The sequence below is a fragment of the Aulonocara stuartgranti genome, assembly GCF_965226115.1.
Source record: "Aulonocara stuartgranti genome assembly, chromosome: 11".
Lineage (NCBI taxonomy): Eukaryota > Metazoa > Chordata > Actinopteri > Cichliformes > Cichlidae > Aulonocara > Aulonocara stuartgranti.
In genome coordinates, this window is record NC_138947.1 from 9623864 (window position 1) to 9745759 (window position 121896).

Here is a 121896-nt window from a genome sequence, read left to right on the forward strand (position 1 = left end):
CCATGTAGACAGCTTAACACATCTTCTTTTGGGGATTGCCCTGTTAGACAGATTTGAATTTTATTACAAAATTAACAGTTTCCTGAACAATATTTAATTATTTACTCTCTTTCAATGGTTTACCTTTGATAGAAGCTGCCACCACCATATCTGCAAACGGAAGCAGGAGCAGGCAACACAAGAGGCTGAAAAAATTATTCAAGATTTCAGTTAGAAAATATATACTTATATCAAAACTAATGCAATATCTCATTTGTGGCTAGTACATGAAAGTAGCTTTAATTACAGAAGTTTAAAATGCAAAATAAATCCATCCAGACTTACATCTTCATTGCTGACTTTGGGTCCTGGGTCTGTCCACTGTTGGTCAGTAAGGGTGCAGTTAGGTGGCTTTTATGTGCTGCTGCTTTGTCTCGCTTTGTGACCTTTAATAGGCCTTGCCTTAGTTAATTATAGATTCTCACAAGAAGTATCAAATTGAGTTTTAGTCAAAGACTGTTTCTTTGTGTTGAACAGTGCGTGAATGGCACGTAGAGGAGCAACAATTAGGTTAAAGGCTCTGATATGTTTACAAAGGCCTATTCATTTCAGTTCAGTATGACAACAATCATTCTTAACATTCACAGAAGCCACTGGTCTTCCCCTCATTTATGTGTTAATTACAGGTGGCTGTTTTTTTTTTTTTTTTTCAGAGAAATGCCCCTGAGGCTATTCTATGGCCACAGAACATGTATTGTTTCTCCATTGTCCATTTATTCATTGTGGTTCTACAAATGTCATGAAGAGTGCAAGATTTCAGGTGAATCTATTTAGATTGCAATTTCATATATATCCCTTCTTTCTCTAGTTCTACAGTACAACCACAATGATATTAAAAGCATGAAAATTATGTAAATCACATTTAACCCTTATTGTTCATAATCTATATGCTTTCACATTATGATTCAGATCAATTTTGAATTCATAGTAAAAGTTTACAACAAATTTTGAACAACAGATCAGATCAATTTAGAATATATACAAAACCTGTTCTGCATTAATAAATGAATGATTTATCCTTAAATATTGTTTCACAGATGATCAATATTTATTCAATGTTAATGAACACTTAGAGCAAAAGAATGCTTATTGCAAACTTGTCTGTGCGTTCAAAGCAGCAATAAAAGGTCAATCACACACATGCCATTATAATCTTGTTCTGCCGCATTCCCTCCTTTAATCTCTGTTTCAATAGTTCAGAATAGATGGATTACAGTTTGTTTATTGTTAGATATTCTCACATGTGTTATCTGCTGGTACACACATTTATATTTAGTATAGCTTTAATGATCACTCGTCTTACTATAATTCACACTTTAACTATACATTTATACAGAACTTTATTCCATACACTTTAAGTATTTTATCTTCTTCATATTGACTGCAAATTCAAAATCCCCAATTAACCTGACAGTCTTTGGACTGTGGGGGAAAAAACCCCACTCTAGATACACTGAAGTAGACCAAGCATGCAAATTCCACACAGAGATGCCACAGCAAGCATATGAACCAGGAACCTTTTTGCACTGAGGCAACAGTGTTAACCAGTCTACCACTATGCCCACCTTATTTCAGACCTCATACCTCTGTTACTTATGATCATTCCCCCTGATGTTTTACTATGATGCTGTTTGGCGATTCCACCGTGATCCTTCAAAGACCAATAGGTTCCTTTGTCTGCAGAAACCTGGGCAAATGTGGAGGAAACACTGACTATTCATGTGATAGATAAACATGGCATGTACATTTTCACAGTTTCAAAATTCCCTACTACACATTTTCCTTGATTTGACGCACATTAGTGGACCTAAAAAAAAATCTCAATGAATGAAGGTCATATTTGAGTTTTATTTTCGTGTATTTTGGGTCACTTTAAGAAAAGTAATCAAATTTCAACCTTAAATGATTACATTTATTATTTAGGTATTTTCCCGATGTCAGATGTGAAAATAACAGTACTGAATTAAGTAAACCGTTTGTGATGCTCAGATAAATATAGGCATAGGCCTTGCTTAAACCCACACAGGGGAAATTCACTTGTTACAAAAGCACAAGGTACAGGAAGAAAAAATGAATTAGAGATATATTAGAAAAAAATAAAAAAATAGAAACAAAATAGAAACAAAATAGAAACAAGAAAGCCAAAATACAATATTATGCACACAGTAATACATTTATTTATATTCATACATTTACTTGTTTTTAACAGATGGGATGTTTTAGTCTACTTGTGGAACCGAACACTGAGTTTTAAATAAACTAAAAAGCTTTAACTACAGAGACGTCCGGATCAAAGTTTCCTCCTCTAGCGAGACCTGTTGGTGGCAGACTGAGTTACAGTCTCCCTATGAAAAGGAAAAGAGAGAGCGCCCCCTGCAGGAGAGGCTGTTCGCACTAAGCTCTTGATCTCGAGCATCGCCATATTGACGTCCCAACAACGCTGAGAGGTAATCGGGTTATTTAATCGCAAATATTCGTTGGTTTAGAGCTATTTGTGGGTGCTATGCACACGAGGAAAGGCTATGGATAAGTAACACAGCCGCGACGCCATTCTGCTGTTCGATCACAGTGATTCAAGGGTGTTTTTTCAAGGCGTTGTCAGCCAGTTGCCTCGCCAGCCAAGCTGGCTATTCACTCCCCTAGCTTGTTAGCTTAGCACTTTTTAGCTTTAAGAAATATATTTTTTCGAAGCTTTTTGTGAAGTTCCACTTTAATAATGGGCAATTGGGAAGTCGTTTTACTACTTTAACGCAGAATTATTATTTTCTTTCCGTTACAGACCCATAGTGTGGTCGAGAGCTTGTTGTGACTTTGTACCCGGCTTTTTTTTTTACTCTGCAGTTGGCGAAGCTAATGCTAACTAGCATGTAAGCCAGCTGCCCGGCTATCTCTTAGCTCCACAGTAGGCCTTGTGGGGCCACAGAAGGCTTGTGCGCACATTTCACCTCTTCATCAAAGTATTAAGCGGGCAAACTGGCTCCAGCTAAACGCGTGTCTCGTAGCAGATAGATCATTTGTCGACTGGATGCTCTTCGTGTGCTCGTAAATTTGACATAACCTTAATAACGTTATATAGTGGTTGGCGTACGTTGGCTAGCACACTGCTCGTGTTTTCCTGATTGATACTGTTGATTTTAATTGACCTACATTTCTGCCCCGTTTCAACAGGAGATACTGGCTTGGTGTAGCCCCCAGTGATGACTGTATTGAACCCCGTACCTCCTGATTAGACTGGTTGGATGCCCCCATTTAACATTCAGGTTGCTCCATTTTATACGCCAGCACATTTCCACACACTAGACATCCCCGGGCTATCCTTAGTTTTGTTTAAACGTGTCTGTTTTACTTTAAAATTGCTCTGTTTTACTTAAGATATTATTACTGCTCTTCTGTAGCGTGTGGGGAATATTCACATTTTTCTTTTGAAAGTTTTAATCAGGCTACCATTGAGTCTAAATATGTCTTAAACTTTTTGCTACACATTGCTCATCATTTCTTCCTGTAATATTTAATAAATGCCAAGAACTGGTATGGTTTTTAACAATATATATATGTGTATATTTTTTTTTGTCTGTTTTCCTATGTAGCTTACTTACCGTAGAGGCATTTCAGCCAACTTTGTTTCAGTTCACCTTTCACCATTGTCCTGGAGGAAACCTCCCAGGTATGCTGTGCTGTCTTATATTTCAATATTTGGCCAACATTTTATATACAAGGCTGTTTATAACAGTTGGAATGCTAAACCAGTACTCAAAAATGCTTATGTAACCATCAGTATGTATTTGTCTTGCACATTTGTGCCCCTGTGATTTTAATAGAGCTTTATTGTATAATATCATTTGTCCTTTTTCTGTCTCATCTCAGGAGATTTAGAGAAGACCCTTTGTAGAATATGTCTGGCCCTGTTCCAAGCCGCTCTCGAGTTTACCCTGATGTAAACACACAGAGACCTCGGGAATACTGGGACTATGAGTCCCATGTTGTTGAATGGGGGTAAGGAAAAGGGGTTATTGTTGGTGACCTTGGTTTAGTTTTGTTTTTTTTCCTTAGGTTTTTAACTCTGACTTTTAAAAAAAATTTTCCCCAGCAACCAAGACGACTATCAGCTAGTCAGAAAACTAGGGAGAGGCAAATATAGTGAAGTGTTTGAAGCCATAAACATCACAAACAATGAAAAAGTGGTCGTCAAAATACTGAAGGTATGGATGTTTATCGATTGATTGTTGGTGGATTTCACCTTGTCACTTCAGTTGAGATTTTATAAGCCTCATGAGACCTCGTCCCTGTCCATAGCCTGTCAAGAAAAAGAAAATCAAGAGAGAAATAAAGATCCTGGAGAATTTGAGGGGTGGTCCAAATATCATCTCACTGTTAGATATCGTCAAGGACCCTGTGGTAATGTTCTGTTTTTCTACTTAAAATAATTCGAGGCTTTTAAACGCGAAAGACTTTTTGCAAAAACACACATTTCCCTTTTTCTTTTAGTCACGGACCCCAGCTCTGGTGTTTGAACATGTCAACAACACAGACTTCAAGGTAATGATGTTGTGTTTTTGTGGACTGCTAATTTTGAAATGTTAATCTTACTATTTTTTCCCCAAACTGCCTATAATTTGTTTTGTTTTTTATTCTTTTACAGCAATTGTATCAAACTCTGTCCGACTTTGACATACGGTTCTACATGTACGAAATCTTAAAGGTAAGCAGTTTTTCGTACATGTGGATTGCACCAGCTGTTCTGTTATATTGGAAACGTTAGATCAATATATATCTTTTTATTTATTTATTTTAAAAAAATTTTTTAATGGCAGGCTCTGGATTACTGCCACAGTATGGGAATTATGCACAGAGACGTCAAGCCACACAATGTAATGATTGATCATGAACATAGAAAGGTATTGTATTATTATGTTGGCTATTGTCATTATCATTTGCTTAGGCTTGTAGCCCGATACAGTTATTGCAGCATATTCTGACTTGTTCTTCTTGTTCAGCTCCGTCTAATCGATTGGGGTTTGGCTGAATTCTACCATCCAAACCAAGAATACAACGTGAGAGTGGCATCCAGGTACTTCAAAGGACCTGAACTGCTGGTAGACTACCAGGTGAAACTCTTTATATTACTATCTGCATGTAGAGGCAAATAAATGTCTGTGTTCAATATATAATCAAGTCAGGAAGCCACTTCAATCCAGTGCCCGTCTTTATATTATTTGTAGATGTATGACTACAGCTTGGACATGTGGAGTTTGGGTTGCATGCTCGCCAGCATGATCTTCAGGAAGGAACCTTTCTTTCATGGTCATGACAACTATGATCAGGTATGATCTTTTTTTGTTTTTGTTCTTTAAATATAGTCTTGTCAGTGTGGTCAGGGACCTTATGGCCAAAATAGAGCTGCAGAGCTTTTTTTTTTCCCCCACAATACAGAGTATTTTTATTTTCTACACAGTCACACTAGTATTCTCAGAGCAGGCGCTGGTGTCATCATAACCTTGTGTGGAAAACCAGCAGCGATTGCTTCAGGGTTTGTTTATTCTTAACTTTGTGCCAGCTTGATGTATTAAATGAACCAGGAAAAAAACAAACGGTGCAAGCCGTGACGACATATCTAAGGACGTACGTCATGACACAGTTTAATCCCGTCTGTAATGTCAGTTGTGTTAGAAGCTTTGCTTATCTACACTAGGACTAAGGTCAAGATGCTAAAGTAGTCCATTAAATTGAAGCCTAGCATCAAGTCCTCTTTATTGTAACTAAATAGTTAGGATCCTTTATTGAACCTCTCTTATAAAACGTTAGTATTCCATATTTGATTATTTGTACATTTTAGCTTTCGATCACCTGCTAATGCAGTTTTCAGTTGTATTTATCAGCATTAATTCATCTAGCATAATTCCATTTCTTGAATTATAATATCAAAATGCAGCGAGCGACAGATGATTCATATCGGTATTTCTTACTTACTGAAACAGTCGTAGCATTTCAAACCAGTTTAAGGGTCACAAGGTTGATTCATATACTTTCAAAGGAAAAGCTATCATAACGATGACTGTGCTACGATCAGTTAATCATTTCTCTAGATGCTCCACCCAGTTGAAGTAAACCACCATCGATAAATAGGAAACCTTTGGTCGTTGCTAATAAAAAAAATACTGAATCACAGTAAAAGGTTAAATTACACGTTTATTCGCGTGGGCTTTTATTTTCTGGAAATATGTGTGACTGATAAGAAAATCAACCACTGGAACTGTATGGTTTTTTTTTTTTTGGTTTTTTTTTTTGTTTTTTTAATGTTTTTTTTTTTTTTTTTGTTGGTATGATGTAGCAAATTTTCATTTTTTATTTTTTTTTGTTTTTTTTCTCTCATCATTTTATATTTCAAGTGTTCACTTTGTACTACTTCCACTCTGTGCTCACATGTTTTTGTTTGTTTGGGGGTTTTTTTTTAAATAAAAATAATGTCTGATTCTTAAATAATTACTATCATCAGGTTTTTAAATTATTTTCCTTTAAGCGTGCTTTGATAAGTTTTATGATTAAAAGCAGAATGAACAGAATGAGTGTCAAACATGCCCAGTCTTAATATAACAAAATGTGTTGTCCTGTATTTGTACTCTCCCACCATTAATTATTGGTCTGTACACACCATGGTCAAACAAATGCTTCATGTAATCCAACTGCTTTTTTTATTATTATTATTTGTATTTTTTTTTGTTTTGCAGCTTGTGCGAATTGCAAAAGTACTTGGCACAGAGGACCTGTATGACTACATTGACAAGTACAACATTGAGCTGGATCCACGGTTCAATGACATTCTGGGAAGGTAAAAGATCATAGCTGCTTGTTCATAATAAAGCATCCATTGAGTGTTTTGACTTATGACTAAATCTCAATGGCCAATTGTTTGCCTCTAGGCATTCCCGCAAAAGGTGGGAAAGGTTTGTGCACAGCGAGAACCAGCACCTAGTCAGTACAGAGGCTCTAGACTTCCTTGACAAACTGCTGCGTTACGACCATCAAGCCCGCCTCACGGCCAGAGAGGCCATGGATCATCCTTACTTCTGTAAGTCTTGTATTTCCTGTCTCTGCATGTATTGCTTTTAAACATTTTGTGGTTGCTTACATACATGTTTGTTCTCAGATCCCATCGTAAAAGATCAGGGAAGGGGGGCCACTCCTGGAGGGATGGCTGCCAGCTCCACTCCAGTCAGCTCCTCAAGTATGATGGCCGGTGAGTAATCTTGTTCAAAGTGGCATGCACTTACAGACAACAGTCTTGCTAGCTGCACGATGCTTTTGCAAAGAATTATCTAGAAGATAGATGACCTCTGTTAGATATCTATAATTAGCCCTTTACTGTAAAGTAGAGGTGTGACTTTTTTTTTTTTTGAAGGAGCACCTGCTGACAGTGGCTGCAGTTAAAGTTATGCACTGGTGTTAAAAAACATTAATAAAGTACATCACCGTTTAGAGCTGTGATTTTCTGATTAGTAATGTGGCAACATTTCTTATAGATTGCATCAGGTAACTTTGGTACATAATAATATCAGCTGCAGGTGTGTTTAAGGCATGCTCTGCAGGAGTTGCTCATATTTACTTTTCTCAGAATGGCACCTGGACAGCTTCACACTTTTTCCTTTTGAAAATAGAAAAGTTCAGTTGAAACAAATTGAAGCAACCTAACAGCATGCGTGTGTACGAAGATGTGTGCTGATTGTATATTATAACTATGGAACATTTTGAAAACACCTGTATTATTCTAGCTGGCTTGAACTTTGTGATTATGAATATTTTTACTTGTGGTGTAAGATCCAGCCCATCGTGATGCCCGTTCTTTGATCTCCCTCCTTTCTGTAATTGTGCATTTTCTGGGTGATTAATGATCCTTCTTCCTTTCCTAGGCATCACCTCAATGTCCTCCACACAGCCCATGGCTAACATTGCTGGATCACCCGTCATCCCCGCCCCCAACACCCTGGCCACACAAGTCCCTGCGGCCACCGGGGCCCAGCCCTGAAGCCACTTCCTCACCCGTGTTTGTGTCCCACGGCCATGACCCACGTAGCTCTCACTACGACCCGGGGCCATGGCTCCCCCTTTTATGTTGGAAAAATAACAAAGAAGATTTAAATTGCTTTTCACATTCAGTTCTATTTTGACACCTGGACTTGACAGAAATGTATTGTTGCACCTGTCAGAATTATTAGAAATTAATTTGGGTGTGTTACTTGACAATGCTATTGTCTAGAAATCCTAATGAGATGTAGACCTGAAGAGAATGGATAATAAAAATTTATTTTGTATGTTTCAAATATACAGTCTTGCTCTTGAAACTGTTTGATGGGGATCCTGCTGTATTACACTGTGAACCTTTGACACGACTTCACGAAACAAGAGTCAGGAATCTGGCGCGCCCCACCCAACAGCGCTCGCTGGTCGCACACGATGTAACGTGCAGGAGTTGTAGGTGTTTTGAAGTTGTTAGACGCTATCGTTCTTTAATTGGACTTTTTGTAGATATTCTACAGTTACTGTCAGGTTGCATGCACCCAATGCTGAGTTTCACAGGGTCAATAGTTTGCCAATTTTATGTTACTTCACTTCTGTATGTGTATGTATGTGTTCATGTTTGTTTTTTATGAAGTCTCTTACACATGATTTTGATTATAGACAATTTTGTAACTTTTTTGTTTTATGTTGGGAGGGGTCATCACCTACAGAAAACAACTTCAAAAATAAACAATTTAAACAGGGTTTTGCAGGCCCTACATGTTATTGAATATACACCAGTACATCAGGCTGGTCATGTAGGTATGTGTCAATGAATGGAAACACCATAGTCATTGTTTACTGCAAGAAAAGTTTACTTGAATGAATATTTACACCTAATATTAGGTTTCCTTTAGATGGACTAGTGGATATAGGTGTGTTTTTAGAATGTAAGGGTTCGAAATACCTGACGGCAACCTCTGTGTGGGAGAGAACAAATGAATACATATGTAATCGCTCACACACACCCCTTGAGATTATTTCCATATTATATTTTTCTTATCATTTGTCAGATAAAATTCTCAGAACCAGGTAGAGCTGTTTGAGCTTGTCGAGGACCACGCCCCAGTGCAAGTGTGGAATAAAACAATGAATTAGGCTGGGATTTCTGACTATCGCAGGCCATTCTGTTCATGAAAAAAAAGAAAAACCATCACCAGGCTGCTAATTTTGGAAGCTAACCCCATGTTTTTATAACTGGCAATATCTTATTTTTAATATATGATTATTGTGGCTAAAAGAAGTCACTTTAGTCATAGTTTGGGTAGCTGTTATTAAAAAGAAAAATAGAGAAATAGTCCTTTTTTTCAGTCCAGTTACACTGAAAATGTGAATGAGTGGCGATAGAAGGCTTTTAAATGGTTATCTTCACTACTGGTTCAAAAACAGCCTAATGCTGAAACCTTGCATTGGGAGGAAGGTTGTCCAGATTACAAAAGCAAACATTAGTCTCCAAACTGTGGTGTGAGTGCAGATTTTTCAAAGGCCAGGAAGAGAGAGAAGTTTAGCAAGCCATTAGTGCAGGGAGCATGGAGAAAGAGAGTCACACCTGATTTATGAATTCAGAGGGGTCTGTCAACTCGCTCCTTTTTGCTATGTCACTAGTTAAACTGACACTTCACAGCAGGCCCAAACTATCCTCAGGCTGCTCGGAGGCCACCACTTCCCCCGTGGACCTGAAAACCATAAAAACACTTCTCTACTTCCCTTTACCTACTACAAACCTGCTAAAAGCTATATATGAGATTTATTGAATAGCTGACCTTAAGAAACATTAGTAAAACTATCCAATGCCATAATTATACACAACTCATATTCACATTACTGTTATTTAAGACTTCTGTGTGTTTGCTTGCTTGTTTTTAATTCTGTCTAAAACGTGGGAAGGACCTGCATTCACAGCCCTGATCATGCTGTAACCAACAGCAGCAAACCTGAGAGTGAGTCAGCATGACTTGCATAGTTACCGGCCACTTCATTAGGTACATCTTGCTTGTTCTGGGTTGAGCCCTTTTTTGTCTTAAAATTCTATATGGCATAGGTTCATTAAGGTACTGGAAACATTCCTCAGAGATTTTTGCTTTGTGTTGATGTGAGAGCATCACGCAATTGCTGCAGATTTGTTGGCTGCACATCCGCGATGAGAATCTCCCATTCCATCACATTAAGTTGCTTATTCATTTGAGATCTGGTGACTGTGGAGGCCATGTGAGTACAATGGACTCATTGTCATGTTCAAGAAACTGTTCGGCATGGTTTGAACTTTGTGGCACGGCACGTTATCTGGCTGGAAGCAGCCATCAGACGATGGGCACGCTGTGGTCATAAAGGGATGGACATGGTCAGGTAGGCTGTGCCAGTTAAACAATAATTCGAAATGTGCCAAGCAAACATCCCCCACACCCTTACACCAGCAGCAGCCTGAACCGCCCATACAAGGCAGGATGGATCCATGCTTTCATGTTGATAATGCCATATTCTTTTCAGTTTCATGTGTTATACCAACAACTGATTAACTGCCAGAAATTGTGTTTTTTATGTGTAATCATTTAGCATATTTTAGTAAATAGACTGTAGTCAGCAGGATTTATGAAGAGTTTATATATAAAATAAAGAACGATCTGTTTAATCTTCATCACTCTGTGTGTTTGTAGCTGCATTACAATCAGTCCAATCTTCTTTTGGCTCATAAGATATCTTTGCAGAATGGTGGGGTTATACTTGTTGCAATTTCTACTGCAATCTTGGCCAGATCTTTCTTGAAAAAGACATTTTTAATGTCAATACACTTTTTAAACCTTCCCCCGTGCATTCAGCAATTTCGGTGACGGAAATTACTTCTTGGGACTGCACCTCTTCTTAGCTCACAGGCGTGGCAGCCAGTAGTGTAGATTTAGCCCATGTGCTTCAGTCTTCAACATGCTGTGTGTTGAGAAATGCTCTTCTGCATACTTTGGCTGAAACAGGCGTTTATTTGAGACATTCTCCTCTGACCATTTTCACCCAAAGAACTGCTCCTCACTGGATAGTTTCTCTTTTACAAACCATCCTCTGTAAACTCTAGCGATGGTTGTGTGGGAAAATCCCAGCAGTTAGTGAAATAATCAGGCCAGCACCAAAAACCATGCCGCTTTCAGCCACTTAGATCGCTTTTCTCCATCATTCTGATGCTCCGTTTCAACTTCAGCAGGTCATCTTTACCAGGTCTACATTTCTAAACGCACTGAGTTGCTGCCATGTGACTTGCTCATTAGCTGTTAACAAGGGGTTAAAAATGTGTATCTAATGAAGTGACCAGTGAGTACATATCCCCTTACAGAAAGTGAAATTTACTAAAAGATAATCCCATACAGGTGCACTGGATGTTCCCAGAGGGCTCACAAAGGTACATATTACACACAAAGGTGACTCCATTGCATGTGCAGAGTCAAGAGGCCAAATGTTAATCATGAGGCAACTCTGCTGGTAGAATGTGTTTAGAATATTAGGAACAAACCTGCAGGCTGTGTGCACTTCAAGGTCTACTAAGGGCAAAAAATGCAACATCTGTCAACTTTCAAAATACCCAACTTTCATGCGCACAAACAACATAGATCTGTCTTTTAGATGCTAACTCTTTGGATCTACAGCAAATTTACGTGTTTATCAAATTTAGAGATTCACAATGCGATATATATATATAAGCGATGCATTTCTTATTTCACATGGTAAGAAGCGGTATTTCGGATTGTCATGAATGCAGCATTTCGGGAACGCCCCGCTGTTGCAGTTTTTAAGTCCGTTTGAAAACCTTTCCTCCTCCAGATTTCAAAATGGGAAAGCTCGCATACATTTCACTTTTTGTAGCTGCCTTGTCGGTGCTGTTAGGAGAGAGATTTATCAACCTCAGGTACTACAGATAGCGTTCATGTCGAAGCACTTTTGTGCGCTCGGACTGTTTCAAAATAACTTTTTTTTTATGCAAACTCTGCAGGAAAAAGTGCCTTGCTACTAGAGAGATCGTCCCGAAACACCTCCCCAACTGTGTTGCACTCAAAAATCTGGGTAAGCCAACATGCAAGAAAATGCAGCCGATACTTTCATGCAGACTAGAAACCAGAAAAATTAACAATATGTGAATATTGTGCTTTTAGATTATGGATCGGAGGATATAACGATCCTGGAAAACGGGCTTGCCCTTATCAGCACTGTAAGTTGTTTTTGCTGTAAAGCAGCCAAATCTCCACCTCTTAGGTTAACAGTCTTAAAGCCCATAGCAATCGTGTGTAATAAGAATGTTAATAACATCAGGAATTTATAATGTAGCTAGTGTTATTACACTTTGTATAATTACAGTATTTTTCATGCTTTGTGTGTGCAGGGTCTGAAGTTTCCTGGACTGCCTTCCTCAGATGTGCCTGGAAAGATATTTCTGCTTGATCTACAGGATTCTCAGATGAAACCAGTAGAGCTCCGCATGCCAAGGAACTTTGATCTTGACTCTTTCAACCCTCATGGCATCAGTGTATACATCGATCCAAGTGGTAAACAACCCTACAGTTCATATGCGTTTGCACACATCGCATGCAAGTGTCCACAGAATGGCATCTGGAAGGCAAAAAGTCTGATGTCCTCGATTTGAGTAAACTTTGCAATTTATTGCTCAACTTAGGGCACTGAGGACAATGTTTACTTTTTTCTTTTGCTTGTGTGTGCTTGCCAAGCATGTGGTCAAACCTGCTGTGATACTTACAGGTGGTACCATGTAAGTACAGTAAGAATAGCCAGGCTTTTCATGAGTGTGTTTGCAAAGCCTAGTGATAATTTTCTTTTTATTTAATTTCAAGTTCTGCATGCTCCTCAACTTTGACACAGTCACACACACACATGCCTTATAGACATTATTGTTGTTCTCTGCCTTTCTTATTGTTTTTTCCAGATAGCACAGTCTACCTGTTTGTTGTCAATCATCCTCAACAAAAAAGCCAAGTGGAGCTATTCAAGTTTGTGGAGGAGGACCGTGCCCTAGAGCACCTGAAAACCATTAAACATGAACTTCTCTACAGGTAAAGTAATATGACAAATTTCTGTTATAAATGACATTTGAGATTTACTGAATAGTCAGCCTTAAACAATATTTGTGCGACATGTCATAATATAGTTCCATACAAATCATGCGCATGTTAATGTATAATAACACGACAAAACATTTTTTGTTTCCTTTCTATTCTAGCGTAAATGATATTGTTGCAGTGGGAGTGGATAGCTTCTATGCAACAAATGATCACTATTTTAACCAAGAAATCCTGAAAGTATTTGTGGAGCCTTTACTGCCTCTGACGTGGGCTAATGTTGTGTACTATAGTACTGAGGAGGTAAAAGTGGTCTCTGAGGGTTATTTCTTTGCAAATGGAATCAACATGTCACCAGACAAAAGGTAAGAATGATCACGAGGCCCTTGCACACGGTTACATATGTTTCAAATATCTGAATGTCTTTATTTTAACGTTCTCTCTTTTATAGGTATATTTATGTCGTAGAATTTTTTGATCAAAAAGTGCACGTGTTGGAGCGGAAAGAAGACAATTCATTGGCCAACGTCAAGGTAGCTAATAAAACTGACTTACCACAACAGTGTGGAATTGCTTTTTTGACAGTTTTTTTATTTTATTTAAATCCATCGAAAAATACTTTGATAATTTATCAACATTTTTTAAATAATATTGCTATATTTACAAAGTCCCTTTCAGTTCTCTTGCCACAAGGGATTCGTGTATATATATATATATATATATATATATATATATATATATATATATATATATATATATATATATATATATATATATATATATATATATATATATATATATATATATATATATATATATATATATATATATATATATATATATATATATACACATACACATATATATATATATACACATATATATATATATATATATGTGTGTGTGTGTGTAATTGCAGTCTTTCGTTTCACATTTAACCAGTCTGTTGCTGTGGGTACACTCTGTGACAACGTCGAGGTTGACCCTGAAAATGGTGACCTTTGGTTAGGCTGTCACCCTAATGCATGGAAGGCTCTCATGTTTGACCCCAAAGACCCACCAGGATCAGAGGTCTGGTGTTTCTTCTTATTTGTGTTTCTTTTCTCACTATATAACAGCACATGCACCCATTTGTAGAGATTGATCTGATTATGTTTAACATCTTATGATTTTGTATGTTTGCAGATCATCCGTATCCAGAATGTTCATTCTGATCAGCCTGTGGTTACACAGGTGTATGCAGACAATGGACATGTGATCATGGGCTCTTCGGTAGCCGCTTCGTATGGAGGGAAGTTGCTCATTGGCTCTGTGTTCCACAAAGCCTTGTGCTGTGATTTACAGTAGACGATGAAAGCAAACACTGCCACTCACTTTAACACATGAGAGGGGAAAAAAAAATCTCAATTCAGGTGTTTAAAAGGACAAAAAAAAGGGAAAACAAATATTTGTATCTGTTCTCAACTGGGACAGTTTATACTGCACTGCGTTCAGCCTACAAAAGTGGTATTAGACACAGAAATGACTGAACTATCAAGATATTTGCTTCACTGTTAAATAATTGGAACAATTATGAAAATAATGTTTTTAATTTGATAATTTGTGACTGTCTGTATTTGGCTTTAAATAAAAGGTGAAATGTGAACTTTAATAAATATATTTGTTGTGGTTCCACAATGAAGTTGTCCACTGTGTCCCCAGTAAGTAAATGCACATTTGTCAACATGGGGGGGGAATGTTATTTGATCCATCACCCTTTTCACAATCATCCTCACCCCATGAGGCAAGATCTGGCTTGGAGCTCCAGAGCGAGGGCGATTGATGGTCATTTTATATTTCTTCCATCTACAAATAACAACACCAACACTTGTCACCTTCTTGCTGATTGGATGGAATTAAAGAAATTGATTCTGTGGACAGGTGTGCTTTTTGTGATTGATTGCTTGATTGAGTGTTTGTAATCTATGTGCCATATGGGCGTGCAACCATTCGGTGGGAGCCAGAATTCTTCCTGGGTTTTAGGGGATCATATACGTTTTTCACTCAATGACATGCAGGTCAGTTTTAAAGTTGTATGTAGTGTGGGGTTTTTTTAGTTTTGGGGTTTTTTTTGGGGGGGGGGGGGGCATAGACTGTTTATGCCTTTGTAAGTGACAGAACTTAGGAATTCAGCAGGGAATCACATAACTGTTTCTCCCACTGTATACACACTGCCCCAAAAATAAAGAGATAAAGGAACACCTTTTAATCAGATTATAGCATCACATCGCTTCTGGGATATTGATTAGGTCTTGTTAATGAGATTAAGAACAGGTTCACTAGATGGACAACAGTAACTAAACTTCATGAGGGTGGCCTGAGGGCCCGACGTACTCTAGGGGAGGGGGCATCCCTCAGGACACCATCCATCATCTCATTAGCAGGATGTCCCAACATTGTCTATACTGATATAGATTTCACAAAGTTGTCCTTAGGCTTCTCGGTTATTCTCTCAGAAAGTTAATGAACATGATTGGTATTCTGAGTACTGCATTTCATAAATTGTGCTTGTGTGTTGATATTGTATTATACTTTAATTTGTCCACACATAATATATTGTAATAGTGTTTGGGGTGCTGTGTCTTCATAAAATTATATTAATTCAAAAGACATTTTTGCAGATAATGAATTTTTCAAATAGACTTTCCTCTTTTTGTAAAATACTAAATCTTGACAACATTTAATGTGAATACATATTGCATATCTCTTTTTATGTAGAAGTATGTATATTTAATTGGTGATTTACTAGTTGTTTTGCAACATTTCTTTTATGTCTTTTTCAGATGTACATACTTACTAAACAAGACACCATGGTGATTTTTATTTACCCTTATGCAGAAAGCAAAATACACATCAATATTGAGAACCTCTTTATTGGAACAAACTATCACCAGTTCTTCAGTTCACAACTGCATTTTATTCTTTCAAAAACAATTAAAAACTATGTTTATTTCTAATAGCACAAATATATATTTATTATATTTGTAAATGATTGTATGTAACTTGTCTGTTCCAGCTGCTTACCTGTTCATGTTATAGGGAAGGTGGTTGTTCTTATTCTTAAACTGTACATTATTGTTGTTGTTGATTCTATGTGTGTGCAAATAAAACGAAACAGAAAAAAAAAATACACCATGATTTTTTTCCAACTGAGATTTGATGGTAGCAGTGCACACGTACGTGCGGTGTGTTCGGATACAGTGTAGCTTTTAGGTTGTGCTGCATAAATAATCCATTATTCATATACCGTGTGTAGCTATGATTTATATTCACTAAACTTTGTTTCTTTCTTTGGGCAAATATTTTATGTTATAAATATCCTAAAATTAATGCTACCTTGACTTGTTACAAGCAACAACAACAACAACAACAACAACATGGTTTCTTTTCTTTCTTTCTTTTTTTTTTTTAAGTCTTAGCAGCTGTTTCTAATTTTAACAGATCAAACTAATTTTAGCACTCTGTCTCCATCTTTGGGGCAGTTGTGTTAATGCACATTGAAAATCATGGCACTTCCATAGGTAACCCCTGACACTTATAAACATGGCTGCCATGAAGAAAGTACTACTTGCTGTTGCTGTTGCTGCCTTTGCAGTTTTCAGTGGACACAGGTTCCTTAAACTGAAGTAAGTTCTGTTCCGACAAGAAAATCTGACGTCATATGTCGCATTAAATTTGGGGATTGGCAGCACAGATTGTAAATGTTCACAGCTGTTGTTTGCTAAAGCACGTTGAAGTGTGGCCAATGTTTTCATGGAAAGACTTAACAAATGTATCCTTGGGCTTCTCGAGCAGACTTTCAAACTGTAATACTGATTTGTACTGCTTCTTTGTAATGGCTCTGTAAACTTCTTCCGCAGGGAAATCATGCTTGCTTCCAGAGAGATTCCAGTGAAACACCTCAGCTGTCATTATTTGCAGAATATTGGTATGTAATCTTTGTATTCATGCTCGTATCTTCGTTCTGGGGTTTGCATCGTGAAAAATCACCTTTAAACTGCGTTTAATATGTGGCATTAGCTGAAGGGTCTGAAGTTCACACAACTGTCTGTAGAGCATGCGTCACCAAGGCATGACATAAGACTGTGCTCTCTGTAAGAACTGAGAAGGGGAAAAATATTTATTGATTTGTTTGTTTGTACAGAATATGGGGCAGAGGATATCACCATACTGAAAGATGGACTGGCCTTCATGAGTACGGTATGTTATTAATTTCATGGGCAATTGTTTGTGTGATGACCTCTTGAGCAAAGCCCCACATTTAGAAAAGTTTCTAACATGTAGTGTTTACGGCTCAGGGGTTGAAGTTTCCTGGATTACATTCGTTTTCTGATGAACCAGGGAAAATGTATGTTTTGGATCTGCTGCACCCGAAACCCACGCCAGTGGAGCTGCAAATCAGCGGAGAACTGGACCTCAGCTCGTTCAACCCACATGGCATTAGTGCATACACTGATGAAGCAGGTGAATAATGGCATCAAATTTGTTATTATTTTAAGTAACAGAAATGTATTCGGGTTGTTTTTTTTCATTGTACCCTTATGCACGCATGCATAGGTTTGTAAAGTTAGAAGGGCTGATGTTTTGTTTTTGTTTTTTTGCACACCCACGTGCTACACACAGTACTTGTATTTACATAAGGCAGATATACAATGTAACACAGCTTTTAACTGCAGCTAATTTTGTGTAATATTGTTGTTTCTCTGGAAAGTCTGTGAGCCATGTTGTTTGTCGTCTTTTTTTTTGGGGGGGGGGGGGGGGGGGGGGGTATTTTTTGGTATGCCAGTAATTCTGGACTAAATGACATGAATGGGTCTTTGAGTGGTGACTGTGCATTCTGTCATAGTACATTTAGGGCAGTATACCTTACACTGTTACTGTGACTTATAAATGAACTAAAGTCGTCTTGGTTAAGTCTCTACAAGCTTTGCACATGTAGGTTTTGGAAATGTATCTAATTTTCCAAATGGATCTTCCCAGACTTGTTCAGGAACACGTCTGAAGCTCCTCTAGTATTGTCTTGGCTGTAGTCTTTGGTTCTTCATGCTGAAGGTTCTCCATGGCCATAGGCTTAAGACTTTTGTACCTTCATCCAAGTTTTCTTCAAGGACTTGCCCCTTGCTTCTGAACAACACCCCCTATAGCATGATACTGCTAATATCTTTCACTGGTATTAGCTTGGTGATGTTCACCATAGTGTCTAGTATAAATTTTGGATTCATCTGGCTAGTGATTATGTGTTGCATATCCATCTGCTTTATGAAACATCCTATTGTGTGGACCAGTCTTTTCTGGAATATTGTCTAAAATGAGCAGAATACTTTGTATCAACAGTGTGAGATGCCAAAGGTTAAAGCCCAGTGACAGTGAAATGCATAAAGAAATTTGGGGCCTTATGTTTACAGCTATATTATTAATAATTTTAATTAATGTAATGATGCAAATATGATCAGTATTTTCGTTGCCTTTATTCATTTTACTTGATAACAGGTTTTGGATAAACGAATAAGAGGAGACGGTTACATTACAGTGTCTTTGACACATATCTGAGATTTTCCTATATGTGCCAAAAACATCTCTGTGTAGTAAAAGGGAGTTTTGTGAGGCTTTGATATTTTGTCTGCATTTAGTTTGTCCCCTTACTTAAGCATAAGATCCTGTTGGGTCAGGCTATAAAAAAAGTAAATTGCTCCTTACTGCTTTAGGGAAGGAAAGAAGGTGACAATTTACTATGAGTCTGCAGCCTAAATTGGTGTATGTGCGTGTCTGCCTTTTCTTTTTTTTCTTTTTTTTTTTTAAATAAGCTATTTTAGTTGTTGTTTATTTCCCTGAGCACAAACATGACTGAAACACTAAGGGAAACCTACGTTTCCTCCACACAGCAGGGTTGACAAGACTTTTCTTCTTCTCTGCAGATGACTCTGTGTACCTGTTTGTGGTCAATCACCCTCATCACAACAGCCAAGTAGAGATCTTTCGTTATGTTGAGGAAGACACACTCGTGCACATAAAAACCATCACCCACCCCTTACTCCACAGGTATGAACTGTATGAGAAACCTTTTAATGCCTTATTTATTGGGGTGGCTGTGGCTCATCCCATCATGTAAAGCCTGTGTGCCAAATGTCCTTGGGCATGATACTAACCCCAAGCTGCTCTCCGATGCATCCATCAGAGCATGAATGTATGCAAATGTTAGATAAAAAGCATAGGGAAAAAAGTGCTTGTGTGACTGAGGCACGTTTTATAAAACGCTTTGTGTGCTTGTTGTTCCCCATGTTTTTCAGTGTGAATGACATTGTTGCAGTCGGAGTGGAGAGCTTCTACGCCACAAATGACCGCTACTTTCACAGTGATGCACTTCTGCTTATTACTGTCTTTTTGGACTTAACCTGGTGTGACGTGGTGTTCTACAGTCCACACGAAGTGAGGGTGGTGGCCGATGGTCTGCGGTCCCCAAACGGCATAAACATATCTCCTGACAAAAGGTTAATCTCAGTTCGTTACACCAATCACTGATCATGTATGTGTTGATTGAGTTAAATGTCTGTTTTATTTCAGACAGAAATACAACAGAAACAGAAACAGAATACATTGTAAATTAAGTGAAGACATCGAATTGTCATCCACATCTCTATATAAAACACAATTTAGATTCTTGAAAAGGAGTGGGATGAGATTTACAGTTTGTTATTGTAACATGATTTTTATTTTATTTTATTTTTTAAACACAGGTACATATACGTTTCGGATATTATGGATCATGACATAGATGTTTTTGAAAGGCAAGAAGGGGAACAATTGAGGTACATCAAGGTAATAGTGTTGTGTATTCTAAAGTCACAAAAAACAAAAACAAAACAACAACCCAAAACTCTCATATCTGCGTGCTAAATGTGAAGCTAAGCCCAGCCTAGTGTTGCAGTTTTTACCCCTCAGCCGTGAGAGGTTGAGGGGGTATTGTCATCACCCCGTCCTGTGGGCAGAGTGGATGCCCAAGTGGAGAATGAGGTGACGTACGATACCTTAGGTGAATCTAGTAAAAACGAGTTTAAATCTCAATGACCTCGAGGTCAAAGATTAACTTTCCTGTAGCCTAGAATTTTAAAAATGTATACCATAGGTACATTTGCTAGTAGGCTGAGGGGTATCAGTGACAGCTGCCTGTACATTTTTCATAATACTGTAGCTTCATATTTAACATGTAGACATAAAAATAGCACTAATCGTTTTAATTCTGCTGAATAAGAAAGAAGTTCTGTTGCAAGAAGAAAAAAAAAAAAAAGGTTGGATTGTTGCTTTAACGTCATACACAAGGACAGAATAATCAGGTTTCATTTACAGCATGTAAACAACATGTGATGCTTTCAGTCTGTAGCTGTTGGATCACTTTGTGACAACATCGAGGTGGACCACAAGACAGGTGACGTATGGCTGGGTTGTCACCCAAATGCCATGAAGTTGTCAAGCTATGATCCTGAAGATCCACCTGGCTCTGAGGTTAGTTTGTTTAAAAATAAAATAAAAACATTGCAGCTAGATTTTTACCTATTCATTTTATGAATGTGTCCTTCAGGTGCTCCGGATCAAGAATATTCACTCAAAGCAGCCAGTGGTGAGCATGGAGTACGCGGATGATGGCCATGTCCTTATGGGCTCCAGTGTAGCAGCTCCTTATGAGGGAAAGTTGCTTATTGGCTCTGTTTTCCACAAAGCCTTATACTGTCTTCTAAAATAATGCCGTTGATCACTGTTGCTTAATGAATACAAATGTTGTAAAGGGATGAAAAAATAAAAATAAAAATTAAACATGTTTTTTGCCATTTATAAAAAAAATAGTGACCTTGTAAGACAGGAAACCATTCGACTGTCAGCTTTTGTTCCTGTAGATGCCATATGCAGTGTCATTTCCACATTTTGTTCTCTCGGTACATTAAAGCAGCATACGCCTTTGGACAATTCTTTTACCCTTTCTCATCGTTTTCCAACAGCAATTCTTCTTCAGCCACCTTGGAAATCCTAAACCTAGTCTCCCCCCCATCAGGATGCTCTACAGTTTCCTCTTCTATTTTGGCAGGTCCACTGAGGGCAATATCACAATCTTCTGAATCAGCAGCACAGCTGTCCTTTTGTTCCTCGTCAGTTTCCACACGCACTTCAGGGTCCCCCATGCTTTCTTGCAATAACGGGAGCATCTCGTCTTTTGTGTCATTGTCCCCCTCGGCCTTTGCATTGAGGAATACTTCGCTGATACTGATCATACGTCTGCGCCTTGGAGAGTGCTCCAAGTTGTGGATAGAGGTGCCGTGGAGGTCACTGCAGCTCTTTGAGCGATTCATTTTGTCTGCTGGCGCTGGTTTGTGTCTTCTCATTCCAATCTCTTTTATGACAGTATTGTAGTCTTCCTCCTTTTCAGATAAGAAGCCAAAGATGTCAACAACGTTGGGCTTTACATTTCCATGTGGCTTGTCCTCTAAAGACACTAGCTCCTCATGATAGAAGTTTCTGTGCCTGCGTTTTTGCCATTTTTTCTTTAGTACTTTGGAAGCGTCAACTACCATGTGGACATTCCAGCTGAAGAACAGGGACAGCCAAGCTAGGCCCATGCAAATCCATAATTCTTTACCTACTATGTAGAGGCGGGGGTAGTTTATGTCTGGATTTACACCTAAAATGAGTTATGGGCTAAAATTACTTGGATATCCTCAATTCAGAAATTCAAATTGTGCCAAATGTAAAAACCTACCTGCCACATAATCTCCAAAGCCAACTGTTGTGAGTGTGATGAAAGAGAAGTAGAAACCTTCTAAGTAGGTCCATTGTTCCATGGACATGAAAACAAACGGCGGAATCACCAGATGCACCAACAGCCCCCATAGAAGGAACAAGGCTATACAGGTATACTGGACTTTTTTCTGACAAAACAGAGGAAAAAAAAAATTATTTGACACTGAAACTTCATAATTTCAGATAAACACTAATTGTTAGTCAGACCTTACCACTGATATGCCTTTGTCTATCATCACCCCAGACAGACGCTTGGCCCGGTCTCCAAAGAATGAACCCAGCTCACTTATCCATACCAGACACAGAGGGATCCCACACAGACCATAAAGGATGCAGAAAATACGTCCACCTTTTGTCCTGGGGGCAATATTACCATAACCTGTAGATACAGTGAGAAAATATTCAATCACACCAGTCCATGATGTGATAAGTATTTTAGGAAGATTTTCCTCTTCTGTTTGTTCTATCAGGGTCACGGGGAGGGCTGAAGCCCATCCCAGCTACCACAGGGCGAGAGGCAGGGTACACCCAGGACACACTGCCAGTCTGTTGCAGGGCTAACACAGAAAAACAACCATAAACCCAACAATCATGCAACCCTCATGAGCAAGCACTTGGCAACAGCGGAAAGGAAACACTCCCTTTTAACAGGAAGAGCCTTCAGCAGAACCAGGTTCAGGGAGGAGCAGCCAACTGCTGTGACCGGTTGGGGGTGAAGAGAGGAAAATAGGACAAAAGAAACACTTTGGAAGAGAAGCACAGATCAATAAAAGCTAATGATTAAATCCAGGGTGGTGTATAAACACACAGTGAGTTAAAAGAAAAGTGAATGAAGAAAAAAATACCCTCAGTGTATCATGGGATGCCCCAAGCAGCCAAGCCCTGTTGCTGCATAGCTAAGGGAGTATTCATGGTCACCTGATCCAGCCTTATGATAAGCTTAAAAGAAAAAAAAAAAAACTTTCCTTTTTGATAAAGTGTAATCTAAGTGTAGGAAAAGTAGGGAGGGTGTCTGTCTCTCTGCTGCTTTATATATGGAAAACAAAGTCCTAGAAGACTCTTGAACTAAAAAACAATGAGGATTAGGATTTACCGTCTCAGTTATGCTCTGGTTTCTCTTTATAACGTTCTTTATTGGACATTTTGCAGGAAAACTCCAGTGCACAAACATTTCAGATCCAAATCACAAAGCATTTCCTGTTCTGAAACAGTCACAGCATCAGAGTACCCATAGCTTCATCCCTGTAGTAACTGTTGTGAAGCTTATAATGTGTCTTATAAACAAACAATCACAATTAGGCCCAGAGAAATGCAGCTTTTAGTGAAGAGGCATCGTGTTACATGAATATTATCCCAGCCTATCCAGCTTCGAATATGAGAGGCGGGGTACACCCTGGACACATCGCCTGCCTGTGGCAGGGCCAGACATGTTGTTAAAGCAAGTCGATTGGGCGTTCCTGAGTCAACCCTATTGCCAAAGAAATGGCAGCAACCAGAAGAAGAAGAAGAAGAAGTGGATGCTATTACAACATGAACATGAAGTGTGTCAACTTCTGAGTCTTTCATACCTATAGTGGTGACAATGGAGGCAGCGAAGATGGCAGAACTCCCCCAGTCCCACGGACTGCGATCCTTGTCCCCGGAGATCGCCACGCCTTGCCCGGCAGCCTCTGATACTACCTTTAGAAAGTTAACACAATCAATCAGTCCCAGAAAAAAAAAAACATAAATCTAATACTTCTGCTACTACTTTACTTATTTATTTGTAACCGAATAACTGGAAATATTTACAACTCCTCAAAGTCTTAACTAAAGGCTCAGGCTACCGACGGGCACGCGTTGTGCCAGCCTTTATGTTTTTGTTCTGTCCTTGATGTTGCATGGCTGCTCCACACCCAGCGCACACATCAGTGTTTTGTTTGAAGTTTCACAACTTTTCTGTGCTGTTAAATAAGAGGATTTTCACTTCCCCCGCTCCCTCTGAGAATGTTTAGCTTGATAGTTACTCTTTACACGTTTGCATTTCTGTTCAAAATCACGTAAAACCGGTTTGATACATCCGGACATGTGGAGGCAATGACATTTTCCTTTCCTTTCTAATGTCCACGCTGGAATGTAAGATAAGCAATACAGTATGTAACGAAATGAAGCCTCTGTAAACAAAAGCTCGACTTGTTACCTTTACATAGAGATGGGTTCATCATACCTTCAGTATCTCAGTCAGATTCTCTTTAGTCAAGTTAAATTTCTTCAGAATGTCTTCCTTTTCTTTAACATAGAGGTCTCTGGCTGATTTCCAGTTTCCTTCTTCAAAAATTTGGAATATCGCGCCTCCAATCGACAGATAAAAAATTATACACGAAGTTAAAAGCGGACCTTTATCAGCCATATTAAAGTCATAACTTCAGTCCGAGCACGCTGACTAAGTCACATTCCCGCAGAGGGCTGTCCTAATCCTACCTGGCCTCTTCCTGGTTAACATAATGGGTTCACAGCTGGGATGGAATTAAACTCAGAACAAATAAAAAACAAAACATATACATGTAAAAATATATGTATGTGTCTTCTAATTAGATCAAGTATAGAAAGTCTTAAAAAAACAAAACAAAACAACAACTTAAAAAACCCAAAACAATCGGTCCTGAGTTACTTCTGTTTATAACAAGAAGCACTACGACAGTACACACCTCCGCCGCTCACTCTATGGGCAGGAACAACTTTTAAGGGAATAGTACTGTTTTGTTTCTTGTTGTATGCATTCATTTTGTTTTCTCTGTTCTTTTTAAACGCACTTAAATGTACTTGACATAATTTTGAGTGTAATTAGTTTATGCGAATATAGTACATGTGCATAGTGCGTCTGATTGTGTAGTGATTTTTTTTTTAGATGTTTAGTAAATATAAAATGAAAAACGTTTTTGATCACAAATTTATTAGGGGTTGGTCATAATCAGTTAATAAGATAAGATAACCTTTATTAGTCCCACACTTGGGAAATTTGTTTTGTCACAGCAGGAAGTGGACAGTGCAAAAGTTATGAGGCAAAAATTAGAATACAATAAGAATAAATACAGTACACAACTGTACAGAATAGAATAAAATACTATATACAGTAGAATAAAATAAAATAAATATACAATAAGATAAAAATAGAATACAAATACTATATGCAACTGAGTAAAAATACAACGATGACAGAAAGGATTATTGCACTTAATGTGATATTATAGGTTACGTTCTGTATAATGATAACACACACACCACTTTTATAAGAATCATAGCTTCTAAGCTGTTAGGCTTTCTTAAAAAAATGTTTATTTTTGTTGCTTTCTCTTTATTTTTTGACCAATAGTGTCACGGCTGGGGGAGGGAGCCGTGTGGTGTGGAGGAAAAGGAGGACCCAAAATGCAGCAAACTGATGATACGAATGACGTTTTATTTACAGGGTGGTAGTGGCAAAAACAGGCAATGAAGCACGAGTAATTACAAACGGAAACCTAAACTGGGAGAAACTAAAGAGCAAACCTGAAATCTTACAAAACACAAGCTCCAGCGAACCGAGAGAATTGTCCAAAACAAAAACACACATGCTGGAGCACGAGAACAAAACACAGTTCAGGAGGCCGGCCCGGAGGCTGACAACTCAGAAGTCCAGGACAGTTCATCTTCTGAGGCCGGCCACGTCGGCGACGTAGATCCATAAGCCGACCGAGCGGAAGGCAGCGGTGGCGGAGTGGAGGCAGTTTAGGGGGCCGCCCGTGCACACGGCAGCGGCGGCAACAGGGAAACCGTTCAGGCGGCCGACCGTGCGGACAGCAACGGCGGTGATGACAGAAGTCTGGAGGCCGACTGTGCGGACGGCAACGGCGGCGATAACAGAAGTCTGGAGGCCGACCGTGCGGACGGCAACGGCGGCGATAACAGAAGTCTGGAGGCCGACCGCGCGGAAGGCAGCGGCGGCGTCTAGGAGGTCGTCCATGTTGACGATGACGCTCCACCAGCGGCCTGGCAGATGACCGCCGATGTCGAGGCGGCAGTTTGGGACCCGAAGGTGGCGTGGCCGTCGCAGCACCAGACGAGACCGAAGCAGAGGCTGGACCAGACGAGGCAGCTGATGAGGATGCTGAAGCAGAGGCCGGACCAGGCGAAGCTGAAGCAGAAGCCGGACCAGGCGATGCTGACGAGGATGCTGGAGCCGGGCCAGGCGATGCTGAAGACACGAAGGCTGGAGCCGGACCAGGCGATGCTGAAGACGAAGCTGGACCGGGCGAGGATGAAGGCTCGGAGGCTGCAGCTGGCGAGGATGATGAGGCTGCAGCAGGCGACGGCGTGGAAGCCGGAGACTGTAGCGCTGCAGGCGTGGAAGAAGCTGCTGCTGCCCGCGGCGTGGATGAAGCTGCAGCTGGCGAGGATGATGAGGCTGCAGTTGGCAGCTGGACGGGCTCCTCGGGCCCTCCTGCTGACGAGGCAGGAGGCTGGCTAGGTTCTCCTGAACCTCCAGCCGATGAGTCTTGAGGCTGGACGGGCTCCTCGGGCCATCCAGCTGGCGAGACAGGAAGCTGGGCGGGCTCCTCGGGCCCCCCAGCTGACGAGGCAGGAGGCTGGACGGGCTCCTCGGGCCCCCCAGCTGACGAGGCAGGAGGCTGGACGGGCTCCTCGGGCCCCCCAGCGAAAACAGTCTCTGGACCAGTGGGCACCGGGGCCCCTGGAACACACAGGTCAGAACCAGTAGGCGCACGGGCCTCTGGCAGGTGTAACAGAGTCATAAATAACATTGTTATAATTACACAAAATGTGTTCTAAACCCCCAAACTTCTCCTTTTATACCTGACTTTTAGGACCTCCAAGCCTGTAGTTGTGTTCATTATCAGTTAGAGCCCCTCCTCATTCTTTTCTTCTTCTTTGGTGCAATACTATAAATACAGTGTACCCCTTTTGCCTCTCCCCTTTTTCTACAATTCCCCTGTGGGAGAAGTGGGTGTCATTTCTTTCCAGCACCTTAAAGCACACATAATTCATATTTAACCACCCTGATGTTTATGATTGCGATTTTAATTCAGTTATTGTCATTATTGAGCCTGTTTTTGTAAGATGTTATAAGTGTGTAGTATGTGTGTGTCATAAATGTGTTTTAGGCGCCATAAATGATAGCATGAATATGTATTCCTTGCTAGCTTGGGAGCTGTGGTGGGTTGAGCTAATCCTCTTCCCCACTGTCTGTATTTGGTCGTAGGAGCTGGAGTGGGCAAATTATTTACTTGGAGGTCTTTCTTTCTTTTACCTTTTTTATCAGGTATGTCAGATTTCATGTTGTTTTTGTTTTATCTTATGTCAAATATGTTACGTGTAAATGCATATTTTATGTTTAATGTAAAAATAAATGCCAGCCCTTTTTCTACAATTCCCCTGTGGGAGAGGAGCTGGAGTGGGCAAATTATTTACTTGGAGGTCTTTCTTTCTTTTACCTTTTTTTATCAGACACAACGCAGAATCACACCGGTTACACTTGGTGCCGCTGACCCGTCACATCGCCAATCCGCGATCCACCCCTCCTCCTTCTGCTGCCGCTGTTTTCCCGCCTCCTCTCTGCAGCTGTGTGCCAGAATCCTGTGCCCTGCGCTTTGACTCACAGGTTTTTATATCGCGTGTGATCGATGCCCCGTAATTTGGCTTGCAGGCATCTCTGTCACGTGTGAACTTAAAGGGCAAATACGTAGGTGATCATTTCTGTCACTGTTTCATATTGTTGCCTCAAATTATACAGGCACGGATTGTAATTTTTTTTTCTCTATTGATATTGGCTTTTACAGCCTGTTTTAATTGAGAGGAGAAAACAACATTTTATTTTCTATGGTGTTTTGATTCTTTGATGTTTTTTTTTCTTCTCCCCACATTTCATTGTTTTGTGAAGTTTTGCATAATTGTGTGTGGGGGTTAGGCTCGTTTTTTTTTGCTGTTGAACAGTGATATCTCACTTGGGCCAACATGTTAAGTGAGGAAACTGTGGATAGCGCTTTGCCTGATCTGTTCTCTGCGGGGAGTAATATGACCTTTGGTTTGGGGAGGGGTCATCAGATTGCTCCAAAGTTTTTTGGGAGGGGTAGGCCAGTAGTCCCGGGTATTGGTGCCCACACTGTAGACCAGCCAGTGATGCACTCACCATTAATGCCAGCAGCTAGCTCCATACCAGCTGCTTGCGAACGCCAAACACACACCCAGGCTGTCACTAGTGACATGTTGAGCAGCTTGATCACTGACTTAGCAAAGCAAATTGGGGAAAATATCACATCCTCTCTTAACTCTATGCACCAGCCATCCCCCACCCAGCCACAGTCTCCCCAGAATGTGCCCTCGAGCTGCAATGACCAGTCCCAGCTGAAGGTTGTTGTTCAGTCAGACACCAAAGCTCCACCATACTTCAAGGGTGACAACACAGATCTATTTCCCATCGGTGAATGGGAGGACATGATGAGATGTTATCTGCACAGAATCAGCTGTGACACAGATGAAGAAATGTTTGCCATATTAATGTCTAGACTAACTGGCAAAGCCAGAGATGTGGTCAAGGTGTCACTTCGTTGCCGCCCTGAGTTGAATCGGAATGATCCTATTACTGCTGTGTTTGACATACTGAGGTCTAACTTCAGCGACTTGACATATTCCAGCCTGCCCATGAAAGATTTCTACAGTACTGTGCCACGTCCAGGTGAGAACGCCATGGATTACTGGATCCGGTTGAACAAGTCTATTGATGCTGCTGATGAGTGTCTCCGCAGGCGCGGCAAGATGGTAGAGGACCCCAGTAGTGAGGTTGTTTCGATGTTCATTAATCACTGTCCTGACCACAGTCTTACGTTGTCTTTTCAACTGAAGGCCCCTGAGGAGTGGACTGCAGCTGAGGTTCAGAGCCGTCTGGACAACTATGTGAGGAAAATGAGACAGTCTAGTGTTTTGTCTCATAATACAGCAAGTCTGTCCATCCCGCATCAGAGCCCTGTCGCTGTTAACAGCCAGCCCCACTCCAGCGGTGCTCAAGCAGTCCCAGTAACACATGAGCCAGCCTCGTATCCTATGCCCTCTGTTCCCTCTGCAGCCACATGTCAGCCTCTCTCTTCTGATGGCATGGTAAGTGTGCAGCAGCCCTCTGCTTGTCCTCCTTTGACTCTACATGTCATGCCCCCATCTTTGCCAGTTTCTGGCCCTCCTCCAGCTGAGCCAGGTGTTCAACAGATGGTAGCACTGTTTGACAAGGTTCTGTCCATGTGCACTGCATCACTAGCCACTGGTCCTAGGTGCCAACAACCCACAGGTCATTCCCATGGGCACCGCAATGCTCATCGTGCTTCGTGCAGAGTGTGTGGCTCACATGAACACACAACCCATGTGCATTGTAGGCTGTACAAGCTATGCCACAGCTGCTTTGACCCTGGACACATGAGGCGTGAATGCCCACAGTTGCACCAGAAACCAAGCGTTTCAGTCCCTCCTCCCACCGATGCTGCTTTAAACTAGCCAGCCCATGTAACGAGAGGGGTAGCATGGGCAGTGTTGATGAAACCCTCAGAAATGCAACAGACCCAGAAGCCATATATGTTAACTGCTGTAGTAGCCTCTCTGATGAGAAGACTGTTATTATGGGTTCACAAAGAGTTGGCAGGGCTAGTGAGTTGTTTTACACTCCAGTGTCGGTCAGTGGCCGGTGTTCCCTGACAAGCATGCTTGATTCAGGAAGTATGTCATGCACACTAAGTGAAGGGGCTGATAGCAAGCTAAGAGCCGCTGGTGTTGCTCTGATTCCGCAGCATATCCCTGAAAATGTGGTGCTGGTTGGTTGCGGTGGCCTTCTCACACAACCGAAATGCATCTATGATTTGGACATTGAAGTATATGGGACTAGGTTTCTTGTACCAACATTTGTGGTTCCTGGGCAAAAAGATGAGCTCATCGTGGGGAGCAATGTGATCCGGCCCATCATTCAGAAGATGAAGGCTGATACAAAGTACTGGGAGCTTATTAACTCCAATTACACTGGCACTGATTGTGAAGACTTCCTGCAGTTGCTGAGCTGTATCTCACGGTGGTCTGCTCCTGTGTTGCCAGATAAAGTAGGTACAGTCAGGTTGCGGAAGAGTGTCACTCTCCTGCCACAAAAAGAATATGTAGTTTGGGGAAAGCTGCCACCTTCTGCCCTCGTGTCTCCAGGAAGTACTGTCGTTGTGGAACCCACGTCAGCCCGTTCCACTCCAAAGAACATAATGGTGGGGCGCATTATAACACCCATGTGGGGAGATCGTTGGGTCCCTATGAAAGTCCTTAACCCAACAGAGAGCCCTGTGACACTTCGTCGCAATGCTAAGATTGCGGATGTCTTTCCTTGTATTGCTGTGGAGGACCTGCCCATCACTCAAGGTCTCTGCGAGACTCTGACTGACCAGCATACCAGTTTTCCCCCCTCATCAGACTCTGTGCCTGACTCTGCACAGCTACTCAAAGATGCTGGGTTGGCTGACATTGATATTGAGGGCTGTGAAGTGTCAGATGGGTGGAAGAGGAAATTGGTGGAGCTTGTGTTGACTTACCAAGATGTGTTCTCTAGAGACAAACTGGACTGTGGTGAGGTGAAAGACTTTGTCCATCGTATCCACCTCACTGACGACCGCCCTTTCAGGCTTCCCTATCGCAGAGTACCCCCGGCTCACTATCACAAGTTGCGAGAGGTGCTGTCAGACATGGAGATGAAAGGCATCATCAGTAAGTCCACCAGCGAATACGCCTCGCCACTGGTAATGGTTTGGAAGAAGTCAGGTGACTTGAGGATATGCACTGACTTCCGCTGGCTCAATGCCAAAACCATTAAGGATGCTCACCCACTGCCCCATCAGGCTGACTGTCTTGCTGCCCTTGGTGGGAATGCTTTCTTCAGCACCATGGACCTCACATCTGGGTTCTACAACGTTCCCCTCCATGAGTCTGACAGACGGTACACTGCTTTCACTACACCTCTTGGCCTGTATGAGTACAACAGACTTCCCCAGCATCTTTCATGCGGATGATGCTCAGCATCTTTCATGCGGATGATGCTCAGCATCTTTCATGCGGATGATGCTCAGCATCTTTCATGCGGATGATGCTCAGCATCTTTCATGCGGATGATGCTCAGCATCTTTGGTGATTTGAACTTTTCCAGCCTCCTGTGTTATCTTGATGACCTGCTGGTGTTTGCGCCTTCAGAAGAGGAGGCCCTAAGACGTCTTGAGATTGTTTTCTCTCGCCTGAGGACCAGCAATCTGAAGCTGGCGCAGAAAAAATGTCACTTTCTCAGACGCTCTGTGAGGTTTTTGGGTCATGTCGTGGATGCTGGTGGTGTCTCGGTTGATCAGGATAAAGTGAGGGTTATCGCCAATTTTCAGAAGACTGACCTTATGGATGGTGACGGTTGCACCCCTTCTCAGAGGAAAGTGAGATCCTTCCTTGGCATGGTGATGTTTTACCAGCATTTTATTCCAGGGTGCTCTCGTATTGCGAAGCCACTCTTTGCTCTAACTGCCGGTCAGAAGAGGACTAAAGGCTGCCATGGGAGTCGGAAACCTGGAACTTTTCGCAAGCTCACCCCTCAAGATTGGACTCCTGCTTGTGAGAAAGCATTTGAGGGACTCAAAGGTGCACTCCTCAGCTGTGCGGTGCTGGCACATCCTGATTTTGAGAGGCCATTCATCCTTTCAACTGACGCTTCCATGGATGGGCTGGGTGCTGTCTTATCCCAGGTGCCAGCTGGTGAGGAGAGAGCAAGACCTATAGCCTTTGCTAGTAAGTCTCTCAGCCGCAGTCAGGCCAAATACCCAGCACACCGGCTCGAATTTTTGGCTCTGAAGTGGGCTGTGTGCGATAAGTTCAGCCACTGGCTCAAGGGTCATCGGTTCACTGTCTGGACTGATAACAATCCTCTCACATACATTCTGACTAAGCCAAAGCTGGATGCCTGTGAACAGCGTTGGGTCTCTAAGCTTGCACCATACTGCTTTGAGATCAAATATGTTCCTGGAAAGCTGAACATTGTGGCAGACACCCTGAGCAGGGAACCGTTTGTGAGGCCGTTGGCCCAGCGGCTCCTGTCGGAGCCCTACTTTGAGCTGCTAGAGCAAGTCAGTGGTGTGAAAGATGCCAGTGTCCAAGATGCCTTCCGTTTGACCTGTCAACCTCAATCGATACGCAGTGCTCCACCCTCTGCTGTGCTTGATGTGTCTCTGTCAACTGATGACGTGTCTTCTCTCATGTCTTCGCTCTGTGAGTGGGAGTCTGCTTCTCGCCAGCGTGCAACATCCCTCGCTGGTCACCTAACCTCCATCAGTCCACCTGACTGTGATGTTACTCATGCGCTGTCCCGTGCTGATCTCCTGTCTCATCAAACAGGGGATCCTGTGATCTCCAGAGTAGCCCGCTATGTTGAGCGTAAGCGCAGACCCTCCAGACGTGAGCGCTGTCATGAGAACCAACATACGTTGCGGCTCCTGAAACAATGGGATAAGCTCACATTCCTCAATGGTGTCCTCTACAGAGTCGTGAGGGACCCACTGACCAAACACAAGAGATTCCAGTTTGTGGTACCTGACTCCCTAAAACAAGTGGTGCTGTCTGGCATACACGACAATGCTGGTCATCAAGGTCAACCTCGCACACTCTCCTTGGCTCGTCAGCGTTTTTTCTGGTATGATATGGAGATGGATGTGCGCGGTCATGTGAGAAATTGCCGCAGGTGTGTTCTCAGCAAGACCCCAGAGCCAGCAGCTAGGGCCCCGTTGGAAAGCATTAAGACCTGTGCTCCACTGGAACTTGTGTGCATTGACTTCTGGTCAGCTGAGGACAGCAACAACAAGTCTGTGGATGTCCTTGTGATTACTGACCACTTCACAAAATTAGCACATGCATTCCAATGCCAGGATCAGACAGCTAAGAGAGTCGCTAAAAAGCTCTGGGATGGATTCTTCTGTGTGTATGGCTTCCCTCAGCGCATTCACTCTGACCAGGGAGCTAGTTTTGAGAGTGAGCTGCTTGCAGAGCTTCTGGTTTTGGGTGGCGTTGCCAAATCCCACACTTCACCATACCACCCCATGGGTAATGGTACCACAGAGAGATTTAATCGCACCCTTGGAAACATGTTACGGTCCCTCCCCCCCCAGATGTAAGCAGAAATGGCCGCAGATGATACAGTCCATGACGTTTGTGTATAACTGTACGGCACACGAGACCACCGGCTTTGCGCCATTCTACCTGATGTTTGGGAGGGTGCCAAGGTTGCCAGTTGACCTCATGTTTCGGGATGTCCTTCATGATGACACCATTTGTGACTATGATACCTATGTCAAGTCACTGATGGATGACCTGCGCTCTGCCATGCTCCGAGCCCAGGAACACAGCACAATGGAGCAGAGACACCAGTCTGACCAGTACAACAGAAAAGTGAAGGGTCTGCCTCTTTCACTAGGGGACCAGGTGTTGTTGGCAAACAAGGGAGTCAGAGGAAAAAGGAAGCTCTCTGACAAATGGGAACCTGTTGTGTACACGGTAGTTGACTTGGATCCTGCTCTTCACATCTGCCGTATCAGAGACAAAGAAGGTCATGAGCGTGTGGTGCATCGCAACCTGCTCCTTCAAGTTAACTTTTTGCCCTTGGACACAACACTGAATGACGATGCTGCACATCCTGCTGTGAGCGTTGTCAGTGGCCCCGCTGAGTCTGACCTGGATGGGTCTGTGACATCTTTTGGGGGCACAGGAGCTGTACCTCCTGCCACCTGGACTGTGGATTCCGTCTCCAGCATTGGCGAGTGTGATGACCGCACACTATCATGGATCCATCAGCAATCTGCCGCTGACCCGGTCGAAGATGGCGTTCATGGGACCCCTCCCATAATGGGTGTTTCTGATCTTGGTGGGCTGGCTGGTGATGGAGCCTCCCCAGGCTCCCCTGCTGCTTTCCCGTCCCACACTTTTCATTCTCTTGAACCCAAAAATGTGGACGTGGATCAAGGACTTACCACACGTTTTGGTAGAATCATTAAACCAGTTCGTCGCTTGATTGAATCAATGGCTCAACTTGAAACACTCCTTGGTGTTGAACCTGTTCAAGCAGCGGTTATTGATGTGTGAATTTGCTTATTTCTGTATGTTTTTCATTGCTATTGTTTTTGGAAAAGAATAATACAGGCACAGAGTTCATTGTATTTTGTCAGTCTGTGCAGTCTGATAGTGACGCCCATAGATATTATGGCCTGTTTTGTGTGGTGTAAATGGCACCTCATTTTGTCTATAGAAAGTCCTGGGATCTTGCTAGGCGCCGAGCAGGTCTCAGGTCTCTTATCCTCCTTGGAGGAAGCTATGTTGCTGATCTAATTCATTGTATATGCGATGTGAATTTGTTTGAGGCCACTGTATCTGTTATTGTGGGTTTGTTTATATATATATATATATTTTTTGGTGTACCCTTTAGGATTTTGTGTAATTCTTGGGGGGTGAATGTAACAGAGTCATAAATAACATTGTTATAATTACACAAAATGTGTTCTAAACCCCCAAACTTCTCCTTTTATACCTGACTTTTAGGACCTCCAAGCCTGTAGTTGTGTTCATTATCAGTTAGAGCCCCTCCTCATTCTTTTCTTCTTCTTTGGTGCAATACTATAAATACAGTGTACCCCTTTTGCCTCTCCCCTTTTTCTACAATTCCCCTGTGGGAGAGGTGGGTGTCATTTCTTTCCAGCACCTTAAAGCACACATAATTCATATTTAACCACCCTGATGTTTATGATTGCGATTTTAATTCAGTTATTGTCATTATTGAGCCTGTTTTTGTAAGATGTTATAAGTGTGTAGTATGTGTGTGTCATAAATGTGTTTTAGGCGCCATAAATGATAGCATGAATATGTATTCCTTGCTAGCTTGGGAGCTGTGGTGGGTTGAGCTAATCCTCTTCCCCACTGTCTGTATTTGGTCGTAGGAGCTGGAGTGGGCAAATTATTTACTTGGAGGTCTTTCTTTCTTTTACCTTTTTTATCAGGTATGTCAGATTTCATGTTGTTTTTGTTTTATCTTATGTCAAATATGTTACGTGTAAATGCATATTTTATGTTTAATGTAAAAATAAATGCCAGCCCTTTTTCTACAATTCCCCTGTGGGAGAGGAGCTGGAGTGGGCAAATTATTTACTTGGAGGTCTTTCTTTCTTTTACCTTTTTTTAATCAGACACAACGCAGAATCACACCGGTTACACTGGCACAGTTCAGAACCAGCAGGCGCACGGGCCTCTGGCAGGCACAGTTCAGAACCAGCAGGCACACGGGCCTCTGGCAAACACAAGGCAGACTGCAGCTGCACAGAGCATTGACCCAGCTCGGGCAGCGACAGCCGGATACAGTCCTCAGCTGGCTTCTTAATCTCCAGGGGTCCAGAGTCGGCCGGGGGCTGGGACCCAGCCTCTGGGGAGGCCCTGGAGTGCGTCACAGTCTCTGGGCTGGCCAGCTGTTGCGGACTGACAACTGCGTTATGTGGTGTGTCTCTCTGCTTGACATGAACAGGTGAAAAACAGTGCTTTTCCGGTTGGATGGACTGGACTTGTCGTACAGGCGGAGCTGGTGAAGATGGTGGCTGAGCTGGTAATAACGCTGATGAGTCTCTTGCCAACTGAGCTATTGACTGAGCCACGGATTGTAACAAGGTGTCTAATAGGTCTGGCTGTGACTGTAATGGGGGTGACGGTTGAGTGGCTAACTGAGCTAGTGGCTGCTGGGCAGCTAACTGAGCTACCGGCAGGGCAGCCGACTCAAAAAACACAGCCCCGGAATAAACAGACACACAGTCCAAAACAGAAAAAGGGTCCTTTTCACTCACCACAGCTGGCAGTTCCAAAGTCCTAGTCTTCGGCTGTGGGGTGATGCGCCGACGGCGCGATCGTCGCTTCCTCCCGGGCAAAACCTCCGGCGGGCCGGGCAAAATCTTCGCCGCCGGGCCGGGCAAAATCTTCGCCGCCGGGCCGGGTGGGTGAAGGTGCAGTTCGTTGAGTATGAAGTCCTGTGCGAGCGGGTGAAGAGAGTCCAGCGCGAGCGGGTGAAGAGAGTCCAGCAGCCAGGAGTGAGCAGAGATGAGCTGCTGTAGCCTGGCTTCTACAGCGCGGAGACACTCTTCCCCCTCATGCTCGAGCCATAGGTTAACCAACCTGGAAACAGAGTCAATTAGTTCCTCCCGAAGCTCCTCGGGAGGTGCGGATGCCGCTGGGTCCATGTTTGGTCGGCTCGTACTGTCACGGCTGGGGGAGGGAGCCGTGTGGTGTGGAGGAAAAGGAGGACCCAAAATGCAGCAAACTGATGATACGAATGACGTTTTATTTACAGGGTGGTAGTGGCAAAAACAGGCAATGAAGCACGAGTAATTACAAACGGAAACCTAAACTGGGAGAAACTAAAGAGCAAACCTGAAATCTTACAAAACGGAGAGCGGAGCAGAGAGACGCAGACCAAGGACCAGGATACCAAGAAACACAGACGAGCCGACAACGAACACAGACCGACACCCACTATATATATACACACACACACACACACACACGGTAATCGGGTAATCGCACACAGGAGGGAAGAACAGCTGATCTGAATACACATGATGACTGGAGGACACAAGCTGAACACAATGACAACAGACACAGACTTTCAGAACAAAACAGGAAATCTAGAACCCGAACCGGACACAAGGGGGGAGGACACAGAATAACTAGAACAGAGGGAAATAATCACAAAACACAAAACGCTGGGTCAACGACCCAGGACCATGACAAATAGATCTTTAAGTTGATCTTGTAGACCTTGCTGAGTGTACGTCAAATTTTAATAGATTGTTAAACTGACCTCCCTCTTTATCACTACAAGGTTTTTCTTTCATTTTTTTAAATCAGAATTAATTCAAAACATATCGAGCTATGGTGTTGACAGATTGAACGACACGCGCGCAAATATTACCAAAATCATAACCTTTTTGTGGGATAAGTAATAGCTAAAGTGGAGAACTAAAACAAAATTATATTATCTAACCACTTCCGCTTTAATGAAAACGTTCAGCAGGGGGCAACGTGACTTCATTAACGCCGTTCCACAGTGTGTTTAGGGAAACGGTCGCTCTTATCTTGTGCAGGAGTTAAATGTTTCCACACTGGGCGGATCCTGGCTGCTTTGTGTGATAATAAGGGTTGAAATATTTGCATTTGAAAACTAAATAGAATTTCAAGTTTCCTTAAATTTATAGATTACAAAAATCGAATCTCAATTCAAGCTTCTTTTTTAATGTTTAAAGTCGTTTGAAGTGAATGTTCCACTCCACATCACTGGAGTAAATCTATAAGGCCGGGTATGTTATAATATCCTGCTGGGACAGAGCCAGCATAGACCTCTGGGCTTTAGGTAACGCGGCGACAGATGCTCCAGCTGCATCAGCTGTTAGATTGAGGTCTATTGCACCTTTTGGGATTTCACTCTGCATTTTAAAGAAGACATCCCAGGTCATCAAAGGGCACTGTCTATTTGTGAGGGCTGATTTAGTACTCTGTGCATTCACTTACTCTAGGGGACCAATGCAAACCCATGACAGGCCGTGACAAGAGGGAGCCATTTATTTATTTATTTGTGTATTTTTTAGAGGACACACGATAACACATGAGATCAGAGGGACAAATCATGCAGTAACACGACTTTTATTAACTCCTGATACATATACAGAAACACGTCTCAGTAAATATAAAAGTTCCTTGGTGACTGTAAATACCACCATTACCTGCACTTTCACACATGCATGCACAACAGCGCCTCTGTGTGGAGTCAGCTGTAAAATAAAAACAAAACACACACAGACACAAATAGCTCTAGTGACTTATGATATCACATTGAAAGTTTCCAACAGTTTACTAGAAGAAGCTGTTCAGGTACTCAGGCCCTAAAGTTGTCATATAGTTGGCAGAGCAGCCCCGAGTCAGTCCCCTCAGCAGTGCCGCTTACACTCATCTGTAAAGACAGGCTCAAACAAAAATGTCTTTGCGTGTGAGAAAAAAGATCATTGCTTTACAGACTGTGTGAGAACTAAATAAGAACCCCATGAGGATTTTGAGCAAAGCTCCCACCTCTGATCTCCACCCATCACCAGTACTTAGTGCTTCGTCATTGTGGCTGCGTCACCGCCTCCCTGTGGAAACCCCATCGATACTTTCCAACTAGTCTTGAAGGTAAACACCGGAATTATGGCAGCAAGCTGAAGGTGGAGAAGACGCACAGAGGAGACTGCTACGTGTTCAGGTATGACCCGCAGTCTTAGACACTGCTTGTGTTTAGGTTGCACACCTTTTTTTCACCTGCAGGAGCTTTTCGCGGCGTGTTTTCTTCACGGCGGTGGTTCGTGAAGAGTTCACTGCAACGCATTTAGAAGGATTATGCGAGGTCAGGAGTATTTGTGGTAAGGAAAACAAAAAGATAAGTAGAACTGCTGACCTACTGCAGTAATATGACTTCATAACAAGAAAGAAAAATGCCCACAAATGAATGCAGAGGTGTGTCGTTAGGCTGCTCCCAGTACCTCAAACCTCCCGGGCCCTAAATACTTTACATACTTAGCATAATAGGAAGAATGCAGGTAGCAGCAGTGGTGTAGTAACTGTGTAAAAACTCAACGCCTGTTTGTTAATGTGGAGAAAAAGAAGCCGAGAAAGAAAACATTTGGTGATGTAATTACTTTGAGCGGACAGCTGATAAGTCACCTATAACCAGGCCCATTCCCCTTCCTTTCATGTGCTTCAAATGATGCTAGCACTGCATGCTACTTCTTAACAGGCAGTGCCATTTATTAATATCATGTATAATATTATTGTCTACCTCAGCTTTTAACTAAATCCTTAAAATCTGTACTGTTTAAACAGAAAAGTGTTTTTTTTATTGATGCACTTTTGTCCCCCTCTCCCTCTTTCTGTCTTGACCTGGTCACTCCATCTGCGACTGCGCATGCATTATGAAATGACCTTCTACGTGGATATAATGTGAGTATTATCCCATTTAATTTGAATGAAAGGCATTCGTGCTGTGCTTTGTGAGTGCTCTGCTGAAGCCCTACAATGATTTTTTTTTACCCTGTCATGTGCACCAGTGATGTCCTCCTAATGCACCTGAATGCAATTCATAGTTAATGCAGAGTGTTTGTATAATTAAATAGCTGCACAGATGCTTTTCACTTATATTGAGGAAGCATTTCCCTAAAGACGTAGCTCATCAAGCTTTAGAGAGATGATTAAATATTCATTTATTCATTATTTCTATTTTAAACCATTCACTTTGGGTTCAGACTCTATCAGTATTTTTTGGGGTAGTGGATGTGAGGGAAGAGTCAGCTCTGACACTTTCTTTCTATCTGGGAAAAATAAAATTTGGGGGTTAAAAAAATGTTTTAGAATTGAGAAGATTGCTTTTGTTAAGGCTTTGATCTGAAAAGGCTATAGTGTACTTCCTGTCAAAAATTATGGCACATAGTTTTTGTTTTACTGCTGGTTACTCGAAGCCTAGTTAAATTTTGGGAGGAGTTGTTTAATGGTGTCACCCTGAGGTATCTGGACGCAAACAGGTCTTTATCTCTCATGAACACCCGCTCCCAGCATGCATTACACCTCTAGAATTGGCGGTGATCCTCTCTTACTCATCTGATATAATTTACGCTGAACTGCTTGAACTAGCTGATCTTCCGCCTCAGTGTGTTTTTTTGTTTTTGTTTTGTTTGTTACTAGACTCAAAATATGACTTGCACATGGATAAAAGTGAATAATGGAAAGATGATTTTAGTGAAAGGTTTACTGTGGTTTATGATACAAAGATGAGACTGGTTTTACCATCACACTGGTTACTGAAATTAAAAGCTTCCATTCTGGGAGTAGCTTCAGCAGGGAGAACACATTTTTGCCACAATTTGTTCAATGTTCCACCAGCAATTAAAATCAGATGACATCCAAACACATGTATGTAAGCATGTTGCTTCCAATCTGACTTCCTCAACAGTATCTTTATCAGAATTTTCTCTCTTTTTTCTCCTTATGAAAGGAGATTGATTGTTATACTGCATTGATTAGCCGTACAACATGATTGAAGCAAAATAAAGAAGACATTTTTAACTCTTGTTTTTATAGTTAAGATTAAAATAAACAAGTAAATACATTCAAAGTGAAAATTGCACCACAGAGGGGCAGAAGGATAGAGCATCACTACAAAGTGGAGTGCAGAGCACAACAATCGTTTTACCTTCATTAATAATAAATTGATCATTTAAATTCACTCTCGTTCAGCTGTTTTCCTGCTCTGTACCTTTCATAGCGTAATTTATTGTCCTTAAAGTGCAAGAGAGTCAAATGTGTCCTAGTAGAATAAGAAGGGGCAACTTGTCCGTGGGAAGGAAAGGGCAGACGCATGGAACATTCCCGCTTCATAAATTCTTCATAACATAATGGTGCAAAATTAATATTGATGTACTCTTACCATCTATCATGTTAGTGCTTTTGAGAGCTCAGTTTCTGAGCTAAAAAACAACAGAGAAAACCTCCTGCAACTGTGCCTCTCTCAGATGCACTCCAACTTCACATTTTAAAGCATTTTTTTAAGCTGCACATATTGTTTTACATAAGATGTAAATGGAAGGGTACAGGGCGTGTGTGTGTGTGTGTGTGTGCGTGTGTGTGTGTGTGTGTGCGTGTGTGTGACATGCGTACCCAGATGTAGTCACGAAAGTCAAAGAGAGATGAATTGGGTGGAAGTGGTATGGGGGGCGTTACATAATCACCGTGCGATAGTGCCAGAGAGGGATAAAGATGTTCCAAACAAACATAACCCCCATGCACTCAGCTGGAGTGATGCACGGCTCCGTTATATGCGCGTGTTTGCTTGCGCTTTTGAACAAATGTAGAAGAGCGGCAGGGGAAGCAGAATGTTTGCGTCAGTGTTTTGGGTGTGTCTACTGTGTGAGTGCATGGAGGTGGGCCATCTCAGGGTCTGCGGTTCCAGGCTGTCACTGTCTCAAGAGACTGGGTCTGCCAGTGCTCTGCACCTCTTCTTCTTCTCCTCCCCTTTGTAGTCTGTCTCTCCTCCCTCTCCTGGGTCCAGCTCAACACCTGCTCCTTGCAGTAGGCCTAGGGCTGGGCAGGGGTTCCTAAGCAACTGGAAGCAACACAAGTTGTTCATATGGGTTTTGTTTGCCTGCCTTGCTCCCCTTCCTCTGTTTTCTCCTCAGTAGCGACACAAAACTTACATCCTGCCTGTGCGCAACCCTGATTCCTGTTAATGTGTTATGTCAAAGTAAATGTTTAACAAATGCCAGTCGGTGTGCTGTTATGGTGTCCTCGCTTTGCTTTGCGATCAAAGTCTAAAGAAAAAAAAAAGCACACAGACGCACACAGACTGTTACTGGCCTGGAGAGATATTTTCTGTTCACTTTCATCATTCGCCCCAACGGTAAGAGCTTCGGACTTTACGGCAACCCGGTATTATTTTAGTTGGAATCGCAGGATAACCTTTTTTTTGCCGGTAAGATATTTTATCTTCTTCAGCATATAATAGTGCTAGACATGACATGACACTGATAACGCCCGCCACATGAACTTGCCTGTGTAGGACAAAGGTGATGGCGCCTCACCCCTGTGTGGTTCTGAGAATAATGAGCCCCCTTCTGCCTATGAGCCGTATGTCGCTAATGGGGTCAAGCAGATGGGTGGGGGAACCGTCATGTGGTCCATAAAGACTGCTTGTGTGTATGTGTGTGCCCAAAAACAAGACCCATATGTGTGTGAGCTTGTTTTTGAATTTTGAGATGTAGATCGACGGGTGGGTGTGTCTGGGATTGTAGTTTTCAGCTGGGCAGAGTTTTAAGCTGTTCCTCTGTCACGTCTGCATTCTTGAGACCCTTACCTATGTTGTGTTGGTGCCTGCCTCCTCCTGCTTCTAGGCGTTGCACAGTACTAATGATCGCTCGCTTTAACCGAGCCACACCACGCATGCACTTTTAAAAGGGGTCAATACAGTGAAATGAATCAAAATATGGGTTTTTACTTGGCAAACCCACATAGCCTTACTAAATTTCATTCATGAGCAATTTCTAAAACCATCTTAAATGTTCTAGACGTCATTATTATGCACCATTTTTATATTAAATCAGAATTTCTCTGGAGCTGGCCTCATCAGCCTTATATGAAAGTTGTGTGCATCTCCTCCGCCTTGGCATGGGTTTGTAAGCCACGCTGGTTGGTGCTCATTCGCTCAGCTGAAGTCCAAGCCTCGGCGTGAGACTCCACCCCTTTACGAGCATCGGACACCTTCAAGCACAACAAAGCATGTGTCGCTCAGCAGCATTGTTTCTCGTGTGAACGCGCGGAATATCGCATTTTTTTCTGTCCGTCTTTGCGCCATCCAGTCTCCTCCTTGATGCTGATCCCGGAGTAGGTAAGCCGCATTTCAGGCTCGCATGCGCCGGGGCTGTGGAGATGAGTTGGTGTGTGTTTGTTTTGTTGCACATTCGGCGCCATTTTCGTGCACAGATTGTTTAAATACCCCGGCATGTAGGTCCGACACAGCCCGTAACTGTTTCAGGGAAGGAGGGTGAAAAAGTTACATTTTAGATTATTTTAAACGTAATTGATCATTTATTATTATTATTATTATTATTATTATTAACGCGTAATTAATGAATTTGTTCCGCTTGAGGATTGTTTAGTTTAAAACAACCAAACAAAAAAAACACCTTTAGAAACGAACAGTAGTGTGGAGGCAGGGTGTGTTGTTGTTTAGTGTAAAATAAATAAATAAATGCACTGATCGCTCTGCTAAAAGAGGGCGCGTTTAGACATTTCGGGAAAACCCACTTTGCAATTTTCCTTCTTTTTATTATAGTAATCCTGATATATTATGATTGAAAAAAATTGATAAACATAGATTATAACAAGAGAAAAAACATAGGTTTTCTATAAAACTGTTTTTTTGTTAATTTATTTTATTTCATTTATTTTTTTATTGTCTGACAGGTACATAAAGAGCTTTAAAAGTATTGACTGGGATGCCTGAGAATGGCCGCCCTGTTTAGGTCTCTTAAATCATACTTAAAATGTGTTATTGCTGATGATGCTCTTGTGTCTGTCTTCTCTGTTCAGATGTTCAGTTGTTGCTTGTTTGTTTATTTTTAATTGGTGCTGCTCTGCTTTGGATTTCATATTTTCTGCTCGCTTTTGCACCGTGAGGAGTGTATTAGGGGTTAAAAGATTCCCATCTTTACCACAGGGCTTCTTGTGCCTGTGTCTGTCTTGTTCCTGCCTGCGTACTTCGGAGCAACTCATCCAATAAGCCTCACCTCCATTGATGATACTGCTGAATATATATAGTCAGATAATCTTTTATGAAGCGCTGCAGATGTGACGTAGGGCGGATGAGGGAGAGTGTCGCGGATTGAACTAATGCAGCAGAACTGGCAAGTGCTGGCATGAGCAACAGAGGTAAACACGGAGGTTAAAAATAACAGATAAGACCGAGGGTCTCCTGCACTGCTGAATCAGCAGTGTTGTGGACACAGAGCTGCTGAAGTGATACGCAAAGATGTTTTTGGTCTTTCTGTGTGAGAGTGAGGTCATCCAGGTCCCAGAAGAGCTTGCTGATGTTAATCCTCTTTTGGGAGTTATGATGCATTCGAGCAGTTAGACTACTACTGTGTTGTATGAGCATTACCAAACAGGGAACAGACTCTGCATCCCTTAGAGCCATTTGCTCTTTCCTTCATGAGTTAGGACAGTGATTACGATTATTAAACACCAAGGAAAAAGTAAATTTAACATAACCTTTTCACAAATAATTCTAGGATCAAATTAGACATTTTTTTCACTTAATGACAGAAAACTGAGTAATGGCACAAAGCTGATTCTGAATCTTATAACGTGTCTGTATTTCTATGTCTCTGCAACATGGAAAGAAGCTTTCGTTCACAATGTACAGAAATATTATGACTCTAATCGGCGGCGGCTGAGGTAATGTTGGAAAAGGATTCGAAATTGCTTTCAGGGCAACCGCAGTAAATCAATCACGGTACTTCATTGTTTTCCCATGTCGGTTCATGTTACAGCATCACACTCACAGACACCATCTGTGTGTATTGATTGGTGTGGCACTGAGTTTGGGATAGGTTTACACTGATAGCCAGACTGAAATAAACCATTGGAAACCAACACCGTTTGTTCGACCGTCCTCCGGTTCACACGGGAGATTGTGGACCCAATCTTTGATTGCTACATTTCATTTGTTGTAGTCAGTCTATGCTTCCTGTCCATAATCCATAACTACACAGTAGCAATTTACATCCTGTGATCATTTAAGAAACGTGTTTATGAAAACTGTAAAGACGAAATATGGATATAAATCCCTGCCCGTGTGCTTGTATTCACAGTGTTGCTAGGCAGGCTTCTATGTTAACCGCACACGAATAGGTTAGCGAGGCACGTGTTGGCGTGTATGTTGTCATGTGTGCCTCTGTTTGCAAGGAGAGGTTAATGGGAGCCACCATGTGGCGGAGGGGCTGATATCTTGGTCTTCAGTTCATTTCTGTTGATTTTCAGCCAGGTAGGCGGGGCTCCACATAAAACCATGAATCAGCACAGCGGATCACCACTGTGCTTCTGCCAGCTTTTCTTTTTCCTTGCTCACGCACGCACGCACACACACACACACACATACACACACATACAGATGCATGTAGGATGAGGAGCACAGAGCTGGCGAATCAGGGTGGAGGGCGACAGGGAGAGAGAGAGATCCTGTGGGCAGGTAGATGGAGATAATCTCACTTGGGGGCTGATTAACTCTAAACTCCTTCTAATTCCTTAAGCCTACTGTCAGTGCCCAGGAAACATGCTTTCGTTGTCTTCTAGTATTTATACGTCGTTGCAGTTATTTTGGGAGCCGCGCTTATTTTAAGTCAGCGGTCAGTGCTGATAACGACGGAGCAGTGCACTCGTTCAGATTAAATCCATTTTCAAAAACTGGGCTTTAAGTGGAATTGAGTGTGCAGTTGCGATGGTGCACGCATGTATACACGTGTTGTGAACAGGAATAGATATGAGGTTGTCTGTAAAGGCCAACTAATGAGTCCCAGCTTCTTGCGCACACGTTGCTATTTATACACTTTACCTCCTCCTCCTCCTGCGTCTCTGCAAGCTCGTCTTCATTCAGCCCTCTGCTTTTATTTTATTACACATGCACACAGCGGTGCTGCTGCAGCGTCACTGGTAAACAGTGTGGCGGTTTTAGTAGCGAGACAAATATATTTTCGGAGTGTGAGAATGATAAATAGAGCTTTGATCGTGTGGCTGGGTTAGCATCAGTTCAAGCAGTTATTCTAATAACTAATAACTAAGCATATGCAATTTTTCTTGTAAGTCAGGTTCACTCAATCATATCACCTATTTTCAGATTTTTAAATAACCTTCAGATGAATTAAGAGCATAATAAACTCTAAATCACATCCTCTTTTGACTCCAGTTCTGTTCACACCTGATCCAGCAGCTCACTTATGCTGGAGGGTGGCCTGCTTCATCTATAATTTAGCTCATTAGAGACACTAATTATATGGTATTGAGGGCAGTTTTATCCCTCTCGGTGCAGCAACATTTCATCCATGTGTAAGAGGAGGAGATATTAGTCACGTTGCTAGAAATTAACTGTGAGTTGAGATCCTGTGGCGTGACGGTCGCCGTCTCAATTGGTCAGGATGCAGGTTGGGCCTGCTCAGCTGGGTGACAGCAGAGATGTTAGATAGGCAACACAAAATGGAGGAGGCAGCAGACACAAGCTCAGCTGGTCCATTAGGAGCATGTCTGCTTTCTGACAATCAGAATTGAGATGACAGAGCACTAAAAGACCCAAAGGAGACTGTGAGCATTGATGCATACCACTATCTGTGTGTGTATGTGCATATGTGTGTGTGTGTGGTGACCTAGGGAATAGGCCTACGGGGGGGGGGGGGGGGTCTTATGGGGGGGGAAGGGTAGGCAGGATTAGTTATAGTGTTCAGCCCAGTTATTGGTCACTGGACACAAACAATGGGAGGGCTAAAGAGGATTTGTTCTTATGTGTACCCCCCTCCTCCTCTCCCGCTGTCCTGTAGTGCCAGTGGGAAGTGCACGGTATAGAGGTCCAGGCTGCACCCAACGGGGGCGGCCCCGTGCATCTGGAAGATTGGCCCGTCTGCCCGTCTAGCGTTTTCCCATCCCCCACCCCTCCCCCAGCCCAGGGTGGGACTTGAACTACATATGGACGAGACAAAAACACAGCCACATTCGTCACCAGTCAGACGAGACCTAGTTCAGGGGAGCGTGCACATCGGCACAGTCGAAATAAGGAGCTGATCTGCGATGCGAGTGGCTGTAACTTGCTTAAGCGAGGTGTTGTGCCATTGCACAATACCTGCAGTTTTTTTTAGTCCCTGTGTGATTTAATCAGCTGGTTAGAAGTTTCTAAATATACCAGATCTGTCCTCACACTGCCACCGCAGAGGATCAAAGTTGTGTTCATTAAAGGGCCCAAGTACTGGGACTGCGAGTCACATCATTTTGATTGTAATAACACGGGCAGGTATGCTCGCTCTGTTACATACTGACAGAAGTCAGCCTCACCTTAACCGAGTGAGGTTGAAAAGTACAAGAGGTAAAATGAGATGGACGTGAAACCACTACGAAATATTTTTTTAAATCTCGATGTGTTAAACTATTTGAAATTGTGTGAGTAATCAGGTGGCTTATTTACTCATTACTAGCAGACATATACAATAACAATACTGTGCAGAGCAAAATGTGACTGAAGTAAGAGTTAATTTATTGACCTGCAATTTTAGACATTAGGAATGACTTTTAAAAAACTTTATAAGCTTTTTATTGGTTTATTTATGTCTTTATTGTCATATTGTTCTAGTGCCTTAGATGACCTAAGCATGAGGGGCGTGTGTGATTTGAAGAGCCAGGCATGCCCAATGTAGACAGTGCTAATAGGCAAATCCAGAGCAGAATGCCTCCTTTGTGTCAGTGAGCTTTAATGAGCCTGTTGTGAGATCTCTGTGCAGACAGAGAAACACTCTGCAACAAGGAGGACCATTGTGCGATGAAATGATGTTTGTGCATGTGTAAATACGTGCGTGTGTTTGAGTCACGGCGCAGTCTGTAGGTGGCAGTTGGCTCCATGTTTCCTGGAATATTAATAAATAATAGGCACTCTTAAGGAGTAGGCAGCTAACGATACACTGAAGCAATAATGAAAATTACAGTGAAAAATAGCTTATTGTTAATTAAGAGTGTAAGCCAAAATGCAGAATATTTAAGAGAAAATAAGCAGGAACGGGTAGAAATAATCCTGTTTGTGTCATAAAATAAAACATTATCTGTTCCGCTGGCAATCTGAGCCGAGGGCGATGACTGAAAGGCAGATTAGATAGAGCTTAAAACAGGAAATAATCCACAGATTTTAGTAAATTTTGTGTAGCTGATGTGATAGTTGCTGTCTTGATTAAAAAGTCACTAGTTTTACCTGTAAAATGTCAAAAAATGGTTTAAAAATGTCCTAAAATTTATTTAAAAAAAACTTTTGTTCCAAAACTGCGTATGTGTAAATGAAGTGTTAAGTTAACCTGGTTTGTTGGACACCATCAATGCTGTGACCTTTCTTCATCTATGACTCCCTTCTGTTTCACCTTCGCAGTGGCTACCATGACAACAGAGGCAACTGCCGTGACTGAGGCAGACACTGAGGGCAAGCAGAAGACCAGTAGTGCTGAGCCCGAACCAGAGAACAAGCAGAAGGCAGAGGCGGCTACATCTGACCCAGAGGGAGAGCAGTCGAGCACAAAGGCCCAGGAACAGGTCACTGAGCCTGGGCCTGCCGAAGCAGCGACCTCCCCTGAGGAGGAGCAGCTAAAGCCTCGTACCAGAACCTCTGCTGGCAAAGGCCTTTCTCGTCTCTTCTCCTCTTTCCTCAAGCGCCGATCGCAGTGCTCAGAGGAAGAGGTGTTTGAGGCAGAAAAAGCCAAAGACGAAAAGGCAGACAAAGAGGAAAAAGTAGATAAGAAAGAAGAGGAGAAGGTGGAAGAAGGGAAAAGTCAAGACAAGGAGGCCAAAGCAGAGGAGGAAAAACCAGAGGTGAAAGAAGTGAAAAAGAAAGACGACAAAGCAGAACCTAAAGAAGAGAAAAAGAACGTGGAAGAAAAAGTAGAGAAGAAAGGTAGCAAAAAGAAAAAGAAAGAGGCCAAGAAAAAAGCAGAAGAAAAGGATGAAGAGAAAGTAAAAAAGGAGGAGACAAAAAAGGGGGAGGAAAAGTTGGTGAAAAAAGAGGAGCAAAACGAGGAAGGGACAACACAGCAGACTGTAGAAAAGGAGGAAAAGCAAGTGGAGAAAAAGGAAGAGAAAAAGAAGGAAACTGCTGAGGTCAAAGGCAAGGCGGCAGACGCTGGAAAGAAGGAGGAAGAAAAGGTTGACAAGAAGGTGGCAAAGAAAAAAGAAAAAGAAGAGAAATTAAAGAAGAAAGAGGAGGAGAAAGCAAAAAGGAAAGCAGAGGAAGAAGAGAGGATAAAAAAGAGGGAAGAGGAAAAAGCAAAGAAGAAAGAAGAAGAAAAAGCCAGAGAAGCCGAGAGAGCGAAGAAGAAAGAGGAGGAAAAAGCTAAGAAGAAAGAAGAGGAAAAAACGAAAGAGGAAAAAGCAAAAACAAAAGAAGAGGAAAAACCAAAAGAGGAGTTGAAGAAAAAAGAAGACGAAAAGGTGAAAGAAGAAGCAAAGAAGAAAGAGAAAGAAGGGGAGGAAGCAAAGCCGGAAGAAAAGGAGGAAAAAGAAGAGAACAAAGAGAAGAAAAAAGACAAGGGAAAGAGCAAAGGAAAGAAAGAGGAGAAGGAAGTGAAGGAAGTGAAAGGACCAAGTGAGGAGCAGGTGAAAGCACCGATTGCTGCTCCTGAGCCCGAGCTTAAAACTGAGCCAGATATTGAACAGGCTGCTGATCAGCACTCTATAAGCAGCACAGAGGCGCAGGTGAGTCCTAACAATCTCACATTTAGAGTACTTGTTCTAAGATTCGCTGTGATTAAGATGAAAGTAGAACCAGTAGGCAGTTGGCTTAAATTAGCATGATCACTGGAAATGTAAAGATATGGCAGCCTCTCCTAAACAGACCTCCAAAACTTACGGGTCAAACAATATATTTTGCCTGTATATTTCTACCAAAAAACAAAGCTAACACTAAAAACAGACCGTATTTATTTGGAGTAATGTGCAGTTCTATTTTTAAGCTGACTGCCGTGATTTCAGACTGTTTGCAATGTCCTTGTGATAACAAGATCCCAGGAAGCCTGACCTTGATGGAAAAGAGGTATTACAGACTTTCAGAGGTGCTGTAGACCGACTCCAGACGGATTTATCTAACTCCTCTAACTGTATTTTCTAAAACAAGGGCTAAAAAAGAACATCACTGCAGACAAAGGTTATAAAAAAAGCACTTCAGGCTGCTGATTGGGTTTTGCTTTCTAATGAATTTTTTATGTGGACAGCTTGCTCAGTGAGCATCACTGTGCTCACTTGGGCTTAAAGGCTGGTCTGAAACAAAGATGACCCATGCTGGTTTGAACTAACGCTAGTATCAACCGCTCGGGTTCATCCTGGGTTATTTGAGTACTACCTTAGTATGGTGCTCTGTATAATGTCTCCCACTTTCTCTTTCATCTTTGTAACACACTTTGGCAATTGTCTGGTTTTGACTATTTTAGCCAGCCCAAGAGGAACACAAGGAAGAGGCTATGATAAAAGAGCCTGAAGCAGTGGAAGAAGTGAAACAGGAGGACACGGAGAAAATAGAGGAAGAACCAGCAGAAAAGGAAGAGCCAATCAAAGAAGAGGAAAAGGAACAAAAGCAGGCAAAGAAAGAGAAGCCTGCAAAAGAAAAGACAGAAAAGAAGACTGAAGAGGTTAAAGGCTCTAAACGTCAGAAGACCATGCAGTGCAAAGTCACCCTGCTGGACGACGCTCAGTTTGAGTGTGAACTTGATGTAAGCAAACCCTCCCAAAATGCACCACTGTTGCGTTTGCTTTTCTGTGATGATAAACATGGAAACTGAAGAGTTTCTCTTGCCGTGTGTCCCATGTCTGCGTTTCTCTTTCTCATTTAGAAACATGCTAAAGGCCAAGAACTTCTTACAAAGGTGTGTGACCATGTTAACCTCCTGGAGAAAGACTACTTTGGCCTGGCTCACTGGGAAACCCCAACCAGCAAGGTAGGATGGTTTTACCCTTCTGTAGTGTTAATTACTTGGAGCATAACTGGATGTTATGAATGACAGTGCAAAAAAAAGTGAGCAAATTTTCTTGCATTTCTTCCGTTTTGCTCAGACATGGTTGGAACCCACCAAAGAGATACGGAAACAGGTCCCAGGTGCTGTCTATGAGTTTACATTCAACGTCAAGTTCTACCCTCCTGATCCAGCTCAGCTTACTGAAGACCTAACCAGGTGAGCAAGCATCAGCTTGGAGGAATGGATCAACATGAGGCAATAGGGAGCTTTTGCACTGCATTTATTCAACCCAGGATAAATGTTCATAGACTCAATTCCTTAATCGTTTCACACCTTTTCCAGGTACTTTCTGTGTCTCCAGCTGAGAAAGGACATTATGCTTGGTGTTCTTCCCTGTTCCTTTGTCACACTGTCCCTGCTGGGCTCCTACACAGCCCAGTCAGAACTCGGAGAGTATGACCCCGAGCTCCATGGAACAGACTACGTTAAAGATTTGAACCTGGCCCCCGGACAGAGCAAAGAGCTGGAGGAAAAAGTGATGGATCTGCACCGCACATACAGGTCATTAAGGAGTTGTCTAGACACGCCCTTTTCACAGTGTTCATTTAAGCCCAGTGTGCATACATTGAAGGAACCTAATTCATTTTCGAAGCTGCTTGAAGCTGATTGAGCCTCAAAAATGATTCTGACAGTAAAATACGTCTTTGAATTAAACGTTATCGTGTGTGCCTCCAGATCAATGAGTCCAGCCCAGGCAGACCTGCTGTTTCTGGAAAATGCCAAGAAGCTCGCCATGTATGGAGTTGACCTGCACCAAGCCAAGGTATGTTTATTTTTATTTTTAAAATTATTTTACTGGTTTGGATGAATGGTTTGCTTCTTAACACGTGGTCCAGTCTTTTTCATAGAAGCATGTCACGAGTATGTATGCATGTATTGATTTTTATTCGATTTTAAAATGCTCTTTTTACAATAGCATCATTGTATTGCAGCAGTAGCATCCATATTTAATTACAAAATTGATGTCATCCCCCTTTGGAAAAAAAAAAGAGAGATTAATAACATCCTAAACTCCATGACCTCAAACAGCATTCGTGTTTCGTGAGAAAGTCTGCCCCCCGGTGACTGATTATTGCAAGAGCAGGCTGGCGGTGTTTGGTCAGGGCTGTAAATGTTCCGTGGTGTTTCTTGCATGCAGGATCTGGACGGTGTTGATATAATGCTGGGCGTTTGCTCCAGTGGTCTGATGGTTTACAAAGACAAGCTGAGGATCAACCGTTTCCCTTGGCCCAAAGTGCTCAAGATCTCATACAAACGGAGCAGCTTTTTTATCAAAATCAGGCCGTCAGAGGTAAATCTCACTTTACATAGTCTGTATGTTTGACCTGTATTGATTTTTGTATTGTTCTATACAGATCCAATTTCCATAGATTTCCTCTGAGCTTAGCTTTGAAAAATGTAAAGAACTGATTTCTTTTAATAACCAATAGATTGTGTGTGGGGGGTTTACTCTAACCCCCTAGACTTATTTATTATTTCTCAGCAGAAGTGGCTGGTATAAAATGTAATAGTACTGTTAGTTTATATTGCTATTGGTTTTCTTATACACATAAATGTAACTGTACGACTGAGCCAACTGATTGCAAGAATGATAAGATACATCCAGCTTTTCAGATGTCTTTCAGTTTCTTTCACTATTTAAAGAAAACTGTGTTTCACAATTGCAGAATAATGTCGCTATGGAGTCATTGAATTTGACTTTTGTTTCTTTGCTTTTAGCAAGAGCAGTATGAAAGCACCATTGGTTTCAAGCTGCCCAACTACAAAGCCTCAAAGAAGCTGTGGAAAGTTTGTGTTGAACATCATACCTTCTTCAGGTAACAACGCTTTGATTCTGAGTGACACTTAGGTCCTCCCTATCCACTTGTTAATTGGCTAACTCCTCACTCCACCTTAAGCCCTGTATTGGCACCACAGCAGTTTTAACCACAGAGGAAAAGCTGAACACTCTTAAAGCTTTTGTCTGTTTAATGAGATAAATCCAAACATGTTGCTAATCTTTTTACATAACACGAATCCTTTTTTTTTTTTTTTAAAGAAGACAGTGCAGGGTTTATAATTTTGAATCCACAGTGTTCATGTAATGGTCAAATAATGTGTAGATTAAAATGTAATTCTTATATCTCTTGCTCAGGGTTTCAACAGTGGAGCCGCCCTCTTCACGTCGCTTCCTCGCCTTGGGCTCTAAGTTCCGGTACAGCGGTCGTACTCAGGCCCAGACCCGCCAGGCGAGCTCCATGATCGACCGGCCGGCACCTCGCTTCACACGATCTGCAAGCAAGAGGCTGTCTCGCAACCTAGATGGAGGTATGCGTGAGTGTATGTTGTCACACCTGTGTGTGTGTGTGTGTGTGTGTGTCCTGCAATAAACCACAGGTCCAATAAGGTGCCCTCTGACTTCTTTTGCTATAGAACCTGGAGATGAAACTCTCCAGTTTCTGCAGGTAGTCTCGGCATCAGCCAGGACTCAGGTTGATGATTGGTCACTGCTGATGGTATCTGAAAGACCCCAGCCTTCTTCCGAATTCACAGGTACTTCGAAGTGTGTGAAGTGATGCCTTTTGGCATACCTTCTACTCGCAGATTGCTTTGTAGGATCTAACAGCCTTTTTGCATCATTTTTCCATTCATCTTTGCTTCCATACCTGCAAAACTGTTGCTGTTCAGCACAGTTAGCTTGTCTGGAAAGTGACCTATTCTGATACATGAGATGGGACACGTACCCTGTACTTTCCCCGGTGTGACTCCACAGTATTGTTGGTTACTGAAATCTGAAAGAAATTAAATAAATTTCCTCACAAATGTAACTCTAAACAGGTATTTCCAGTCTTGAGGCTCTTGTTCCTCTTTTTTTTCATTTCATAACTTTGCACTTAACGTGTGTTGCACAACCGCTTTCATTTGCTTATTTTCATTTGCCTTTATGCTTGAATTTTTGACTGACTGACCTCCCTCATCACTGCCCCAGTGCCCATCATTGTAACGGGTTCCATCTGGAGCCTGTTTGTGTTCCAAAGTGCAAAAGGCATCTTTCATTCATCTTTATACTAACTTCGCTTTACTGGACTCACAGAAGTCTGGCACAAAAGCTTGAAATCTTGCTTGCTTGAAGCGCTGTGCAGCATTCACAGCCGCTCGTCATCTCTGCAGCAAAACCATTACATAACTGGCATCACCTCGTCATGTCTTCACAGCCGGAAGGGAGTTTGAGCAGAATTTCACTCAGTCCTGGGAGGAGGAGGAGGGGCGTACTGTTGGCACGGAGACTGGGACTGCTGGTCCTCAAACCATTATCCAGACAGTCAGTCAGCCATGGCTGGATCTGGCGAGCGATGACGATCACCAGCAGAGGAGAACGGAAGATGAATGGTTTATTCTTCTGGATCATCAGCCTCATATTCCATTTATCTCACCCTTTGATTTTGTTGAAGAGCCAGGTATCTACCTTTATAGTGCATGGGTAGCGTCAAATGTCGCAAATTTAACATGCACTTCATTCATGTTGCCACCATACTATATGCACACGGCACTACTCAGTAAGAAACCAGGCGCGTGGCTCCACGTGGCCTTCTCGTTTCAGCTGGTTGAAGTTTGTTGTTGTTTGATCACCTGATACAAAAAATGTTGCACCTTGTTTTTTGATGTCAGCTGAAACTAGCTTGGCAAAAACGAGCTCTATGGACCACCAACTGGAACCAGTGGTGATAAAACAGGATGACTGGTTCCTGTACTTTGACCGTCTGCTCAGCGTGTCTCCCTCTGAGCATTTTGAAAAACTTCAACGTGAGTTTCTTTGTCTGGCTTTCTGCAAAAACCTTCACACTTTTTTGGGTAAAAAATGGTAAAAAAAACAATTAATTGCAGCACTTAAATGGTTTGTTGTATCACTCTTCCAGTCTCTACCACGGAGGGGGAGGAGGAGGAGCAGGTCATAAGCGTGAAAGAACAGCAAATGATCACTGAGGAAATGATTGGGAGGATGCGGGAAACAGTGATGTTGGTGGATGCATTTACAGAGAAGGAAATTTTGGAAGGAAGATTGAGGGACGTGAGGGATCTTGAGGAAAGGCTACAAGAAATTGATGAAATTGCAGGGAGAATTCAGCATGCAGTAGAGGAAGAACTGGGGGAGGAAGAGGTAGAAAAGCTAAAACAAGAAGAGAGAGACATGGAGCAGAAACAGTTGATCCAAGCCAAAGGTGTAACAGAAATGGTGGTGAGGAAATCTGTGAGGAGAAGAGTTATAAAAGAGGGTGAAGAAGGCGAAGTGGACGAATTGGAAGAACAAATAAAAGAGGTGTTTTTAAAGGACTTGTTGCCTGAGGAGGAAGACATCATGGTGAAGCGGGAGAGCGAAAAACAAGTGGGCAAGAAAGTGGTAGAAGCGTTAAGGGAAGGAGAGAGCAATTTGGAGCAGAGACAGTCAATCCAATCCAGGGTTATAACGGACATGGTGGTGAGGAAATCTGTGCGGAGAATAGATATAAGTGAGGGTGAAGTGGATGACTTGGAAGAACAAATAAAACGGGTGAAGTGGGAGGGTGAAGAAGACACAGACGATAGCTTTAGAGAGAAACTGCGTGAAATGGAACAGGAGTGGCAAGATGCAGACGTCGCCGGCTCTGCTGCTGTAGCAGGATACAAGAAGGTTCAGCATAGGACTGAGAAGATAGTGACTATTGTACAAGAGAGGGGGCAGCAGCAGGAAGGCATGGAAGACGTGCAGGGACAGTCTAGTGTTGCATCAGAGGAGATGTTAGAAAGACAGGAACTGTGGCGTAAGACAGAAGTGGTGGAGGAGAGGCCACATAGGGAGGTTCCAGAGAGGTCAGAAGGTCTGTCTCAGGCGAGAGTTGATGATGTTTGGTTCATACTTTTAGATCAGCCTCCACACAAAGCTGGTTTCAAAACACCAGGTAAAGTATGCTAATCCCTCTGATATTCTAATATCATCAAAACCATAAAGACATACATGTCCGGAAGCACTAGCATTATATTAACCAAACTGGCTTTCGTTTTGCTCTTTTCTTTTGCTTTGATTTCTGCAGTGAGGTGTAAGATATACTCGACTTTAGATTTTCATACGGCCTATGTATTTTTTAAAGAGAGAATAACCACCACTGCCCAGCTTCTCTTCCAGCTGGGCATTTGTTTTCCGTCGCGCTCAAATATTCTGTCTTCACTTTCCTACATAGTTGCCGATGTGGAACGTGTTCAAGTGGACAAGGGTGGTCATTTCAACCCCGAGAAAGAAAAACCACATATCAGCGTTGAACGGGTTGATGACTGGTTTGTGTTGCTGGATTTTATTCCCCGACAAAAGCTTTTTGGGCCATCAGGTACTGCTCGGTCTTGTTTTTGTTTTGTTTTTTGAAACTTCCTTGTGCTTTATTTTGTCCTTACTCGCTCATGAAAGAATTGCATGTTAATGCTGGCGATTAAAGATGCCTCTCCTGACTCTGCTTACCAGTTACTCACATGGAAGAGAGGAAAGAAATAGCAATCGAAGACGGATCGAGATATATAGGAGAAAAGCTACAACACCAAGTGTCAGACAAAGTTGATGATTGGTTTGTGTTACTGGATGTTTTTTCAAGACAAACGTCACACGCACCACCAGGTATTCATAAAAGTCCCCTGTGCTGGCTCACAGCTTTAGCAGAACCAATTATTCTAAGCACTGCAGGTACTCTTATTTTCAAAGTCCCTGAGCTTTTTCCTCTTTTTTTTTTACTAAGTCACCTTTTCAGAGCGAATTGCTGCTCACCCAGAGGAACGTGCCTCTCTGATTGAAGTAACAGCTCTTGAGCAGAGAGAAAGAAGAGTTGACATTTTGGTTGAAGGTGCTGACGCAAAACAAATGCTGCCAGAAAGGGAGGGGGTAGCACTTCTACAGGATGTGAAAGAGCGAGAAGATGACTGGTTTGTGCTGCTGGATGTTCCCATTAGGCAGCCCTCATTTGTGGCACCAGGTAGAGCAGATTTTCCGCTGCGCTCCTGCTGTTTCTTCATTCACTTTTTGCCTCAAGTGTCATACAGCGAGTTTTCCGTTTCTTTGTTGGTAGCTTCCATGGCTGAGTATGTTGAGGTTTACACCAGAGAGAGTGTTTCTGCCTTGACTGAAGCAGAGGCTGTTGATTCCAGGCGGGAGCTTGTAGTTGAGGATGCTGCTGTGGAGAAAGTGGAAGCAGTGGCTCCCAAGCAAGGTATTCCAGATGTCCCTATAAGTATCTGCAGCTCACAAATGTGCTTTTATAAGATCAACAAAAGATTTATCTTATGCTTCATAGTAGCCGGTGTTGAAATCAAAATTTTGTTTTGCAGTTTCTATGTCGATGCAGACTAAAATCTATCCAGATGTTTCAACTGAAGTGAAAAGTATAGAGCAGAGATTGCTTCAGATTGACCAGGTTACACCACAGCCTCCCCAGCCAGAGAGAGAGGATGACTGGTTTGCTCTGTTTGGTACTGCACGTGATGAAGTCATGATACCAACAGGTATTACAGTAAATTCAGACTGAAACATAATATTCTAAGAGGACTATGGTGGTCATAGCAGTATCACTCAACGCCTTTGACTCTGTCTGTGCCAGTGACTCCAGCTCAGATCGTTCCAGAAATGAAGACTTTTGAGGTTGAGGTGACCGAAGAATGGAAGAAGACAGTAATTGGTGCGGACAGCGGGCAAGACAGGACAAGTGTGTCTGAAATTAGAGCGAGCCAAATTGCCTCCCTCTCTGAGAGAGAAGCTGATTGGTTTGTCCTGTTTGAAAAGCCTGTGGTCGTACAACCAGGTAGATTTCTACGCCGAATGGGTGCTGTGTGAAGCTGTGCGCAAAAAGTTTGCATCAGATGTATTTACGTTTATGTTTGTGTTTGTTGCTGTAGTCAAACCTATTATTGATCTAGTGGCAACCACTGAAGCAAGAGTGAAGATCGTGGAAGGTGTGAGGCCACCTGTGGAGATGGTGAAGATTGAAATGGCAAGAGCAGGAAAAGTGGACGATGATTGGTTTGTGCTGCTGGATGTAGCAGCAAAAGCACCAGGTATTCTGCTGCTTGTATGGCCATGCGGCTTTGCTATGAGATGCTATCAGACTGAATAACATGGCAACTGTGCTCGACTTCTATTATGTTGTACTAGGAGCACATTATAAACGAATGCAGAAATACTGCACCAGCCTTAGTTATATTGTGTTTGTATGGTGGTGCAGTATGTCAGGGGAAAATGCTCATTTAAGATATTTAGGTAGAGGGAATATTTAACTTCATGCAGATCTCATTTTAGTTTTTTTTTCTGTACTCTGTCAGCGGCTGGGGTGGAACGCATCCATATATATCCTGATGTAAGACCTGCTAAAGAGCTTACACTCACAGAGCAGACAGCACAGCAGACAATTACAGTAGTGGAGAGAATACGGCAGCAGCAGCAGGGTGTGGTGCAGCCACGTCCAGCAGTGAGAGAGGTGGAAGATGATTGGTTTACTCTTCTGGATAAGTCCCTTAAGAAATCAGGTATAATCCCAAAGAGCTTGGTATGCCAATACATACGAAACATTTCTCGCTGAGGTGAGTAACACCTGGTTGTGTGTTTGTATTAGCCGCTGTCTCGGAGCGCGAGCAGCTCCCAGCACAGGTCACAGTTCCTGCTCCTGCCGCGGCCACGAAAAAGATTACGATTTCTGAGACGAGACCGGGGTTTGAGAAACGGATCCTGGAAGAAAGACCCTCGCAAACACGTGTCAGTGATAATTGGTTTGTTCTACTCGAGGGTGACCTCAAAGCGTCAGGTATTTTTTCCTTGTGTGGAGTTTTTTCGTTTTGTGTGTGGCTAAAAAAAACCTCACACGGTCATGCCTTGTTTGCTTCATAAAAACACTCATTTCTAACAGCTGCTACCTCTGCACGGGACACACTGGCTCACAGCTAGCATTTTCCATTATTCACGGACCTTCGATTGAAGAAATAATGCTTTCTTAATGTCGTCATTTCCCTGGTTCAATCTCATTTAGCTTTATGCCTTTTTGCAGCATTTGTTTGGAATATAACAAGAACCGCTTTTACTGATCCACTTTGTGGACATCTGCTTCTGGCCCACATCACATCCTTACGCTTATGCGTGCTTGTCCTTTTAAATGAGAGCAAAGGAAACAAATGAGGTACAGTATACCTGTGCAGCATTGAGGCTAAGTGTGCCATATGCTTGTTAAGCTGTTTTATTTTTAATGCTATATCTGTTTTCGTGTGCATTTTACTCACCGTGATCCTCACAAAACTCTCCACTCGCAGCCTGCTCAGTGCTAAAACCCAACATTCACTCATTTCCATTTTGTCTGCGTTTTGTCTAGCTGCGAGCGCCCAGAGGGGCACGCGCCCTGTCAGTGCTCCGGTCTTCTCCCAGGCTGCTCTGATGGAGGCGGGAATCCCCATGGCCACTCTCGACCAGCCTCAGACCTCCACTCCAATCAAAACCAGCCGCCAGGAGGAACGGAAGCTGCAGGTCACCGTAGAAGCTGTGGAGCCCTCAAAAATCGAAGCCGGGGCTGACGCCAAGGTATTCAGTTACTCTGATTGCTGTTGTAAATGTTGGTAATGTAATATGTGTGGAAAAAAGTGATAACAAATGTTGTGTTTTCATAGAAAGTCTTTTATTGTGAATGGTACAACGCCTTTGTGGTGAAAGATGCTAAAGTATCTGAGATCGCTCTCTGTGTCTGAGTGTGAACTGTGTATCTCTTGCTGCTGTAGCCAGCAGTGTGGAGGGACCAGAGAGAGCTAGACTCATCACTGATATCCACCATGAATGGGGACATCCAGGTTAGTGTCAGATGCAGGCGTCTTGCATGTCAGAAGACGTGCTTATACCACGGTTGAGATCTGAGTGTTAACGCCAACATTCAGGGGATGCTAACACGTCTTCCTCTCTCCTCCCCTGGGGTAGCACGAGTCTGAGACGACGAGCACGGAGGTGGTGCGAATGCGAAAGGTCAGATTCTTAGTGCCGTACATACTACCGTAGCCATTTTCTCCACCTCCATTTCTGATGATAAAGAGCTTCTCATCCCAAAGACTAATATCACCCTCTTCTCATGTTGTGCTTCCACACAGCTAGGTCGTAAATGAAACCTACATCAGGTTCGATGCACAAGAAATGTTTTTATTTATTTTTTATTAATTTCATAAAAGGTAGAAAATATAACAATGGCTAGATTGCAAACAGTTTCACAGTCTCAGAGTACGTTAACACCTACTGGCTGTTTTTAAAAGTTGAAACAGTTACATCATTTCTTCCCATTGCTTGCTGTTCTTAACACTGGAATGCACACATGCATGATTATAGATTAAATGCACTAAAGAGGCATGGTAACTGGTGTTTTATCACATTTATGTCACTCCATCACTTTTTTTTCTTTTCTCGGTATAAGAATAGAAATCTTCGGTCAGTCCTCCAGAGCCATCTGTTCTTTGCTTTGTTAGTGTAGTGCAGATTTTGGTCCCTTATGGTCACACAAACGACTGTGCATGCACTCTTACTCTTACTTTCTCTGTTTTATTAACACATTAGTGAACTTCGTAGTGTGCATGGAAGAGGTGTGGTTGATGCCAGCATAAAGGGAAACTGAAACAAACCCACCTTCTTTTTTTTGTTCTTTTCATTTTTCACAGAAAAGAGCTAAGAAAATTGAGGGTGACTCAATATATATCAGACATAGCCAATTAATGTTGGAGGTTGGTATCCCTTCTGGAGACGTCGGTCTCCAGCTGCATTTTCTTGCTCTTTGGCGCACCGGTTGCTGTTTAACATCACGCTTGCATGCGGCATGATTCACACTTTTCTCGTCGGCGTTAACGAGCGGCTGTAGATTACATGAAAAATGTGTGTTTGTGTGGGGCAACCGACTCTGATCCGATTGATTCAGGAGAGTGCTGTTGAGTTTAGAACAACAAGAAAAAATGACTGGGTTCAATCTGAACTTGTTCAGGATGCTGCACTCCTGATAATCCACAAACTGTTCATAGTGATTCACCGTGCGGTGTTGGTGCGGCACCAAGGTCTAAGAACGGTGAAGCTTTCCTTAATTGTTTTTTTAATGGCAGGTTTCATTCCGAGCTCATGTTTTATGCACTTATTTATTCAAGATCATCAGTATTCTCCTGTTCCTGCTTTTGCTCTGTCCTTCATCTCATTTTCAGACTTGTCAGTAATGCATTTCATTTTCTTGACAATTATGGAAATGAGTGTTTTAGTCTGTAGAAATGAAAATGTGTGTGTGGGGGGGGATCCCTGCTGTGTTGTGTATGAAAGAAATGCCATTTGGTGAAACATTTATCATTAAGTTGCTCTTTTGCACCACAACAGCTCATGATTTACAGATATATAGTTTGCAGTATGTTCTGTTTATTTGCTATCACATCCTGCGGTTGCCTGTAAAGATCAACTTGGTGCTAAATGTTGCCAAATCAGCGCTTTGACCGTTGTTCATTTGTCTTAAATGAACGGGGATTTCATTTGGAACAAGCCTTCATCTTCAAGAGCTTTTACAATGTCTGCTGTCACCGTCTTTCTCCTGCTCTTTGGTTTGCAGCCTCTTCTCTTAACATGTTTCACTGCGAGCCTAATGCTGTGAAATAGATACTCAGTGTTGCGCTGTATAGTTTAGGCCCTCTACCCAACCACGGCTCCAAATGACTCCAAATATTTATCAGCTTGATAAATCGCGGCTCCAGCTCTGCTCTCATGAATCAGCTGCCAGGTTTAATTTGCATTTTGAATAGGAGACACTGATAATTTTTTAAGGAATCTGAAACATTTATGTTTGCTTAGAATCACGTTAACCCCGCTTCTGCTTATTTAATCATCAATAAATCAACCAAAGTTGCACAAAACGGCAAAAAAACACCAAATAATCTGACTTTTTTTTTCTTTTAATCTCTCCCTCTCTACGACACATCTTCTGCCTTCCCTCTCCCTTCCCGGACAACCTCTGTGTACTTTCTGTCCTTGTATTATCCTCTTTCTCCATCCTCCATCCTTTCCCCCCCCTCAACCGCAACGTCTTTCCCATCTCGACTTTCCTCTGTAAAGGACTTCGATAAGCCTCAGGAGGTGCTGCTCAGGCATCACGCCAGCATCAGTGAGCTGAAGAGAAACTTCATGGAGGCGGTCCCAGATCACAAGCCAAGTGAGTGGGACAAGCGCCTGTCCACACACTCTCCCTTCCGCACCCTGGGAATCAACGGTCAGCCTCTGCCCAGCGCGGATGGGGTAAGTCTGGCACAAAAAACAACTGATCCTTTTAGTTCATTTAGTCTATCAGTTGAAGAATTTGAGAGAAAAAATAGTAAAAAAATAACATCTAATTTGGCTAATTAAGATGAGCAGTTTTGGAACTGACTTGGCACTTACTTGTGTTTGAGTAATGCTTAAAAAGAAGAAGAAATTGTGAAGAGGAGTCATTCAGGCTCTTTCTGATGTAGACAGTGTTGACAGTTTGCGTGTGCATGTATCTGAGCTGATGGCATGCGGTATGCATTAATTGAATGTGTATGAAGAATGCAGCCGGACTCGTTGACTTTTATATTTGTTCATTCACATAAAAGACCGCTGTGGGTGAGGCATCTTTGGCACAGGTTTTCCTCCCTGAGATGTCACTCGGTCTGAATCAGACCTGCTTAGGATGCCTCTGAAGCCCAACACGTTTGTACTGCATGACTGACAGACCTGACTTTTACAAATTTGCTGCATGACTAAAAGGCAACCCACCTTCAAGACGTTTTGCACGTGCTGGCGCTGAACAGTATTTCCCCTCTTTTTCCTCTCTTTTTTTCTTGGCTTACTTTCTTTTTACGCTGCTTTCACCTTTTTCATTTTGCTGCTTTCTCTGAGCATCTTTGTTTGTTTTTTATGAAGAGATGAGGCCTCATTCACAGTTGTATCAGCAAACAGCTAATACAACATTATTATTATTATTAATATTGTTATTGACATGAGTAAATATTTGAATGACAGTATTTCAGGTAATTGAAGCTTTTCACGGATGGAAACTCAGTTTCAATTTAGTCGCTGTCACATGAGTAATTATGTAATCTGTTGACGTTCACTTGACATGCATTTGCATCAAGTGCTTCATGATGACTTGGACACAAAGATTATTACATTTGAAAACTTAAATTCCTTCAAAAATATCATATTGTCAGTATGCACTTGAGTTTTCAAAGAAAAACGTACAGGAGGGGCCATAATTTCTTGGAGATAGACATTTGTTTTTAATAGTTTCGCAGTGGATTTGAAATCAAGTCATCAACATGTGATTGAAGTGCCATCTGTCAGCTTTAATTTAAGGGCTTGTACAAAAGTATAGCATTATCTGTTTAGGAATTACAGCCATTTTTATGCACTGTCTCCACAACATTTTCATGGCCAGGTGAAACTTGTGCCCTTATTATTTCTCGACAGATGAAACAGACGTAACATAACAAGTTGAGTCAAAATGTTATTCAAAAATATGAGGCTAGAGCAAGTCAGGGGACTGTCATTAGGCTGAACAATCCGATCACACCTATCAGAGAAATAGCAAAAACCTACAGAGTGGCCAAATCAATAATCTCTGACGTTTTATAAGATAATGAATTCAATGGCCAACTCAGCAACACCGAGATGCCTGAAAGACCACAGAAAACAACCAAAGTGGATGATGAAATATTTCCAAGGTTAAGAAAAAACATTTTCACAACACATAAGCAAGTTAGCAAGGTAAGAGTATCAGTGTCCGAGTGTATTATCAAGAGGGAAATGAATGGAAATACAGAGGCTTTACAGCTGGGTGGTTAAACGAGAAGGCTGAATTAGACTTTGCCAGAAAACATCTAAAAGAGTTTGGACACATGAAACCAAGATGAACTACCAGAATGATGGGAAGAGAAAAGTATTGATAAGGAGGGAAATAGCCAATGATCATAAGGCCATCAAGGAAAAGAAATGAGATACTCTTCCACGGCCAGTTGATCACCTGATCTCAGCCAAACAGTTTTGATTTTCTTTTTACTGGAGACAAATTTCAAAGATGCACAAATAGACGTAAACAGAAGATTTGATGTCAGCAGGTTGTAGACTTGAACATTTTTATTCAAGTGAACAAACCTGATATTTAAAATTGGCAAAAAAAAAGTCATTATTTTTAAACCTCACAACTTGTTAAACACCTTGAATTGCTGGAAGTCTGCATTTCAGTCATATTGATTTAAAATCCACTGTGGTGATGTGCATAGGCAAACTACAAACACTGTTCCTTTGTCCAACAAATTATGGACCAACTGGACTGACAGCTCACAGCGAGCAGTTTGGAAATGAAACAGAACAATTGTAGAAAGTCTATGAGCCAACAACCACATGACTAATATTACAGGAGTAATATTATTTTTTATAATTTTTTTCCAAGGCAGCTTATCGTCTTATTTACAACTCACTACTGTGAGAAAAGTAAACATCAACTTTAAGCAGAGCTAGATTTGATTCTGCTGCTTCTAACGGACTGATAATTGAATTAAAATAAAGTAAAAGCTACTTGTTAAAACAACCAGTTAAACTTTAGGTTCTGAGCTGCTGACATTATGAACCTTTATGACAGCTTGATGTCACTTGAGATGCATAGCATTGTTGCTATCCATCAGCTCTCAGCTGCATCAGCTTTAGCTGATGAGATAGTTTTAAATAAGATACCGCAAGTGTGAATGACTTTTCTGTCTTTTCAAGAGAAGAAAGAAAAGTTTGTTGTTCATGGAAACAAATAAAGTGCATGTTAAAATGCATGTAACATTTCAATGCTCTGAAAACAAACGAAAAGTGAATAAAATCTGGTTTGTTTTCTAATAAAGGCTTTAAAATGTTAGAATTTTATCAGCTGTTTTATCAGCACAAATTCAGATTTGACAAATTCAGTTCATTATCGTATTTTAAAATTCCTCCCTCTCATCTTTTCCCCCCTCCTCCTCCTGCTCATCCTCGTCCCCCCATCAGTTTGTCATCCGCCTTCCGCGCGGCCCCCTGCTCGACTTCTACTCCAAACGCAGCTGAGGGGGTCGTCTCAACCCTGCGGAGGCCCCACACAAGGTGTGAATGTGACCCACGGAGACCGCACCCTGCCCATCTACCCATCAGCCTCTAGCTTTCTCTTCTCCTCTTCTCCTTCCTTTGCTTCCTCTGCAGCATCACTCCAGCATTTTCACCTCTCATCCTCTGCTCCACTTGAGAAGCTGCCCTCTTTTTTTTTTTTTTTTCTCTCAGGCTTCCTTTGAACTGTTGAGACTTTGATTCCCTGTTTCCTCCACTGCGGCACAATTCCCCCACCCCACCCCTGGTTTCTCCAACCAGAATCAGACCTCTCCTTCTCCAAAGACTGATCAGGACTGGAAGTGATAACGCAGTGCTGTTTGCATTTTCTGTGACGTCTTTTGGACTTTTAAAGATACAAGTTTTGACTTTTATCCAGAGGTTTTTAATGTTTGACCGCATCACTTTGAGCCTGCTTTTATACACGTGTTGAGGTTCATTTATATTGTCAGTAGTCTTTAAAAAAAGAAAAAGATGACCACTGTGACTTTTTTCCTGAGCTCACATGCACTAGAAAACAGCAGTCTTGTTAATGGGGGAAATGATCAGTACCCTTTCACACTATAGTATTTCTTGAGGCAGCTTAATTGTTATTCTTAATAACCTGTTTGTCCTCCACCAGTATTTGGAAAGGGAGTATGTAGCAGCTGCAAGAGATTCCTTGTTGCATGACTTTTTGACAATCAACGTTGACCAAAGAATAAAAGCCATTCCATATTCAGTTCATATGCTTCTTATTTCCATTTATGGAATTGAATTATTTCATATAAACTTCAGGTTTCATAATATTCCACTGGTCCTTCCTCTCCAAATTTAAACAGGAGAATTGAATCATGACGCATTCTATTTATTGTTAAGATGCATGCCATAAAGTTGTAACCATTCATAAAACTTGCTCATCTACTTTTAGCATGCACCATGTAGAAATGATTGTGGCCATTGTGTGGCATTAAAACAGGGCTGATTTTTATTACATAAGTGCAATCAGATAACCAGAGTCTCTGCAGTACCTCATAAAACCTATACTTTGTGCAGCCTAATCCACTCTATGTACATATTTTTAGCTTGCATGCATGTGTATTTATCATTTTCACAGTATCAGTTGGAAATACTTCACATAGTAACTATTTTATGTCTTTTTTAGAGTGTGTGCATTAGACCCCTAAGCAATGGTTCAGACACAAAGACTGCACATGAGGAAACCAGCAGTAGTTTGGAATTTACAGACCTACCCATCAAGAGCGAGCCCGAGAGTGTCGAAGTCCACAGCGCTACTGTTGAGAAAGAGTTACGTGATCAGGAAGAGGTTGTAGTGTTTGAGGCGAACTTGGTGCCAATCGTAGAGGTGGAAATGGCACAGCTGCCTCCTTCCTTTGATCCCTCCTGTAATGCTTTAGAAGTGATCCCGGAAGAAGAAGGATCGTGTCCCGGAGTGTCGGCTGACTCTGGGAGGATAGCTGGATCTTCCCCAGCTTCCTATTTCTGGAGCGATGGTCCACAGGTCATGCGCTGTTTCCAGGTAGCCTCCTGACTCCCTCGGGGTGATGCTGATTATTTCCCTTCTTGGCTGACACACTCCTTTGCAGCACCGATACAAATAAAAAAAACTTGTGACTCTCCTAAGGTGGTATTCGGTTTGGTGTGAAAGTGCTTGTTATTGTCAGATGGAACTCAAACGCTGCAGAGGTGCTGCACAGTGGTGTGCTAAGTTTTTAACGACGGTGACGGGTCACTGTAAAAATCTCTGCTACAAAACCATTACTTTTGATCATCTTTCTAACGCACCTGTGCCGTTTATTCACCGTTTCTCTTGGAGTGGTTGGTGGTGGGAAGTGACGTTAACACGTTGATTCTTCTGTTTCGAATACAATAAACTAATCTGGTGAGAGGAAATAGCGGTTGTGGTGAAAGTCTAATTAAAGAAAAAAAAGGCAATAGCTAATGCATGGTGTGAAATAAAGTGTTTGCTGTGGTGCAAAGTGTCTGGTTAAACAGCCACTCATGGGGCTGTGCTCCATTTCACAGCCCCCTCTGGTGCAGACGCAGACTGTCACCATCACAGCCGTCTCCAGCCCCTTACCCAGTGGCATCTCCACCACAGAGGTCCCTATCATCCCGACTAGGACCTTCACCTATGAGTCTTCAAAGGTAGGGGCTCCAGCAGCTGCTCAGCCCAGATCTGTCTCAGCTATAGGCAGTCAGGTTTGCATGGTGGAGGTGGCTTCAAAAACTCCCAATAAGGAGGTCTGGGAGGATCAGTAGAAGGGCTCCAAAATAAGAATGAAGCAGCCTCGTGCCTTCCTCGGTGAAACCTTGATGTCACATGATTTAGAAATGATTATTCAGTACATCCCCCTTTTTTCTTCTTTCCTTCAGGTGACCGTTGATGGGACAGAGGAGGACAAAGATTGCTCAACAGTATCCAGTTCCCAGACCATTACCTCAGAGACCACCAGTGGCACCTCAGTGACGACTACCACCACTCACATCTCAAAGGTCAGCAGAGCAAATTAGGCTCTCGCCTTTCCCGTTCTATTACTCTTTATATGCCTAATATAGATTTTCCTTCCTGTACAGGTAGTAAAAAGTGGATCTTCAGAAACTCGCGTGGAGAAGAGAATTGTCATAACCGCAGACTCTGACATCGACCAAGATAAGGTACAAAATCTACACACAGGTTTAGGCGTAAGGCGGTATTTGCTCTCTTGGCTGAGTTTTATATGGAAGCTTGTTTGTGCAGTAAAAGGAAAGAAAGCCTTAACTCAAAATTTCAACAACTGGAAGGAAATTCCAAGATAGTTAGCAAAGACGTTACACAGAGTGCGGTGCAAAATAACAGCATTTCATTCCAAATTTTTCAGATGCAAACTTGTCGTGTAATTGTCTCTGAGGTAAAACAATATTATTTAATCACTGCATATTCAGTACGGGTGCGCATTTTGAGCTACGAGTGCACTTGCTGCCAAATGCAGTGCTGTGATTAGTCAGATCTGTATTTTTTACATGTGAAAAATCAAAAAAATTGAGGTTGAACTGGAAAAATAAATGCCACAACCTCACCCCGCAAAATCATGTGAGCGGTTGAGGTGAACAGCTGCATTAATAGTAGGCGAGTCCAAAAAATATTTTTAATGCACAGAATATTCTAATCTTATCCAATTTTTTTTCAGCACCGAAAACAAGCTTCCTTAGTTTTAGATACTACTCTTTAATCTGAAATATGAAGTTATAGTGTTTTGCTTAAATTTGTACTTGCATCAACTCTTTAGCGCTTAATGACGAGGACAGTTTTGTCTTAGCAACTTGAGATCATATAAACAAAACATGTCTGTGTTGCAGGAGAAGCACGGCGGAGCATCAGCATTGTAACTGAACCACACCTTGTTCCTTTGACCAATCACCTCCGATATCCCCAGCACTCAACACACAGTGACCAGCTGTACTTGCGCACACATATCTTAAAAAACAGGAAAAAACCCCCACTCATAACTCTGCAGCTAAAATGATTGATAACAGCGTATATTAATTCCTAATAGTCTGTTTGTTTTCAGTTTTTGTATTTTTTTCAGGCTGTTCATTGTAGGCAGAGCTGCACAGTCCTCAGATTATCCTAGTGTTGTAAAAGTTTAGCGAGTACACGTTTATTGGTTAAATCCCAGCATTTGCAGTTGTGTGATCTCAAGTTACGTTTGCTTTTAAATACTTTTTTTCCTAGTGGTTTTTACATTGTTGATTTTATACAAATTTACTGTTTCCATTATAGTTTAGATGCCATTATCAGCATTTCTTCCCACGGTGCTGCTAGGGGAACGTTAAGACCACATTCAAGGGAACTCTCTTTTTTTTTTTTCTTGTTGTTTACTTGTCTATTTAATTCAGGAGAGACTTTTTATTTTAATGAAATGACATACCTCACATCTCTATGTGGACAAAGATATTTTCTGCTCAAATTTGGACAGTTTGTTCACGTCTCAGGTACAAAAATAAAGAAAGAAATAAAAAAAAACCCAAGTTAATATTTTCTTCCCCAACCAGCTTAAGAACCAGTAGCCTACATATTCTTGTAAAGTTTGAATTTTTAAAAAATTGATCTATTTTGAAATATTTCTCTATTTTATAGAAGTAATGCTTTTTATAGTATTTGTACAAATGTGAGGTTTTTAAGTTATTCATATCTGCTCATGAAAATGTAGGTTACCATTTGTGGTGTTTTACTGAATTTTGAGGTCTCTATTTAAGACTCGTCTTGCCTGAATCACCCTGAATCATTCTTATTCGTTTCCTCTCGTAGTCCACCAAGTACATCCGACTTTACAGAACTCACAGATAACAGTGGAGATTTACTCAGCTCTGTTTTTGTTCATTTTAATAGAAGTCCTACCTGCTTTGAACATATTTGGTTGATATGAAAAGTTTTTACAGGTTTTTGGTCTGTTTATCTCAGGTTTTGATATTCTTTGTAAGACTACAGACCTCCGTATGATTGTATGAGGAATGTCCATGTATTTATTATCCACCTCTATTGTAAATGTACATGTATGTTCAGTCAAGTGAGGTCAATAAATATAAAAGCTTGTCTGTCACAATAGCCACACATGTAAGCCATGAAGGCAGCTGCCCGATAAATGTGGCTTTTCCTCTCACGGGAGCACACGTTGTCTTTTTTTTTGTTTTTTTTTCTACGTGTTCTACTATACAGTAATTTATTTGTTAAGTAGGAACTGTTTCATGTGATTTGATGTATTGTGATGTTTCACCACAAGCTGGTTTCCAGGCTTCCACCATGTTAAATACTACATTCATAATCAACCAAGTTTGTAAAGCCTTTTTAACCACGTAGTCTGAGTAGGTTGCTCTCACTTGCTGTTTTTCCTGTACTTTTTCATAGAGAAGAAAACATACGAATCTTTTCTAGATAGCATGTTTGGTAGCATTTTTTTTTTTTTAAACAAAAAAAAAAAAAAGCCATTGCTATTATAGCTAAAACTCAATCACATCTGCATTTTTCCTCCCTCGATAAAAAAGTAGTTTCACATTAAGAAAAAAATAATAGTTTTTAGAAAATTGAAAATATTGTTGCTTTGTGACTTATCCCTGTCTTTTTATGGAAAATAAAATAAAATAAGCATTATTTTGCATGTTGTTGGGCTGTCTGTGAATGAAGCACGTCATATTAAAAATGAGCTCTTGGTAAGTAATAAATATTTAATGCCAGTCTTTTTTTTTTTTAAATTTAATGCCAGTCACTTGTTTTGCAGTGGATGTTGCACGTTCAATACCAAACTCTTAAAAAAAAAAAAAGAGAGTCACATCTGTCTAGATCAGGGATGTCAAACTCATTTTACACAGTCAGTCCGCTTTGATCTTAAGTGAGCCGAATCAATGAAACTGATGGATGTTTAAAATTACAGTAGTTCTGGAAGTTCATTGCCCAGACTATTCTGTAATTATACAATATAAAGTTTTCATAACTTCACAGACACCTAAAAAAAAAAAAAAAAAATCATAGTAGGTAGTGGAAAAAACAAACTTTTATGTAATTATTAATTATTGTGATGAATTATGAATGGGAGATCTTTATCAATAAGAAATGCTGTCAAAACTATGAAAATACAGTTAAAAGTTCAAACTTTCTGAACTTTTTTTGCCCAGTGGACTGGATTGGAGTCTTTGCCGGCCACTTCTGGCCCCAGAGCCTTATGTTCTGACACCCCTGGTCTAGATCGTTATCCCATTATTTAAACATATACAAACAGAGCCCTCAGGAAATGATTGTTAGAGCTGTCTAAACAAGCAAATACACAGCCACTATATCTCATGAAACTGAAGAGTAACATTTAAAACAAGCATAGGTCCTTTTGGCTTTTCTTTATCTCTCTAATTTGGTATTCACTGGTTGTTGGTAAGAGCACCTGAATCTATTTGCACATATTACAAGAACAACATCTAAGCACATTCCTACATGTGTTCTGGATTTAATAGTTACATTTTCATGAGGCTTAATCACTGATAAGGCAAACCTCTTGGGGCTGGTGGTGAGACATTCTGTTACATTCAACTAAGCCGCAAAGCAAACTGCAGTAAAAGTCACTTTTCAATCTAAAAGAGAAACCCCTTTATTTTGAAAAGATGGACTGACATCAGTTAAGGTTCAACCACATGTCTGAAGCTCAATTAATTAGTATAATTAAAAACTGCTCAACTGTAACTGCCTCCTAAAAGAGGGGAAATGGCTGAATCTGAAAGTGCTTATCAACACAGAGGTGAGTTTGGAGAACTGTACAGGTATTTATTGGTTATACACAATCAATTGCTTCACGCAAGTTGTAAACAACAAAGTCTCTGAGTCCACTGTCTTTGTCAAAGATGGCTTCTAGCGAATCACCTTTACTGGGCTCTTGAAACTTGATGCTGCCTGAAGCTGGAGTTGATAAGCCATCGGGTGGATTTTGAAACCATACAGCCTAAAAAAAAGAACAAAAATAAATAAATAAATTCCTCGCTTTTCAGAGGTCAGTGGTTTGGTGTCGTTTGAAAACTGAGTGTAACATTGATGCAAAAGAACAAACCTTGGCACAAACTGATTGGCGGGTCGCTTTGGGCGGTACTCTGGGTGCACCATGAACAGCATGTGAGGGAACCCCGTGCCAAAGTAGGCTCCATCCGTGTGGTGGTGCCTAGAGGATTTAGGGGTGTACACATCCATGCACTTTGGGCAATAAAGCTTCACCATCGCTTCTCCCGGTATATCCGATAAACCTACGTTACGCAGGAGAGAGAGAAAAGAAGGGATAGTCACAAATATCACAGTGTGTTGTTTAGTTCAAGTGATCCCCCCCCCCAATGAGAAGATCAAAAACAATCAGACCTACCAATCGGAAGCATTGGCTGATTCTCACAATACACTCTGGGGCAATAGCCAAAATCCCCCTGCTGATACTTTTCCAACTACAAAAAAGAACAAACTTAAATCACTCGTGATGATCATGTTGTGGTGCCTGTAAGAGGTTGTTGCAAAAACTATAAAATAAGAGCCCACCATTTGTGCAATGCCTCTGTTTGTGAGGATGTAACGTGCATGTATAAGTCCGTACAGCATCTCTGCTGCCTGCTCTATCAGGTCGCTCTGGTTTGGATTATCTTCAAGCTCCTCATCTGTTTAAATAGAAACAATTTAGCCTGTTTAACTATTTTACTATCTCATTTTATGAGAGAAGTGGTTTGCACCACTTTAAAATCTCACCTGGCTCCAGGTCAAGAATCATATCCAGAGCCTGGCGGTAATGAGGCACCTGCTCATTCAACCCCGTCAGGTTAAACTTGTCCTGTATGTAGTCTTCATCAACCTAAAACACAGCAGCAGAAGGAAACCAAAGGCTATTAATAGCACAAGTTACTGTTGCAGCAGTGCACTGCACAGCACACTGATATAGAACCATTATACAAAAGTTTAACAAGATTACTGCGATGCAGCCAGCTATTTCTTGGCATTTTTCATTTAAGCATTTTTACTTGATGCCCTTTTTGTACTCTTAGAAAGAAAACCCTCCGTGCTCTTCACAAACAGGCGAGGAGAGCAGTTGCAACAGTCAGGTCTTAACTATATGTAGCTGAACTGAAAACTACGTGTGTGTAAAATGTCCAAGGTGGCATCTTCCAGCCCCAAAGATACCAAATAATAAAATAAATAATGCAGACCAGAAAGTAAATGACGCAGCAGATTATCCTGGTTACAGGTTACTGGCCATAGTGTGACCTTGACCCCAGGTTGATATCCAGTAGGTGACGACCTACTCCATCATTTAAAGATTTCCCTGCAAGTTATTGAGACACTGCAATATAAATAACAGTACAGGGATATTTGACCAAGAGAGAAATTCAGACACTCAAACACAAAAAAAAAAAAAAAGGGAAATGTGTTTTATTTGGTGGTTTCAGTTCTGAAATTACAACAGAACAGAAACTACTGGATGGAAAAAAGTAGCTGAGGTGATTAACTGATTTCTAACCAAAGGAACTTCCAAGAGTCCTTCTAATGTAAAGCTGCAGCTACTTCTAGCATCTACAAATTCATTTGAATTCAGTGTGTTGTTTGCCTAATAGATAACAGTTCAGATTTAAAACTTCAAACACATTTTTGATGCATTTGAATTTTTCTTGTTTTTATGGAAGGTGGTCTAATAAATTCATTAAGCACATACACCTGGTAAGAAGGTAAAATATCATCTTTACATAGCCTGGTTAGTTTGATTTAAGCACATTCTGTACATTTCAGCACTCGCATGTGTTATTCCACATAATATATCAAACAAAATCATGAGTGTGGTGGTCATTTTTGTCTTCTTTATAGCTGATGGCTTTAGTCCACCATACACGTCACACTTTACTGGTTTGGCAAAAGGTCCCAGTACGCTCTCAAACTGTTTTTTATTTTTTATGTTGTTAGCTGAGATTATAAATTTAGCAAAGTAATTTTTGATTGAGAGTAGCTTCACTACGATTTCCAAATGGTTTTGCAACATGCAGCATATCCTTAAGTACTGGCTGTTTTGATGTGTCACCACTATACTAGGCATTTATCTTTCAGTCTAAGCATGCATGGTGCAGGGTCTCAGAATCCTGCTGAACTCCGAAATGGTTCACAGATTACATCTGCATGATTTATAGAAATCTTTCAATCATAAAGTTCAAGTGTCTCCATGATCTTAATCAATAAATTATTCTTTAGGTGATGTTGTAACTATTAACATAAGTGTGCAAACAGAGAAAGTGATCATAAGAAACCAGCACACCACATCAGGTTTGATTTATTCAAAGAAAGTCTGTACGTATGGTCTGATGTGCAAATACATTTGATATATCTTGGTGCTGTGATGAATATGGACCAAAAATCAAGAAGTCAAGGTTCGATTTAATTTAATCATGCGAACCACTAAGGAATTGTGTATTTATGCAGAGTGCTTGTGCTGCCACAGTGTAGAGCAGCCTGATGGTGTGGGGACATAATTTACGCTTCTGTATACTCCGCCAGCAGGCGATGCGAATGATGAAGTCTGTGAAAAGCTTATGACGGTGCAACTAAAGCTTTGAAAAATAAAGAGTGAAAATGAGACTGACCTCGCAGAAGAACTCGTTCCCTCTGAGTCCACAGAACCACGATATCCAGGACACCTCCTCTGAGCTGCTCATCCTCCTGACAAACCAACATAGCCGCAGTGAACCAATTTACACCCAGAAAGGTTAAAAACAAAGGCAGTAAAACATTAACAGGGTTAGTGAGCCGAGCTTTATAAGTGAACATAGCACAACATTATTTTCAGCACAGATAAGGACTGCAGCTGACACCTGGGGTTTTACTAAAAATGTTAAACATAATCTTTAATTGAGCTTAGACCTGCCTCTCAAACCTGGGAAATACGTCAGCTCTTGATTTAGCATGCTGGCTAGCGTTCATGCTAACACGTTCAGTACAAATGTATTACTGTAACGGCACATTAACATAAATACCGCCTATGTGTTTGTATAACTGTATACAAACATTCGCTTTCACTCACCCTTCTTTTATATTAAATAACGCATCAATTTGGAAGCTTTGCTAAGCTGTCCTCCCTCCCAGGGTGACAAAATATAATTTCCGGTCATGCGTTCTTTTCAAAATAAGGTAGCCGACTACACATCCGGCTAGTGATGGCCAAATGAAGCTTTCTGAAAACGGTTCGTTACTCGAAGCTTTTCAACACAGTCCTTTTTGGTGACATCTTGTGGCCAAAAATATGAAGAGCAGCTTGAATCCACAAAATAAAACCAACTGCTTCATAATGATTGTCCACTCTACAGAGTGGAATTCTGTCTGATATTGGGCTGCTGTTGTGTTGCTTTGAACGTGTATTTTTTTGTGTTAAAAAAATGTGGTTTATTTGTTTAATAAATAATTTTGACCAGTAAACTTTCCTTGTTTAAACATGCACCATGGTGTGGTCTTTCTTTGCTTGTGACTTCTTGATGTTGGTAAATACAATAATTGAAAAATACCACGTTACATATAACATACATATAATAATGCACATTATGGAGTATGCTTCTGTTGTGACGTCCTGCCTCCATGTACTTATGCAATTAATCGCTAGACGGGTATATTTATAAACAATATTATATTAGGGAAATTTTCCTATACATATTTTTGACCTGGGGGTAGAATTGATTGTGAGATGGAAAGGGAAAATGCTTATGAGGTTGCAAATTAAAAACATGATGCATTTAAGGTAACACTTTTCATTTTTATTTAAGAAGAGAATTTGTTCCGCTGTGCGATGGCCGAACCTGTTCCTTTTCGTGGAGATAATTTCTCCTGCCTTAAGGAAAATCCCTTCACATGGCACAGAAGATGCTGGATTGCAGAAAAACTGGTAGAGATGCAGTTATACAGTCTAACTGGGCCTCACAAACTATCAGCTAAAGAGAATAAATAAATTAAATTGCTGCACATTTTGTAGACTAACATTTTTAAGATTATTTTTTAAAATAAAATATATCTTTTTATAACATTAAATGTTACGAGTCAAATGAAAGTTTTTCTAAAGTTATTTAATGATATTTATATTATGAAAAGCAGATTTTTGACATTTTAAGTTTTTCCCGTTTCCAGATAAAATAAACACGCACAAAACAAAAGCAAACAGCCAGAACACAAAGCTGGAAAAACCCACCCGATTGACCAAAATCAACTCAAAATACTCCCACACAACAGAACCTCCTCTATTCCTCGTTGGCTCCAAATCTGATCAGTGGTTCGCTATCTGTCACCATCAAAACACTCCACAAATCCCGCGAATGATTCACCTGCTTATAAACCATTGAATCAGATACCAAAGCAGTTAGCTTCTAAATGAAGCTTCGGACGTCACTGATCACGTGACTCTGGCCAAACGAATCAAGCTTCGACACAGTGCTTCTGAAGCAGTGTGTTGATTTTTTTGACACACGCCATCACTACATACGGCATATATTAGGCGAAAGCGAAGGAGAGATAAGCCTACTACCGGTACAATTATCTTTTTGTTGTTTGTTTGTTTGCCATGTTCTCTAAGATCAACATCTGACGTTGCTATATTAGAAGAAAAGTGGCCACACTGTTGTATATTGTGAAACACCCAATTTTTTAAACTACTATAGTAAATAAATACAATCAAATCCAACAATAATGGAAGTAATACGTCAGATCCAAATGAGACATGGTTCACCTTAGTTCAAGTAGGCTAATGTTATGATAATGTCAGTCATGCATCCCAAATTGAATGTGATAGTTAAGAGGTGTGCCTCTATCTCCTCTGTCTGTAAAATACCTTGATGCATGGAGGAGATGCAATGGAAACATACCTTTGATTTTGTTTTTTTTTTAATTAATATGAAAGAATATAAAATAAAAGCGAGCGAAAGCAGCTGTTTGTAGTTATATCTCATGTGTTTAATATTTTTACTTTTAGGCTCTTTTAGCTATAAGGGTTAAAAACAGAAAAGCAAAATGCAATGCAGTTTAATCTTTTCACTTTAACAAACACAACATGAGATCCGTGACTGTTTAACCACGTAATTTTTAATGAACTTGTAAAAATGTTGACCTTCTAACATGAACCACACTGATCACATATTTTGCCACTGCCATGTACATTTCACATTATCAGAGTACTTGAACAAACACCTAGAACAGTACAGTTCTAGTACATGCAGGCTAGTTTACATCTCTTCATGAAAATTGCACATTTTACTTCATGTTTCATTTTTTTCACAACTTTACCTTTGATTGATTTTAAAATCTAGGCGGGGGGAAGGGGGGGAGGTTTATTGACAGAATTCAGCTCGGATGGAAAGTCAGGGCAGGTCTGAAAAGGTTTTACGACGAGGTGGTCCAACTTCTTTCTGCTCTTCTTCCTTTGCCATGCCTTCAAACATCAAGATCCTTGAATAAAAACAAGACATTTTACATGCTTTAAAAAGCATTCTTGCAAACCTCAGACGTTACGCATTTGTTTCTCTATTGTCGGTAAGCGGTAGGCCTAGATCTTTTTAGTTTCAGTTTATTTATGAAAATGCTTCTGTGCTGGAATTGAAATACAAGATTTCTTTTATTATTCCTTCTAAGAAAAACTCTTCTCATCTGTAAATGTATCTTATGGGTTGCTGTGCAAGCTGTTATTGTGAATAGTATTTATTTATGTAAAATTGTTATTATCACAGTGAGATGGATAGGATCTTTTTACCCCACTGCCAACAACAAAACGACAAACCTACAGAGCATGTGCACGTAGCAAGTAAAGTGAAAGTAAATGAGAAGAAAGTGTTCATGTAAATGAAACTCATTCCCCAAGTTAACCAAACTGCAGAAAATATCTGAAGGACTACTTTGATATATAGGCTCAGTTTCAACATAACCAGTAATTTCACAAGTATAGGTTTCTGATGTCCAGTATTAGTTCAGTTTTTCAGTTGTTTGGGAAGTTCTTCTCACTATAACCTTATTTGACCTTGGACTCCACTTGCAGTCTACAGCTATGCTCTGAATAGCAACTTATTTCATACTCACAGTTTTAAAATTGCATTTCTCTTTCCCAGCATCATATTGAGGAAGTCATTGTAGCTGATAGTGTCTTTTGAGCTACTTCCAACCACCTCTGCCATCATTTTTTTCAGTTCCAGGTGAGTCTTGGCCAATCCAAGTTTCTCCAACATCCTCTTCAAACCCATTATGTCTATAAAATTACAAGTGCGCAAAAAGAAAAATGAAGTAAAAAACATTACTGCTTGCTTAATCTGAGAGGTTTATTTTGTTGTTTTTTTTGTCTGAGGCACTACTGAAAGTAGCACTTGCTTAATGTTGCTAAAAAAAATTACTTCAGGGCTGCACGGCTAGTGGCGTCCTACCTATTTCCCCTTTGTCGTTGAGATCAAACTCCATGTATTTCTCTGTAACATAAACAATAAGATTATTATTATTCCAAAATTTATGACTTTGCACCAATTGAACAATGAACTGAAGTGTTACTGGTACCCCCTTTGAGACTCACTTTTAAACATTTCAAGCTTTGAGGCCAGGTCTTCCTCTCCTTCATATTTAGGATCTGTGAGAAAAGCCTAATAATGACATAAATACACAATTTAGCATCGCAGGGTGTCAGTCGACGTCTTGGACAGTTCTGTGTTTAGCTCACCTCGTTGATACCATTTAGCTTTTCCTCCTGCTGAGACTTTAGAAGACCAAATGCTTTACCACCTGTGAAAAACCAATATTTTAGGAACAACAACAGCCTGAGAGAACTCTCACAAACAATCAATAAGAACTGGTAGTTTAATGGATGAATTAATAACATAAATGAATGATTAAATAAGTAAATTCAGTCTTGTATTGTTCAGGCTGGTTAAAGTGGCTTTAACAACCAAAGCTAACAGAAAGACAAACTAACCTTGAGCACAGTCCATTTCTGTCAAGAGAGCTGAGAAACTGTGAAACCAACACAAACACAGGCGGAAGGTTACAATGATGCTTCTATAAACTGAACGAGAAGAGGAAGTGAAGTGACAAAGTTTCAGTTAGACAGAAGAGGTTCCTCTGTTACATTTAAGGCTGCAGAAAACGAAGCCAACCTGATGACACAGATAATAATTTAGGAGAACTGTGCATGCAGGACACACGTGTGATCTATCAGCTTATTTAAAATTCTATGTTTTAGGAAGAAGACGTATGTGGCAATAAGATCTTTCTTTAGTGCTCTAGTCTGGAAACTTTTGCTCATGAGGCATTTTTGGATTACATCATATTTTGTTATTCACAGTTTTTTTTTCTGGGTGTGGGTTCCTTTTTATTCATTTAAATGAAAGAGTTATGCACATTTACACCTGGAAGTACCTCAAAGGTGAAATGTCTGTACCAGTGAACAGCTCCACTGGAACGGGTGGAAGTAAAATGGTTTAAGCAGTCACATAAGTCAGATCAATGTGTTTGGAGAGAACTTTAGTGCAGCTTTATCACTTTCTTTTCCTTACTTTAAACATGAGCCCAGAAAGCAACTTGGCCACAAAACTGGCCAAATGTAATGCCTAGTTCTTGCCACACTGTGGTATTGTTGATCACATAATCAGGTAAAGAACATCCAAAAGACTCATGGTAGTTTCCAGTTGAGACTTCTATGTAACTTCAAGGAAGTGAAAATAAAAAGGTCTAGAGGTGACTGATCTTTGTCTCTTCACTAGCTGCATTACACAGAACATGTTACATTTATATCTTCAGGGTTACCTTTCTTTAATTCTGTTGAATGTCGCATCAGGATTTGGAGGTAAGCAGTTCTGCAGATAATGTCTGGATCTGATTGGATAAAAATAAACGCTTTTTAACTATGCTTACTACATTTGTAATTAAGTAACTAAAGGTTTATTCAGTGTATATCATCTTGGCTCCAAAAATTATTTAACAACAAATGCAATTTCATTATATGCCATGAATCTAAAAATATGCATACTGCTAATCTGATATTGCATATTTTGGTGTAAACTTTCTAACCAGCAAAAATGAGGTACTTGCTTCCTTGAATGCGATGCATGTATTAGTACATTTAGACTCATTATTTAACTTTTGGCTTAACAGATACTGAGCCCATCTTAGCTGTTCAAGAAGAAGATGTAGCTCTCACTTGTTTCAGTCAAAATGACACGGATCCAAACAGCTTCTACAGATACAGCGTGACAAAGTTTGCTACAGATCCTAATCAAGTGAAGGATATGTTTAAATGGCCCACACCGAGCAACGATGTGTATAAACGTGTAAAATGGGTAGCTGATGGAAATGGACAAAAATGCTTAACTCTGACAAAACTTCAAAAATCTGACGCAGGACTGTACACTTGTGAAATGTGGAAAGGATGGGACCGTGTTGCGGCCAAAAACATATCTTTGAGAATAAAAGGTAAAACTTTTTACTACTTTCTCTTTACTTTGCAAGCAAATATCTCACTGGTGAGTCACATGATTTGTTATGATCTTGCAGACTGCAAAGTCCTTGAACCTGTGAAGGCCGCACCCAGCATGCCTGCCAAGTTAAACTGCCCAGTAAACATGACAAGTGGACAACAAGAACCTCAAAACATCTCCTGGGCAATCCAGAAAGGAGACATGCGTGAATCACTCGACTCCAGCAAAGCCAAAACTGATGGTACATCTCTGACTTTCCAGTCTGTGAACACCAGCGACAGTGGCTGGTATACATGCAGTTACACGCTTGGTAAAACTCAGCGCTGCTTTGACACCAATCTACAAGTACAAGGTCAGTGATTTTTTTCTTTGACATGTCAAAAGCAATGATCAAACATACACACAAGTAATATGTAAGATTCCTGTTTTTTCACACGAAGCTTTTGTGACCACAACGGTTCCGGTTATTCCAACAAAAACTCCGAGTCTGCCAGGTCTGTTTGCCTTTGCTGTCTTGCACATTCATTAAATCATATTTATGATTATATGTTCACTATATTGTTGCTTTAACTTTCGCCTTGTTCTCTTTAGCACCAAAAGCCAATGATATATCTCTGTCGCAAAGGAAGGAGGAGAGCAATGATGCTTTAATTGCAGTTGTGGTCTGTGTCATTTTGGGGATGATCATAATTGCTGCTGTGATTGGACTCGTTGTGTACCGCAGATGCAAAACCCAGAGAATCACACAGTTACACCAGAGGCGCTTTAACGGTTTGATCTGACTTTAAACTCTTTCATTCTTATCACACTGTCATGCAGTCACACTAACTTTACGTAGTGTTGAGTTGTTTAAATATTTCTGTTTTCTTGTTATTCAGGTAATTGTATGTCTACATATGAGATTGTTGCACCTTTGACGAGTGAGTGCAAACTCTCTTCTTACTGCGCTTTTTAGCCACTGTGATGCCTTTCTGTTCAACACTTGACTTGAACCTTTTTCTTTTTTCACAGATACTCCAGGCCAGCGAATCAACAGTCTGTATCAAATGCCAGACGAAAGCTTAGTTACCTGTAAGTTGTATGAGGTTTTGCCTCCTTTATGAAATTGTTCAAATCTTATCATGTCAACAAAAAACAACCCAACAACAACGAAAACCAAAGAAACCAAAACATTTTTCTCTCCTTTGTTGCAGTCCAATAATAAATATTTTCAAGTAAGGAAGAAGATTCTCCTTTGCAGTTATCTCATCCTTGCAGTGTGGGTTGGATTTTCAAAAGTAGATAAGTTTGCATGCTTATAATGTAACCAATCATGTTTTTGTAACTTTATTTCTTTAAAATCTTACATGCATGTCTGTAGCAAGGCAAAGGAGGAGCTGATTTACTGTGCATTTCTGTTTCTTGAAATAGAAAAAAGTCTGTTTTCAAACAGGTTTTGTAAACCACATCTGTTGATGATTTTGAAGTTTGTGATAAAGACAAAGAATAGCATGTGGTTTCACTCTAGTTCACAGCTTGTAATAAATCATAAAAACTGGTTGTTGCAGTGGCTGCTTCTCTTTCTAAATGTAGTTGCTGTTGTTGTTCCTCATTACGATCATCCTGAACGACCTCGTACACATGAGTCTGAGGAGAAGAGCACCAACATTAGTGAAATAGGACATGTGAGCTTGACTCGGCATGATCCTGTTTTTTGATATCTTACCATTTCAGTACTGGGCTGATCATTAGCTGCAGACCAAGAAGGAAAACATTGTGGTCATTGTGGAAATATTCAATCTCCATCAAAGCCTTAGAGTAATTCATGTTGTAGCTGTTGTTTGGTTGTAATTTCTGAAGCACATTCAGTACCTGCATCCTTGTTGCGCTTCCTCTTGGTGTAAATGTAGAGCCCACCCGCCACTATCAGGATGACTAGAGGCAGGCCTACCCAGGCAGGTGTTTGCAGAGCTGGGGAAAGGAATAATTTTCTGATCAGTTTGGTCATGAATAGAAGGTGCATTCAGCAGACAAGGCAACAGTAAAGTAATTCATGCTTACGGTCAACGGCACGCCACTTTTTTGATGCCACCCGAGCGCCCTCTCTGTGCACAGAGCATGTTATATCTTCGTATGATCGCACTGATGACTCTGGGAGAAATAACTTCTTTATCAGAGTATTATTGATATTCATTAATTCACTCTGCCAACCTTTGTGGGCACTTCCTGACCAAGTTAATTCAAAGTCATTTTCACATTCTGTGGCACAGGTAAGTGCACAGGTCAAGGTGAGATTCTCTCCTCTGAGCCCTGCAGGCATTGCAGTTACTGTAAAAATGTAGAACATGAGAGATGAAACATCAGATATCGATAGCTATCTCTCCATCTCTCCATCTCTCTCTCTTTCTCTCTCATATTTGTATGTGTATATATATACACTTGCATCTACAAAGTTTTAATACTTACCATCAAGGGTATGCAGCCTGAATTTATTGAGCACATCTTTTTTATCAGTGGAGTGTGAACACTGGTAGTCTCCAGCATGCAGTGAGCTCAGTCTGCTAATGACCAGAGAGGAATCTTGATTAACATGTGATGCTTTTATTTGGCCATTATCAGGTGAGCTAGCATCTCTCAGTTGCTTTTCACGCAAAGTCCACTTCATATCAGGAGAGGAAGTGTTGCCACAATTCAATAGTACTGACTCACCCACTGTGGCAAACACTTCCTCTAGTCCATCTGGGGAAAAGGGAGAACTGGTCACACTTTGTACGTACTGAGCAACATCTTTCATTTTGTGTACAGGCTGTGTAGCACCTTTTACTGTTGTCGTATAACTGATGGTGGCTTTAACAAGGTCATTCTGAGTTAGATGACATCTCCATTTTCTGTGGTGGTCTGTCGATTTTGTATCAATGATCAGTTTAGAGAAGCAATTATGTGGATGTTCAATTACAAATCTGCTTCCATTTATTGGTGTATCATCCTCAGAGCTCCAGTTGATATGAAGCTCTTTGCGGTTGAAACAGGGGTCAGCTCCTTTATCTGTACTGAGGTAACAATGAAGCTCCATCTTTTTGTCATTTGCAGGAAGTGACCTTTCAGTAACTGGTGGATAAAAAAAAGTGAGCATTGTGATATTTTTGTTTACTATTTCTGTATGTAAAACAAAAAAAACAAAAAGAAGGTGTGAAGCAAAAATACTTACTGCAAAGAATTCGAAGTGAAACACTTGACTTGAGCGTTCCACTCTTACACGTGTAAAGCCGTGCGTCATTGAGCACCAGCTGAGTAATCTGCAGAGAGCAGTCTTTGAGCAGGCGATACCTGTGGCTGTTTGGAGCTGTCGGTTTTTCTTTCTTTATAATCTCATCAGTTAAATTAAATTCTGCACTCATGTCCCAGCTGATAGAAGAACAGGTTTTGATAGAAGGGATACCACATGGCAAAGTAACATTATCTCCTTCTACAGCGACCATTAGCAAAGGGTTCCCTGAAGAAAATTACAGAAAAATGCATTTTTTTTAAATGAAAAAGATTTCTTAAAATCTATATATGCCATAAAATGAAAACTGTAACACTTGTGTACATGTGAGCAGTTCACAAAGGACTGAGTGAATATCTGAGATCACAATTATTTTGTGAGTTATTTTTATTATGGTTATTTTGCTATGATACAATATAAGGTAAAAAAAATCAGTAACCACCGACTAATTATTTTTCTGTGACACCAACAAGTTTTGTCTCATAACGGTGCCTCGTGGGTTAGAAAACAATCAGAAAGGATGAAATCAAGCCATGTCCAAGAGGGTTTTACAAGGTACCGCGTGTGAATATATTACATCATGTGTATATATATTTATAGGTGTTATATGTTTGTTTAATTACCAGTTGGATGATGTCCACTTGCTGCCTGTGTGAGATAAAAAAGACAGATTACCAACAGTGAGAGCGAGTCCATCTTGCCGTTTCCAGATTTTCTCTGTTATTGCAAAATGCTCTTATAGCAGAAGTTTTGCAAAACACTTTTCCAGGAAATGACACATGAAGATCATGTTTAACTGAGGAGAATGACTCATAAGAGAAATTTATATTTATGTAGTGATCGAGTCCGTCATGTTTATCCAAAATTGTCACAATCACTTTAAGTGTTGTGACTGTTGTGATTTACCTGTCAATTAAATTACTTTTAATAATAACGTCTACATTCCTTTTTATCACCAGGATGCTATTAATTGTGTAACAACCCAAACAGCAGATACTGCTGTATCCAGTGCTGTGGAGACTGCATTTTTAAGGTTTGTCCACCAGGTGGTGCTGTCAGATTCAGTGAAACCTGCAAAAAAGAAGGCTCTTTCACATTGTGGTGTCCAACTCCGTAGATACATTAACAGCATTCATTTTTACGACTTTTTACTCCTCTCACTTTAGTTTTTCATTTTGCAAAAATATAATTACTTATATGATCATTGTTGTAATTTCCCTCCAGTACAGGTGAACATTAATGAGCACCAACAGTACAGTTATTCTGTGCATTGCCAATGAAGAAATAAAGACTTTGGTTTGGACATTTTATTCAGTGATGGTGGAACAAATAACTTTGATAATAAAGTGTAAGAATAAATAAGAATAAGAAGAGAAAATATAAATATGTGAAACATAAATTTGCACATGCATGGCCAACGCAAACAACAAGTCAGCAATACACCCACTGCAGCTCAGGGATTAGTCACAGGTCTTGGACGTGCTACAACTTCATAGGACTTGATTTTAAGCACAACACTGGCAACTCCTCTCAGATCAGGCAGTGAGGTCTCACTCTCAGGCAGGAGGAACTGAAAATCTCTCAGCAAGTAGGCACTGAACAGAAAAAGCTCCATTTTGGCCACAGACTCTCCCAGGCAGAGCCGAGCCCCCCCTCCAAAAGGGATCAGGTCACGGGTGGAGCCGCCTCCGCTTCCTCCTCCTTCATTCAGAAAGCGCTCTGAAAGAGAGAGTGTCAATACTTTATTTGAACTCTTCTGAGCCAAGTGAAATGAACACAAATCACACAGCGTTTGGGACAGTACCTGGTTTGAAGCTGTATGGGTCAGGCCAAACTTCAGGATCATGATGTGCTCCAAAAAGATTAGGAATGATGACTGTGTTCTTAGGGATGAAATAACCTGCAATGCTAAACATGAGGAGGAGTCAAATATTTGTCATGAGGCCAACTAAAAACAGTGTTAATAAGCAACTTAACAACATTAGAAAATGTGTACGTCAGACATTTGTCTGTGTATGAATGTTCATTTAAATAGAAATATGCTGTTTTTCCAGGTTTCATGTGTGTGTGTAGTTTATATTCTTACGTTTTCTTATCTTTGCAAATTTTCTTTCTGTACAAAAACAAAAAATAAGCAACTGATTATTTGTCGGTTGTTTGCTTTTTTTTGCTTTTTTTTTAAACTTCTCCGTAAGAACTCTCTGTTATTATTTTTCTCTCCCAACTTTAACTGCAAGTGCAATGATTAATTGTATTTATTGGGCCAGTTTTGTGGCTTATGCAACAAAACTGGCAGTTATGGATCGCAGAACAACCAAAAGACTGGTTATAGTTTCAAGTCGAGACTTCTGCGTAACGTCAAGGAAATGAAAATAAGTGGAAGCAAAAATAAAAAGGCCTGTGTGTGACTGATCTTTGTCTCTTCACTAGCTGTTCCATTTTATGCAAAACCCGGAGAATCACACAGTTACACTAGAGGCACCTTTTTGGATTGATCTGACTTTCAACACTTTCATTCTTATGAAAGAGTTGAAAGTCTCATGTCTTTTGACCAAGACATGTCCTTCAATGCACATATTAAACAAATGTGTACGACTGCGTTCTTCCATTTGCGCAACATCTCTAAAGTTAGAAATATCCTGTCTCAGAGTGACGCTGAAAAACTAGTTCATGCATTTATTACTTCCAGGCTGGACGACTGCAATTCATTATTATCAGGATGTCCAAAAAATATCTTTCAGTACTGGGCTGATCATTAGCTGCAGACCAAGAAGGAAAACATTGTCGTCATTGTGGAAGTATTCAACCTTCAGATCCAGAATAAATCGGATTTATTCCCCAGATCCTTGTTGCGCTTCCACGCAAATGTAAATGTGTAAATGTAAATGTAAAATGGCCTGTATTTATATAGCGCTTTTACTAGTCCCTAAGGACCCCAAAGCGCTTTACATATCCAGTCATCCATCCACCCATTCACACACTGGTGATGGCAAGCTACATTGTAGCCACAGCCACCCTGGGGCGCACTGACAGAGGCGAGGTTGCCGGACACTGGCGCCACCGGGCCCTCTGACCACCACCAGTAGGCAACGGGTGAAGTGTCTTGCCCAAGGACACAACGACCGAGACTGTCCGAGCCGGGGCTCGAACCGGCAACCTTCCGATTACAAGGCGAACTCCCAACTCTTGAGCCACGATCGCCCCATAGAATCCTCCCTTCCACTATCAGAATGATTAGGAGGATACTTACAGGCATGTGTTTGCAGAGCTGGGGAAAGCAATCATTTTCATCAGTTGAATCAAGAACAGAGGTTGCATGAAGATGCAACCGTTCAGTAATTCATGCATACAGTCAGCAATGCATCACTTCTTTGATGTCATCGAAGCACCTTCTGTCTGTGGTGGCTTTCATACATATTTCAGGAGGACTGAGGGTTTCTTTAAACTCAGTTCAGTTGATTGAGCTGGAGCTATGTTTAGCTATGTGTCTGAGGTATTTGTAGTTTCAGTACCGTTTTTGAGCTATGAGTGCACTTGTTGCCAAATGCAGTAGTCTGATTGGTCAGATCTGGGGACAGTTTACCCTGCCCAGGAAGAAAGGGCTACCCTCGTGTAGGCCCACAACCCAGAAGGTGACATAGAGTCAGGTGCAGTGTGTGCTGGGTGGCATTCAAGAAGAGAGACCCTGGCAGTCCATTCCCTAGCTATCAAAGTTGGATGTTGTAAATTAAACTTTCTAAACCCATGCAGGTGTGAGCAGTTAATGACCTTAATAAAGGACAGGGCCGTAATGCAACATGTAATTTAATTACTTGCCAGAGAAAGCTTTTCATTAACTTCTCATTTTTTAACTTTCTCGTTACAACACAAACCCATTCAGTTGCACGAAATGACACAGGAACCTCACTTTTTGCTCATGAGAGTGAGTCATAAGAGATGAGTTATTTTTACTTGTAAGAGTTATTTATGTTGACTCTGCTACAGTCACTTTAACTCTCGTGACTGCTATGTGTTTTACATGTGGGTTACTATTTTGATAAAGGTGCCATCGTAGCTCAAGAGTTGTGTGTTTGTCTCGTAATCGGAAGGTTGCCAGTTCGAGCCCCGGCTTGGACAGTCTTGGTCATTGTGTCCTTGGGCAAGACACTTCACCTAAAGCCTACTGGTGATGGCCAGGGGGGCCGATGGTGCGATATGGCAGCCTCGCCCCTGTTAGTCTACCCCAGGGCAGCTGTGGCTACAACTGTAGCTTGCCTCCACCAGTGTATGAATGTGAGAGTGAAAGAATAGTGGTATTGTAAAGTGCTTTGAGGGGTACTGAAAAGCATATATATAAATACAATCCATTATTATTGTTTCAAATAATAACTTTTACATTCCTTTTCATCATGAGTAGGATATTAATGATGAAAACCCAAACAGCAGATACGCCTGTAACCCAGTGCTGAGGAGAAACTGGACTTATCCCATACATTATGCCACTGTGTGGCATTTTTAAGAGTCAGTGGAGTTTTCTATGTGTTATGTAGTGTATGGGAATGTCCAGGTCCCTGCGAGATGAATGAGAATAGTGGGCGTATTAGTGGGAGGTGCTTAGGTGACAAAAGGCTGTGCACCAGGTGTGGAGTAGGCCTTTGTCTTGCTCAGTGAACGGGGTAGTAAATGTACTACTGGGTAGATTACTCACTATAGCTGATTAACTGACAAGCTGAATGTTTTAGTCGGACCAACACATATATATATATATTTAATTATCTGATATTTTTTGCATAGTTAATAAAGCTGCTTGTGACTGCACTCTAATGGGACATTTCTGACTGCAGTGTTTGTTTTAATTTCGCAAGAGTGGTCACCTATTGTCAGGGTTATCGCCACTGAAGAAATAAAGACTTTGGTTTGGACATTTTATTCAGTGATGGTGGAACAAATAACTTTGATAATAAAGTGTAAGAATAAATAAGAATAAGAAGAGAAAATATAAATATGTGAAACATAAATTTGCACATGCATGGCCAACACAAACAACAAGTCAGCAATACACCCACTGCAGCTCAGGGATTAGTCACAGGTCTTGGACGTGCTACAACATCATAGGACTTGATCTTAAGCACAACACTGGCAACTCCTCTCAGATCAGGCAGTGAGGTCTCACTCTCAGGCAGGAGGAACTGAAAATCTCTCAGCAAGTAGGCACTGAACAGAAAAAGCTCCATTTTGGCCACAGACTCTCCCAGGCAGAGCCGAGCCCCCCCTCCAAAAGGGATCAGGTCACGGGTGGAGCCGCCTCCACTTCCCCCTCCTTCATTCAGAAAGCGCTCTGAAAGAGAGAGTGTCAATACTTTATTTGAACTCTTCTGAGCCAAGTGAAATGAACACAAATCACACAGCGTTTGGGACAGTACCTGGTTTGAAGCTGTATGGGTCAGGCCAAACTTCAGGATCATGATGTGCTCCAAAAAGATTAGGAATGATGACTGTGTTCTTAGGGATGAAATAACCTGCAATGCTAAACATGAGGAGGAGCCATGTATTTGTCTTAATGCCAAGTATCAAGCAACACACATACATAACAGGGCAACAGCAGAAAATGTGTATGTGTGTATGCCTGTTTGTTTGTTGTTGTTGTTTTTTCAGGTTTTGGTTAATTTAAATAATGTCTACACATCTTCTTTCTGCACAATTACATAAATAAACAATGCTGGTGCTTGTTGTTTTAATAAATTACATTTTTCTAAAGGTAATTCAAGTGGATGTCTCTTCATAAGTCTGATCTTGGAGGAAGAGCGGTGCCAAATGTTGCAATACTTCATACTTCCAGCATCACATTCCAGCATACTTCATTAATTAAAACCACTCCCTTTGGAGAAATGTGAGACTGTGGGAGATCTGGAGACCTCAGCCAGGCTGTACTAGCACATGTATCTCACACATAAACACACACGCACACACAAAGACAATTGTGTTTTCATATCTTTGTGGAGACATCTAATTGACATAATGCTTTCCCTAGCCGCTTACCCTGACCCTAACCATCAAAAATAAACGAAATGAGTGCCTGATACTAAAATCACATTTTGATCCTCAAAAATGGCTTCAAACTCGTGGGGACATGGATTTTGTCCCCATAAGGGCTGTTGGTCCGCACAACAAAAGAAAACTTCAAATTTTTGGTCCCACAAAGATATGTAAACATGGTACATGTGTGTACACACCCCCATCTACACACACACACACACACACACACACACACACACACACTCACACATATACACACACAGGTACTTAGTCAGTAGTGCTTATTGTGTGTTGTGTAGTTCCTGCTATTTATTATGTGCAGGCTGACCTGCTGTCTCTGATGGCTCTGTGTGGTACTGCCAAAGGGGCGACTGGCCTGAGCCTGAGCACCTCACTGATCAGAGAGCAGAGGACCGGAAGTCTGTGTCTGTCGCTGTATTTAGGGTATCGGCCCTCCAATACTGTGCACAGCTCCTCATATACCAACTCCTGCACCTGTAGATTACATTAGAAAGGATGCATAAAAAACAAAAACATGTATTTTGTTTTAACTTTTTTTTGTTTTTTGGTAAAAATTCCCAGTGCCTCTGGTCTGTGCAGGAGGAAGGCCACCATCCAGTTTAGCCAGGCCGCAGTAGTCTCTGTTCCCCCGATAAGAAGGTCCACTGTTGCCATGTGAACATGAATATCTGTTAATAGCTGGGAACATGAAGACATGTAATTTAATACTTTTACAGTGTTGCATGTTTCCACTTCTAATTGTGATCTTGAACTAAGCTTGCTCTATCATCATAGTTTGTAAAATTATCGGGACTTCAGGTGATTTATTAAGGAAAGCAGTCCACTATCTCTCCTGGTATTCACTGTATGTACTCACCGCTTTGTCTTCTGTGTTCTGATTGTCAAGTCCCTGGAGGAGGGATCCTGTGATGACATCCTGATTTTTTTTGTCCTGTGACTGCTTAAATAAATAGCAAAAGTAGATTAAAAGAGAGTTATTTTGGATGTTTTTAAATAACTTGTGTGATTTTGTGTTTGGTTTCACAAAATCACAGCAAGTATTTTCTTTGTCTTGCGATCTGAATGATTTCAATTCATGAGATCATTATTTTCTTATCATCTTACATTACTAACCTTGTAATTGTTGAGATGTCTTCCTATGATTTCGTCTCTCCTGACCACCTCTTTCAGAAGATGGGCAAAAACAGGATTGGGTAATTTCTTTGAGAGAACAAATGACATGAAATTATTTTCACAACATGGTACTGGTTTTATTTATTTGACCAATAGTCTAAATGGTGGATATTTACTCTAAGCAGTGGGAAAGAGTCCAGGGCTGATATCCAAGCGGAGCCCCACAGAGCAACAATCTCATTGAGACATCTGTGCAACTCCTGCAGCTCCGATGAGCTCTTATCATACTACAAGACACAAAGTAATGAGACACACTGTCCAAAAACAGAGGGAACGAGATGTCGTCATGCTTATCCTCAAGAGTTTCACTTCCTGATTAACAGAACATTATGAATGTACCTTTTCTAAGACGGTGACATGAAAACAAACAGAACTAGGGGGAGAAGAATACTCACTTCTATTCCGAAAGCCAGAGTGGTGATGACATTACTGGCCGCCACAGTAAAATCCTCTGACAGATCTACAGCACAGCCTTTATAGCCCATCAAAACCTAAACAGTGAACAAACCTGTGCTTTATCCCGAGCATTTGGTTTGCAAAGTCTTCCTTCTAAAATCTTGTTTTCCAGCTTTTTTTAACTGTACCTTTAACAGATGCAGCGCTTGTCTCTCAATGACATCATGCAACGACTTTTTGCAGCAACGCTGCAGAGAACTATGGACAAGGCGATGTTGTGCCTTCCACTTTTCAGTATAGTCACCTAAAGATATGTTGCAACCTCCCCCAGACACAATATTACCTGAAAGAAATGAGTCAGGGTCATGATATCATATGACAACTACGCAGCCCAGTGCACTGAACTGAACTCTTTACCTGTGTATGAGATCGGTCTCCCGGCAAAGTCACACCATTTCTTCACCAGTGCTTCTCTTATGACTTCGCTGCTGTTCAGCACTACCATAGCTGAAACAACACGATTATAAGTGCAGTGTTTTGGTGTTATGCAATCTGAAATTTACTAAAAATGTCAACCGTTATCAATTAATGGATCATTACTTGTTGTTCCGCATTTAAGGCGATAAATGCTTCCATAGCGCTGTGCCAAATTTGTGAGGTGAATTGGTAGATGATCATGTTTCAGCTCCATCATATTACCAATGAGAAAGTGGCCGGGAGGGCCCGGGAGGGAAAGAGATGAGGAGCAGGGAAGAAACTGGTCCAGAAATCTAGAATCATCTCCTACACAGAATTAGAAAAGACAAAGTAAAATGGACAGGCGCAAACGATATAGAATAACAACCAGTTTCAGTTTTGTAAGTCTCCATATTTTTAATTTCATTATTTATTGCAACCATCAAAACCATATACTATAAAAAGACCGTGAATATATACTCAACTTGACTTACTTCCCTTATGATTTTCCTGAACATCTTTGTGTTTCTGACCAGAAATCCAATTCAGCACCATGAACAGCAGTACAACCAGGAACGCAGCTCCCACACTGACTATTGATATTTCCATTATCACTTAGAGTCTTCTCGCGGTGGTCAACACGCAGCCCTGAACATTTATAGTCCTCTCACAGGTCTTAAAGCCTGTCAGCTCGATACAGTGTTTGGTGTTTTCGCTATAATCAAGGACATCCAAATATTTGTTAGGTCAGCATGACTGTTGATGTGATAAATGCAGCACAAGACAGCCTAGACATGATTTGCACTCACTAAAGGGCATGTTAACACATTTTAGTTGACATTACAATCTGTCAAGCCTGTGTTTCTCAATCTTGTAACACGACGAACGCAGGGAGGTGAGAAATTGTAAATTGCTTTCAGGAAATAAAAACTCACGAGACCAAGGTTAGCCACATTTATTCCAATGGAGTGAAACAGTGCATGTTTAATTACAGTAGTAGTGGGGTGGCATACAATTTTGGGGCACAAAACACATTTGTATTGAAATGAATGAGTCAGGCAGAACAGTAGAACAGAATTCAAAAGTTACAATAAAATTAGTTGTTACGTCTGCTATAAAAACAGATCAGAAAATTACTTGCACATTGAATCAAATGAACTGACAGCTGCAGCTATCAAAACAACTATAGGTTATTTTATTCGGACAGAGACACAGAAACCGTGAGATCCAAGGTTCTCGAAAATTTCTGGAGCTTTAATTTTCTGTCAGATGCAGAGTTTTGATGGAGGCTGGTCCATCCTTACCCATGAGTTGCAGGGGAGAACCTGGAGGGTCTGAACTTCATCTCAGTGAAGGGAATGGAGGAGTCTTTACCTTTCCAGTCTATCCAGACTATTCCCTAGAGCAGAAACAGAAACAGAAAATCTATCTTTGGCCAGTGTGCTTTAAAAGATAAAAACGTTTAGAAATCAGCAGAGATTAGTCGTACCTGATTGTTACTGTTGATGCCATAAAGACCATTGAGGTTGACCTTGTAACAGTTTTTATACCACCAGCCTCCCATGTAGGCCTTGGCACAGTGGATCCCCATGGGATCAGGGTTCTTGTCTCGGGTTGAGAATGGACGACCGTTATGGTACCTCATAGAGTCACCTGTCAGAAAAGTGCATTGATATTGAGATCCAAATTGTCAGGTATAACTGCACTTGTTTTGTTTTAATGCAGTTTTTGAAACTGGACCTGCTGTTCCGGTGTAGCCAGACACGGTGAGCGTATAGTGCCTCATCTCTGAATCGACAGAGAAGTTCGTGTAGTGAGCGTAGACGGTATGGTTTCCTGATCGCATATCCACTCTCAGACTCACAGGGCCAACATTAGTCAGGTTGTGCAGGAGCTCATTTCCTGGTGGGAGTTGGGAGAAAAGATGCTGTTTAAGCAGATGTAGTGAAAACAAAAGAAAACACTTTGAATCAGAAAAAGTGATTAGAAGCTTGGCTTTATACTGTACCAAGCCAGAATTCTTCACTCAGGTTTCCAAAGCCAGCTTTGTATTCACTCCATGTTCTGAAAAAATCTGTTTTTCCATTCATCCTCCTCTGGAACACCTGCAAAACACAGAGACTGCTGTCTAAAACCCAAATAAAAGTCTATTTTTGACTTTTATTCAAGTGACTGCAGTTTGTCTTACTGTCCAGCCGCCTCCATCAGTCTCCATGTCACAGTAGACTCTAACTGCTCGCCCCTCTCGTCCTTGAGGGTAGATGTCCAACTCTCCTGAGTGCAGAGCTCCATTCAGCAGCTCCTGAGAGCACTCGGTAGGGAAAGGGAAGCGCAGTTTTCCTAACAGATAAAGAAAATTAGTTTTTAGAGTATTCACAAGATGGGATTACATTGCAACACGTAAAATGCATACCTGTGATGAATTCTGTGGTGACAACAGATGTATAGTGTCCATCTCTCTCGCCTTGCACCACAACAAAATAGCGGGACATGGGCAAAAGCCCAGTCAACTTGTACTCTGTGATGGTGGGCTCCAGAATCACCTCCTAATATAAACACAGTAACACACACAGAGCTTTGAAATTCTGTAAAAGTCGGGTCTCTCTTTAATTATTGTATACCAAAGATCAAAAATTGCAACTGACCTTTGTCTCCTCTCCGGCCACCTGATAGAGCACTTTGTAGCTGTGATAAACGGCAGGGGTGGCTCTCCAAGCTATGACTGCACTTCGAGCCCCAACTTCACTGGCTTTGACCACTGAGAGACACAAGAAGCCCCTTGGCAGTTTTTCTTTTTTCTTTTTTTAAGTTTACTCACTTAAAACTAAACATACTCTCTAGGTTGCTCATCCATGAAGGATTATTTTATTCTCTCTTGTTTAAGATTATGATTTTACTTCATTTTCCCACCCTTTTGCTCACCATTTGCAGTAGTAAATGTTGTTGAGATGGCCATACTCTGCAGACTGTCCTTCTGGCTCAGCACTTTGACCCTGTAGAGGGTGCCTTTCTGCAGGCCTCTCAGCTGGTGCTCCACTGAGTTTCCTGACAAGGTCACGGTCACTGTCACATTAGGAGCTGTGGCAATAAGAGCATTCCGCTTAGTCGCAAGCACTTATTCATTAGTCATTATGTCAGTGTGGCCACACTCACTCTTAGAGGACTCGTAGCTGATGACGAAGCGGTCTACTTTCCCTAGACTGGGAGTCCACTGCAGCACAGCTCTGGTGTCTGTCACATTGACAACTTGAAGATGCGTTGGAGGGGCGGGCACTGCAGTTCGGATATTATCCACAGTGTTTATGTTTTATTTTTGCACTCCAAGACAAAGACAGTAGCCTTTTATAATAGTAAACTTGTCTAAGATTGTACCTGTGGTGATGACGGATGTGAGTGGATCACTCTGGAATTGGCCTTGTGTCGTAGTTACAGTGATTATGTAGGAAGACCCAGCAGACAGCTTGGACAGAACAACATAAGACTGCTTAGAGCCCACTGTCACCAAGCGGTTCTCCCCTGTCAGGACGACAACAAGCACCACAATGAGACACTAAGAACATTTCCTAATAAACTGACATTAACCTTCACTTGGGTTGAGCTGGCATTAATTAAGTGTTTTATGCTGGATAACTCTGGTCTGAGATAAACAATATGAGCAGTACTTAACAGACCTGTTAAAATGTTGGTGTATGTGACCCTGAAGCCTGTGAACGTTGTCTTTGGTTTGGACCAGGAAACATTGAGAGAAGCCTCTGTGACATTACTGAAAACCATCTCTGTGGCTGGCTCAGGACCTAGCAAGAGAAAAAAGTACAACATAGTGTATCATTTGCTTAGATATTGATGGACTTATACATAAACGTTTTCCTGCTGTTATTACCTGTGGTTGCAGTTACTCTGTGAATCTTTGATCTTCTCTGTGCTGCTGTACCATATATATGCAGGACATAGCGCGTGTTTGCCCGCAAATTACTGAACTCCACAGAGCGCACATTACCCGGGACCACCATCGAGATCCTCTTGGTGTCAGCTTTAACTTTTGATCCATCAGCTTTCCTGGAGGAGGCAGTTGTGGTGGTGCGCTCACTCTGTACTAAGACTTCCGTTGCGTTCCTAGCTGCAGAGGGCTTTTGTCCTGGAAGAGCTTCCTCCTCAAAGTCCTCGTAACCATCTTCGTCTCCTTCTGTCTGTGGCTCTCTTCTGATCACAGTGAAGTTCTTAAACATCCCTTGGGGTGCTAACCATGTGACTGTGAAGCTGTGGGAAGATATGTTTACAGCCTTCACAGATCCTAATCCAGATCCTCCGGTCCTCTTGATGCTGATCCCTGAGTCATGGTGAGTTGTTTTGTCATGATGAGATTTAGTCTTATCTGATGCAGCTCCAATGGTTCGATTCAATACATCCAGATTTATTTGTGTTCCTTTCCCAGTCTTGTCAGTTTTTTTGTCCACAGTCTGCAAAATTAAAGTGTCTAATTTACCTGTCTTATTTGGTTTATGGCCGGATGACTGAGATACATTCTTTTCACCCTTCGTGGACTGCTCCAAAATGTCCTTGTCTGTTTTGGTTTTGGTTGTCCCTGTGCCCTTGGAGATGGTTGTGTCAGTTTTAGAAACCTTCTTCACATTGCTTTGTGTTGCATTATTTTGTGGTTCATCTTTCAGATGGTCGGACGTTGAAAATGTTCTGCTGCCAGTCCCATCTTTAATGTTGGTTTCTGAGGCTGAGGGTGTTGTTTTGCCTTTTCGGGTTACCTCCTTCTTGTTTTCCTCTTGTTTCGGGAGACTTTTGTCAACAGTTGGGCGACTGGTGTTTTCAGGATTTGAAGAACCTTTAGTAGTTGTTTTCTTCACAGCGGTGTCTTCTTTCACTTGTGTTTTATCAACAGCTCCTTTGGCATTAGTGGCTTCTTTAGGTGTAGTGTCAGTCTCAGACACATTCTTCTGGAAAAGTGTTTGTTCTGCTTTGGTATTTTTCTCCTGCATGCTGTCCTTTCCTTTTTTCACCTGCAGGATTACAGTCTCCACTGTTGGCTGGATGGTGCTCCCTTTGCTAGCTTCTGAAAAGCCCAGGGAGAGGCTGCATCATTCAAAGGTTACATAAAAATATTTATTTTTTCTCATTTTAGTGCAAACATAACTTACTTTTGCTACACTCGGCTCCTTGTGCACACTTACTGCAGTCTAGACCCATGAATCCTTTGTGGCAGATACATTTACCCTTCTCACATTTCCCATTGTCGCCACAGTCATTTGGACAGTTTGCAGAGCACGGACCTGGGCAGAAACAAACAGAACAAGGAATGTTTAATCCTGTCTATACTGAATAGTGTTTAAAATGATAAAATATGGTGAATAAATCATAAGAAAATGATACATTTATCTTTGAGAAAGGACATCTCTCTTTCGAGCCGAGCCACACGCCCTTTCAGTTCGGCCATTTCAGCCTCACACTCTCCACTGCAGCCACCAGGCAACAAGCTGATCTTATGAGTCATGACGAGTGGAGCACCAGGTTTCAGCTTCAGCTCCTGCTCCTTGGTGTTGCTTGAGTCGCAGCCCTCACTGATAATCACTTTGATGGGCTGCGAAGAGGCAGGCTTGTCTTTGCTGGATTCTTTGATTAAAACTGTGTCATTGGCAGAGGTTGTGACCTTTTCTTTGTCAGTTGTCTTTGCTGGAGTCTCCAGTGGCAACACAGTTGGAACTTTTGTGGGAGAAGGCTTGCCCTTGGACTTCACGTCATTGATGGTGGGGGACCTAGCAACAACAGTTTGATTGACAGATGGTGCGGGCTTGTTTTTTGTGGCAGCAGTGGACTTTATAAATGTTGACTGAGTATTTTGAACTACGGTGGTGGCAGGCCTGTCTTTGGCAGTATTCCCATGATCAGTTGAAGGAGACCTAATTAGAATAGTCTGATTGCCAGAGGGCTGAAGTTTGTGTTTGGTGGGTTTAGCACCGCTGGATGAAGCAGTCTTTGTGGGTGTTGGCTGAACATTTAGAATTCCAGTGGGGGAATGCTTGTCTTTGCTTCCTTTTACTTCACCACCTGAGGCTGACTTAGGGGACTTAGTCTGGTTAACTGGGACTGTGTGCTTGTCTTTGTTTGAGAGGGTGCTTCTGGGTGTAGTAGCCTTTACCACTGACGGAGTGGTTTGAATTACTGTTGGGCTGTGCCTGCCTTTGGTGGTCAGTGTAACATTGGCTGTTGGAGATTTTTGCTTGGTAGCTGGAGTGGGTAAAACTGTCTGATTGATGGCATTTGGCTTAAGGGTGAGCTGGTTGGTCTGTTTGTCAGGGAGATCAGTGGTTTTTGGTTTTGAACGGGTAAATGCTGCACTGGCTTTGGTCACATCACTTCCTGTGGAGTCTCTCTTCTCATTGGTTGTGGTTTGAATAGAGGGAAATGGGGTGAGAAGGAGGAGTAGTCCTAGAGTAAATAACATTTTGATCCAGCAACTGTGGTCAGAGAAGCTGTTGCTTCAGTGGAACTGAATTTACGTTACTGTAAATCTATGAATTCCTTCTTCTATATTTTGCTTTTTTCTTTGCCAGGTCTCACCTGGAAATGAAGACAGAAATAAAGAAAGAGCTGAATTATGGCAGAGTTGAATGCAGGAAACACTAACGTAGGCCATTTTATAGCTGATTTTTGAGTTCCAAGTAGGACTTTAATGAGCATACATATATCTTTTACAGGACTGACCAGCATCACATTCACAGAGCTTCCATTCACACTTAAAGCTCCTCAGTAGAACTGGCTAATCAGAGACTGGCAGCAATTTAAAAAGTGGTTAACTGACAAGACATTTCTGGCTTCTAAGTACTTACTTTTTCTATTCAGTTTCAAAAAACATTTAGATTTTTTTTCCTGAAAAACAAACTTACTGAAAAATTCTAATTGTTTTTGTTGTTTGTTTTTTGTAGTCTATTGCTTAAAAATCTATTTTTCAATTGTTTCAAGTTTTTCCAGAGAGGAAAATACGCATATGATGGAGAACTCTCAAAAATAAAATATCAGATATGATACACTAGGTGTTAAAGTGTTAATGCAGAAGCTGTATGCTGTGAGCTGACCTTTAGAGCTAACTAAGCAGATTTATTTAAATGACCTTTTAAGTATTTCCTTTGAGCTTTGCCACTTATATATACTATAAATATGCTATATACCTAAATACTCATAACTGGAAAACATGTCCAAACCTCTGTTATGTGCTTTTTACAATAAAGCTGCTGTAAAAATTGACACAGACATGCATCCAGATATTCAGAAGTGTTCCAAGTGTTCAGTCGTAAAGTGACTGCTGTTCAAACCAAGTAAGGTCTAAGTCACTGGACACTGAGCAGGAAGGAAAAGCTGACCTGAGTGGGAAACTCAGAGTGTGCCACTGAGACTATGTGGCCAGGTAACAGAGCTTTACTGTAAGAACTGTGGGACACAGTATGTCTTTCACTATACAGACGGTTACATAAAGCTCGTCACCCACAACTCATAAAACCACAAAAGAAAATACGTCCAGCCTTGCTTTTAAATGGGCTTCAGTGCTGGTTGAATTAATAAGTCTTCTTTATTTCTAAAACTGATAGAATTCATTTTGATTCCATGATTAAAACTAAAAGGAAAAATTTAGCAATAATGGGTTTTTTTTTAAATTGTTTTTCCACTGCACTCACAAAAACTACTATTTATAAATCCTTTTCACTGTAAATAAAACAAGGAAAGAATCAACACCAAAACCCTTTCTACTCATTAAGACACAGAAAATTATAACATTATACTCTACAAATAAACAATAAGATTAAAAACCCATCCACACAAACACACCTGAAAGTAGGATGCTAGTTATTCCAATGCAGTTTTCACAAAAAAGGGGAATAAAAAGTTGCACTTACTTGAATAATGACTTGGTTCTTTCTTTATCTCTTTCTTTGACTTTCTCCCTCCATCTAATTGGAAGAGTGGACACAGAACTTCTTCAACTAACCTGAGAGGAAAGAGGTGAGAAGAAGGACCACCACTAGAAAGGAGGAGAGTGATAAAGTCTGCTCCTACTTAAGGAAAATCCCCCCACCCCCACGCCCTTTACCAAATCTTATGGTCCCACTCTCTCAACCACCATGAAAAATATTTGTATTGGACTTACAAAAAGGCATGGTATTTTACACTGGTTTCTGTATCTAACATGACAAGTTACTCTGTTTTATTTGCTTGCACAAAGAAAGCACATGTTTGCTTCTTATAGCTGAAAATCCACTGTTGATTCAAGAGTTGATTCAAAATGACTTCATTTAGTTTGTCTCAACAACACACTGAATTGTTGAACACGGCAACTGAATTGCTGAATTGTTTAAAACAATCAAATAAATCTTATCTATTTACCGGTAATTTAAAATTATTATGACTCAGCTTTGCAGATTGTATAGCAGTTATTTCACAAATGTCTGTCACATGTAACTTGCCTTATCCCAAAGATTGCTGCTAGCAGCACACAGTTTTTGGCTGAATAAAGCCCCGGTGTGAGAATCATGATTCATCTGGAATACATAACACTGTGGGCATTCAGAGCAGACTCTGGGGGACAGGACCCTCTCTCTATATGAATCGGCTGTTTGTTGGAAGTAATGAGATGTAACTACGTGGGAGTTATGTAAGTGACCAAATATCCAGCAGATTTAAGGAATCCTCTGTGGATGCATTGCATCTCAGACAAGATGGCCACCCACCAACCCACCTTTTGTAAACCACATGAAGACAAGTAGGCTATATCAAGGGTGTAGAGCAAACAAGGTATGTAAGTGACATTCATCTAAATGTACAAGAGAGCATATAGGTTAAGACACTGCGCTAACATAAGAAACATAAGAGGTAAGAAACTATGGGTGATACAGAAGAAGCGTGTTTTCTTTTACTTTTACGTCTGCTCAATCCATATATGTTACAGTGTGTGTGTCTGTGTGTGTAAAACGTCAGTTATTCAGCTTTTGTTATTTCATACTTTTGTTGCAAATATCTTGACGTAGCTAGGTTTTTCTTGGTAGACACAACAAGCAACTTACAATACACTGTTGTGGTATTGGAATGTCAATAACAAGCAGATAGTAAATGTATAAAAATCGACAATAATTGCATATTGAATTATGGGGATTCCAGGCCGGCAGGAGTGCAACATTAACAGCTGATGCTGCACAGCAAAGCTGCTGGCGTCACTTGCTTTCTTAAAAATGGCATACAGTGTAACAAGTACTACTGTTAAATTACGGAAAACTGCCGGCAACAAAAAGGTTATTGTGCAGTTATTTTTACAGTGTACCTAATGTAATGTAAACTGCAGAAATAGTTTCTTTTAAAAAAAAACATATAACAGTATATTATATAGGTTTTACACTATACCAGTGTCTGCTGCTTGGCTTTCATTGTACCTTCATATTAGAGTACCCACTGTATTCTACATAAACTGTTTTGTATCATCAGTTCTTTATATTAACTTTAAAAATGGATTTCTTGCTAAATGTGCAAAAGTACGCAGAAATAAAGTATATGAGGCAAAAACAGAGTTTGCATAATTCTAACAAGCTTGAAAGTCAATACTTATCAATGCAGTGTTGCAGTCCAGACTGTGGGGAGGCCAGCCCATCACTGAGCTCTATTGTGTGTTTTTTCTTTCTCGGTAACACTGGTTCAATCCCTACACACAGTTTTGTATCCACACGCAACATAACATAAATCCTCATCTTAAAAAAACAGTATAAAGTTGCATAGCCTTCAGTACATTGATTTCCGTGTCTTTGTTGACCCTTGAGACAAAAACAGCTTATAGCAATTCAAACAACTGCCCTGAAGATAGACACTGTAGAACAGGCATTGGGTTTGCTTGTTTTAGTGTAGCTTTCCTTTTGGTTGGAAATGTTTAGTTGTAGTTTCGTTTTTATTTAGTTTTAGTGTTTTTGAGTAGCATTTTATTTAGATATAATATGCCAGAGGAAACATTTAGGTAACTCAGTTGAGATACTCCCTCTATATTTTCATTTTATTTTAGTTCGTTTTCCAAGTTAACAAAATGATTAAACTTCTTTTTTTTTTTTTTTTCAAAAGTCTTGTTTTTATTTTAATTTTAGTAACTTTAGTGCAACCTGAGACTTGACTTGATAAAAAAATGATGTGGCTCAGAGACTTTATAGAGTGAGACTCAAGTCTAAACAAGAGAGCGCAACTCCCCCCAAATGCCATGGACTATATGTAAAGTTCAATGTTTAATGATTTTTTTTTTTACAACATGTTGTCATCAGCTGCTTTTATAACAGCACTCTCATGTCTGACCTTTGACCTATGACCTTAGATACTAAAACTGTGTATTTAATTATTTTCTTTACCCTCATGATTGGAGCAGACATGGCTGAAATCTTTGGCTTCTATAAGCTGTAAAAAACCGAGATAAGATATATTCATGTAGTGTTTGAGTTTGTAACACTTTATGGTGTGATTGTAGCGCCGTAGGGCATCCCTGAAAAACTTTGAAGTCTGTTCTTTTAATGCCCTTTCATATGATATATTACTCAATAACACATTATTATTACTCGATACTCAATATAAACAGACAGACAAACAAACAGAAGCATACTTGCGCCCTGCCTTTGGGAGGAGAAAGCTATAAGACTGAACAGCAGCAGTCTTCTGAGGCATTCGGATCTATGGAATTGAGTTATATTAACACCACTGTGTGTTTTTACAGCTGTAATTGTTAAATTGTAGCTTCTTTTGTTAGATTACAAAAATGTAATCACATAACCTAAAGGGCAAGGATACAGTCAAAACAATTAACATGTAGTGTGGGAAAGCCAGGAATGGTTACACTGCATGTATAAGTATACAAGCAAGGCTACACATGCATATACACATTTACCTAATTAACTGGTTTCTATGAGCCATTTTACAGATACATACACACTTTCCTGTCTGTCTATAAATTAATCTCTGAGTCACAGAAGTCAAATAAACCAGTAACAAAGTAATGGGAAAGTCAGGTATATTCTTTTTCAGATGCGTATGTTGATTTGAAAACTGAAACTGAAGAAGCTGAGTGGTATTCCCCTATCCACCTTCTGTGGCAAAGTTTTATCCTGTTAACAGAACAAATCATGCTAAACAAAGTGAAAAACAAAAAGACAGCGCAGCATGGACTGCTAAGTGGGGGGTCCCGCTTTATCTTGCGGCACCGTCCTGAAACACCTGTGCCTTTTACGCCGCTCGACATCGTAGACCACCCTCAAACTGCTGACCCTCTCTTGGCCTTTGGAAAAAAAAAATGGTTATAGACGTGCCATCAACACCTATGGCAAATGCACACCTGAGAAAATACACCTGATTATATGAGCACACTTCAAATTTCCCCCAGAGCTGTTCCCAGATGTTGCTCAAGCACATTTCATAGGCCAGAGCAGGTCAGATTGTACTTGGAATGGAAAATGTACATTTACAGTAAATCCCTTTGGGCAATACACAAATCTACCAAAAATAAACACTTTATTTTTCAACTGCACTTCAATCAGTTGTTGTTGTGAGAATAACTTATTGCGTTGCGTAAATCAAGTGTTCTTTGGTTTACGTCATTATACGAAAACTCATGTCGAAACTGTTCGGTCACGACAAGCCACTGCTTACTTCGACAAGAAAAAAACCCCCATCTTTTTAAAATGTGTTGTTGGCAGCTCACAGCACACCAAAGCAATCTCGAGATGAAAATATGCGATGCTGAAGTCAGACTATTTATTTAACTTTTATTGGTTCAGATTTAATGAAATGTCTAATGGTGAGGCTGAAACAGTGCGCACATTGATCTGGTTGTGATTGAAGTTATGGTCAGTGCGCTGTGTTGCTTACATTGGACCTGGACTCAGAGATTAGAATAATATAAGCACATAAGCCTTTGCTTGTTCTCAGCCACTTCACCGTGCAACCCGGCACCTCTGGTTTTCTCCCCGCCCCTCTGCATTACCTGCAAGTTATATAACTGCACAGAGTACCCCATGTTGCATTTGTGTAATATGACCACATTTTAGGGACTACAGATCAAATTTAATGCTTGTGAAGAGATGATTGAACCATATCTTGTCAGTGTGCAAATCCATGAGCAGCAATGGACTCGTGCACTAAAAGCCACCCCCTCCTCCCCTTTTCTCCTCAACCTGCAGATGTTATATCGTGAGGGGGTGACTGGAATTACACTGAGTACAGAGACCCCTCTCAGAGCCTTTGCTGCAGTAAAAAGAAGAAAAAAAACATAAAAACAAATATATTCGACAGAAACCTAAATCAAACCACACTGAATCACACTTCTGGGAAAAAATATGAAAGTGCAGACATACATGTTTGGGCCCACTGTGTTTCTTTTTACCCAGTTGCTTCTGTTTCATTTTAAGTTATAAAATGAATATTATGCAAACAATGACATATTCTCTATAGCATGAAGATGTTTTTATTTAACATGAAACACAGACCGTTGTTTTGCATATGAAAGATTACATTTCAAAGTGATGGAGTCACACTCAGTATGTCTACCAATGTCTTACTGTACTTACTGTATATGTTTCAAGGTTTTATCATTTTGATTTATAGGTAGCTAGATAGATGCAGAGCATACATGTATAGCTATGTACTGTGAGGTGGTAGTAGAATAAGCCAAAAAGTATAAGAAAAACAACAAAAGCTCTAAGCACTCATGCTAATCGTGTATCTGATGGGAAAGTCATTTAATCAAGCTCCATTAAAATGACAGTGAAAGCAGTTTGTTTCACTGTCTGCAGCCATCTATCATGTACTCTTGTACAAAGTCATTAAAATGCCTACAAGACTTTCTATTAGCACTTTTACTACATTCTTCTGAAGGCTTTTTTTCAACCCACGTGTTTGATTCCAGCAGATACTGCATCCTATAAAAAGAAGAAAGCAATGAAGAGAGAATCGTTCTCTGAAATCTTTCCTTAATATCCCTGATATACTTACATTCCACTTGTATCTTTTGTGGTGCCATCTTTGCCCATGATGAGATACTGTTTTCCCATGTCTAGTTTTCCTTTGCAGTGAACCCTCTTAGCAAACACTCGGACAGAGTTCTTACTCACCAACACATCGTTATCTAGTAGAAGGATTATAATTATTATATTTAAAGAAAGTCTTCAAATAAACATAATGAAAGGCAACAATAGTTCACTTACTCGATTTGAGAACCTCAATTATAAGAGTGGTGTACAACTCAAAGTTACTCTTCACAGAAATACTGGAGACCTCAACGATGTATGCTGGAATACAAAACAAATATAGAAATAATGCAGTGATTAAAACACCCCCAAAAATGCTAACAAGCTAACTAGCAAACAGTTAATATTTGATTCTTTTCACGTAAATGTCTTGTTTAGAATACTGACCGTAATCTACGATAGGGAAGGAGCAAGCATGTTGGACACGGGTAACCTTCCAAATTTTTTGTCTTGGATCAAATGTTTTTTGTAGGGTATGACAGGGTCCTATAAAAAGATTTTTAAAAAGTCAAGACACTTATATTATTTGATTGTTTTTGACACAAAATTACAAAAAATTAAAAACAGACATGTTTCTGTTATGGAAGTCCCAGCATGGCCTCAGGATTACTTTTCTGTGAATACAGCTGTTGGCTTCATCAAAGTCATATATTAGCACATCTCGAAAGGCACCCTCAATTCTGAAAGGTCTGTATGCATTGCAGAGCAACATATGCTGCTATCCAGGCAATATATATCAGGGAAGGTCTTGCATATTTCAGCAAGACAATGTAAAACCATACAAAGCATCAAGTTAAGAAACATGATATTTTAGTAACGAGCCTGGGTGCTCAACTAGTCTGCCTGTAGTCCAGACCTCTGCCCAAGTGAAAACATTTGGTGCTTGACAAAATGTAAAATATGACAAAAAAGACCCACAAGTGTCGAGCATCTCAAGTCCTGTATCAAACAAGAATTGGACAACATTCATCTCTCAAAAGTCCAGCGCTATTTCAGACATATACAGAAATTTACAGCCTTTTGTTTTTTGAGATGCGTTGCTGCCTTTCAATTAAAAATGGGCTATTTTTTAAAAAACATTTTAAGCAGTTTAAACATTTAATATCTTTTCAGTTTTATTTTGAATAAAATATGACTTTATGAAATCTGAAAATCATTGGATTCAGTTTTTATTTTGATTTTAGACGGCCGTTTTAGATTTGGGGGTGTCATTGTAGTGTACTAAATTGTTTTTGTACTTTCTGCGCATTCGCACACGTCCTCTGAACACAGTTTGGATACCATCTTGCTTCTTTGTGGTGCAGCGTAGAACACAGTACACTTTCTGTCTGTAAGAAAAACACATAGTACTATTTATGAAGTCCTATTCAATAAAAGAGATCACATATGTGTTTGTATAAAGAGAGAAAGAAAGAACGACAGTCTTACCTGGTTCATAATAATCATAGAATGTGGCTGGAGCAGGCTGTAGAAGCCCAACTGGTACCAGTTGTTTAGCTTCAAAACTAATACATTCCTCATCCTCTTTCACCTTCACAGAGATAAAAAAGTAAATCTAACATTTGACAAGCACATTTATTTTCCATAACCTGAATTCATCCATACCTCGTTGAAGTAAATCAGAAGTCTTCCAAAATACGTCTCATAATGGTCAATGTAATGTTCAGGTGAATCTTTTAACTGGGGAAAAAAAGAATTAAACAATTTTGCATTTTAGCAGAAAAAAAGAATCTTCTGAAGTTTCAGTGTGAGTACAGGTCATTCCAGTTTCACATGTAACTTTTATTATAATATTTTTGATGTGCTCTTTGAAACCACAAAATATTTTTTTCTTGAGTTAAATGAGATTTCTGTATGTTAAATATAGCTAACTTAAAATAACTTCACACATAGATAAAGAAAAGATCTAAAGACTAAATACATTTTTTTCACAAGTTTTCTCTCTTTAACAGAGAAAACTAAAGGCTTGTATTTGTTTACTGTAAATTTGCAAAAACATCTTATTAAGGTTATCAATTGTGTTTTTAAACTTAGCACAAAAAGTAAGATCATTTGTGTTTGGTCAGTTTTTTCTTTTTTGTAACAATACTTCTTGACAAGAAATCTAATACTGCCAGAAAGCCTGTGTTTTACCCTTAAATGGCGCCACATTTGTAAGCAAAATATATATGTATAGTTCTGTGTAAATAATCATTCTGTACATACCATAATTTTTAATCCTAAAACTGTTTATAACCTGCATAGTTCACATTTCTGTATAACTGTATACCTCAGATTTCTGTATAGTTTTTTTATTTCATATTTATACCCTGTTCATAGTCTGTACATACTTATAGTTATAGAATATTCATAACATACTTCATACTGTGTACATTATAACATACCCATAATAGACCCATTTCTGTAATACACTTACATATCTATATTATTGCTAATATATATTGTAATATATCTATATCATGGCTAAAGCAAACTGCATTTCATTGCCCTGTACCTGTGACATGTGCAATGACAATAAAGTTGAATTCTATTCTATTCTATTCTAAAATGCCTTATGGGTTAAGCATCACAGTTGAGTATGTGGGTTGCTCTGCCAATGCCAAACAGCTTATACTCCTGTTGACTCTTGTTTGGGTTGCTTCACATTGAAGTGTGAAGCAACAAGACATGTTTGCATCTTAATTCATTTGTTTCACAATATGGGCTCCAGCACCATGTGGAAGAACCATACACAGCTATAAAAGCCTGGCACCTCGTCCTCATGTTGGTCAGCAGCCCGGTTACACACTGCTGTGGGATGATTTCATGTTCTCATGCTGAAAACACCAGCTGATAACCACCTTTTATATAACCACTAAGTCTGATTACTAATGTTAGTTTCCTGAGTATGACGAACTTACTTGGAAGTAGTATAATGCAGTTTATACAGGATCGAACCTTCCATATAGGCTTCTTGTCTTATTTTATGTTTATTTTTTACATTTTTGTAATTTCTAATTATCAGAATGACACCCCAGCACTTGTATTTATGTCACAGTGCAACTCTGACAAATATTGCCTCAAAGAATGTTAAAATGAAGCACACCACGTGCAATTCCCCTTCAGCGTAAATAATTGCTGTGGCATCGAGATTTGCACATGTCTAGAAAATCTTCTCTTACTTTGTAATGGGAGTAATGGTGAAGAATACCAACCTTATCCAGGTCCTCCGTTTTAGCCTCAAATCCACTCAATAATGTAATATCGGCAATGGCCATTCCTGTAAGATTCCTCTTCTTACTATGACCATGAATACAAAAAACAAAAGGACATTGAGAAAGACATTGATCAGGAAATGTTTTTTTTTTTGTTTGTTTTTTGAACTGCACAGCTCATACTCTGAATTCATATTCATGAAAAGTAAATATGAATTTACTGGATCTCATTTAACTAACCTGACACAGACAGTGTAGGTAACAGCCTCATTTGGACTGAAGTTATTATCAATCTCTCTCCTGTATCGGGTGTGAGCATCAGACCCCTCAATGGCTGTTCGTCCCAGGTCTTCCTGGTCTTGTTTCGCATCATCGTAGTCATAGTATTCATAATTTTCTAATATCGGAGCTAGATAGACAAAGATTAATGTAAGTGTGTGCCTTTTATCAGTAGTTGTGATTTGTTAGCATTTACAAATCTCACCAGTGTACTTCACTTTCCCCTCCACTCTGACACTGATAGACACCTGGTCACATTCATCCTTGGGTTCCAATAAATGGTAAGCCTTAACAATCTACAAGGGACATTTAGAGTCAATTATAGATCTGATTGATAATATACAAATCAAAGATGTGAATCCAACATACTTTAAACTTAATTTCTCCTTTTCCAGTCAGATGCACGGTGATGTGGTTCCCTGTAAATTTCTAGGGCAACAGAAAAAAAATTAGAAGGGGGTTTCATCTTATACAGATATGTCTGAGCGCATTGCTTTATGATACCTTCAGGCTGGTCTCTACTTTTTCCTTCTTATTTTCTAGTTGAAGTGTTACAATTTCATTCCTTCCAGCAGAGGTGAAATCTGCTTTCAGTTTTGGTTCTGGACTGGGAGGCTTTTTTAACTCGTACTCTGCGAGGGCTTCCAGGGCCATGAGCGTATCCTGGGAATGGTAAGAATTCTTAATAATATAATGGTTGACATGTCTTCCCTGACAGTGAATAAATGGTGTTAAACAACAGGGGAAACAGGAGTTCCACACAAAGATGGATTCTCCAGCTCTAGCCTAATCACCTGTGTTGACTTGAAGCCTCCATAATAGTTTTCTCTGGAGTTTAACCAACAGGCTGCTCTCTCTGCCCAGTTTATATGCCCAAGCTGAACAGCAGTTAGAAGGACGTAGGCTGTCGTCTCTATTGTGATAGCATCCAGCTTTGGGCTGTCATTAACTGCCCAAAAATAGCAGTCATTCGTTCCTAATAAAAAAAACAAAACAGAATAATTATACAAAAATTAGACATTATATGATAATATAGGAAGAGACAGCACATATAATTTGGTCATAGTAATAGATTATTGTATGTATAGTGCCCACACTCATTTTCTTGTACTGGACATACCTTTAATAGCCGCTGCTTCCACTTTTTTCCATATATGTGAATGATCTGTTGTATTTGGCATGCACACTGAGAGGCAATAGGCTGTAATGGCGACAGCATAGGGATGCTGCAGCTCCACTGCGAGTGACTGGAGATATGATGTTGAAGAGGAAATACTTGGTCTCTGGAAGAGAATAACATGAAGGTGGTGAATTATTTTTTGCTCATATTTGTTGTGACTTATGGGCTAACTGTGGCAAATAAAAATTAACAATTCTCAATGTAGCATCAATTATTTTGTGTCCCCGAACCTGATGAATGTCCTGTTTTATCTAAATAGCAACAGTAATGCTAATATATAGAACGTTTTTCACAGGACTCCCTGCAGGTGAAACACTAAGTACATCCTGACACCTTTCATAGGAATTAGGAAGGTAAGTAGCAACCTAGTGCTTCTAATTAAATGCACCGGAATAACTGATCATTTGTGAGCGTGCTCACCACTACAAAAGCAGGAAATTTGGCATATGCTTTGGTTATTTTTCTCTTTTGTGTAATATTCCATCAGAGTTTATCATTTAAATGCTGTCTGGACTGCAGTCTGGACTCAGATACCAGACTGACTACAATTACCCACTTGTAGTCAAAACTAGTAAAAAAAGTACAGTTGGTTTTTAATATCACCACTCACCACTTTATTTTGCATATCAGGCTGGAGAAATTCGACAGACCGGTACAGTGCAAGAGTTATGAAAGCAGTCACTGATGCATCTTGGTCTTTGTCTATCTAGATTAAACACACAGATATAAAGTTGCACTCAGATCACTGTATTTTGGTTTGTTGTATTTAGATCTAAATGGGAGACAAATTAAAGGAAAAGAATGAACATTATAAAATGCAGTGCATTGGCCCATCACATGCTGCCAGAACAGCTTTAATGTAACTTAGCATTGACTCGACCAGTGTCTGGAGCTCTGATAGTAAAATAGTATGTTCTTCTTCCAAAAATATTCCCTTCTTTTTGTGTTTTAGTTAGATTTAAAGATGATGACTATTGCAAAGAAACCGCTGCCATCAGGATGGAAATGGGCCAACCAAGGCTTTATGACTTTTCCTTTAATTTGTCATCTGTTTATACCCCTAATGTTCTAATTAGGGGTGCAACGATATACAAAATTCAGGGTTCGGTTCGATACTTTGGTGTCACGGTTTAATATTTTTTCGATACCAAATTTTTTTTATGCTTTTTTAATTTGTCATTTATTAAAATTATAAATATATATTTTAACTCAAAAGTACAGTTTTTAAATTTAATGTTGCTGAAAGAACAAAGTAATAAAAAGATAAATCTATCTGATCGAGAAATCACTCATCTTTGGAAAAGAGAGTTTATTACAGAGAAATGTCTCTTTCCAAAATAAAAGCTATACTATACGCTTCTTCTGGGCTATATTCTCAGCAGCATATTAAACATATCAGGTCCCCATAAGGGGAATCATGTGCTAACGGCTGTCTAAATGACTCGGGTAAAGTTTGTAGCATGTGTGCTTGTTGTTTTTGTCGGCTTCCACTTGTCTTTGCACTAGGATGATGTCGGAGTCAATGTGCAGTCATATTAATTGTGTTCCCACTAGTGCTGTCAGCGTTAATCTGAAATGACGTTAACGCCACAACACGGCAAATCTCCGTTAACGAGCTACCGCGGATCGCCCCGTGCTAGACGGCCAACACATTAACGAGCCAGTAGTTCCCACCCATGTAATTGAGCATTGCGTGGCACATCCGACATACTGTTTTACTTTTGTCCATGATGCGCTTACCTTCAGGGTCATACTTCACATGAAGACTCTGTTTTGTTTTATTTATTTTCTTTTTGGTTTTATCTGAGCACAATGTGGAAAAATGTTGCCGTTAATTTCAGCATTTTTCACTTTACAAACGGCGCCCCATACATATGTGTGTATTTACATATATATTCATATTTGTAAATGCAAGTATGTGTACTTGTGTACATATTGTTTTTTTTCTGTATATGTCTGAAATAAAGATACAATAATAATAATAAAAAAAAAGACCAAAATAGTTCCAAAGGCCAGATCTGAATGAGGGTGGGGGAGGTTCAATTTGCCATTTTGCAATGAGCTTAGCTTCTGTCTTGCTAGCTTGCGCTGTGCTCAGTGGATCTGCGCTCAACAGTGCAGCCTAGGTGGAGTAGTCGAACGCAGATCCACTGAGCTCTCAACACGGACAGCATCGTCAGAAGAAAAGTTGATAAAATAAATTAAAAATTTTGTATTGTTCGATACATATGCTTACCGAACCGACAGCACTGTATCGAACGGTTCAATATCGATATGAGTATCGTTGCACCCCTAGTTCTAATATGCACAATACATTTATTTTGCGAGAATTTACCAGGGTTCCTTTGTGTAGCACAGGATTTGGGTCACTGAATGACCCATCATGTTTCTGGACTGAGAGCAAGTAACTGACTGATCTTCTGATGTCTTCTCCTAATCTGACGTTCTTCCGTTCTTCATTAGTCTGACGCTGAGTCACAAATGAAAACATTTTTACTATAAGAGCAGTCACCCTGAGAACATGAAAAAACAAAGTGAAAAGGTTGATTCATTATTATTCATAATGGAGATTTTAAAATATAAATATAAAGTGAGATTCAAATTACTACTTTACATCCAAAACTAAAGAAGAGTTATATAAACCCATACTCACCAATTACTCGATGGCACATAACTCAATGTACCATAGGCTCCATCATGCCTTCTATAGCTTGTGATGTGTTTACTGCCTAGCAAAAAAGTACACTGTGCTTATAAAAGTGTCAGTTCATTACTATATATATATGAATACATATATGAATCACGAAGGCGAAATACAAGCATAGTGATGATTTGTGACACAAAACTGACTTTTCCCCTAATTAAAACACAGAAAGTTATTCCATAAAAAAATTTGTGAGTGCATTTCAGTGCATTTCAAGTATGATTTTTTTTTTACAATAACTTTAACATATTTAATAAGGTTATGTATTTTTTTTTTTTACCTTTATTCTATTGATTTTTACCACAGTCAAAAATTGTAATCTTTTTTGTTTGCATAATTTTTTCCAACATATTTGAGTCCTCATAGCTTCTGAACTACAGGAGATGAAAACACATGAAATCTTTTGAGCTAAAAACACATTCAAGCTCCATTTTTGGTTTATTATGCACCCAATCCAAAAATAATAATCTAAAAAGTCCTGTATTTGTTCATTAGGATTTGTTCTTCAATTACTATTGAGCAAAACTTTACCAATTTAATGATGCAGAGTACAGAAAAAAGCACTCACATCCTTAATGTTTTACTTGCTTTCTGATAAGTCACTAGAGAAAACTTTTTTTAAAAAGTGCATGCTGTGTATACTTGATGGTGTTGTATTACCATGTGGGACAGGAGACTGGTTAAATTGAGCTACAGTATATTTCAAGAGCCTGTAACTCAGCTCTAACATCATTAAACTAAGGTGAACTTCATGCTAAAATATTTGTTCAAGAAATCCTTCGGAGAGGTCAAATGGTAACTTTTTTAAGATCCGAATAATTGTATGTGGACTGACCAGTGAATCTATAAATTATAAAACAATTTTAATTTGTAGCATATTTAGCACCTAATAAGGATATTTTTTCATGTCTTCCTACCTTGCTCAAGTTTATTAAGAGCATCTTCTCTGCTGCCAGGTGGCAGCTCAAACCACTGATTGCTCAAGTCAAGGTACCGGAAAGCTAAAACTGTAGGTCCCAGTTTTGACATTGTCTGCTCTAAACATCCAGTTGGCAAAACAATCATTTCAGCAACCCTTTCAGTAGAAAGAAGCTTTCTTGCATATGAATCACCAAAGCCATTCCCTGTTGAATGAGAGAAATTAAATAATAAGATGTCAGGTATTTCTAAAAGTCAACAAATTTTATGTCTGTGTCTCAGTGTCTACCTTCTACTGAAACAAATATATTGGAGCTGGAGTCAGGGACTGTGTCATCTGGTAAGGATCCGTCAATAGTTATAGTCTTTGTGCTTCTTCCTATCATAACAGAGATAAGTATAAAAAGGAGAACAATAACTATGACTGACATTAAACTATCCATCAGAAATACAAACCCACTCACCATCTAAGTTATGGACACTGGTTTCTTGATCTCTCTTTTCTAATCCTTCTTTCTACAACATAAGATAGAAGACAACCAGTTTATAGTATGCCTTGTTTTTGGAACTCAGACTGCCATAAAAGTATCTTATACATTTCACTCACCTGCACATTCAAAGTTTTTTCTATTGCATCTATTCCGGAGCTATTCTCCATATCATAGAGACGTATTTTGATGGGTATTGAACCAGCGACCATGGGCACAGCAGAGAAGGAGACAAACTGAGAGGATCGGGGTGCAAGAGTAATGTTAACATAAGATGATTTCGTGGCTGAACCAGGAGAGCAAAGTCCTTCAGTTTGTTCCATGTGCACTGCCACCTGTGAACATGCAGGTGTCCAAGAAGACAAAAAAAAATCTTTACTTATTCCACACAAAGTAGTTACTGTTTCCAGTGACACTCAGCGCTGATGTTGAGGTTAATCTACCTGCAGTTCGAAGTCATCATAGTTGTAGATAACAGGTGAAACTGACAGCTGCTCAAATTTTTTCACAAATGAAGGCAGTCTCAGAGACACAAATGACCTCTTAAAGGCTCTGATCTCAAGTGGCTTATCGACACAGAAACCTGAGTGAAACACAGAATAGAAGTAAGTTGCAGTTAATGAGATCCAGTCAAATATCTGTGATGTGTTTATAAAGCACAGAGTAATGATTACCTGTGGATGGAGATAATGTGACAATCTGAATCTCCCATGTGGTGATGGAATCAGGAAGGAGCAATGAGTAGCTACAAGAGTTTTTGATGAAGAGAAATCAAATTAAATCAAATCAATCAGACAAATGACACAGTTTATACGGGGGTTCAAAGATAAGCTGCTTAAGTGAAATAATCACACATTATTCAAGCAAAAACAATTAAGATGAGTACATAAACAAAGCAACTGCATGGTGTCATTATGCATCGAACAACTGTATTTGACTGGAAATGGATTTGTGTATATAAAAAAAAAAAATTCCCCACTCGCCCCTTCAAGCTCGGGTCCTCTACCAGAGGCCTGGGAGCTTGAGGGTCCTGCGCGTTATCTTAGCTGTTCCTAGGACTGTGCGCTTCTGGACAGAGATCTCCGATGTAAAATGGTAAATGGCCTGCATTTATATAGCGCTTTTCTAGTCCCTAAGGACCCCAAAGCACTTCACACTACATTCAGTCATTCACACACTAGTGATGGCAAGCTACATTGTAGCCACAGCTGCCCTGGGGCGCACTGACAGAGGCAAGGCTGACGGACACTGGCGCCACCGGGCCCTTTGACCACCACCAGTAGGCAAACATGGGGTTAGTATCTTGCCCAAGGATATTTGGCATGCAGCCAGGAGGTAGCCTGGGATCGAACCACCAACCTTCTGATTAGTGGCTGACCTGCTCTGCCACCTGAGCCACAGCCACCCCACATGATGTTGTTCCTGGGATCTTCTAGAGCCACTCATCTAGTTTGGGAGTCACCGCACCTAGTCCTCCGATTACCACTGGGACCACTGTTACCTGATGAAGGCTCTTAGACTCCTGTTGATCTTGTATAGCTCCGATAGTTGGCTAACCTCCCTCCCTACTACCTTGATCTTAGCCTCTTGCCTCCTTCTCCATGGAGGGCACTGCCCCTTGTGGCTGTAGCCAAGCATCTCACTGATCACTGCTGCCATGGTGTAGATCAGCTTGTTAGTCTTGGTAATGGTGGCTGTAGGTATCGTCCACAGTGCTGCATTAACATAGTCTAACAGACTTTCTGAGGGTACTTCACGTAGACTTGGTAACCGGCTACGGGGGATTCAGGTTTCAAGCTTGGCCATGATCCCATCTTTCAGGTCACTTCCTCTCGCACTCAACGATCCTTCTTCTATCGCACTTGGTGCTTGGTACCCAATCTCGAGTGGGGTTGATCATATCACCCTCCTGACCTGGCGTCCTGGCTCAGCATTTGTGTTGTACCTCGTCAATCTCTAGCTGTGAGAGCCGTCCCTTCTTTCGTATGTTGGAACACTGAGCTAGTTGTTTCGCCGTCGTTGTGGATGTTGGGTATCGAAGATTCCATAGGTCCCTCATCCTATTCATGTAACCCCTTCAACGAGGGTTACTAGTGTAGTAGCATTCCAACAATGCCCTATTTTTGTCTCTTGCCCACCGATGCCTTCTTGTTCCAGTAGCCCACTTCTCGTCAGGGTGCCCTGGTTCCTCAACACCTGACACGGACCTTGTTCATCCGGGCAACATCCAAGCCAGTATGCCTCATATTTATCTGTCTCGCTCATGTCTGCGGTAGGCTCGCTTAGCATGGGAGGTCTAGCCTTAGGACCCTTACTGGATACAGACACCCCAGGGGGGAATCGAACATGCGATCCTCTGCTCCAAAGGCATGTAGTCTACACACACACACATATATGTATATATATATATATATATATATATATATACTGTATATATATATATATATATTAAAGGTACATTAAAAATGCTTACCTTTTTTTGTTGGAGACGTCAAATTCCACAAAACCAAAGCTTGGAGGAAAATATCTTCGGATATACTGAGAGGTTTCTGAGAAGAACTCCTCTATATCAGCAACGGATGCAGCTAAAAGCCAGAAAAAGTCAAAGTCAGTCAAAGTCAGACTTTGATAATTAAGCTACAGCTATTAAATGCTACTCAAGATGATTTTTAAAGTGTCAGCATAAAGTGTCAGTTTCATCTCACTCCTGCCAAATCCTTTTTGGAGTTCTTCCTGGATCTTTTTTTGTCTTAGACGCTCCGCTTCAAGGCAGCACTTTAAAAACACTTCAGCACAAGTTGGATTTTTTTTCACTAGAAGGACCCGATCAGCTCTTTCCCGACATGTTCGTTCCATCGGGATTTGAGAAAATCCATAAACACAACAGTTTTGCAGCTCTTTCTCTGTGTAGTTCAATTCTAAAGAAAATAAAAGACACATTTAGCATGTTCTTGCAAAAAATATTTTATACAATCAGACCAAAGTTTTAATACTAGAATCTTCTTACTCATGGCCATCATTTCGGGTTGAAGGTCCACTGAGCGTCTTTGTCGTGTTAATGAAGAATTACAACCAAAATCTAGTAGTAGGAGAGAAGCAGGAAAGCAACAGAAAAATGATTCGAATGGAATAAAAAAATGTAATACGTATTTATTAGCTGTTGTTGTAGGAAATAATTTGGAAAAGCGAAAGTGCTTCTTCCTACTGTCCAAAGATATGCAGTTAGTGGGGATAGGTTAATTGGAAACTAAATTGCCCATAGATGTGAATGCAGGTATGAATGTGAGTGTGAATGATTGTTTTCATGTGTTAGCCCTGGGAGTAGGCTGCCTCTTGCTCTAAGACAGCTGGGATAGGCTCCAGCAGCCCCCCCCCCCCATGACCCTGAAAAGGATAAGCGGAAGAGAGTGGATGTATGTATGGATGGATGGATGGATGGATGGGAAAGTGTTGTGTTTATGGTTGGATTGATGGAAGCTTTATTCTCAAAGTCAGAAAATACAATTTTTTATTTAAACAGTGAAGTCTACATAAAATACAATTCCTTAAAAGACACTCATTGTATTTTAAAACGGAAAATAACCTAAAGATATCATAATAATATGAAGTAACAACTGCTATGGCATTCAGAACACCTTGGTACTAATTAACAGAGGTTGTTAGTTTTCTTTCTAAAAACAGGGTATTTTATTACATTAAAATAGCATAACAGAGCTCTACAACAATGTCGAGAGGAAATAAGCATGTTTCTTCACATTTTTGTGTGTTAGGGTCCTGACTTCAAAGAGACGGGGATTGGTGCGAGGAAGATAATGAGGTGGAAATGAAAAAGGACCGGGCAATTGTGGAGGAAGCAGATAAGTAGGAGTAGAAAGTCATTATGAAAAGGACATGATATAGATATAAAAGTACAAATGTTGAATAGTCATATAAACTTTGAAAGAGCTTTTTATGATCTTGATAAAATTTATAGGCAATAGGCAATACTACGTAAATGGCTAGTCTCTAATCGCATACATAAAACGAAACCAAGTAGAAAGGCCCTGTCCATCTCAGCTACTGTATTCAGGATGGTGGGACGACATGGTGGCTTCCACAGAGCTGTGCCCGCTCCTATGTATATTTTATTGGATTATTTCAATAATGTATTAAAAAAGTTTCAAGGAGAAGATATAATTACACACTAATCAATTAAATAACCTCAAAAAATTACCTAATGTTCCTTTAACTAAATGAAGAAAAACTTTTTTTTCTTACCCTTTCTCCACAGAAACTGGTCATTAGATACAGAAGCCAAGCCATTGTCTAACAGAACTGATGCTGAGTCAGGTCCACCACCATAGGAACAACCCAGATCATATGAGTTCATAGTAGAGAATACCTGACAATTGAGAAGAAAAGCTTAGACTTACTACTATGATTACCTATAAATGACAAAAAATACCATAAGTATGAAAGTAGTGTGTGAGACTGTAACCTGTTTGGGTGTGAGTTTATTGTCAGCATTGAGAGCGTAGAAGGCCTTATCCACAGTCAGCAAAGCCACTTTTGCGCTGTTCCCATGTAGATCAAAGTCTATCTTTAAATGTGTGTTAGGTGCAAGGGTACCTTTGGGTTGTACCTAAATTAAGACATTTAAGATATATCAGGATTTTTTTTTTTGTTTAGTGAAGGAAAATTCAAATAATACAAATAGACTTCTCAAACCAAAATCAAATAAATCTATCAATATAAATACATGTAGATGTAGGCAATTTAAAAATCCAAATTATTTAAATATATGCAATGTTTGTACACCTCCATTAGTTAAATGTTAGTAAAAAATTAGTTACAGCGCACACATTTGAAATAGTTTTGCTTTCTCTGCTCGTGCTGCACTTTTTTATCTGTTCTGTTTACTTACCTTGACATTTAGCTCACATTCATCCCTGACATGTCACTTCCTGTGTGTGTGTGTGTGTGTGTGTGTGTGTGTGTGTGTGTGTGTGTGTGTTGGAGTGGGGGGTGTTATATGATGATCTAAATGATCATTGGAACAATTTATTAACCCCTTAAAAATAAGAGGAAATTACATAGATAAACTAATATTCATAGGACATATTACAGTGTCCTGCAATGTTCTTGTCCAAATACTTATGGAAGTTATAGGTTAACGAACACTAAAAAAGGATCCAAATTAATGAGAATGAACAGATTTAAGCGCACACATTTGAAATAGTTTTGCTTTCTCTGCTCGTGCTGCACTTTTTTATCTGTTCTGTTTACTTACCTTGACATTTAGCTCACATTCATCCCTGACATCTACCCACACTGAATCAGCTATGACGTGACCGTTAGTGTTGTGATAGTAGCCAATCACACGGAACGATGGAACCATATTATGTGTTATCTGCAGTTGGTGTTTAGCTGATATACCAAGTGGGAGTGAGCCGGTGTTTACTACAATTCCCCGGCTTAAGACCTGAAACAAAGACAATTAAAACGTGTTTAATCAAGACAAAATGCTGCTCCTTTATGAGAATACACAATATTGCATTTAGTCAGATATTTCTGACCATGTAGTGTATATATCCACTGCGTGGGCTGTTGATGGTGTTGAATGTTATGGTAAGGAATTCATTCACAGAGTAGATCCTGCTGGTAAAAGTCATGTAAAGGTAGCTGTCATGTTGAGAGGAAGCACGTCGCATTATTTTTCTCTCTCGTAATCCATTTGTAGAAACCTGTTGGAGGCAGATGAACAAACAGTTAAAACTGGAATCAAATCTGTTAAACAACACCTTTGAATAAGGTTGGGGATACTAACTTCAACTGTAATATCAGCTTTATCATGAACATTAAAAGTATTGAACAGTGCCCCGTCTTGATCAGTGGTGCCTTCCCAAGGCTGTGATGTTGGTAGATTAATATTTACTGGCACACCAACTGCTGGAGAGCCATCTGGCAGACGCACGAGCACCTATATGAAAAACAAAGAAAAGTTTTATTAAAGATCATTCCAGTAATTTGTGTAACTATTCCCATGTGTTAGTTTCAGACATACCACCACGTCCAGTGGATATCCAGGAATAAAATGAGATCGAGTTCGAGAGAGGTCTATCGTGTATTTGTGGGTGAAGATTCGCAGGTAAACTTCTGCCTCTTGTATTTCACCACCTAGGCCAAAAAATGTACACAGTATTATCAAGAAAAATAAAAGGTCGCATTAATATTTCTCCATGTCTTAATGAGTTTATCAATAGATTTATTATATTGGAACTTTTACTTATTAAATGCAATAATTAAATGTAGCTCCAGAAATTCTGTATTATGCACTGCTATATGAAACCACATTGTTTACAACAATTAAATACTCTCTAATATCTATGATTTCAAATAAAATAACCAAAAACAAACTCAGATATATTGATGAATGTAAATGTCTCCTTTACTTTGTATGTTTGTGACAAACACTCTCAAAAACAATCGATCTCCATTTTCCTGCATCTTAGAGAGGGTTGTTTTCAGCTGCCTCTGAAGTTTTGCATTTGTCTCATTAAACAAAAGAGAAACCTTTGCATTTCCATCTTTGACCTGCAAGAAACAGAGAAGTTTTGATAAAATGCAACAATAATGGCATGCAGTTTGTTACTCATTTTAAAATTAGCTGCATTGTGAATTTTGGATGGATTTCCTCACCGAACCGGTCTGCTCCAGTCCCTTGATAAAAGTCATTTCCTGACCGCCAGAGCCATCTTTTTTTACAAATCCAAACTGGCAGTGATAAGCACCTTTAACTTTTTCACCATGTGTGTACCTAAAGAAAACAACTGTTAACTGGAGCAAAGATAGTCTAAAAATGCAATAGTATATTTATACTTGAGACAGTCAATCCAAGCATTAAACGGTCTGACTCAAGCAGTGAATATTTTTTGTTGCTGAATTCAAGTTAATAAAAAGTTTTATTATTTTCACTGCATAGGAAATAATTATGGAAGAGAAAATGCCCAATCTCAAACTCCAGGTTTTCACCTGGTAAGTGATCAGAGGCTGCAAGGACCATCCCTGTGTCATAATGAGTCATTATGTGACATTAATTTCATTTTTCAAATCGTGCTACAGTAGACTTGCAGATTCCCTTACGTTTTTTGCATTTTTCATTGCATGAGTGTGCTTATTTGAATACTGGCAGCCCTTGGTCAGGTAATGACTTGGTTAAACAGTTAAACTGTTCTATTTGTTAAAAGTCATCCTGCTGATAAGATGTTGACAAAATCACCCCAATGCCAAAGCCTTAGCTTTTAACATTTCTTGACATGAATTTGCAAAGAAAGAGTTAGTTTAATGGAAGTAAAATTAGCACTTACATTGCTGAGATGGTGAATTGAAGATCTTTGTTGGTCAGCAAAATATATTTCGGATCCATTACGATGTTCACATCAAAGCTTGGTAAAACTACAGTTAGTAAATAAGTTATGAGAGTCAAAAGATACTTTCTGTGAATTTAAAAAAAAGATCTCAATTGCACGAATCAGTTTATAGTAAACTTACTAAATTTCTGAACTTTGAACTCTCTGAAGGCAGCATTTGCTTCATCACCCTCATAGTGTGCAGTAATCTTCCAAGTACCCGTTCTTTACGAACAACAAAGTACAGTAAGTGTCAAAATTCCTTGACATCTTCACTTTCATTGGAAATTTGTAACCTACTCAGAAACGTCAGGTATGAGGAATGAGTCTTGATGTACTCCTCCCTTTGCAATCTTCATGATTTTCATTATTCTATTTCCAGCAGCATTCTGTCATACAGTGACCAAACACAGACCAAGACAAGAAAGAGTGAATATGTTTCTGTCTTTCAAACTTGTATTACCAAAGACATTTATAAAGAAAATATATAATATTAATAATTATAACTCACAATTACTGATATGTGGACAGGTTCCTCATGAGGCCTCATCGTGTGGTCAAGAGTGAAGATTCTGTACTTCACTAAAAGAATGATAACATAAAAGGAATATAAAATGTCTTTTTCACAAAATAATCACTGTTAGGTAAAGTCTGTAGAATTATTTAATTTTCTTTTACTTTGTTTTTACCTCTGTCTGCTGGGTTATAAATTGGCTGAGCTGTCTGAATGAAGATGTAGCCCCTGTGTTTTGACACCAGAACCCTTGTTAGCTTCGTGTTGGGTGTGAAGGATTGGCTCTCTGCCACGAGCATAACGTAAGAAGGAAATTGAGGCAATCCTAACAAAGAATCCATGTTTAGCTGTAAAGATGTAAATTATAAAGTTAGGGTAAAGTGGGTAGTAACATCTCAGTCCTGTCTTTTATTGTTTGCTTTTTGTTTGAGTGTGAAGTCTGCATACCTTGAGCTCAGCTATTTCAATCTTGTCTTCTTTAGTGCACGTAACCGTTTTCATCTCAGACACAACAGTACTAGAGATCTCATCCTTCAGGTAGAGCTTAACAGGTTTGTTAAGGTGACCCGGTCCCATCTGGACAAACACTTTCTCATTAACGCCCACGTGAAAGACTTTCGGGCCTGAGATGAAGAATCTGCACACAAAAATGAAAGATAGTGAATATTACATCTTTTAATAATCTGTTTCACATAATCTGATTTTTAGATAACTATGCAATCTGCAGTGCTGCATATTTGAGCGTATCTTACATTAAGTCAAGTTGATTATTAGGAAATAAATATGGGAATACCAACATATGATTTTTTTTTCATTTGTAAGGTTATGAAATTGTTTGAAGACAAAAACTTTAGTTATATTTAATTATATATATCAGTTAAAATGAGTAGACATCAGCCATTAAAGCATTACACTTCATTCTTCCTAAATTTACCTGTTTTGTGCTGAACACTCCGCGATCCATATCAGCAGCAGTATCACAAAAATGTGGCACTTCATCGCGCCGCTTTGATTACTTTGCCTGCTTTGACACAGACTTTAGATTAACTGCTGTTTTGTAAGTCACTCACCCCTGTTTCACAATATCTGGATCTCATTAATGCCCTCCCTCTGTTTTTTTCAGCTGCAGATGAACAGACTTATAAAACTTAAAACCAATTACAAAACTTTAAAAAATGCATGCATAAACACTCAAGGCATAATATGATAACAGTTTAATACTGCTAGATATAGCATGTTGCTCGATGCATGCTGTTGTTTAACACACAATGTGTTTTTTTTGTCAATTATTAAAATTATTAAATCTATATATTTTTTTTTTAACTTTGCACATTAGGTTTCAATAGACCACCAGACCAACATTTCTGACAACAAGCTGTTTGGTTTTATTAAAATCCGTTTTACATTGCTACTTGGCTTGCAGCCTGGAAAGTGTTCCTGT

General features: G+C 40.4%; 12 protein-coding genes and 1 long non-coding RNA gene across 31 annotated transcripts in view; 4 read left to right on the forward strand and 9 right to left on the reverse strand.

Moving 5' to 3' along the window:
- The window catches only part of LOC309718083 (uncharacterized protein), a 2165-nt gene extending 1820 nt beyond the window's left edge, over positions 1–345 (reverse strand). The window contains exons 1-3 of the mRNA XM_082553060.1: positions 325–345; positions 124–185; positions 2–40 (exon numbers count right to left, since the gene is read on the reverse strand). Of these exons, the coding sequence (XP_082409186.1) occupies positions 2–40; positions 124–185; positions 325–332 (109 nt within the window). The 5' untranslated portion in view covers positions 333–345. The remainder of the gene's footprint in view (position 1; positions 41–123; positions 186–324) is intronic.
- Positions 346–2376: 2031 nt separating this feature from the next.
- Positions 2377–8796, forward strand: LOC309718082 (casein kinase II subunit alpha-like). 2 transcript variants are annotated; one of them, XM_082553058.1, is made up of 15 exons: positions 2377–2486; positions 3208–3299; positions 3627–3703; positions 3904–4032; positions 4127–4238; positions 4333–4434; positions 4525–4575; positions 4679–4738; positions 4851–4934; positions 5034–5144; positions 5259–5360; positions 6765–6865; positions 6957–7105; positions 7184–7273; positions 7944–8796. In XM_082553058.1, the coding sequence occupies exons 4-15, from the start codon at positions 3932–3934 to the stop codon at positions 8057–8059; spliced, it is 1179 nt and encodes a 392-aa protein (XP_082409184.1). In that variant the 5' UTR covers positions 2377–2486; positions 3208–3299; positions 3627–3703; positions 3904–3931; the 3' UTR covers positions 8060–8796. The 2 variants fall into 2 exon arrangements, with proteins under 2 accessions (XP_082409184.1, XP_082409185.1); XM_082553059.1 differs by lacking the exon at positions 2377–2486 and adding an exon at positions 2564–3081.
- Positions 8797–11852: 3056 nt separating this feature from the next.
- LOC309717992 (uncharacterized protein) lies at positions 11853–20990 on the forward strand. Its single transcript, XM_082552932.1, has 18 exons — positions 11853–11980; positions 12065–12135; positions 12225–12280; positions 12452–12614; positions 13010–13136; positions 13304–13507; positions 13594–13675; positions 14085–14213; positions 14328–14485; positions 16706–16807; positions 17042–17109; positions 17326–17381; positions 17480–17645; positions 19097–19220; positions 19469–19669; positions 19916–19997; positions 20553–20681; positions 20758–20990. Exons 1-18 carry the CDS (start codon positions 11904–11906, stop codon positions 20917–20919), a joined length of 2157 nt encoding a protein of 718 aa, XP_082409058.1. The 5' UTR covers positions 11853–11903; the 3' UTR covers positions 20920–20990.
- Positions 20991–21144: 154 nt separating this feature from the next.
- Positions 21145–24658, reverse strand: LOC309718080 (potassium channel subfamily K member 5-like). The gene is made up of 5 exons (XM_082553056.1): positions 24175–24658; positions 23537–23648; positions 22181–22347; positions 21928–22096; positions 21145–21849 (listed from the first exon to the last, which is right to left on the reverse strand). The coding sequence occupies exons 1-5, from the start codon at positions 24355–24357 to the stop codon at positions 21146–21148; spliced, it is 1335 nt and encodes a 444-aa protein (XP_082409182.1). The 5' UTR covers positions 24358–24658; the 3' UTR covers position 21145.
- A 13488-nt stretch (positions 24659–38146) lies between these two features.
- On the forward strand, positions 38147–69130 carry LOC309718084 (uncharacterized protein). 17 transcript variants are annotated; one of them, XM_082553076.1, is made up of 34 exons: positions 38147–38298; positions 38361–38455; positions 47767–49064; positions 49796–50074; positions 50195–50299; positions 50415–50533; positions 50660–50878; positions 51053–51140; positions 51516–51668; positions 52097–52194; positions 52512–52684; positions 52790–52909; positions 53572–53814; positions 54026–54160; positions 54274–55293; positions 55573–55716; positions 55848–55997; positions 56116–56349; positions 56443–56583; positions 56702–56875; positions 56971–57171; positions 57266–57424; positions 57689–57892; positions 57979–58167; positions 58726–58931; positions 59126–59194; positions 59319–59363; positions 60044–60106; positions 61464–61643; positions 65632–66006; positions 66513–66635; positions 66864–66983; positions 67065–67145; positions 67827–69130. In XM_082553076.1, the coding sequence occupies exons 4-34, from the start codon at positions 49826–49828 to the stop codon at positions 67854–67856; spliced, it is 5610 nt and encodes a 1869-aa protein (XP_082409202.1). In that variant the 5' UTR covers positions 38147–38298; positions 38361–38455; positions 47767–49064; positions 49796–49825; the 3' UTR covers positions 67857–69130. The 17 variants fall into 17 exon arrangements, with proteins under 17 accessions (XP_082409202.1, XP_082409196.1, XP_082409198.1 ...); XM_082553070.1 differs by lacking the exons at positions 38147–38298; positions 38361–38455 and adding an exon at positions 38464–39032 and having other exon boundaries at positions 47749–49064; XM_082553072.1 differs by lacking the exons at positions 38147–38298; positions 38361–38455 and adding an exon at positions 41462–41481 and having other exon boundaries at positions 47749–49064.
- A 588-nt stretch (positions 69131–69718) lies between these two features.
- On the reverse strand, positions 69719–74166 carry LOC309718086 (casein kinase II subunit beta-like). The gene is made up of 7 exons (XM_082553079.1): positions 74042–74166; positions 73605–73680; positions 71731–71833; positions 71527–71642; positions 71360–71435; positions 71057–71246; positions 69719–70951 (listed from the first exon to the last, which is right to left on the reverse strand). Exons 2-7 carry the CDS (start codon positions 73674–73676, stop codon positions 70861–70863), a joined length of 648 nt encoding a protein of 215 aa, XP_082409205.1. The 5' UTR covers positions 73677–73680; positions 74042–74166; the 3' UTR covers positions 69719–70860.
- Positions 74167–75050: 884 nt separating this feature from the next.
- On the reverse strand, positions 75051–78064 carry LOC309716609 (allograft inflammatory factor 1-like). The gene is made up of 6 exons (XM_082550510.1): positions 77945–78064; positions 77693–77754; positions 77549–77615; positions 77406–77447; positions 77068–77233; positions 75051–76443 (listed from the first exon to the last, which is right to left on the reverse strand). The coding sequence occupies exons 1-6, from the start codon at positions 77958–77960 to the stop codon at positions 76356–76358; spliced, it is 441 nt and encodes a 146-aa protein (XP_082406636.1). The 5' UTR covers positions 77961–78064; the 3' UTR covers positions 75051–76355.
- Positions 78065–78702: 638 nt separating this feature from the next.
- Positions 78703–80982, forward strand: LOC309716683 (uncharacterized protein). Of its 2 annotated transcripts, XM_082550623.1 has the most exons (8): positions 78703–78814; positions 79123–79440; positions 79522–79797; positions 79886–79939; positions 80037–80216; positions 80324–80365; positions 80457–80516; positions 80639–80982. In XM_082550623.1, the coding sequence occupies exons 1-8, from the start codon at positions 78748–78750 to the stop codon at positions 80644–80646; spliced, it is 1005 nt and encodes a 334-aa protein (XP_082406749.1). In that variant the 5' UTR covers positions 78703–78747; the 3' UTR covers positions 80647–80982. The 2 variants fall into 2 exon arrangements, with proteins under 2 accessions (XP_082406749.1, XP_082406748.1); XM_082550622.1 differs by having other exon boundaries at positions 80457–80982.
- Positions 80741–83405, reverse strand: LOC309716682 (obscurin-like). The gene is made up of 8 exons (XM_082550621.1): positions 83313–83405; positions 82633–82917; positions 82242–82532; positions 81891–82163; positions 81486–81752; positions 81297–81395; positions 81151–81176; positions 80741–81071 (listed from the first exon to the last, which is right to left on the reverse strand). The coding sequence occupies exons 1-8, from the start codon at positions 83383–83385 to the stop codon at positions 80949–80951; spliced, it is 1437 nt and encodes a 478-aa protein (XP_082406747.1). The 5' UTR covers positions 83386–83405; the 3' UTR covers positions 80741–80948.
- A 594-nt stretch (positions 83406–83999) lies between these two features.
- On the reverse strand, positions 84000–84848 carry LOC309717908. Its single transcript, XR_014279845.1, has 3 exons — positions 84776–84848; positions 84494–84597; positions 84000–84408 (listed from the first exon to the last, which is right to left on the reverse strand). It is a non-coding gene; the product is annotated as an uncharacterized lncRNA (long non-coding RNA).
- Positions 84849–87641: 2793 nt separating this feature from the next.
- On the reverse strand, positions 87642–91359 carry cyp21a2 (cytochrome P450, family 21, subfamily A, polypeptide 2; the record flags this gene model as incomplete). The annotated part of the gene is made up of 12 exons (XM_082550260.1): positions 87642–88006; positions 88092–88195; positions 89033–89199; positions 89290–89403; positions 89582–89665; positions 89839–89925; positions 90015–90125; positions 90294–90389; positions 90483–90637; positions 90712–90801; positions 90895–91077; positions 91236–91359. 12 exons carry the CDS (start codon positions 91357–91359, stop codon positions 87741–87743), a joined length of 1581 nt encoding a protein of 526 aa, XP_082406386.1. The 3' UTR covers positions 87642–87740.
- Positions 91360–91690: 331 nt separating this feature from the next.
- On the reverse strand, positions 91691–98731 carry tnxba (tenascin XBa). The gene is made up of 15 exons (XM_082550436.1): positions 98649–98731; positions 96130–97317; positions 95898–96029; positions 94631–95812; positions 94422–94544; positions 94123–94266; positions 93904–94023; positions 93673–93828; positions 93396–93508; positions 93164–93296; positions 92939–93090; positions 92759–92855; positions 92491–92652; positions 92240–92403; positions 91691–92149 (listed from the first exon to the last, which is right to left on the reverse strand). The coding sequence occupies exons 2-15, from the start codon at positions 97199–97201 to the stop codon at positions 92051–92053; spliced, it is 3849 nt and encodes a 1282-aa protein (XP_082406562.1). The 5' UTR covers positions 97202–97317; positions 98649–98731; the 3' UTR covers positions 91691–92050.
- A 4474-nt stretch (positions 98732–103205) lies between these two features.
- On the reverse strand, positions 103206–121506 carry LOC309717198 (complement C4-B-like). Its single transcript, XM_082551577.1, has 41 exons — positions 121390–121506; positions 120903–121092; positions 120631–120802; positions 120453–120523; positions 120242–120330; positions 120084–120166; positions 119900–119987; positions 119232–119349; positions 118985–119126; positions 118597–118709; positions 118360–118512; positions 118109–118276; positions 117823–118014; positions 117031–117174; positions 116811–116934; positions 115561–115632; positions 115259–115471; positions 115027–115138; positions 113228–113298; positions 112997–113136; positions 112673–112888; positions 112530–112581; positions 112355–112444; positions 112065–112271; positions 111097–111172; positions 110779–110956; positions 109054–109149; positions 108384–108546; positions 108058–108239; positions 107768–107926; positions 107633–107692; positions 107469–107559; positions 107225–107393; positions 106985–107069; positions 105396–105470; positions 105219–105321; positions 105029–105118; positions 104178–104276; positions 103968–104051; positions 103756–103888; positions 103206–103682 (listed from the first exon to the last, which is right to left on the reverse strand). Exons 1-41 carry the CDS (start codon positions 121452–121454, stop codon positions 103544–103546), a joined length of 5067 nt encoding a protein of 1688 aa, XP_082407703.1. The 5' UTR covers positions 121455–121506; the 3' UTR covers positions 103206–103543.
- Between the last annotated feature and the right edge of the window lie 390 nt (positions 121507–121896).

Coding starts and splice junctions, on each gene's coding strand:
- LOC309718082 (XM_082553058.1), top strand. CDS start 3,932: ATGTCTGGCCCTGTTCCAAGCCGCTCTCGAGTTTACCCTGATGTAAAC. Junction 4,033..4,126: donor TCCCATGTTGTTGAATGGGG/GTAAGGAAAAGG, acceptor AATTTTCCCCAG/CAACCAAGACGACTATCAGC. Junction 4,739..4,850: donor ACATGTACGAAATCTTAAAG/GTAAGCAGTTTT, acceptor TTTTAATGGCAG/GCTCTGGATTACTGCCACAG.
- LOC309717992 (XM_082552932.1), top strand. CDS start 11,904: ATGGGAAAGCTCGCATACATTTCACTTTTTGTAGCTGCCTTGTCGGTG. Junction 17,110..17,325: donor TCATTATTTGCAGAATATTG/GTATGTAATCTT, acceptor TTGTTTGTACAG/AATATGGGGCAGAGGATATC. Junction 17,646..19,096: donor TGCATACACTGATGAAGCAG/GTGAATAATGGC, acceptor TCTTCTCTGCAG/ATGACTCTGTGTACCTGTTT.
- LOC309718080 (XM_082553056.1), bottom strand. CDS start 24,357: ATGGCTGATAAAGGTCCGCTTTTAACTTCGTGTATAATTTTTTATCTG. Junction 22,348..23,536: donor CTCCATTGTCACCACTATAG/GTATGAAAGACT, acceptor CTGTATCTACAG/GTTATGGTAATATTGCCCCC. Junction 22,097..22,180: donor TAGACAAAGGCATATCAGTG/GTAAGGTCTGAC, acceptor CTGTTTTGTCAG/AAAAAAGTCCAGTATACCTG.
- LOC309718084 (XM_082553070.1), top strand. CDS start 47,757: ATGACAACAGAGGCAACTGCCGTGACTGAGGCAGACACTGAGGGCAAG. Junction 55,294..55,572: donor AGCTGGTTTCAAAACACCAG/GTAAAGTATGCT, acceptor TTTCCTACATAG/TTGCCGATGTGGAACGTGTT. Junction 61,644..65,631: donor CTCTGCCCAGCGCGGATGGG/GTAAGTCTGGCA, acceptor TGTCTTTTTTAG/AGTGTGTGCATTAGACCCCT.
- LOC309718086 (XM_082553079.1), bottom strand. CDS start 73,676: ATGAGCAGCTCAGAGGAGGTGTCCTGGATATCGTGGTTCTGTGGACTC. Junction 71,643..71,730: donor GATTCTTGACCTGGAGCCAG/GTGAGATTTTAA, acceptor CTATTTAAACAG/ATGAGGAGCTTGAAGATAAT. Junction 70,952..71,056: donor GCCAATCAGTTTGTGCCAAG/GTTTGTTCTTTT, acceptor TCTTTTTTTTAG/GCTGTATGGTTTCAAAATCC.
- LOC309716609 (XM_082550510.1), bottom strand. Junction 77,448..77,548: donor AAAGCTTGAAATGTTTAAAA/GTGAGTCTCAAA, acceptor TTTATGTTACAG/AGAAATACATGGAGTTTGAT. Junction 76,444..77,067: donor AGAAATGCAATTTTAAAACT/GTGAGTATGAAA, acceptor TTTTTATTCAAG/GATCTTGATGTTTGAAGGCA.
- LOC309716683 (XM_082550622.1), top strand. CDS start 78,748: ATGTTACATTTATATCTTCAGGGTTACCTTTCTTTAATTCTGTTGAAT. Junction 79,798..79,885: donor CACCAATCTACAAGTACAAG/GTCAGTGATTTT, acceptor TTTCACACGAAG/CTTTTGTGACCACAACGGTT. Junction 79,940..80,036: donor AAAAACTCCGAGTCTGCCAG/GTCTGTTTGCCT, acceptor TGTTCTCTTTAG/CACCAAAAGCCAATGATATA.
- LOC309716682 (XM_082550621.1), bottom strand. CDS start 83,385: ATGGACTCGCTCTCACTGTTGGTAATCTGTCTTTTTTATCTCACACAG. Junction 82,164..82,241: donor TTATACGACAACAGTAAAAG/GTGCTACACAGC, acceptor CCTTTTCCCCAG/ATGGACTAGAGGAAGTGTTT. Junction 81,753..81,890: donor CAGGCTGCATACCCTTGATG/GTAAGTATTAAA, acceptor ACATTTTTACAG/TAACTGCAATGCCTGCAGGG.
- tnxba (XM_082550436.1), bottom strand. CDS start 97,201: ATGTTATTTACTCTAGGACTACTCCTCCTTCTCACCCCATTTCCCTCT. Junction 96,030..96,129: donor GTCCTTTCTCAAAGATAAAT/GTATCATTTTCT, acceptor GTTTCTGCCCAG/GTCCGTGCTCTGCAAACTGT. Junction 92,404..92,490: donor TGGCTACACCGGAACAGCAG/GTCCAGTTTCAA, acceptor CTTTTCTGACAG/GTGACTCTATGAGGTACCAT.
- LOC309717198 (XM_082551577.1), bottom strand. CDS start 121,454: ATGAAGTGCCACATTTTTGTGATACTGCTGCTGATATGGATCGCGGAG. Junction 117,175..117,822: donor AATGTGAGCTAAATGTCAAG/GTAAGTAAACAG, acceptor GTCTTAATTTAG/GTACAACCCAAAGGTACCCT. Junction 108,240..108,383: donor GGAAGCAGCGGCTATTAAAG/GTATGTCCAGTA, acceptor TTTTTTTATTAG/GAACGAATGACTGCTATTTT.